The following is a 144,179-nucleotide window of genomic DNA, read 5'->3' as shown; positions in this document are numbered from 1 at the left end:
TTTTTCATTTTGTCACTTGTAACTGAAAAATTATTAATACCTCAATACAGTCACAACTTTTCAAATGCCCAAGATTATTGCTGTTAAGTAGACATTGGTGGCTAGATTTTATACTTTGATATTAATCTGGAAACAGGTTCAGAATGAGAAAGAATATGGTTCAGAAACAGTAAGACAGTAAGTCTGGTTTTCTAATAAAAGGGCCTGAGAATTATATTCAGGTTTGCTGCTGACTGATTGCACAACTCTCTTCTGAAAATAGCTACATTATTAAAGAATGATATTAAAGTGATGCTAAGAAGACTTTGGTGAGTCACTAAACAGTGCTCTGCCCCCAGTCTTCTCCAATGAACAGAGGCTCTTTAAGATGCATACTCTCCAGTCACATCACTGGACAGATCATCTAGACAGAAAATCAATATGGTGACAGAGTCCTAAATGACACAATAGAAAAGTTAGACTTCATTGACATTTTCAGGACATCACATCCAAAAAAAATTTGTAATATACATTCTTTTCAGGTGCACATGGATTGGCCACATACTGGGGCACAAAACTAAACTCAAAAAACTTGAGTATAGAGATTATTTCAGGTATCTTCTCTGACTACAGTGGCATGAAACTAGAAATCAACCACAGGCAAAGAAAGAAATGAGAAAAACCTGACTGCATGGAGACTAAACCAGAAAACCAATGGGTCAATGAAGAAATCAAAAAGGAAATTAAAAATTACCTCAAGACAAATGCTAATGAAGACATAATAATTCAAAGTCTATGGGATGCTGCAAAACCTGTGCTTAGAGGAAAGTTCATAGTGATAACGACCTTCCTTAAAAAAGAAGAAAAATCTCAAATCTACAACTTAACCCACCACCTAAAAGAATTAGAAAAAGAAGAGCAAACAAAACTTAAAGGCAGCAGAAGGAAGGATCATAAAGATCAGAGAGGAAATCAATAAAATAGAGATTCAAAAAAATAATAGAAAAAATCAATAAAACCAAGGTCTGGTTCTTTGAAAGGGTAAACAAAATTGACAAGCTTCTGGCCACATTCTCCAAGAAGAGGAGAGAAAGAACCCCCAAAACACAAAATAAATGAAAAAGGAGAAATCTCAGTGGATACCGCAGAAAAACAAAAAAACATAAGAGAGTACTATGACAGTTATATGCCAACAAATTTGAAAACCTAGAAGAAATGGACAACTTTCTAGAGACTTAAAGCTGGGTAAATCTCAATCCAGAAGAAAGAGATTGGGAGTTCCTATCATGGCTAGCATCCATGAGGATGCAGATTTGAACCCTGGCCTTGATCAGTGGTTTAAGGATCCGGCATTGCTGTGAGCTGTGGTGTAGTTTGCAGACACAGCTCAGATATGGTGTTTCTGCAGCTGTGGTGTAGGCCAGCAGCTACAGCTCCAATTCAACCGCTAGCCTGGGAACCTCCATATGCCACAGGTGCAGCCTTAAAAAGATTGAAACAAAAAAAAAAAAAGGAAATCAACTGAACAGACCAATCACTAGAAATGAAATTGAATATGTAATAAAACCACTCCCTACAAACAAATGTCCAGGACCAGATTGCTTCACATGTGAATGCTACCATACAAAGGAGAACTTACAACCATCCTTCTTAAACTTCCAAAAGGTTAAAGAAGAAGGCACACTCCCAAAGATTTTCTGTGAAGCCACCATCACCCTAATACCAAGACCAGACAAAGACACTAGCAAAAAAGAAAATTATAGGCCAATATCTTTAATGAATATACATGCAAAAATTCTCAACCAAATTTTATCCGACCAAATCCAACAACATATAAAAAATATCATACACCATGACCAAGTGGGATCCATCCCAGGTTCACAAGGATGGTTCAACATATGCAAATCCAGCAACGTCATACACCACATTAACAAAAGCAAAGTCAGAGACCCCATGATCATCTCAATAGATGCAGAAAAAGTATTTGACAATGTCCAACATCCATTCATGATAAAAACCCTTACCAAAGTGTCTATAGAAGGAACATACCTTAATGTAATAAAAGCCATTTATGACAGAAGTTCCCACTGTGGCTTAGTGGTTAATGAACCTGACTAGGATCCATGAGGATGTGTGTTTGATCCCTGGCCTTGCTAAGTGGGTTAAAAATCTAGGCATTGCTGTGAGCTGTGGTGTGGGTCGCAGGCTAGGCTCAGATCTGATGCTGCTTTGGCTGTGGTGTAAGTTTGCAGCTGTAGCTGCAATTGGACGCCTGGCCTGGGAACCTCCATGTGCCATGGGTGCAGCCCTAAAATACAAAAAAAAAAAAAAAACCAACCCTTTTATGACAGACCTACATCAAATATAATACTCACTGGAGAAAAGCTGAAATCCTTCCCACTAAAATCTACAACAAGGATGCCCACTCTCACCACTTTTTTTCAACATAGTATTGTAAGTCTTAGCCACAGCATTCAGACAAACACAAGAAATAAAAGGCATCCAAATTGGAAGAGAAGAGGTAAAATTGTCACTATATGCAGATGACATGATACTATACATAGAAAACCCTAAGGAGTACACACAAAAACTACTTGAACTGATCAATGAATTCAGCAAAGTAGCAGGATACAAGATTAACATACTAACCATGAAATATTAGAAAAGAAATATAAACATATAATACCCTTTAAAATCACACCCCCAAAATTAAAACACCTAGGAATAAACCTGACCAAGGAGGTGAAAGACTTATATACTGAAAACTATGAAATATTAATCAAGGAAATTAAAGAGGATTCAAAGAAAATGGGAAGATATTCCATGCTCCTGGGCTGGAAGAATTAACATCATAAAAATGGCCATACTACCCAAAACAATCTGCAGACTCAATGCAATCCCCATCAAATTACCCATGACATTTTTCACAGAACTAGGACAAACAATCCAAAAATTTATATGGAACCAAAAAAGACCCAGAATTGCCAAAGCAATCCTGAGGAACAAAAACCAAGCAGAAGGTATAATTCTCCCAGATTTCAGGCAATATTACAAAGCCACAGTCATCAAGACAGTGCGGCACTGGTACCAAAACAGACATACAGACAGATGGAACAGAATAGAGAACCCCCCCCCCCCCAAAAAAAAGAAACCCTGACACCTACAGTCAATTAATCTTTGACAGAAGAGGCAAGAATATAAATGGGAAAAAGACACAGCAAGCGGTGCTGGGAAAACTCGACAGCTGCATGTAAATCAATGAAACTGTAACACACCCTCACACAATGCACAAAAATAAACTCAAAATGGCTTAAAGACTTAATCGTAAGAAAAGGCACCATCAAACTTCTGGAAGAGAACAAAGGCAAAACATTCCATGATATCAACCATACAAATGTTTTTTCATGTCAGTCTGCCAAGGCAACAGAAACAAAAGCAAAAACAAACCAATGAGACCTCATCAAACTGACAAGCTTTTGCACAGCAATGGAAACCATAAAAAAACAAAAAGACAACCTACAGAATGGGAGAAAATGATGCAACTGACAAGGGCTTAATCTCTAAAATATACAAACAATTTATACAACTCAACAGCAAAACAAAACAAAACAAAACAAAAAACCTAATCGAAAAATGGGCAAAAGACCAGAATAGACTTTTCCCCAAAGAAGATATACAGATGGCCAACAAGAACATGAAAAAATGCTCAACATCACTAATTATAGGACAAATGCAAATCAAAACTACTATAAGGTACCACCTCACAACAATCAGAATGGCCATGATTAACAAGTCAACAAATAACAAATGCTGGAGAGGGTATGGAGAAAAGAGAACCCACCTGCACTCTTGGTGGGAATGTAAATTGGTACAACCACTGTGAAAGACAGTATGGAGGTACCTCAGAAAACTAAATATAGAACTAACTTGTGACCTGGGAATCCCACTTTTGGGCATATATCTGGACAAAACTTTCCTTGAAAAAGACACATGCACCCATATGTTCATCACAGCACTATTCACAATAGCCAAGACATGGAAACAACCTAAATGTCCACCAACAGATGAATGCATTAAGAAGATGTGATATATATGCTCAATGGAATACTACTCAGTCGTAAAAAAGAACAAAATAATGCTATTTGCTGCCACATGGATGGAACTAGAGACTCTCATACTAAGTGAAGTAAGTCAGAAAGAGAAAGACAAACATCATGTGATATCACTTATCTCTGAAATCTAATATAAGACACAGATGAACCTTTTCATAGAAAAGAAACTCATGAACTTGGTAAACAGACTTGTGGTTGCCAAGGGGGAGAGGGAGGGAGATAGGTGGACTGGGAGTTTTGGGTTAGTAGATGCAAACTATTGCATTTGGAGTGGATAAGTAATGAGATCCTGCTGTATAGCACAGGGAACTATATCTAGTCACTTGTGATGGAGGATGATGGAGGATAATGTGAGAAAAAGAAAAATATATATATATGGGTCACTTTGCTGTATAGTAGAAATTGATAGAACACTGTAAATCAACTATAATGGAAAAAATAAAAATCATATTAGAAGATACATACTCTCAAACACAGATTTTGTGATAGGGATTGATTAAATCTTTTCAAAGGGCTAGAATTCCCTAGAGAATGTGGCCATGCAGTAGATGGTGTCATTTCCATGTGGTTAAGTGGTGGATTTAGAGGTGGGTTTGTGGTGATCGATTTACTATTGAATCACACTATCCCAGGACACAGAAACCACAGGGGTTTTACTCCTCATTACTGGTTGCTGATTTTTGAATACCAGATACTTTATAATATTAAAACACGAGTTTTAAAAAATCTAAGTAGCGTGTGTGTTACCAGTTTAAGATGTTAAAAATGGCTTTCAAAAGGAAAACTTCAATTTTGTTATCTTTTTACATGGTACATTTCACACTTTTAAAAAAGGCATGTAAACATTTAAGTCATTGAACAGCTTGAATGGCAAGTCCTTTATTCCTTCCTTCCTTTTTCTTTTCTTTTTCTTAAAAAAATTTTTTTTGGGCTGCACTTGTGGCATATGGAGGTTCCCAGGCAAGGGGTCCATTCAGAGCTTTAGCTGCCAGCCTACACCACAGCCGCAGCAACGTGGGATCTGAGCTGCATCTGCGACCTACAACACAGCTCATGGCGATGCTGGATCCTTAGCCCACTGAGCAAGGCCAGGGATCAAATCCGCATCACTGTGGATATTAGTTGAGTTTGTTAACTGCTGAGCCACTTTGGGGATTCCTTTTTTTTTTTTTTTTAAAGAAAGTCATGTAGTGGCTGGTTGTATGATTATTTTCAACTGAAATGGATGTGTTATTCAGTTTTTCCTGTTGCTTTATTATCCTCTTCTTGTAAGATATCCATTATCGAAGCATATCACTTCAGAAATGTAGACTTATAGAGAAGATGAGTTTATGAAACTTACTTTGTCTTTTCTAGGGTCTTTTAACTAAGTAATTGAATACTTTTAGTAACATTTTTCAGAAATTTTGCCTTTGAACTTGGCAATGATGTGTTAAAAACATAAGTGACATGGAGGGGGGACAATGATGAAAAGCAAGAGTTTAAGAAAGAAATAGTGGTATGAGTGTGGCATTTTATTTCCTTAAACTTTTTAATTAAGGCATAAATAAAATTGAAATGATTTTAAATTTTAAATAAAATGATTCTTAATTTTCACATTTGTATAGATCCTTATAGCCACCTTCCGGATCAGCAGGCAGGATATTTCCAGCATTTCAGAAGTCTCCCTCCTTTCCCTTCCAGGTCAATACCCATCTTAATGACAACCATTATTCTGACCATTGTCATCACAGAATTGTGTTTGCTATTCTTGAATTTTAATAAATGGAAACCATATAGCATTAATAATGTTTCATTTGCATGGCTACTTATATTTATTTTTTCTGAGTTCATCATTGTGGAGGTATATTTTTTTCTTTATGGGAATATGACACAGTTTTCTTTAGGTGTAAGAAACTACCACAATGAAGCAAATCTATGGAGAAAGTAGATTGGTGGTTCTTCTGCCCGAGGGTAAGAACAGGAATTAACAGTAAAGAAACACGGGGTCATGTAAGTGTTCTAAACTAGACTGTGGTGATAGTTGTGCATCTTTGTAAATTTACTAGAAGTCACTGAATTGACACATTTTAAGCTGGGCGAGTGTTATGGTCTGTAAATTATATCTCGCTTAAGCGGTTGAAATTTGATTTATCCATTCTACATTTCATGGACACATACATTGGTTCCAGTTTTGTACTATTATGAATAAGGTGCAATAAGCATTCTTAAATGTATCTTTTGGTGAGCATATGGACTCATTTAAGTTGGAGTGGAATTGTTCAGTCATAGAACACAATTTCTTTTTATAATTATTTTTATAGTGCAGTATTTATTTTATTTATTTTAAAATTTTTACATTTTATTATATTTATTAATCTTTAAAAAGTAAATGAGCCCAGAATGATCATACTTACTACCTATAACCAAAAAGTGATAGTACTCTATCATTTGCTTTAGTTATTTTCCTTTCTTTTTAAATGAAATAAAACTTTATGGATACAATTTAAATTTCTTTCTAATCTTCCATAGTCTTATTGCCTTGTCTTCCTTTCCACAATCTCCTACTATCATGAAATTGATATGTCTTCTTTCTGTTTATATTTTTTTTGGTTAAGTATAGAATATGTATATATTTCTTTTTCATAATCAGTATATAATAAAATGTAGTTATGTAATGAAAAGAAAGACTTGTTCATTGGTGTTTGGCATATGTTAGGTATTTATCAGATATTAGTGAAATAAATCTATTTAAAATAATATTTAGTGTTTTGTTTTGGCTATGCCTGAAGCATGAGGAAATTCCTGGGTCAAAGATTGAACCTGCGCCACAGCAGTGACCCAAGCCATAGAAGTGACAATGCTGGATCATTTATCTGCTAGGCTACCAGGGAACTCCAACATTTAGTTTTTAGGTTGCAAGAGGAATGCATACTTAATTAAAAAAAAAAAAAAACGTGGGAGTTCCTGTCGTGGAGCAGCAGAAACGAATCCAACTGGGAACCATGAGGTTGCAGTTTCAATCCCTGGCCTCACTCAGTGGATTAAGGATCTGGTGTTGCTGTGAGCTGTGGTGTAGGTCACAGACAAAGCTCGGATCCTGCATTGCTGTGGTTCTGGCGTAGTCTGGCAGCAACAGCTCTGATTTGACCCCTAGTCTGGTAACCTCCATATGCCGTGAGTGCGGCCCTAAAAAGACAAAAGACAGAAAAAAAAAACAAAAAAAAACCAAACAAACTTGTAAGTATAGAAAAACAAGAAGGGAAACAAAAGCTATAATCTCTTAATATTTCCACTTGAACACAATTTTGATTAATATTTTGTAATATTTTTATAAGTGCAGATACATATATGTATTTTTAATGAGTGGTATGTGGAATATACTTCTTTATCGTCTAGTTTAAAAATAATAATATGCAAATTAATATTTGTTTTCTGTTTTCTTTGTGTCAGAAATTTTTACTAAGCACTCATATACATTATTTCATTACAACATAACTGTGATTATCTTTATCTACAGTATGATTTGTGGTGACTACATGGCATTCCATTATACGGATTTATCATAGTTTACTTAGTAATTCTCCCTTCTTGAACACTGGCTTGTTCCAAATTTTTGCTTTTCTAAGGAACAAATAAATTTCTTATATATATAAATTCCTTATAAGAAATTTCGTCTATTGGTAGTTCCCTTCATGGCTCAGCAGTTAATGAACCTGACTAGGATCCATGAGGATGTGGGTTTGATCCCTGGCCTCGCTCAGTGGGTTAAGGATTGTGTTGTGGTGAGCTGTGGTGTAGGTCGCAGATGCAGCTTGGATCCTGTGTTGCTGTGGCTGTAGCTCCAGTTCAACCCCTAGCCTGGGAACTTCCCTATGCCACAGGTGTGGCCCGAAAAAGAAAAAAAAAAGAAAAGAAAAGAAAAGAAATTTCATCCATCTATCTATCTGGAGTTTATATAAGGAAAAAATATATATATTCCTTATATACAACTGCTTATTTTCTTAGGATAAAGCCTTAGAACTTTAGAACTACTAGGGCCAAGGAATAGATACATTTTAGAGCTTCCTGATTTGTTTTGCCAGAAAAAACTTCGGAAAAGTCATACCCTTTTAGACTCTCACTTGTGGTATAGGAAACCAGCTTAAGATAAAGAAGTAGGTTTTGTTAAGATATGACATTTTCACAAAATAGCTCTCCTGGAGATAGTCAAGCAGATGTGGAATAAATATCTGTCAGGGATGCTGGAAAGGGGACTTATGTTGGGTGACAGTTGGTTTAGATAAATTTTAATGACCTTTTCAACTCTCAGGTTTGTAAAGGTTCTGTTTCCTATTCCTTATTCCTCACTGCTTAATTCTCTCAAGATAACATTTTTATAAGGACTTGTTGACCTTAATGCCAAAATTACATTCTAGTTACAATTCTTTTTCAGTCTTATGTTTGCATATCCAAGTAAATATATAATATCTCTTCATTATTTTCTTCATGACTAACTTATTTCTAAAAAGAACATCAGCACTGTGTCCATGAAAATGTTCCCATGGGAGGTATTCTTTTTAAAATATATTTTGACACCTTGATAAAATTATTTCTACTGTGTGTGTGTGTGTGTGTACACACGTGCACGCGCACGCACACTAAGAAATGGACTATGTGGAGTTAATACTTAATCCCCGTGAGATCAGAATTTCAGAAAATTCTCTCAACTGTTTGTAATGAGGTATGGATCTTAATAATAAAAATTAGGAAAATAGTGTACTTGGTAAGTATATTTTCGCTGTGCTTTGGTACTAAACTCTTTCAAGTTCAGCACTGCTGCTTATATTTTGGGTTTATGTAAGATAAAGTGTTGAATCAAAAGACTGACTATTTTATAATTAAATTGCCATTGAGCACAGTGGTAGTTCATTTTGTGAAAATTATCGACATGGATATTGTGCTGCAATATCATGCATGTATAAAAAGTACAACAACATAAGTTCTTTGAACACTGTACAATCAATATTCTATTACCACAATGCTAGTTTTGCTACATTGTAGCTAAATTAGTGTGTCAGGTGTAGAAATGCTTAAGCCAGACATTCAGGTAACAAGGATGAGACAAGAATTCTAAGTATTTTCTCACCTATTATTCATTTATCTTTTGGCCAGTGCTTTTGGAAATACCTTTCAATTTAAAAGTCATTAAAAATTTATAAATATCTAAAGGACTGTGATAATTTGTGTCATTGTAAATAAAGTCATGTGATAGGAACCACATTTTAGTAACAGTAATGATAGCATTTGTAAATAGCCTTATAGTTAATATCTAGTGTGTGTTAATTCTCAACTTGGTATAAATGTAGAACCTTAAAATGTAGGAATATTTAAAAAAATATGAGTTTATATATTTATAATGGAAGGATATTTAGGGTAAACATGTGGAATATTTCAAAATACATACATGGAATGTGGAAATATTACTGAAATATTAATAAAGTTACACAATTAGTTTAAGTTATCTAAAGTACAGGTTATATATATGATCTTTTAATTGGAAATTCACTAGAAGGAAGAAAACATAGTAATATATAAGTATATATGATGATAACATGTAATATGCCACCTTCAAAAATGCATAGAAAAAGCTAATGGAAACACTTTGAACTCATCCTAAACAGTGTCATAACATTTTAACAATTTTTATTCAAATAAAAATATTAATGGTATATGCCATATTTTATTGAAATCTCTATTGTAGTCATTTTTATTTGTTAACAGTAATTAAAAAGTCCAAGTGTATATTTTTTGATAGTTTTTCAAACATCTTCAAATGTGGTTTGAAGTTTTGCCTAAGTTTTGCAAGACTTAAAATTTTTATCTTGCTTTTTGATTGTAAAATAACCTTAGTAATTAAGATCTGTACATCTGTTTCTGAAAAACAGGATTGAGATCAATTGAAAATAATGAATATGATCTAGTTAGTTGCCTAACTGCATGTTTTTTTTTCTTTCATTATCAAACAATTTGATGGCTTTAGTGAGGCTGAATAATGGCAAATCAGCATTAAAAATACCCCAAAGGTACATTATTAGGAGAATTTTGTCTGAACTGGATAGAAGGTGTTTTATGGGTAGGACAACTATTTGAAATTTCTCTAGTGTGTAGTTTGGGCTGTACAACACATGCCCACATTGTCTTGGTGGACCTGCATATCATTCCATGTGGACAGTTTTGGGTGATTACATGGGAAGATAGCTTGCTGTTTTTCAGAAACTGTTTTTCTTTCAAGGTAGATATCCTGTTTTCTTTCCTTTTTTTGTTGTTGTTTTTATGGTTGCAAACACAATAGAAATTTAAGTTGTCCCCACTAATAATAATTCAGAGTTAAGTAGTGTGGCATAGATGGAAGGGAAAATCCAACAGTCTGGCCTCAGGAAGCACAAAGGTTCAGGTCCTGGAGGAGGCCCTGGAGGCTTCAGCCACAGGGTCAGCAATATTTGCTCTGGTCTCTGCCCTTTGACCTGAGTCAGCCACTCTCCAGATGCCTGCTTTTCTTTTTACTGCTTGATATCCTAATTCCACATTTTTTTAAAATTTTTCTCTCCCTCCTATTTCTGTATCTTCATGTCAACTGGAAGAAAATGCACAACCTAAAAGTTGAGAATTATGTTTTATTTGGCGGACATACTCAGAGCGTTTCAAAGAGATAAAGGAGGAGCCAGGATAAATAGGAGTTTTTGCAACAAAAAACAGGTATTTGGAACATCAAATGATTACTATTAATTAGAGAAAAACCAGACATCTCGAATCAATGAATTTAGCATTTTTCTATAGATGGGAAGATGCCAAGAATCTGGGCTTTTGAAATCATCTCTATGGTATGCTCCTTAACGATCTAGGGCCAGTAGCTTGTTTTCCCCATCCTGAATCCCCTCAGTGTGCACTGTAGGGTAGAGGAAGGAAGCCGAGGCTGTAGTGGCTAAAGACTTGATGGCTGCAATATCCTTTGTTTGCTCATATGGCAGGTGACATCCTTTGTCCACATTCATATTGGTTTATACTTGGGGGGGGGGGTCTACACAGTCCCACGAGTATGTGGAGAGCAGCCAGCCATCACCAGAGCACTGAGGTGAATGAATGTCCATGTGAGTGAGAGGGCTGGTGGATGGTAGGAGGAGAGAAGTGCCAGAAGTAATAACTGGATACCTGTAGACAAATTACCGCTTAAACCACACAACTCAGACTGGGATTTGAACCCATGGGCTGAGACTTGAACTCAGCCAAAACTCAGATAGGGTCTTTTAATTAGTCTCGGGACTTGCTGAAATTCAGGTACTTTATGTTTCAAAACAGAAGGAATTCAGTGAGAGGTAAAGTGATAGGTAAGAGGTAAATTTATTGAGAGACAAGAGCATGTTCCATCTCAGAAAGCAAGAGAGCAGCCTTGGAAGAAATACACTCTGTAGACAGTGTGGACCCTCTCCGAAGGTGAGAGTGACCTGGAAGATACACATTCCATAGACTGCATGCAGTCTATCTCAAAAGGTGAGAAAACAACCCTGAAATATGGAGGTGATGAGTTTTTATGGGCTGGGTAATTTCATAGGCTAAGGAGTGAGAGGATTATTCTAGCTATTTGGGAAAAGGGGAGGGGGTCTCCAGGAATCAGGCTGCTGCCCACTTTTTGCCCTTTTATGGTGGGCCTCAGAATGGTCATGGAACCTGTGGGCATGTGACTTAACATGCTAATGCATTACAATGAGTCTATGATGAGGCTCAAGAACGGTAGGAAGTAGAACCTTCCACAATCTTGGACCTCATTGGTTCTAATCAGTTTTTGTCATATCCTCAACAGCTGTCATTCTTTTTAAGGTTATCCCTGTCCCTTTTCCTCCTGATTCAACATGACTTCACTAGATTTATCAAAAATAAGGAGTTGTGAGTGGCAAATGTTTAAGCGAATATGTAATAAATTAGCATTTTATACATACCTAAGTTACGTGGAGTAAAATTTAAATAGGAAAATCACATTAAATGGGAGTTCTGTTTCTGCCAGACTTGTCTCAGAAAGGTCACTAATCATGGTATGGAAAGTATTAAATATTCATTTAATCTCCAAGAATTCATGTGAATCTTGAATATTTTGAATATAGTATTGTTTCAGTGGCCACAGTCATTTAATTTCATTTAATAAATTGTAGAGTTCCTGTCATGGTTCAGATCAGTGGTAAGGAACCCGACTAGTATCCATGAGGACACAGGTTTGATCCCTGGCCTGGCTCAGTGGGTTAAGGATCTGGCATTGTTGTGTCTCTGGTGCAGGCTGGCAGCTGTGGCTCCAATTCGACTACTAGCCTGGGAATGTCCATGTGCCATGGGTGCAGCCCGAAAAAGCCATTATTCTCTTTTCCAAAGTGCTGGGCAAATCTCAAAGAACTCTAACAGTCCCCTCACAATTTGGTAAAATATATACTTTTTATGGTTATTTAGGGGATAGACAACAAACATAAATTTCAATGGATAAAATGCTTCTCCAAGATTAAAATTAAAACAACTTTTGGTTTCTTCTAAGAATGAAATAAACAAGAAATTTTACAAATATAAAACAATGAATGTACAGATCAATTAGAGGCTGAAAGCACCCTGTAATCAGAGGAAAGGTTAACTATTGAGAGAGAGTCAGGTCACAGGAACTACTTGGCAGTACAAAACAGTGAAAGAACATTTTGGTAGATTGTGTCAATGAGGCTGTATCAAAACAGAAATGTCAAAGTTCTCACTTAAGAGGTTGCTATAGGAATGCGGGAGTGCACAGCCTGGCCTATCCAAGCCAGGCCCATTGTTCACTTCTGGTTCTCCTTAACCAAGTATCAGGTGAATAAATAAACCTTTGAGACAGATTGCATGTATTTGAGAAGAGGCCATTCTGCTTTGTGGCAAAAGGCATCAAAATGCCTGGCAACATGTATCAGTAACTTTTTAAGCATTTTTTTTTTTTCCCCAGAGTGATGTGAATACAATCTCTCAAATTAACATGTTCATCTGTCAGCTGTTTCCAGTGAACATGGTTACCATGTCAGTGCGACTGGAGGAGAGAGGAGTGAGCAAGTGGGAAGTATAAAGCATTTGCATTTTATAAATACTTGAGTTTGAAAAGTACTGAATGCCAGCCACTTGTGACAGCCTCGACACCTCACATTTCATCCTATCCCCCACATTACCCCAATTTTCATTACCCATGAAAGGAGAAAAAGGACTAAAACCAATGAGTATTAGCAAAACAGACTCTTCCACTCTAAATGGCCTAAGCTTTATCATTTGAAACATCTTAAAACCAGGCTCCACGAAGTGCAAAATAATTCATGGCATGAAACAAACCTGTCTTAATAGAGGGTGAATAAGAGGATCAAATAGTGAGCTCTCTTCTCCTTCCTGGTCCTGCGATTAGAATCCCTAAAGCTATTCTGTTGTAATATTGAATTAGTACTTTCAGGTAAGAAAAAGGTTGGGTTAGAGTGTTTCTTTATGATAAATTACTTTGGGGCCTTTACTCCATGAGGAAGATTAATTATCTCTTCCATAAAAAATTCTCTCCAGCATTCCAGCTCCAGGGGGAGAACTTAAAAAAGGAAGGAGACTTTGTGGGAGAGCACATAGAAGTTTCCCCAGATATAGGTAATGAATATGCAGAGCTGAGCAAAGAACATTCTTTTCCCTTGGGGTTAAAAAGCAGATTTTCTCTTTACTCAAATGACAACTAATTCTTCTCTGGTGTTAAAATCCTTTAATGTGTTAACTCACCATTATACCCTCTCCTTCGAAGACATACATACATAGTTCTGCAGATAGATATTTTTTCTCATTCTTTAAGGCATTCAGGTGATAGTAGCAAGGGAGATGGTATTGAGGAAAGGCCTGGGGGGAGGGGCCTAGGTGTTACTTTTGTGGAAGGAAAATAAAAAAGGAGTCAGTATTGTTAAGAGACCTTTCTAAAATGGAGTTGGGAGACCCCTGAGGAAGTGTGACTTAAGCATGTCTCAGCCTGGATGGAATCTGACCTTTTGACCACTTATTGTCCTAAGGAAGGCATCCAGAAGATCTGCCAGAAACTCAAGATATTTATTGGACCCTCATCTTAAAATAACTCAAGATAGCTTATCTTCTCATTGGATCCCTACCCCCAAAATAACTCGTGACTCCTTAAGGACAAATATTTCCTGACTGTGTCAGAGTCAATCACAGTTCTCATGGGGCAACTCTAATAACCTTGTGGCTTTTTGCCTTTCTCAGCCTCTGACTCTTCCTCTTCCCCGAACACTGTTTCACTTTTACTGGAAACTATGTCTCCTGAATTGCATTTCTTAAGAGCACAAATAAAGCTCTTTGTCCTTTACAGCCTCAGTAATGATTATTGTTTGACACCATTTATTGGCTGGTGGATTAAAGGAAGTGAGCCTGCTTGTTCTCAGTTTCTACATGAAACTGGAGATCTACTAAAAAAGGAGATTCACCTCAGAGGTCATATTGTGAGGAATAAATGAGACAACATATGTAGGAGAGGTTAGTAAGTTATAACACAATTATCAACTATTGTAGAGTAGGAATCCAAATAATGGTATGGATTTAGAACTCCTTTTATATGGGCAGAGTTAGAAACAGTTTACAAAAATAACTCCTTGAATTGTTTGGATGCCATGTTAAAAAAAAATCTAAGAGTGATTAAATGCAATTTCAAATATTGTAAAACCCTCCTTAAGTATCTGTTCTATTAGAATAAAAGTTAAAAGAATTTAAGGGAAAAAAAAAGGCTAAACTTTTAAGTAGTGACTAAATAGCCTCAAGACTTCAGACCCAATCATTTTAGTTAAAAACAAAATTTATTCCTAACATTTCTCCACTCCATCCATCCTTCATCAATCAAATATTGTCAGCAGATCCTGTGCCACATACTATGTTTAGAAAAGAGTACAGGAGAAAGTACATTGGGTTGGCAGCAAAATTACTTCAGTTTGAATTGTGACCCCTTTTGCTTCTCTGCACCCTGGCTTACCCACCCACCTTCTCTATTCATCCAACCTCTTTATTGACCCAATTCTACTCAATCTTCAAACGTCACCTCCAGTTCTTTCTCCTCCAATGAAATAATCAGTGGTAACTCCAGCCCTTAGCAGTCTCATTATACTTTAAAAACCTCTCATTTTGTACTTATTATGTGCTCCTCTGGGTGATTAACTACAATTTATTGTATACATGAATTTCATCCATCCATCCATCCATCCATCCATCCATGCATCCATCCTTTCCACAAATACAGATTGAGCACAATTATGTGCCAGGAATTGAACTAGATGATAGGTGTGCCGTGTCGTCATAGCACCTACCCTTGTGGTTCTTAAATTCTCATTCATAGTCTCCTAATTTAGAACATTGCTGTAGGGAGGGACTGTGTCATCATGGAATCATGGAATTTAGAACTGAGATATATAAGAAATGTAGACAGTTGGCCTACTGTATTGTAGGTTCTGCTTTGGTGGATTTAATCAACTATGGATCAGAACTAATTTTAAAAAGAAACTAGTCTAAAGAGCTTCAAAAGCAAACTTGAATTTGGCAATCATGGGCAGCTATTTTCATAGCATTCACATTGTATTGGGTATTGTATAAGTAGTTTAGCAATGATTTAATATAGGGGAGGGTGTTCCTAGGTTATATGCAAATACTGCTCCATTTGTATAATGGACTTGAATCCACAGATTTTTGGTAGCCTCATGGGGTTTTTGAACCAATCTCCCTGCGGATACTGAGGGAAAACACTGTTTATTCATCTATAACTGCCCAGTTTCTATTTCAAGCCTTTTACTGCCAGGATGACAAAAACTAAATGTCAGTGAATTCAGAATTGAGATATTTCTCCTTCTCCAGAGAAGAAACCCAGGGTGGTATCAGATCTCTAGAGAGTTTAACTTGAGCCAAGGCTCAGAGGTAGGGTTGGAGAGGGTGTGCTGCTGCTTCCTACCGTGATCTGACCACACAGGTATCTGCTGAAATGACCTTTGTTCCATTAGCGGCTTGGTCCATGGTCCACCTGCTGGCCCAGAAATGTCCTTTGTCTTTACCCATGTGAGTCCAGGCAGCTCTCTTTTCTGCTTCTGTGCCACTTCTGGGTACAGACGTTCATTCTGTGTCTCCTGGAGAGACTGGAGGCTGACAGGCTGCTTAAGACTCTATTTGTCTAGACATACCACCAGGCGGCCATTTCTGCTCTGGGTTCTTCATCCTTCCTGGAGATCTATTTGGAATTATGCATAGTCTCTCTCTCTCTCATCACTGTTATTAAAGTGCAACTGACAAACTATAAATTACATATGTTTAAAGTGTACAATTTGATATTTTCTGCTGTAGGTGTATACCTACAAAACCATAGCTACAATCCAGACAATAAACATATCCATCATTTCCAAAATTCCTTAAGTCCCTTTGTAGTCCCTCAGTTTGTCCTCTCCTCTCTGTCCTCTTGGACCTCAAAAGCCTTTATAGGACCTCCCGAGAAAGCAGGTGTGGTGCCCTTTCTCTGGAAAGCACCATTGTCAACTCTCCTTGTTTGCCCTCTGATTCTATTCCCTTGCTCAAGACCAGGAAACCTTTCCCCTAGCCGCAGGGGACATGAGATGAGAAGGAAGCCTTGCCCTTATTCATATTTTTTCTCAACTCTGTGATGGGCTGGGAGGGCCTCAGTTATAGAAACACAGAAGCCAGGGAAGGATTTTTTTTTTCTGCTTTTAGATCTTTTCTCTGAGGCAGTGATACACAGGTTGCAGCTGCTTTTATGGCTGATTGAAGGGTGGCTCAGAAGGGAGGAGTAAGGGTTTGGGGAGAGGGGATAGCAGCTAATTTTCCTGACATATATCCATAAAGCATATTCTTCTTTATTCCACTTACATGAAACCGTACATAGTAGGTAAGCAAAAAATGCTTGTTCAGTGATTGATCCCAATGACCTGAATATCCACAGAGCTGTAAAGGTGGTAGTATGCCCAATGAAGTGAGAGGAATAAACTTGAGCAAAGAGGTAAATGGCTTTTTATTTTTATTTTTTTGTCTTTCTGCCATTTCTTGGGCTGCTCTTGTGGCATATGGAGGTTCCCAGGCTAGGGGTTGAATCGGAGCTGTAGCCACCGGCCTATGCCAGAGCCACAGCAGTGCGGGATCTGAGCCGCGTCTGCGACCTACACCACAGCTCACGGCAATGCCGGATCCCTAACCTGCTGAGCAAGGCCAGGGATCAAACCCGCAACTTCATGGTTCCTAGTTGGATTCGTTAACCACTGAGCCACGATGGGAACTCCAAGGTTTTTTAAAATGTATAACATAATGGGTATGAATTTTTTAAAAAACTGATCTGTTTCATCTTTCTTTTATGAGGATGATCAATTATGAGAAAACGATTGGGTTGGATAGGATGAACTCAGATATTCCTTCTCTGTAAGGATCCTATCATCCTAAGTATAACTGGGAAGTTGAAATATATGACCCCCCAAATTCCTAATTTATTTTATTTTATTGTTGTATGGACTGGATGAAGCTTATGTGCATTTTAATGTTGGCTGTAAGAAAATATGTACAGTTTTCCTAGGAAGAAATGTATAGTGATGAGTGATTATTATAGGAGTGGAATGCTTACCATTTGTCAGGACTAGAAAACAGCAACAGCAAGTTTATTGAGGGCTCTCCATCTGCCGGGTCCTGTTTTGTTCAATATGTACCAACTCATTTTTATATTTCAATAGACTTATGGGGGAGAAACTATTATTTTTTTCATTCTAGAGGTGAGTAAACTAAAACATACATAGGTTAACCCAAGATCATACAACTAGTCCTTGGTAGAAGCAGGATTCAAACCAGGTAGATTCAAGCTTGTAAGCATTATGCTTTATGCACATATATTATATCATTTAATTCTACTGGGACTGCTTCTCCTGAGGTATTATTCCTAATTTATAGACGGAGGATCAGTAATGTGCCCCAGGACAAAAATCTCATAATTTTTGGTGGGCTCAGGATCATATCCATGGTGTGTCTAACTTTAAAACCCATGCTCTTTGAACTGTGTTTTTTTCTGGATATATGCCCAGGAATGAGATTGCTGGCTCATATGGTGGTTCTATAATTAGTTTTTAAAGGAATCTCCATACTGCTCTCCATAGTGGCTGCACCAATTTATCTCCACCAGCAGTGGAGGAGAGTCTAATTCATTTTGCTGTACACTTGAAACAAACACAACCTTGTAAGTCAACTATACTTCAATAAAATAAAAAAAATCCACGCTCTTAACTGTGATTCTATAGTGTCAAGGATGGTAAAATACTATACTTTTCTAACTCTCTACTGAGGGAATAATCATAAATTTTAATAAATTTGAATACATAAAATATTTGTGTAAAAAGTAAAGTATTGAAAGTATCCTAACAGATCATGGTCAAGTGAATTGTGAGTGTGTATTTGTATATTATGGAATTATTAAAATTGTGTTTACAAAGAGTTTTTAATGCTATGGAGAGTGTTTCTAATTATACAATAGTAGAAAAACAATATAAAAAATTTAATAGTTATATCATTGCAAATATTTTAAAAATGATCAGGAAAAAAGAATGGAAGAAAATACATGAAAATATTAATAAAAATGAAAAAAATTTTGGGTGGCTTAGCTATGGGATATTTTAATTTTCTTTGAACTTTTCCATGTCATTAGAAAATATGACTTAAAAATGCGAAGGTCAGAGTTCCCGTTGTGGTTCAGTGGGTTAAGAACCCAACATAGTGTCTGTGAAGATGTGGGTTTGATCCTTGGCCTTGCTCAGTGTGTTGAGTATCCTGCATTGCCACAAGCTGTGGGGTAGGTCACTGATGTGGCTTGGATCCAGTGTTACTGTGGCTATGCCATAGGCCTGTAGCTGCAGCTCCCATTGGACCCCTAGCCCCAGAACTTCCATATGCTGCAGGTGCAGCCATTAAAAAAAAAAAATTGTGAAGGTCAGTGATGAGTTTGCCTTTTTATCTTTACTTCAGTATGAAATTTTCAAAAAATGCAGTTAGTTCTTTAGAACTTTTTAAAATATATACTATGAAAATACTCTTCCTAGGTATACCAAAATATAGCAAGTCATTTAAATTTGCTTGTTACAGTATTTTTAGTAGATCAGTATAATTCTTTGTGTGTGGATCTACTTGTGGAAGCAAATGAAATTTGGTACGTGACTCCTACACTTTAAACATTTGATCTACAGCTGACTAAATAGAAAGTGTAGCCTCTTTTGTTTAGAGACAAAATGAGTTGAATTCTACCCTGTGTCAGTACTCCATCTAAATTTGCTTCACCCTAAAGATGCTAAGTCTTGCTTCAAACCATCGTGATTAATAAAAGCAGGCAAGCGACTTTCAGATTTCTGTGGAGTTAAAAGCATGGCCAGCCTCTTGGCCTAGACCATCAGTCTGAGTCACAGAGCTAAATTATAGAGAACCATCCCCAATTCCAAAACTAATTGAAATGAAAATTTCTAGTTACATGCTTTTTTTTTTTTAAATTTTTGGTTTGTTTATTGACTTTGGGCAGGTCACTAGCATTTGAGAATTTAGCACAAACATAAGATTTGTTTAGAGAATAATACTGTAGGAAAACAGTTCATGAAGAGCATTGGGCACTTTGAGGTTGCAATAGGGAAAAAAAGCTTTTACACATACTTTTATTACGCAGAGACTTAGGAGACTTGGTTCCTGGCCTACATTAACGTGGGGAGGAATATTGCTGGAGGAATTCTGCGTGAGAGAACAGATTAAATGATTGAGGAAAGGCAGGATTGAGAGGGGCAGGGCTGAGCAAGGTTCAGTGGCATCCCTACTTCTTGTATAATTAAGGCATTAGATTTCAGTAAATCTATAACGCATCACCTAAAATTGAAAAAAAATTTATTATTTGTAGACTGTTTCCAGAAATGAATCATACAGTGTCTGGGAAAGTGCCTCTAGGGGTTTTAAACAAATCCTCTATTAGTCATGAGCAATAGACCAAGCTATAAAACCACATCTGGAGAACTACATTTCAAAAGACTCATCTTTTTCCCTTTAATTTCACCAGGTGCTGAGCCAGGTGTTTTACATAAATTATCTCATTTGTTTTCTCTGACAACACACAGCACTAAGGTAAGTATTATATCAATCCCATTTTATAGATGAGGGAATGAAGGCTCAAACAGTTAAATAAGTTACCCAGTGTCACTCAGTTCAAATAGGGCTTTGCATTAGATCTGCTCATCTTCAAAGCCCCTTTCTCACCACTGTGGTGCTCACAGGAAAGTGGAACATAATATTCAAAGGCGAATGAAGAGGAAAGGAGTGTGGCGAAGAACTCACAGAAGGTAGTTATTGTGTGGCAGGAAACAGAAGACACGAAGTAGACTTACGTAGTAGGCAGGATTTATAATGATGTTACCCAGCAAAGAAGTGAAGACCTGTGATGAGTATGTCTGAGGGTAAGTCAGTCAGGAAAGAAGAAAATAGGAGAGTCTAGTAGGTTGACAGGAAGTCCAAATGCTACCAGGTGAATACGCAGATCTAGGAAAAGTATAGACGTGGCTTAAGGAATTGATTGCTGACCTAATATCCTCTGATGGATGTAGTTTCAAGTGCATTCAGCTTTAAAATAATTTAGCTTTGATTGCTTGTGGTTGGAAGTGAGTTGTTGGGAAGTAAAATGTATTTTCTTTCCTCTTGGGAGCCTTGTGCATTGCATCAAATAGCCTAAATTAAAGGAATTGCTTTGGCTAGTGTGTGTTGATAAAATTACTGTTTAAAGCAAACAAGAGGACTTCAATTTTTCAGAAGAGGAGGGAATTAGAGATAGAAAATCGGTAAGCTGTGACACCTGCACAGAATCCTTGTTTGAAATTCAGAAAGGAAATAAGCTATGTAAAAACTTTGGTGGAGAGGTAAATTAGATATGTTAGTGCTGTAGTCTAAATGAACAGAGACAGGAATGTGATGAATTAATTAAATATCCTGGTGATTTCCATACAGTCCAGTTTCCAGGAAGGAAAGAGATATTTCACTGGGATGTTCATAGTAAGGTGATTCAGACAAATGTAGAAATATTAAGATAACAGAGACCAATGATGAGACCTGTTTGGAGGCTTAAAATGGCTAGGAGAGATAAGACCATTAGGAAGCTCTGATTAAGCACCAGTTATAAATGGGAAAGGCAGTTATTCTGCTGCTGTTGAGAAGGGAGCACTGAGCTCCTAGGGCTGTTGAGAAGGTTGGAGGCTGGATATGTAGATTTCAGATGCAGCTTAATTTCAATCATTCCTCAAGGGAATGCCCTACAGAGTGGAATCTGGAAGGTAATTTGTGACTAGCATTCTTGTCACTGATGGGCCAGACCCACAGAGGTACATCAGTCAGAGACTATCCCAGCTCGTTTGAGAGAAACAATTAACTGTAGTAATTAAAATTACTGAGTTGTTTATAGAATAGGTGGAAAATTGAGGAAACAGAAGGTTATTCTTTCAGGGACAACTTTGAGCTTATAAATTACTTAAAGAGCTGTGGTCTCTCTTATGATCAGTAAGTTGCCATGACCAGGAAACAGGATCTGGAAGAGAAAGCTGTTTGGAACATACCATACAAAAACCATGACAGTGCTTTGCAGCAGAAACAAGAGAGTCACAGAAGTATAGCCTCATTCTCAATTCTCTCTTCTAATTATTATACAAGTGTTGGTAGAACTTATATTTGTCTGGAGCTCTAGCTGCAATGGAGTCCAAGGAATGTGTTCTGACTTCAGCAAAGTGTAACATAAGTATATGTTTGGAGAGGCAACTTCTCTTGTGAGCCAGATAGCTAGCTACCTGAGACAATGTTTCTTATCTACCATCTTTTTGTTTTCTTTCTTTCCTCAGTGGAAAACTTGTCATGTACACATGGTCAAACAACAAAAAGAACTTCATTTTCTTTCCCATTTTATGTAGCCAAATGATCATCTTTTTTCTCCTTCTTTGGAAGGGAAGAGTGTGATATTGGTTATTTTGGGGCAGAGCTACAGAAAGTGGAAGGAAAGCTTATATTTTTCCTTTAAAAAGATTAGCCCTCTGCTCCAAATGCTGTATTCCTCCTGGCTATATTGAAGCTAATTGTCTAGAGGTAATGTGTTCTCACCAAGGTCATGGGATCCAGAATCACTAAGGGAGGGGCACTTTTGATGCAAGTAGTCAGTTTCTCATTTTATACAATTTCTCCCTCTTTTTCTCCCCCTGAAAAGTTCTTAGATACTAGGGTTGCAGCCTTTACACATACTATGCTCAGATGTGCTGAGAAAAAGAGTGCGTTCTTTTTTCTGTCTTCCAAAACTTTATCTATGGGGAGGAATCTATATGAGTTGATATATAAATTATTTAAATCATAATTTTATATCTTTGCAAAGGATGTACTTTCTGGCAGGTTGTTATTATTGATATTTTATTATTGATATTTTAAAAGAAAACTTTTAAAGAGTCAAACCCCTCTTTTCAATGTATCCAATAGAATATAAAGTAAAAGATCTACCTAAATTTAGAATAACCCCATGGAATTATTGAAATAGTTCCAAATCCTATTATTATATTATCAATTCTGTATGCTATTGTTAAATATATATTATCTAAACATATATTTTAAGTGTGATTTTTCTTTTCTGATCAAATATATTAATTGAAATGTATTTTATTTCCTGATTCTAAGTCCCTACATGTTAAAACATTTTTTTCTGACTTGAGTTATCATTCTGAGGGTTATTAGTACACAGGTGATCAAAATAACGTAATGATTGCAAACTAATTAAAATATACAGTAGGAAACTTGTTCACTTATATAGGTAAATAGAAATAGGACTTCTGTTTTACTTAGCAAAGTCACTCAAGCACTTGAACTCTTGAAGTGTTATATGCTAAAAATCTCATATGAAAACATTGGCTGGTACCCATGCTTTGTCTTACTGGTTGTTAACTATTTTGAATATAGCACTTGGGCCATATTTTTACTTTGATGGAAATAAAGAATTGGAAATCATCTACTTAAATATGTATTTGGTACTCAGCTTCTAGAATCATTCAGTTTCTCAATATCTGGAAACTTTACCTGAAGGTAGACATGTCAAATGAGCATTATTCATAACCTTTCTCTTACAGCAGCTTATAAAATTGCATATATTGAAAATTAGTAGGGGACACTAAAATGTTAATTTTAATAGAACTTAGATTTTTTTAAAACTAAATTACTTCTATTAAGAGCATTAAATATATTTTCAACAAAACCTAGAAGATATAAATTTTGTTCATCCATTTTATGGAAAGTGCCTACCATATAACTTGTTGGAAAAACTAGCTTTCATTATGAAAAGAATCAACATAATCAGACTTACTTTGAGACTGAAAAATTGTAATTAAATGACCAAAGGGATAATCACATCACCTCTACATGCAAATTTTGATATAGAAATATTTGTTAAATGTTCCTTAGAAATTTTCTCTTTTATTATCATGAAATGTCCCTTTTGATGTGTGGTAATACCCTTGGTCTTGGAGTCTCTTTTATCCAATATTAAAATATCCACTCCAGCTCACTGCATGGTATTTCCTTTTCCATTTATTTGCCTGCATCTTATCTGTGCCTTTATATTTAAAGTGTGTTTCTGTTAGGCAGCATATAGTAGAATCATGCTTTTATATTCACTCTCATTCTCTGTTTTTTTTGAGAGACTGACCAAGATGAAGTGTTTAGATCATTAATTTTTTTTAAAAAAATTGATAGATAATTCATGTAACTTAAAATTCATCCTTCAAAAGAGTATAATTCTGTTGTTTATAGAATGTTCACAGAATTGTCCATCCATCACCATTATTTTACTTTGGAACATTTTCATTAGCCCTCAAAGAAACCCTATACCCATTAGTAGTCACTTCCCATGCCCTCTTTCTCCAACCCCTTACAACCACTGACATACTTTCTGTTTCTGTAGATTTATCTCTGCTAGACAGTCATTTGAATGGGATCATCCAGTGTGTGTCCCTTAGTGACTAGCTTCTTTCACATATCATAATGTTGTTAATATTTATCCATGTTATAGCCTGTATCAGTACTCCATTTTTATGGCCAAATAATATTCCATTGTATGGATAACCACATTTCATTTATCCATTCATCAGTTCCTAGATATTTAGGTAATTTTCATTTTTGGTTATTATGAAATAGAACCAGATTTTCAAATCTCCTGCTTATACATTTGGAGGTCGAATGCTGAGTATGGGTCATATGGTAATAATTATGTTTAACATTTTGATGAACTGCCAAATTGTTTTTCAAAGAGATGGCACAATTTTACAATTCCACCATATGTGAGGATTCAAATATCCCCACATCTTCAACACCACTGGTTCTTGTTTATCCTTTTTGTTATAGTCATCTTTGTGAGTGGAAGTGGCATCTCATTGTAGATTTTTTACTACTCATTTTAGTTTTTGATTACTGATGATTAATGACGTTGAGCATCTTTTCATGTAATTATTGGGTAATTTTATATTTCCTTTGGAGAAATATCTATTCAAATCTCTTCAGTTTTCAGGCAGGTTGTTTGTTCTTTAATTGTTGAGTTGTAAGCATTCTTTATATATTCTGGATACCAGTCCCTTTTCAGATATGTGATTTGTAAATATTTTAGCCCATTCTTTCTTGACAGTGTCCATTGAAGAACAAAAGTGTTTTTTTTTTTGTTGTTGAAGTCCAATTTATATATTTTTTTCTTTTTTTTTTGTTTGTCCTTTTGGTGTCTTATCTAAGAAACTATTTCTTAATTCATGATCACTAAGCTTTTATATTATGTTTTTCTCTAAGAGCTTTATAGTTTTAACCCTTACATTTAAGTCTATGATCCATTTTGAGTTAATTTTTGCATGTTGTGTGAGATAATGATCCAATATCATTCTTTTGTTTGTGGCTGTCCAGGTGAACACCATTCTTTCCTTAGCGAATTGTTTGGCACCCTTGTCAAAAATCAATTAAGCATAAAATTTGAGGGTTTATTTTTGGACTTAGTTCTATTCCATTGATCTATATGTGTATCATATGCATCATATCACCTTCATTGGTGTAGATTCATGTTAAGTTTTGAATTTGGAAAGCGTGAGTCCTCCAACTTTGTTCTTCATTTCCAAGATTGTTTTAGGTATTTTGGCTCCATTTCATTTCCATATCAATTTTAGAATCAGCTTGTCAATTTATGCATAATCATTGGCTGGAATTTTGACAGGTGTAGCACTGAATTTGTAGAATAGCTTGGGAATATTGCCTTCTTAATAATATTAAGTCTTCTGATCCTTAAACACGGGATACATTTCCTTTCAACAATTTTTTGTAGTTTTCAGTGGATAGGTCTTACTTTCCTTTTGTTAACTTTATTCCTACATATTTTATTCTTTTTGATGTTATTGTAAATAGAATTTTTCTTTTGCACTTTTGGGTTATTCACTTCTAGTGTATAGAAATAAAGTTGGTTTATGCATATTGATCTTGTATCCTGAAACCATGCTGAATTCATTTATTACTTCTAATACTTTTTTGGTGGCTCCCTTAGAATTTTCTGTATATAAGATCATGTGATCTGAGAAAAGTAGAGATAGTTTTATTTCTTCCTTTACAATCCAGATGCCACTCATTCTTTTTTATTTTTGTTTTTTGCCTATTTCCTTTGCTATAACTTCCAGTAAAGTATTAAGCTATGACAGCAGACATTCTTGTTTCTGATCTTAGGGAGAAAGGTTTCAGTCTTTCATCATTAAGTATGATGTTAGCAGAGTTCCCATTGTGGCTCAGTGGTAACAAACCTGACTAGTATCCACAAGGATGTGAGTTCAATCCCTGGCCTCACTCAGTGGATTAAGGATCCGGTGTTGCTGTGAGCTACGGTGTAGGTTGCAGACACGGCTTGAATCCTGTGCTGCTGTGGCTGTGTGGCCCTAAAAAGAAAAAAAAAAAAGAAAAACAAACAAACAAAAAGTATGATTTAGGTATGGGTTTTCGTAGATGCTTTTTATCTGTTTGGGGATGTTCTTTCTATTCCTAATAGTAAAGTGTGTTGGATTGAGTCATTTCTATTTATGTGTCTATTGAAATGAGCACATGTTTTTTTTTTTTCCTTTATTCAATTAATATAGTATTACACTGATTGATTTTCATGTTGAAGCAACCATTCATTGGTCGCGGTGTATAATCCTTTTTTTACACATTTCCGGATTAAGTTAGCTAGCATTATGTTAAGGATTTTTTCATCTATATTTATAAAGCATATTCATTTGTAGTTTTTTTCTTAATAATTCATTGTCTTTATCTGGTTTTCATATCTGTGTAATACTGTTCTCATAGAATGAGTTGAGAAGTTATCTCTCCTTTTCCATTTTTTGGAAATAGACCATTAACTTTAAATACAGTTATTGAAATAGTTGAATTTGTCTATATTTTTTTATTTTAAATTTTTTTATATAATGACTTTTTCCATTATAGCTGGTTTACAGTATTCTGTCAATTTTCTACTGTACTGCATGGTTACCCAGTTACATATAAATGTATACACTCATTTTTCTCACATTATCATACTCCATAATAAGTGACCATAGTTCCCAGTGCTACACAGCTGGATCTCATTTCTAATCTATTCCAGATGCAATAGTCTGAATCAATTAACCACAAGCAACCCATCCATCCTACTCCCTCCTTCTCCCCCTTGACAACTACAAGTCTCATCTCCAAGTCCATGATTTCTTTTCTGTGGAAAGGTTCATTTGTGCCTTATATTAGCTTCCAGATATTAGTGATATCATATGGTATTTGTCTTATTCTTTCTGACTTAACTCCACTCAGTATGAGAGTCTCAGGTTCCACTCAGTCTCAGAGTCTCTCTCTTTTTTTTTTTTTGATCTTTTTTTAATTGTGTTCTCTTTTTTTTGCTATTTTTATTTATTTATTTATTACTCAGTGAATTTATTACATTAATAGTTGTACAATGATTGTCACAATCCAGTTTTATAGTATTTCACCCCACACCTCCAGCGCATCTTCCCACACCCCAAACTGTCTTATTTGGAAACCATAAGTTTTTCAAAGTCTGAGAGTCAGTATCTGTTCTGCAAAGAAGTTCATTGTGTCCTTTTTTCAGATTCCATATATAAGTGATAGCATTTGATGTTGGTGTCTCATTGTCTCACTGACTTCACTTAGCATAATTTCTAGGTCCATCCATGTTGCTAAAAATGCTGTTATTTCATTCATTTTAATGGCTGAGTAATATTCCCTAGTGTATATGTACCACATCTTCTTGATCCACTCCTCTGTCAATGGACATTTAGGTTGTTTCCATGTCTTGGCTATTGCAAATAGTGCTGCAGTGAACATTGGAGTACATGTGTTTTTTCAAGTCATGGTTTTCTCTGGATAGATGCCCAGGAGTGGGATTACTGGATCAAATGGTAGTTCTTATTTTATTTATTTATTTATTTTTTTTTGCTTTTCTGGGGCTGCTCCTGTGGCACATGGAGATTCCCAGGCTAGGAGTCTAATTGGATCTGCAGCTGCCAGCCTACGCCAGAGCCACAGCAATGTGGGATCCCAATCTGCGACCTACACCACAGCTAACCGCAACTCTGGATCCTTAACCCACTGAACAAGGTCAGGGATCCAACCCGCAACCTCATGGTTCCTAATCAGATTCATTAACCACTGAGCCATGATGGGAACTCCAGATGGTACTTCTATGTTTAGTTTTCTGAGGAATCTCCATACTGTTTTCCACAGTGGTTGCATCAATTTACATTCCCACCAACAGTGTAACAGGGTTCCTTTTTCTCCACACCCTCTCCAGCACTTATTGTTTCTAGACTTTTGGATGATGGCCATTCTGGCTGGTGTAAGGTGGTACCTCATCGTGGTTTTGATATGCATTTCATATAGCCAGAGAATGCACAATTCAGGACATCATGTATTTTAAATATAAATTTAAGTATCACTGAATGATAAAATAAAAATTATATTCATAAAAAATATGTTGTTCCATTGCCTTTGGTCTTCTATTATTTCTGATGAGAAATCCATGATTATTCAAATCACTGTTACTGTATGTCAAAGTTTTTTTCTCTAGCCACTTTGGTGCTTAGAATTTAGGTTTGGTGCTTAGAATTTAGGTTATGATTTTTTTTGAAGGTTATCTTGTTTGGATAATAAAGAAACTTGAAAGGTCTCATATTTTACCCTACTTGCATGCCACCAAATTAGCCTGATATAATTTGAAGACATGATGCTTCTGGGTAAGAGTCAAAAGATTTTATTCCTCAGGGCACCACAGACAGCATGAGCTTCATGTTCACATTCTCACCAGAACTTCTTATCTCTTGTCTTTGTGATAACAGCTGTTTTAACATGTGTGAAGTAGTATCTCACTGTGGGTTTTTTTTTGAATTTTCTAACTGAAGTATACTGTTGATATACAACATTGTATAAGTTACAGGTGTACCATATAGTGATTAACAATTTTAAAGTTTATATTCAATTTATAGTTATTATAAAATATTGGCTGTATTCCCCATGTTGTACAATATATACGTGTATCTTATTTTATGCCTAATAATTTGTCTCTAGATCCTCTACCGCATGTTGCCCCTTCCTCTTCCCTCTCCCCACTGGTAACCACTTTTTCGTTCTCTATATCTGTGAGTCTGCTTTTTTGTTGTTATATTCACTGGTTTGTTGTAGTTTTTGGATTCCACATATAAGTGAAATCATCCAATATTTGTCTGTCTCAGATTTATTTCATTTAGCATAATACCCTCCAAGTCTGTCCATGTTGCTGCAAATGGTAAAAAAAAAAAATTTTCATTCTCTTTTATGGCTGAGTAGTATTCCATCATGTGTGTATGTGTGTGTGTGTGTGTGTGTGTGTGTGTGTGTGTATACATTTTCTTTGTCCATTCATCCTTTTTTTTCTTTTTATGGCCACACCCATGGCATATGGAAGTTCCCAGGTTAGGGATCTAATTGGAGCTGCAGCTGATGGCCTGTGCCACTGCCATAGCAATCCCTGATCCAATCCACATCTGAGGCATATGCTGCAGCTTGTGGCAATGCCATATCCTTAACTTACTGAGCAAGGCCAGGGATCGAACCTGTATCCTCACGGATATTAAGCAGGTTCTTAACCCACCAAACCACAATGGGAATTCCCATTCGTCTTTTGATGGACATTTAGATTGCTTCCATATCTTGGCAATTGTAAATAATGCTGCTCTGAACATTGGGGTGCATGTATCCTTTCAAATTAGTGTTTTGTTTTTTTTATTTCAGGTATATATCCAGGAATAGAATTGCTGGGTCATTTGGTAGTTCTGTTTTTAGTTTTTTGGAAACCTCCATAATACTTTCAAAAGTGGCTGCACCAATTTATATTTCCACCCCAGGAAATGTACAAGGGTTCCCTTTTCTCCACATCCTCACCAACACTTGTAATTTGTGTGTGTGTTTTTTTTTTTTTGGATGATAGCCATTTTGACAAGTGTGAGTTGATATCTCATTGTGGTTTTGATTTGCATTTTCCTGATTCAGTGACATTGAGCGTCTTTTCATGTGCCTGTTGTCTGTCATGTGGTTTTAATATGCCTTTCTCTGATAATTATTAGTGATGTTGAGCACCTTTTCATATGCTTGTTGGCCATTTGCATATCTTCTTTGGGAAAATATCTATTCAGGTCCTTTACTTATTTTTAAATTGGATTTTTCTTTTTTTTTTTGCTAGTGAGTTGCATCAGTTCCTTGTATCTTTTGCATATTAACCCATTATCAGATATATGGGTTTGAATTTTTTTCTTCTATTCCATAGGTTGATTTTCATTTCTTTGGTTATTTCTTTTGCTGTGTAGAAGCTTTTTAGTTTATTGTTTAATTCATTTATTTATGCTTTTTTTTGTCCATTTGGTGTCATTTTCAAAAAAATCATTGTTAAGATCAATGACAAGTAGCTTTCTCATGATGTTTTCTTCTTTTAATTTCAATTGTTTTCCTATCTGATTGCTTCTTTGATCCATTGGTTGCTTAGGAGTATGCTGTTTGATTTCCATGTAATTGTGAGTTTTTCCAGATTTCCTCTTGTTATTTGTTTCTAATTTCATACTATTGTTGTTGGAAAAGATACTTGATAAAAAAATTTTATCTTGAATATTTTGGACTTATTTTGTGACTTAACACATGATGGATCTACAAAAATGTTCTGTGTCCAGTTGAGAAGAAAACATTTCTAATTGTGTTGGATGGAATGTTTTGTGTACATATGTTAGGTCTATTTCTCTTATAGGGTTCAAATCTGTTGTTTCCTTATTGATGCTCTGTCTCAATGATCTATTTGTTGCAGAGTTGGGTGTTAAAGTCCCATATATTATTGTATTGCAGTTTATTTTTCCTTTTAGTTATGTTAGTATTTGCTTTACGTATTTAGGTGCTCTGATGTTAAGTACATAAATATTTGCAATTAGTTACAGCTTATTCACGAATTGACTTTTTTATCATTATATGATGACTTTCTCATGTGACCAATCTGAATTTAAAGTCTATTCTGTCTGGTATTAGTTTGGCCACCCTTTCTTTCTTTTGATTATCATTTGCTTGAAATAGTTTTTCCATCCCTTTATGCTGAGGCTATGTGTGTCCTTAAAGCTAAAGTGAATCTCTTACAGGCAGTGTATGTTTAGATCTTATTTTTATTTGATTTTAATTTTTGCTTTTTAGGGCTGCACTTGTGGCATATGGAAGTTCCCTGGCTAGGGGTCAAATTGGGGCTACAGTTGCTGGCCTATGCCATAGCCACAGCAATGTAGGATCCGAAATGCACCTGTGACCTACACCATAGCTCCTGGCAATACTGGATCCCCAACCTACTGAGTGAGGCCAGGGATGGAACCCTGACATTAGTTGAACTCATTACTGCTGAGCCATGTTGGGAACTTCTTTGTTTTTATATTTATTTTACTTTAAAATGTCTATTTGTCCATTCTCTGTCTTCTGATTGGATAATTTAGTCCATTTACATTTAAATTAAATTATTGATTAAAAAAACTTACCATTTAAAAAATTGTTTTCTGACTCTTAGTACAACTGTTAATTAAAAAAAATATATTTTTTCTCTATTTTTTTCAGGTTGGATAATTTCTATTGCTTATCTTTAAATTCAGTGATTTTTTTTTCTCTACCAGCTCCAAACTTCTATTGGACCATCTAGTAAATTTTTGCTTTTTTGGCTTTTTAGGGCCACACTTGTGATATATGGAAGTTCCCAGACTAGGGGTTGAATTGGAGCTGTAGCCGCCAGCCTACACCACAGCCACAGCAACGTGGGATCCGAGCCATGTCTGTGACTTGTACCACAGCTCACAACAACACTGCCTCCTTAATCCACTGAGCAAGGCCAGAGATTGAACCTGCATCCTCATGGATACTAGTCAGATTTGTTTCTGCTGAGCCACGATGGGAACGCCTATCTACTAATTTTTTTAGTTCACATGTTCACTTTTTTTTAAGTACAAAATTTTTAATTTGGTTATCTTTTATAGTATATATTCCTCTAAGAACTCTTACCCTTTGGTCATTTTAACTGTGTTATTCTTTAACAGTGCATAGCTTTAATAGTTGCTTTAAAGTCTCTGCCTGATAATTCTAACACTTGGACCTTCTTGACAATGGCATCTGTTCATTGTATCTTCACTTGAGAATTGGTGAAATTTTCATGGTTCTCATTAAGTTGTATAATTTTGGATTTTTATTCTGGACAATGGGAATGTTTATGTTGTGAAGATACTAGATCTGGTTATAATACTCTGGGAATGTTAGAGAAGACCCTGCGTAGATCAAGACTGTGTGTTCCATTTTGTCTTCTTTGCCTCTGGTTTATATCTCAATTCAGTTTTCAAAGCATTTTATAAGCTAGTTTAAGTTTAGACAATCTTTCTTTACCTTTACTTCTCCCTTTATTTCTCAGCACCTTTATTATGTTGGTTTGGGTTTGTCCCACACATGCACAGAAGAAGGGTAGGCCTGAGACTTGCGTAAGTCCACATATTTAGGGGATTCTCTTAGTGATCTGGGATTTCCTTATACTCTCCAGCCTCTAGAATCTACTCTTTGTTATTTCTGTGACCCAAAAAAATGCCATTCCCCTGATAGTTTTTTGGCTGGTGCCACCGCTAGAGGACTCCATGACTGGGGCTCACCCTTGGGGGCAAAGCTGAAAGAAAAAAAGGGAACCATCCTTCACTTTCTTTTCTACATTTTGGCTCCTAACTGCAATCTTTCCACTTTGGTTTACTTTATGGAAACCTCAGGAGTTGATTCTAGAGCCCTCAGATAATTCAAAAACAAAATATTTTAAGTATAATTAACTAGAAGAATGAGCTGAGGAGTGTTTTTAGCCAGTGCTGATCTCAGTACCACTGCTATCCCTTAATTTTTCACATGAGGATAATAACTTAAGGCATGTCCTTAGAAGGAAAGTTTGGATTCAGTCATAGAAAATGTGAATATATTCTCTTTTTCTTTTTTCTTTTTTTGGTCTTTTTAGGGCTGTAACCATGGCATATGGAGGTTCCCAGGCTAGGAGTCAAATCGGAGCTGTAGCCACCAGCCTACACCACAGCCACAGCAATGCCAGATCCAAGCCTCGTCTGTGACCTACACCACAGCTCACAGCAAAGCCGGATCCTCAACCCACTGAACAAGGGCAAGGATCGAACCGGCAACCTAATAGTTCCTAGTCGGATTCCTTTCCACTGTGCCATGATGGGAACTCCTGTTTTTCTTTTCTAACTTCTCTTAACCTTATACTGGACCTTCTTTCCTAAGATATACATTACTCTCCTGTTTACTCCTCTCTTTCTGGTGCCTGCTATCAAAACCTTACTCAAGCCAGTTCTCATCTCTTTCTTGGTGTTTTCCCAATCCTGTTAAGAATCCCATTTTTCTCAGTAACCTTCTTGAACTTAGTTATCAGGCAAAACACACTTGATAAACTAATTATCTTTAAGGCACTATTTTCTGATAATGATTATTTTTCCAGTCACTATTCTACAACCTCCTTTTAAGTATCTTTTTGGAGGGAGACTTTGTGTTAAATCTAAAGTCTCATCTCTAATAATGGAATTTTAAGCCTCAATATCAGGTGCTTATAGAGATACTTTCATAAGAAAGATAAACAGGAATTCTTAACTTAGCAGGAAATATTTTACCCCAATATAAGAGCAATCATACTTAGTTATTTATATGGGTAACTTTTATTATTCATTTTATAAGAAGGGCATGTGTGATAATTTTAAAAACCTTATTAGCAATAAAAGTAAATGTATATTTTAGTAATAGTTCAGACATTTCACTCTAATTTTTGTATTCAGCTATAAAAAAAAAACAGGAAATTCTCTCAGGAACAGCCGGGATTATCTTTCTGTTATTACTTTTATTATGACTTTAAGATATCATTAAATACTTTTACTAAATGAAAGGAAAATGGTAAATATAATGGACTGTGAATAACTGTGAATAAAGGCTTAAATATAAGTAAAATCTTCTAAAATTTATATGAGTATATTTTTCTACACTTACCCCTCACGTCACTCACAACTGAGTAATATTTAGAGAACATAAATCAAAATTTATAGGTCTTCTTCTTCATATTCCCTAGAAACAGTATATTAAAATATTGGCCAGTAGCATAGCATTTGAGCAATATAATCAATAGTCTTTAAAATTTAGCTCAGTCATCAATCCTTTCTACAGAGTTTTCTCTGATTCTTCCACAAAAAATCAGGCACTTCGTTGTGTATGTATCTAGAAACACATTTTTCATATTGTTGTCTTATTGCTGGTCCAATTGACAGTCTCCTTCACTGTATTATGGGCTCCTTCAAATCAGAAACTCTATCTTATTCAATCTTAGTTTCTTTAGAGTCATGGTAAATCCTTATTTAATGTCTATTAAAATAGAAGATGAAAATAAAGAAGGGAAGAGGAAAAGAGAGAAATGATGGATAGTATCATGGTTGTTATGGTCCAGATGGGGCTAGGCATGAGATAGCCAAGAGTCAGATATTTAAATGAATGATAATGAAGTATAAATTTGAAATCCAAAGTCATAGGTTCCTCTCACATGGGTTGGAGGAAGCCAGTTCATCTGTGTTTATTCAGGGTTAAGTAAATCAACAAGAGAGGTCAGGCAGGCAAGGAGAAACTCCACCATAGCATGGTTGATCAACTGGGTTGAGGTCCAGGTGGTCAGAGCACAGGGGTCAGCCAGGTATATACCACAGGGAAGTATAAACATGAAGGAACTCAAGGGCATATTCTGATACAGTAGTTGAGGAAAAGGAACATACCTATTAGCATTCCTTTTCTGGCACTTTTTAACAAGTCAGTAATTGAGATTTCATTTTTTACTCTTAGTCTTGATTTATTTTGAAGACTCTCTAAGGACATGCAACTACTTAAAACAGCAAAGCAGGAATTCCCATCATGGTGCAGCAGAAATGAATCGGACTAGAAACCATGAGGTTGAGTGTTTGATCCCTGGCCTTGTTCAGTGGGTTAAGGATCCGACGTTGCCATGAGCTGTGGTGTAGGTCGAAGATGTGGCTTGGATCCAGCATTGTGGGGGCTCTGGAATAGGCCAGCAGTTGTGGCTCTGATTAGATCCCTACCCTGGGAACCTCCATATGCTGCGGGTGTGGCCCTAAAAAAAGACAAAAGACTGAAAAAAAAATCTGCCCCCCAAACAGCAAAGCATTATTAAATGCTTAGTGTATGCAGGTAACTATGTGAGATGCTTTGTGCTAGGCTAAGGGAAAGCCCGATAAGGAATCTCTTCTAGACAAGAAAAATATGACCTAGCGTGTGTGTGTGTGTGTGTGTGTGTGTGTGTGTGTGAGATTTCAACCGGGCTGAAATAATGTGTCTCAGGCTTGGCTTGGCAGGTAACCATGTTGTGGAAAAATCAAATAACATTGGGGGAAAATTCAGCAAACACTTGAAGTTGAATTAAGGTGTGATTTTCACACACGAGCCCAAAGGTTAAGGTGGGTGAAACATTTTTCCTTTGTTCTTTACACTTTTCCCTTTCGTCTATCAAGATATTGGGCTAGATTCTACCACATGATGAATAGAAATGTGTGGCTGACATAGTTCCCAGTGCTACACAGCAGGATTTCATTGCTAATCCATTCCAAAGGCAATAGTTTGCATCTATTAACCCCAAGCTCCCAATCCACCCCACTCCCTTCCCCTCCCCCATGGCAACCACAAGTCTATTCTCCAAGTCCATGATTTTCGGAGCATGATAATGTGAGAAAATAGAATGTGTATATATATGTGTAACTGGGTCACTGTGCCGTACAGTAGAAAAAAAATTGTATTGAGGAAATAACAATTAAAAAAAAAAAGAAATTTGTGGCTGAGTAGTATTCCATTGTGTATATATACCACATCTTCCTAATCCAATCATCTGTCAATGGACATTTGGGTTGTTTCCATATCTTGGCTGTTGTGAATAGTGCTGCAATGAACATGCGGGTGCAAGTATATTTTTCAAGGAAGGTTTTGTCCGGATATATGCCCAAGAGTGGGATTGCTGGGTCATATGGTAGTCCTATATATAGTTTTCTAAGTTACCTCCATACTGTTCTCCATAGTGGTTGTACCAGTTTACATTCCCACCAACAGTGCAGGAGGGTTCCCTTTTCTCCACACCCCCTCTGGCATTTGTTACTTGTGGGCTTACTAAGGATGGGGTGCTTGGGGTTAATAGATGCAGACTATTGCCTTTGGAATGGACTAGCAGTGAGATCCTGCTGTGTAGCACTGGAAACTATGTCTGGTCACTTATGATGGAACATGATAATGTGAGAAAAAAGAATGTATACGTGTATGAGTAACTGGGTCACCATGCTGTACAGTAGGAAATTGACAGAACACTGTACCAGCTATAATGGAAAAAAATAAAAATCATAAAAAAGATAAAAAAAATGAATTTTGTTAACTGCTTTTGAGAAAGTAGTCATTCAATTAATTCGGTTGAATAGGTATTTTAAAATAACCTTCTATGTGTCCAGTGTTGTGCCAAATGTTATGCAAGATAGAAGATAATTCTTGGATTATTTTGCCTTTGAAAGTTTGTTAGGGAGATAACAAATTAAGCAGTATGAAAAGATAATGAGAAGGCTTACAGCAAAGATCTTAAATAATTTAACAAAAAAGCCAGCAAAAGCCCTGATTCTTTGCTTTCTCAGATCTCACCAATCGTGACAATAAATAAGCAAAGATATGGATGACTGTCGGACTAGCCTTTGAGTATAGACTTCTGCTTGTTTTTTTTTCCTGTTCTTGAGATGCTTTCCTTTCTCTTGGGTTCCAGGGCACTTCTTGGGAATTGATACCATTGTCACGGCTCTTATGCTGGCGCTCTGGCTGTGGCTACCTAAGTTCTGGGACTCTGGGAGGTCCTAGGGAGGGCTGGGCCTCCCATACTCTTGGATAATAGGAGTGGAACAGAGTAGTCTGTAAGCATGAGGTGGATGCATTTTGAACAGCTGAAATGGGCACAGGAAGGAAGTAAAGACTTTCAGCTGGTGCAGACTATTATAATTGACTGTTTTTCTTGAGGTTGAGAAAACAAATTTTTTCCAATATAATGAGAGCTTTTATGACCAACTCTAGATGGTCTTTTTTTTTTTTTTTTTTCAGTGACTCCAGCTGTTTGGTGTTTCAATTTCACAGTAAGTGCTGTCAGATAACTTAGAATACATTCTTCAGGGATGCTGTACTACACATTCGATTGCAAGGAACAAAACCCACTCAAGCTTGCTTAGTGAAAGGATTTTTATTTAACCTAAGAAACATGAAAACAAGTTGGGACTTGTGAAAATGGAGTTGGAAACTGGAAAGCTGTTAGGAATGGAGACGGCTACTCTGTCTCTCTCTGGGTTTCTGGCTTTTGCTTTCTTGGCATGCTTGCTCTATTCTCTGACTTATCTGGACAATTTATCTTTCTATGATTTTTAAACTTTTTCAGTAATGGTCACTCTGGCCCCACTTCTGCATGACCTTTTAGGGTGAGCTCCCATTCTCTGACTCTAGCTCGATAGGTCTTAGTTCAAAGTCTCAAGGAAGGAGCTGCCCTTAAATCTAGTGCCCAGGTATTACACAGTCATCTGTAACCATAGGAACTGGGTCCTATGATAAAAATATGGCCACCTAGGCCTACCACTGGAGTAGATGCTGTACTGTAACATATAAAATGGAGTGGGTTGGGCAGGAATCCCAAAGTGCAAATTAATGACATTTACTTACGTAGCACTCCTTCTTGCCAAAATCAAATCACTTTCCTAGTGCTCTCTGAAATAGAATGACTCATTGCTTTTCTGGAGTCAAGAGTTTGGGAGCTCAAGGGCCTCAGAGAACTAATTACCCAACGACAAAGTTACCATTTGTGTTTCCTTAAAGAAGTCTTCACAGAAATGGTTCCTCATGTAAAAGAAGTCCTGGTGGCCTGCCTGGATGTCTCAGGGTTCTGCTGTGCTCTTGCCACACCTAGTACAGATGAATAAATTTTGCATATCTATTACTAAGAGAAGAGAATAATACTGTTAATATGGATAGGGAGTTCCCTGGTGCCCTAGAATTTAAGGATCTGGTATTGTCACTGCTGGTGGCTTGGGTTCAGTCCCTAGCCCCAGGAACTTCTGCTTGCTGGGGGCACGGCCAATATATATATATATATCCACACATGGATAAGTTGATATAGGAAAAGATTACAGTGGGGAAATTTCGCTCCTCTGATTTTTTTTTCACTATAAATCAATTTAAAGAAATTCAACTGTATTAAAACCTACCTTGGAAATTAGGAAATGCATTTGATTTAATTCATTCAATGAACATTTCCTGTTTGTATACTATGCACTAGATACATGTTAAATCATGTAGCAATTGGGATGTTTCTTGATTTGTAATTTGCCTCTTTGTATGCAGAATTGGCTCCATAATTTATGGGCATCCATGCCAAATAAAATTGCAGGACCTCTTGTTCAAAATTTAAGGGTTTCAAGATGGTGATAGCAGAGTTACATCAAGTGCAGTGCCCTTCTCAAGGTGGTGACCTGTGTGACTGCACAAGGGTGAAGCCTTCCCTGGGAGAATAGGCAGTTCATAACTTTCCCCTTCATAATTTCATAAGGAAACTAGAGGGAACTATATTTTCTTCCCATAGAGTATATACATGAGATAGATCAGATGATTTTGATCCTTCCTCAGACTGTGGTTGTGCTAAAAGAAAAAGCTCACAGAGTGCAGTTTTTTAAAAGAAGAAATCTCATTACTTCTAATTATATGTCATGCTGTATTTACAAGTGTTGGATAGTCTGTGGTCATTAGTTAATTATGAAAAGGTATTCCCTATAATGGTTTTCATGTTAAATATTCCCCTTTCTTGTGTTTTGCTACTGTTTAAAACTTTCAGGTGGTAAGTTTCTAAACTCCTTTGACATAGATTTTATATACAGTTAATTTTGGGGTTTAATTTGTATCCTAGATTATAATAGCCCGCAAAATAGCAACTCAATACATTTTAGTCAAGAAGGACAATTCTCTAGTTGTGTTTCAAGGGGATACAGTGATTTATAATGCCAAAATTTGTGAATTGCAAGTATTTATTATGCAAAACCAGAGGGGAAGTGGCTTATCCTGGGAGGAAAATGGCAGTCTACTATAAGCTGTATAATGTACTTTAAAATAATTTAAGTAATAAGTTTCATCTCAGGATTTTCATTAACTCAAACAGCATGTATTATAAAATACATCAAGCTGATGCACTATAAAAATGTTGAATATTTTCAAGAAAAAAGAGCTTATATAAAATATTTAGATGGAAAAATTTCTAGAAGAAAATAAAGTTTCCTGATTTATTCATAAAAATTATGATAAAATTATCCTTTGTAGCATCAATATAGTCTGAAATTCAATGTGATTATACTGGGAAGGTCATTCTCTTTTCTAAGACTGAGCTCCTGAACTGATCCATCTTCTTTATGTGTTCTTCTCCCCACTGCGGGGCTCCCCAGGACCCTGGCTGGGCTCTCTATGGGGCTGTCTTACACTCCCCCTGGGCAGATGCCTCTGTGTGGGGGACAGGGAAGGTACAATATCCAATGCTGACAGGAACTGTGATTCTGTGCAGCCCTGCCTGGTTCCTGAACCAGAAGAAGCCTGACTGGCAATGCACTGAGGGTTTCTTTCCCACCAGGGGGAATGATCTGTAAATAGTCTCACTTTGCACTCAGTGACTTGTATGTGACAATGATTCAGTGTCTGGCCAAGCAGAGACCAGCATCTTCACCTCTGTTTACCTTTTGTTCCATTTTAAGTGTGGCCAGTCTGCTGTACAAATCTTTTGTTAACGGGCTCTTGGCTTCTGGTTCTCACTCTGATTTTCTCCTGGGACCGAATTCTGGATCATGGAATTGGCTGGGACAGAAACTTATTTCTAAGCTCCTGCCAGGCTTTTCTCTCTGGGCCTGGATACTGTCTATACTATCCCTTAAAGAGACATGAATAGATCTTCTTAATCTTATTCTGCCTCCTACTTGATTGGACAACTCTTTCATTGACTGGACATGGTTCTTTGTGCCCTCCAACCCCTCCTTGAAATGAGAGTTTGGGAGTGTGGCAACATGCCTAGACTACTTTATGTTTGCTCTACTCTGCTCTGATGGCCTAGACTACTCTAAGTTTGCCTTGCTCTGCTCTGATGGGACGGCTGAGCTCTTCCCATAGTGGCTTTGCCTTACTGTAAGATTTTCCTCAGCTCAAGGTCTTAAAGATCCTGAATGTCATCAGGACTTGGACAGCTATAAAAGGATCCAGGAAATTGGTTGAGATCAATCATTAATTGCAGTGGCTTACCAAGATATTTTAAATGTGATCCGAGTTGAGTGATGGTAACTGAGTTGATCTCTATTAAACACATATGAAATATAGTCTATCTATTGGCAGGAGAATTCTTTTGAGATAATAAAGAGTGGAAAATATAATTCTATGAGGACTTTTCCATCTAAATCTAGCCCACTGTGGAATAAAACTCAGTGGGACTGCTTTTCTTTTAACCAGAGAGGCTGATCCATTATCCTTTCCAGTGTTGGAGCATCAAGAGGCAAAGAAGTTCTAGAGCCCATAAAAGGCTTCTCTTCTGTGTTCAGTGGCTCTTGATTGGAATTGACTACAGAGCAACTAAGGAAATTTAATTTTCAGCTCCCATTTGATGATTGCCTCATGAGTAAGGACCTACTCTCCTTTAGCTTCCTCTCTACCCTGTTCAGAACCAGAGTTCTTCCCTGGACAAAGTTGATGGGTGACTAACCTGACAGTGTGCTTTCAGCACTTGCTACCTCCATCTGAGTGCTGGCTCTTTTGGGTTTCCTGTATGCCAAATCCCTTCTTTCCATATCAAAATCCACTCTCAGATTCCACTTAAAAAAGAGTACTTTCAGTATAAAGTATAAGTCAATAATAGGTATTCTTCAATTTTTATCATATATACATAGATGTATACTTGTCTAATATATTTCATATTACCTATCTCTATGTATATGTTACACTTACAAACACAAAATATATGAAGTTTTTAAAAATAGAAATATAGACGAGTGGAACAGGATAGAAAGCCCAGAATTAAAATCATCAAAACTGTATGATACTGGCACAAAGACAGTAATATAGATCAGTGGAACAGGAGAGAAAGCCCATAATTAAACCCATGCACCTACAGCCAACTCATCTATGACAAAGGAGGCAAGAATATATACAATGGAGAAAAGACAGCCTATTCAGTAAGTGGTGCTGGGAAAACTGGACAGCCACATGGAAAAGAATGCAATTATAACACTCCCTAATGCCATACACAAAAATAAACTCAAAATGGATCAAAGACCTAGATAGAAGACCAAATACCACAAACCTCTTAGTGGAAAACACAGGCCAAACACTCTCCAACATAAACGACAGCAACATCTTCTCAGATCCACCTCTTAGAGTAATGACGGTAAAACCAAAAATAAACAAATGGGACCTAATCAAACTTAAAAGTTCCTCCCCAGCAAAGTAAACCCTAAACAAAACAAAAAGACAACCCACAGAAGGGGAGAAAATATTTGCCAATGAATCGACTGACAAGGGATTCATCTCCAAAATTTATAAACACCTCCTACTGCTCAATACCAAAAAAACCAATCAACCCCATCAAAAAATGGACAGGAGATCTATACAGACAATTCTCCAAAGAAGACATAAGATGGCCAAAAAACACATGAAAAGATGTTCAGCATCACTCATTATTCGAGAAATGCCAATCAAAACCACTCTGAGGTACCACCTTACACCAGCCAGAATGGCCATCATCCAAAAGCCTACAAACAATGAGTGCTGGAGAGGGTGTGGAGAAAAAGGAACCCTGTTACACTGTTGGTGGGAATGTAAATTGGTGCAACCACTGTGGAAAACAGTATGGAGATTCCTCAGAAAACTAAACATAGAACTACCATTTAACCCATAATTCCACTCCTGGGCATCTATCCAGGGAAAACCATGACTCAAAAACACATGTACTCCAATGTTCACTGAAGCACTATTTGAAATAGCCAAGACATGGAAACAATCTAAATGTCCATTGACAGAGGAGTGGATCAAGCAGAAGTGGTACATTTACACAATGAAATATTACTCAGCCATTAAAAGGAATGAAATACCGGCATTGTTAGCAACATGAATGGACGGAGCAATTATCATGCCAAGTGAAGTCAGACAATGAGAAACCAACATGAAATGCTTTCACTGACATGTGGAATCTGAAAAAAGGACACAAAGAACTTATTTGCAGAACAGATAGTGACTTACAGACTTTGAAAAACTTATGGTTTCTGAAGGAAAAAGTTTGGGGGGTGGGGGGATGTGCTGGGGGTGTGGGATGGAAATCCTATAAAACTGGATTGTGATGATCATTGTACAACTATAAATGTAATAAATTCATTGAGTAATTAAACAAATTTAAAAAATGAAAGCACATTAGCAAAACAGTCATTAGAATTATATTAATAAACCAAGACCTAAATAATGAGAATGAGGAAATTTGAGAGAGGGAGAGAAAATTTGATTAAAAACATGGTTTAAGGAGTTCCCATTGTGGCACAGCAGAAGCAAATCTGATTAGGAACCATGAGGTTTCAGGTTCAATCCCAGACCTCGCTCAGTAGTTTAAGGATCCGGCGTTGCTGTGACCTGTGGTGTAGGTCACAGACATGGCTCAGCTATGTCATTGCTGTGGCTCTGGTATAGGCCAGCAGTTGTAGCTCCCATTAGACCCATAGCCTGGGAACCTCCATATGCCACAGGTGTGGCCCTAAAAGGACAAAAGACAAAAAACAAACCAACAAAAAAAAAACACCAAAAAAAAACCCCCCAAACAAAACAAAATAAACAAAAAAACATGGGCTAAGAACGCTAGATGTGAGTGAGAATTAATTTCCTAAGTTGTCTGATATACAAGGGCAGAACTGCAACGGGATCAGGTTTATAACCTTATTTTGTCCTAGATCAAAAGAAACATGTTTTTAAAATGAGATAAAATGATGAATATATTCACACATATTATATATACATACATTACATATAGACCATATATATTTCTACATGGTTATGAAATTTATAGAATATATATATTTAGTGTGCGTATGCGTGTACATATACGTGTGTGTACATATAGTGCATTCCTATAATGCCATTCTCTAGTCAGAATTTTTAGGGATTTTAGAACATACCTATTCCAGAAACTGTACAAAAATGCAGTTACTTCCAAGGTCGTAAGATTATCCTCTAGTGAAGTCATTTTAGCTCTGACAGTTGGGTAGGAATAGATTATGGTTAGTAGTTGTCATAGTCTTAATATTATTTATTCAGTGTTGACTTTGTACCTCAACCTGGCCCTGACAGCCATATTGGCTGCTGTAATGAAGTAGTGTGGATATATTTTCTACTCAGGTTTGGTGACATAACCAATCAGGTTTTTTCAGGGTCGAAAGTGAGAAGTTAATCTTGGCAACTTTAAAATTATTTTCTGCTGGTTTTCTAGAAGATGTAAATACTTCATTGGGGATTTCTTTGTTTATTCTTCTATTCCTCCAATACTAAATAAGATGTCATTAGTGGGACTGATTTTCTGTTAGAACACATTTTAATCTCTGCACACATATATTCCTTTTAGAAAAAGAGACAAAAAATCTCCATTTACTAATCCACTTACTAGAGTCCAAGGGTCCATGAAAATTAAGAAATGGGTGAAAGGCCCATTGACCTTAAAAAAAAAACAAACAAAAAAAACTCTTGGAGTTCCCATTGTGGTGAAGCGGAAACGAATCCGACTAGGAACCATGAGGTTGTGGGTTCGATCCCTGGCCTCTCTTAGTGGGTTAAGGATCTGGCATTGCTGTGAGCTGTGGTGTGAGCTGTGGTGTAGGTAGCAGACATGGCTTGGATCTGGTGTTGTTTTGGCTCTGGTGTAGGCTGTAGGCAGCAGCTCCAGTTAGATTCCTAGCCTGGGAACCTCCATATGCCACGGATGTGGCCCTAAAAAGACAAAAAATTAAAAAAAGTCTTTTTATTGTTGTCAATGCAACACAATTCAGGGAGGAAAAAAGTTTACCTAAACAAATACACCTATTAAATATTATGATTAAAAAATAGGATCAGTAGCACAGGTCTGGGGGATTGAGTGTTTATTAAATCAAACTTTTAAATCATATCCACTTACAGTCTATAAAAAAATATAGTACATGTATAGGTAAAAGGCTCTTAGGTTAGAACTAGTGGAAAAACTGAAGATTCCTTTGTAGAGTGGCACCTCACTACTCCTTGGTTCGATGCCCATGGTGGGGAGCATGCTATAGCTAAGAGTTAAAAGAAAAATCAGAAGGAGTTTAGCTCAATTCTACCTGCTAGGATGGATTTCAAGACAGATATTTGTTCTACATGATAGCAGGTTGGGTTATAGCAAGGCAAAAGTGTAGGTTTTACATTCACAGATTGGCTGAAACAGTATAAATTAAGCTTCTCTTCTAGATGTCTCTCTCTTCCCTATTACCATGATCAGTAAGAAAGGTGAATTAAAATATATGACAGAATACAGGTCGTTATAAACATAGATAACTCAAGGAACAACATGTCCACAGGTAGCAAAGTACAACATAAATAAAATTTACTTCTCTCCACAGGTGTAGAATATTATAAGTATGTTCAAGAGGTATAGTTAGAAGACTTCAGAGTGGTAAGAGGGCATTTATAAAGAAAAAATGCTCAAGTACAAAACCCAGAGTGGGAAGCTGAATGCAGTTGAGAATATACAAAAGACAAAATCCTAATTCATCACATATGATTATTCTATTTGATAGACACCACAATTAGCTTACAGCCCTTGTGTGTCTTAAAAAGTAACACGTTGTGACCTATGTATGAGATATTAAAAACTGATTGACTTAGTGGCACTAAAGTCAGTGAAATTTGTAGCATTTTGTGTGCTTTCACATACTTCTGTGTTTTGGAGTTTTTAAAATTCCCACAAAATCTGTTCTACAATCATTTCCAATATAGAAGGAAAAAAGTTCCAAGCTGGAAAATAAAAAGGTCAAAATATCCAAGTAACTGAAAATCCATGAATATATAAGTGACATTCATATGTTCCCGTAATACTTATGAAATGCTATGTAAGGTAGCTGTAATACTGTCCTGAACTCAATCTCATTTAAGAAGATAAAGTAATTCCCATTCTAATTCTAGAATTAAAAACCTTTAGTCCATGCGATGTGCATTTCAGTGAGGCTGACATCTACTTGCTTGTACCTTACAATGTCATCTTAAATCTTCATCAAATGTCCTTGGCAAACGTGAACTGTAAACCTTCAGAACTAACATTCCCACAGGCAGTCATTCATCCTCATTTCTTGCAGAGGGTTGAGTTAAGCTGTCCTAGGGTCACCTCCGCCTGGAACAATATTCCTTGGAAACTTTGGCAAGTTTTTTGCCCCCCCCTCCCCAAAATCTTCATAATCTAACATGTCTGGGACTTGCTGCCTTAAGTAGATAGGTTCCACAAACTAACATATATTCTACCTCTTCAGGAGGGGTATACAGATGTAGCTTTCCCCGAACTCACTAGACTTTGCCAGGGAACAATGGAACCACAACTGGGACCCAGGACTCCTGTTTCCTATGGAACATGATTTAAGAAATGCCAATATAAATTTTCTAAAGTAGTGGTTTTCAAATTGTAGTGATCATTGAAAACACATGGAAGGCATGTCAAAGCAGATAGAAGACCTCTGGGTGGGACCTGGAAACCTGCATTTCTAAGAGACTCCAAGTAAAGCTGATAGAGTGAGGTCCGCAATTTCAGTGGCTCCACATGAACCTCAGATGCAGGAAGCCTATCTATGGCCTCAGGAAAGACTGCTAATGGCATTTACTACAGCCAATTAGCCAGAGGTCAAACTAGCCCAATGATAACTGAGCAGGTCCTGCACCTTGGTGGAGGGAGGAGCATTCGGCTTGACTCTGGCTCTGCCCCTCTCCACCAGGCAACCAGTCACTGTGACTGCATCCTAAAGAAGAAATAATAGCAGCCACCTTTCTGGGGATCTGTGAGGCTTAAAGGAAATGTTTGCATAAGAGTACTACCTGACAAAAAGCAACACACGTGTCATTAATCAGAAGAAAGTGTCAGTCACAGCAGGAAAATCCCAGATGAGTTTTCTGTCTTCTGTCACTTTTGAGTCTTTATGAAAGCACGTTCTCGTAGCTAATGGAGAGGAAAGAGGCTAAAAATGCTGCAGTGAGAGAAATATATTTAAGTGAATTACCTAATTAAAAATATGTAACTGTTTAAAAAAATCAACCCACGATAGAAATAGTTAATTATGGAGCTCTGAGATAGTGTTTAAAAGCTAGGATATGTTGATCTTTGAACCCACTCACTCCTCCATTCTACCATGTTAATGCTGGTTAAATTTTAACCTCAAGAGATTGGGAAAAAAAATCACAAATAGATATGAATTAGGTCTAAAACATTTAGCTGCAGTCGTTCCCATCTCGTAAGGTACCACAGAGAGACCATTTCAAATGTAGTTTTTAAAATGGGCCTTTAATTTTGGTTCATAGAGATATCCACAGAATGAGAAAGGGACATACACTCACATGTTCACAAATGTGTGCCTAGTTGTTGCCCAGTAACATTTTAGCCAACGAACTTCATCTCCTAATTCAAAAACGATTTAGGGGTAAAAATTCATAGGTATCTATGATGGAATATGGTCAGGCAACCATCTTGTTGTCAGATTCGGTTTCCCTTTTAATCGAAATGACTGATCAGAAAGGCAGGCCTTTCCCTGACACACTGCATGATTTACTTTATATATGCTCTGGATGGCTCTGGAGACAAGACAACATCTCTTCAACAGGCCTGCCTTCGTAGCAGATCTGGTACACCGCAGTGAACAGTGGAAACTTGTTGAGCAGCCCCCTCTGTTTGAGGACGCGGTACACCTCAGCGGAAGTCTGAGGACCTTGCAGCTTCTGCCCATTCAGCATCTCCTTCTCCAGTTCTTCAAGGGTCTTTCCGGTCCTGGCAAAAGCTTCCGCCACCTTGCGGTTCCGGCCTGCATAGCAGGTGGTGATCAGGTCCGCCACGCCGCAGCTCTCCAGGAAGGTGTTCGTGGACACCTGGCCCGTGCAGAAGATCCTGGCGAAGGCGATCATTTCCATGAGCCCCAGTCGGATGGCGGCAGCCTTGGTGTTGTTGCCACAGTGGAGGCCATCGCAGAACCCGGCTCCCACTGCCACGATGTTCTTCAGGGCACCACAAATTTCAACAGTGTCTGCATCATCAACCACCGTAATTCGGAAATTCGGAGTCTCCAGAAGTTCTTTGAAAAGAAGGCCATTCTCTAGGATCTTGCTGCCGATGGTGGTCTCACAGAACTTTCCAGCAGCCACCTCATTGGCTGTGTTGGCTCCCATCAGCACACTGATGTCAATGCCTATCTTCTCTCGGATGACCTCGGAAATGAGCCTCAGCCCCTGAGGTCCCTCGTCTACGCCCTTGATGAGTGTGATACCCACTGCGTCCTTGTGCACTTTCCCAATGATTTCATCGCAGATCTCGTGAATGAACTGGTGCGGGATAACAAACACCAGCAGGTCTGCGTCCTTCACTGCCTCCCTGAGGCTGGAGACCGCAACTACATTTTCTGGGAGCTTGTATCCAGGGAGATATTTTACATTTTCATGGTCATTATTTATGATGTCTGTCAGTTTTCTCCCATTAATCATTTCTTCAAAGACCCACATCTTGACCAAGGATACAAATTTCTGTAGTTTTTTTACATTATCACCAATTATTTTTGCAATAGCTGAACCCCAGTTGCCTGAGCCCACGATGCACACTTTCAGGGGGGCCGTGGCCGGACAGGAACGCTGGCAGCCCGTAGCTGCGGGCTTCCCCTTCGGGCTTCCTTCAGGCCTCCAGTGGCTCAGCCCAGGCCCATTCACTTTCACCTAAAAGGTAACAGGATAGTAATATTGAAAGAATTATCAACTAATAGGAACAGATAAAAATTAATAGTATTCTACCTATAGTTCTTTCATTTTTATATATTTATGACGGATTTGATGAAAAAAATCAGCCATAAAACTAGAATTCAAAGAACTTATTTACACTTTCAGAGGAATTTAGCTTGAGGTAAGGATGATGTAGCAATGGGTATTGATCTTCCCTTGGTCCTGAGGCATTTAGGTTGCTATGTCCACATATAGGAACATGAAGCTCTGATAAACTAACCACACTGTGGTGTTGGTGGCTTCTCCTTTTAGAAATTCTTTCTGATATTTCTGCATTCTTTCCATATATACTTCTCCCTGGAGTCATGTTCCTGGATTCCTGGTAGCTCCTGGCTTTACTGGTCTGTTCCAGATACTTGTGGTGATGATCAGTTTAGACAACTGACCTTCATCCAGACACCTCACACAGTATTTGTTATTTGCATGTTGCACTCATAACAGTAGTAGCTGAGAGATAACTGTTCTTTCCCTAATAGATTGCTTTATTTTTAAACCTTTTCCTGGATGTTGCATTCTTTCTTGGACAATCGGAGGACATTTAAGAAGCACCTCTGGTATACATTGTGTTGGGTCATACTTACCTTTAATCATGTCTCACATGTAGGTGAAATCTGTGGATGTCTAAACAAATCAATGCTTCTTAAGAGGAGAATTAAATAGACATTCCATTAAGGAAAGAATTAAATAGAGAATAAGAATACTCATCACATAGAGACAAGGGATAAAGGGCAAGTATTGCAGGGATATATTACATAGGGTTCAATACATCTTCAGGTGTAAACTGATACCTGACCTTTTCCATAGTCACATGGTGGTGATGAGTGGGGACAGATAGAAACAGAGAGCAACACACACAGAACAAGGATATGAAATGTGTTCAGAGGAAATCTGGGGTAATAGGGAGAAGGACATTGGGCATGGAGTGCAGAAGAGATGAACTCAAAGGCTGAGAAACTTCATAAATTTTGCCTACTTCAAAAAGGTGTCTGAAATCAGCTCTGCATGTAATGCAAATAGGTTTCCATTGATCTTCTCGTTACTTGCCTCCCTTGACCAAAATAATGGGAAATTAATTATATGTGCAAATTGGGGAGGAAAACACTAAAGACTCAAGTGTAGAAAGAGCCAGTAATCACCCTCTAATGTGGTAAAGGCGCTCACTGATTCTTGATTTCCTTCCCCACCTCAGGCCCTACCTGCTTTTCCTACAAGTAAAATTGTACTTGTAGACTCAGGCCAGAATTTTGTAGTTAGCTTGATTCCTGTATTTCCCTCAGATGATGGGGAATGAGAGGTAGGTATTGCCCTCTCTTCACTCTAAGCATAAATGCAAATTTGTTCTCAGAGCCTACAAGCCCTTCAGGATCTGGCTCTGGCTAATCTCTGGTTTCATGGCCTTCCATTTGCTCATCGTGGTCCAATTCCATTGGATCTTTGCTGGTTTTGAATACACATGCTCCACCTCATGGCTCTTGCACATGGAGTTCTCTGTGCCTGTAGTGTTCTTTCCCTGAATATCCATCCTGTTCAATTCATTCACCTTTCTGCCCACATTTCATCACATTAGCGACGCCTCCCCTGGCTTCTCTATTTAAATAAAACTTCCCATTACTCTGCCTGTTCATCCTGTTTATTTTTCCATTGCTGTACTTACTACCTAACATGATGCAATATTATATTATATAATGTATGTGTTAATTTATCACAGGTTTCCCTTCCTTAAATGGTGTTATACCTATTTTCTTTATATCTGTTATTTGTTTCTTTGTGATTGATTTGTTAAATGAATAAATTGACTAGCAAGAAAGTGATCTTGGAAAGCAGCCACAAACTAGAACCATGTACAGTTGAAAGAGCTTTATGGTAAAGGCCAAGATAAATAGCAACTAGTTGCATTGTTCTTAGAATGCCAGATATGGAAACTACTTATTGCCTAATCATAGGTACTGCTTGCTCTTCTTGCTCTCCAAGGAGAGGTGTTACTATCTGGTGGATCAGAGGACAGAAATGGTAACCTGGTGCCTCCTGGGGAAAACCAACCCTCATGTAGAAGGGAGATAATAGTAATGGCAGAGAAGGTCTTTGCAACTTCTTGGAGCACAGGTTTTGTTTTGTTATTTTAAGTGCCCAGTTTACTGGGAAGATGCTTTCTTGAGCAAGAAATCACAAGCACTTCAAATTACAAAACAAAACCTGGCAGAAACAATGAGTACCCATTCTGAGGAACTGTGGAAAGGAAGGAGACAAGTTTCAAGTCAGAATTCTATGTTGACTAAGTAGTATTTTTTTTTTTTTGCTATTTCTTGGGCTGCTCCCGCGGCATATGGAGGTTCCCAGGCTAGGGGTCGAATCGGAGCTGTAGCCACCGGCCTACGCCAGAGCCACAGCAACGCGGGATCTGAGCTGCATCTGCAACCTACACCACAGCTCACAGCAACGCTGGATTGTTAACCCACTGAGCAAGGGCAGGGACCGAACCCGCAACCTCATGGTTCCTAGTCGGATTTGTTAACCACTGCGCCACGACAGGAACTCCCTAAGTAGTATCTTATAACTTGGCCTGATAATTGTGGTGGTGGACTGTGGGGACATGCTCTAGTCTGCTATTTAGAACAATGGTACAAACGTGCTAATAATGGAAAAGAGAGACTAATTACCTATTTGTGCAAGGTAAAACCACATGACCATTGTAAACAGAGAAGCCCTTGTGCCTTTGTCAAGTAGAGAATAGAATTGAAATGTGCCAATAAATGTGTCATGTACAGAGTTTGGGAGGCCATGACTGGCCAGACTCAGTATAGACGCATGGAGACAGAATTTCAACCTAGAGATGAATTTAGGGACATGGGAAGCTCATCCACAGCAGAGCTGAATGGACTAGAAAATAAAATCCAGTAAGAACACAATTTAAAGTTGAAATCAATAGCTGTCTTCTAATCTACAAAGCGTTTTTGGCAGACAATAATGAACTCCTGTTTACCCCTTGTCTTTGAAACCCCCATCATTGTCCATCCTCGTGAAATTTACACCCTTCCTTTAGCACTGTTCCTCAACTATGTGATACTCTGCCATCTGGAATGTCCTTCGCTGCCCTTCATTAGCTGGTGAGACATTTCCATTTCAAGGCAGATCCTTCCCTGACCCTTGTAGAAGGACAAACTTTCTGAGTTATTCTCTTCCATGGTACTGGGATTTGTTCACACCATCGCTGTGCGGTGTTGGTCTCCTATAGTATTTTCAAGGCATGCCCTTTTCATAGCCTGAGATTTTTCATAAATGCAGGCATTGCCGTATTTATTTCTGTCTTGCTTTGTCACAAAGTAGCTTTTTCAGCAGATTCACCTTTTCTGAAAGATCCTTCCACTTCCCCAATTTTAAGGTGATGTATGTCTCTAACCTTCACTATTAATTACTAATATTTTGTTTATGCTTCTTCTGATGCATTTGTAACAGTCTGCCCTGCTTTAGAACTACTTGAATTTATGTCTTATCTCCAGAAGACAAGAGTTCTCTTGAGGGCAGGAACCATGTCTAATCTTATATTCTCTTATAGGCCTAGAACAGTGGCTGGTCCTTAGTGAATGCTCACAATATTAAGGCTTCCGCATGAAAACTTTTTATCTTGCAGGTGAGAAATTGCCTGTCTATCATGGCTGTTAAACTTTAGTTTAGATATCAAACTGGGACGTCCAGGTTATCTCCTAAAGGTTATGTAATTAGAAGTGGAATAGTTTCATATCTTTGAAACAGAAAGGGTGGATACTGTGACCTTGCAAGTTAGCTTATTTTCTACAAAATCTAGGAACTTTTCCTGAACTTTCATAACTAATTTTCAAAATCATGTTTGCACTCTACCTTAAATTGATCATTTCAAGTGCTAATCCAAACACATGCAAAGTTCTCTACAGAAGATAAATTCAGATATATCAAAAGCAGTTATACAAGCTAACCACAAAAGATCAAGCTAGGCATTCAAAATAAAAATCCTACCATATCCAAAGGACTGAACTGCTAATGGTGAAATCTCGTACACATGGGAGAAAGGGGATGGGTATGATGGTGAGATTTGATTCTTCCTTCAAATTATACCATGGAAGCTAAATGCGTACTACTCACTGGACTGGTAGAAAGAAAAATAATCTTGACATCATTTCTATACATGAAACTAAAGTCCTTTCTAAAGAAGACAGAACTCACGCTCATAAAAATATAGAGTTAACCTATGAAGTCTTTCTCCATCACTGCTTGCTCTATTTATTACTCACGGTAACTTACTTAGCCAATCTCACTTGGTTTCATGAGACTTTACTCCTCCCTGTAAATTCATTCAATTATCTATTCTTTCCTTCATTCTAACTGTAGATATAATATTATAGCAGAACAGCCTTTTCTGTTGATGAAATAAAGGTCCTGTGTCTTTGGGGACAGGAAGGAATTCTTCCCATTTCTAATGTGGCGAGTGGTTCTCTTGAAGTACAAAACAAGTCAAGGAAATTCTCCTTTTGGTTATTGTTTTTGAAAATCTTGTTGAGTCAATGTGGTTAAAGTTTTTCACTTTATTTTGCAGATCACATAAATGAATTCCTCTCCCTTCCTCCAAGTTCCATTTACCATATATAGTTACTCTTTAAGATATTATATAGATTGTCAGTAATTGAAGGCAATTTCCAATATTTCTGGAGGGGAGAAAGCATTGACTTTTTCTCTTTTAGTCCTTTCAAATGCAAGTTTAAGACATTTTAGTATTTGGGAAATGTATCAACTATAAACCAGAGGTTCCCTGAGGCCTGTTTTATTTTAAAGATGGTATTTTTGTTTTTGCAAATAGTATATTCTAAATTAGTTAACTGGCAGAACAGATATTGCAGAAATGGATTCTTTTTGGAATTGCATTGGGAGCTCATCATTCTGTAGATGGCTTTGTATATTAATTGACCTAAATTAGAGACTTTTACTAGGAAAAGGATTTAATTTCTTCAGGACTATGCTAAATTGTAACTTAGATGCATTTCCATGTTGCACCTTTCCCCTAACAAAGCTCATGCAAAAAGTACATGATAATGCTGATCCTTGGTTTATTCTGTACCTTTCAGGAAAGTTTAAGTATATACTTCTCTACAGATCTGCCCTTTGTACTTCCCTTCTACTGAAGTTGGATTCATTGGTCTTGGATTATCTGTCAAGAAGAATGGGAAAGAAAACTTTGTGAAGGCACTTTTTTATTCATTGCCTTCCAAGTTTTTGGCATAAATTAAAGCATAAATAAGAATGTAATAAGTACTCATTAAATGAAAGAAGATCAGTAGTTTTCACACTCATAATCCTTTTTGTTTTTTTAGGAGATGTCCCTTGCTCCTTTAGATCACAGTGATTAAGAACAAGAGTTTTGGGAGTTCTCCTTGTGGCTCAGTGGCTAACGAACCCAACTAATATCCATGGGGATGTGGGTTTGATCCCTGGCCTTGCTCAGTGGGTTAAGGATCTGGCATTGCCATGAGCTGTGATGTAGGTTGCAGGTGCAGCTCAGATCCTGCATTTCTGTGGCTGTGGTGTAGGCCAGCAGCTACAGCTCTGATTTGAACCTCCATATGTCGTGGATGCAGCCCTAAAAAGACAACAAGACAAAAAGACAAAAAAGAAAGAACAAGAGTTTTGGCATTAAGTAGGCCTGGATTAACTTTAGTCAAGTTACTAAATATTTCTCTAAATCTGAACCTTCTTATTTTAAAAGGTGATAAATGGGATGCTCTTTGTAAAGCCCTTTGTAGTGTTTGGCACATGATAAGCTTGTGATAGATAGACTTTGTTATGAAGAGTAAATTTTATAAGATATCTATCTATATTGACACATGCAAAAATTGCCTTCTATTAAAAGAAAACGGTGAGTGAGTCACAGTAGTTGGGTTTTTGTCATTGTTTGGTTCTTTCTTCATTTGCTTTGTTATGAAAATAGAGAAGACCCTATTGAACCCAAGCTATAGTTTATTCTTGAATTACAGTTTGTCTGTGTGTTTAGACAGCTGAGGGTCCCATCAGGGGATTATTTATATGAAGGACTGTGTTGTTTCGTGGAAAGGCCATCATAACAGAAGACATCTGAGTCACACTGCCTTAATTCAAGTCAAATAAAAATGTTATTCTCGATGTGCTACATCCAATTGGTCAGCCAGTTCCCAGACTGGGCACTAGGGTGGAACCCTAAAATAAGAGTAAGCAAAATACCAAAAGTGAAGTGTAAACACTAAGAACAACATTTAATCAAAATCTGTTTCAGTCTTTGAAAACATATCATCAGTATCATTGGTTTCAGCAGTAGTGATGGAGACAGGGGTATGACTTGGAGAAATGGTATCATCAGGAGGGTGTAGGACAGCAAAATAAGCCAAACTAGCAACTACAATGAAGATACCTTCAGTCTCCCCAACTCTACTGGCTCCTCTGGCTGCATTGTAGCATCTATTCTTGTACTTGTATGTTGCCAGTGGCATCATGGCCTAAGTAATAGTGTAGTAGTGAGCACAGAAAGAAAGGGAAATTGATTGCAAGCCACATAATAACAGAGAATATTATTAGGTCAGATATGCAGAGATGGCATCTGAAGGACTCCTAGAGATATTTGTAAGAAATTTGAGGAAAAAGAAGAGTTCCAAAACTACTGGGTAAGTAAATCCAGATAAAATAGAGTTTGGAGATTGATAGGATGACCTTATTTTTGCCTGTAAATGTGAAGCATGACCTACCTGTAGGGGACATACTTTGATGTAAAGTGTAGGTAAAAAAACAAAAACAAAAACCAAAACAAACAAACAAACAAAAACCTCAGAAGATAATCTAGATTTAATAGCAATCCAGTGTTCTATGATTTTTACATGTTCCAAGAAAATGATTATTTATTCTGAACAAAATTTTTTTAGAAAAAAAAAACAAGAATAGTATTTCAAGGATTTTCTATGAATTTCTGATTTTATTCCATGGAATCAATTAGAATAGTTCTACTGAGAATTCTTCAATAAAAATCTGATTGCACAATTAGTGTTGCTCTATGTCTTCTTTGGGATCATTTTATTATTTTAAGAATGTGTGGATTAAAAAATATTAGTCCTACAGGAAGTGAAAAAAGCATCACGTTAAGTTGTTCTTTCTTCATCCTTCTCCTCAAGGATTGGAAAATGTGAGGGTGTTATGTCCTTTAATTTAATTAACATTTTCCCACCAGTGAATATTTCTGATATGATTAATCCTGAATTCCATAGAGTTAACAGGTTTCATGATGTTGATTTAGTTAAATAGATCAATCAGTGTATTTGGTCAAAGGGAAAGTTTGGAAATCTTTGTTCTACCTGAACTGATTGATATTTGCATAAAGTAACTGGAGTTACTTTTTAGCTTTAACATATTGCAAGCACAGTAACCACAAATCCTAATATACACACATGGTTCTCAGATATCTCTTTATATATATATAGAATATATATGGAATGATAGAAATAATTTTAGAAAGATAGAGCTGTTTGCATATGATTTTAAAATTAAAAGTCAAAGATTTTTTTTTGAAAATTGAATTTTACTGAAGGAAAACTAAGTGATAGAATTATTATATTACAGATAAATCATTCTTTAGAAGACATACCAGCTCCCCAAATGTCCTTCTAAACATTTTTATCTCTTTTAATGTATCTATAACATTAATATCATAATTTTTAAAATATATATTTCAAATTTATAAAATATTCATTGACTATAATCTGTGAAAGATTAGTTTATAAATTTGGGGTTTGGATGCAAACAACAGAAACTGACTATGGGTAATAGACAGAAAATTAATTTTTTTTGGAAAGATTTAAGAGATGCTTCAGAATTGATAGCAAAAATATCACCAATATTTTTCCAGTGATCCTCCTGGTAGAGCATCATTTGTATCAGTAAACTTTTGCTGTGCAACAGCCATCTGAAACTTAATGATTTAAACAATGGGCATTTTGTTGTTGTTCATGATGTTTGTGAGTTGTCTGGATGATTTTTCTGATCTGGGCCAGGCTTGGCTGATCCTAGCTAAGCTCACTCATTCATCTGCTCTCAGTTGCTATATCAGTTCCTCCCTGAAGTGTTTGGGACTTAACCAGCTGCTGTCTCCAGTGAGAAGGATAACTAGGCCACATGTCCCTCCAGTGGACTAGCCTAAGGTTGTTCTTATAGTAGCTAAGAATGAAGTGGGGAGGTGAGAGGGAGAGAGAGAGATTGCTAAGAGGACATGAGGTCTAAGTTCAAGATGGCATACCATCATTTCTGTCACAATTCATTGGCCAGATCAACTCAACAGGGAAATGGAGTGCATTTGATGGGAGGCGATGCAAAATCACATTGCAAAAGAGGGTGGGGAGATAATTGGGGCATTCTATTAAAGCCTCCTGCTTCTTCATCTCGGGGTCTCTAAAAGCTTTAATCATTCATGGTATCAGCTCCTTGAATTCTACAGTTTAAAGATCTAAGTCAGCTTCAAATATTAGGGTTCATTAGATGTAGTTCCTTTTGGTACAGAAACCTATGAGCTAAAATGACTACTCTCTCCCATATACTCAACATAGAGATAGCAGCACAATAAGTGCAAACTACCCTCCTGTTAAATAAGAGAAGGAAACATGGGAAGTACATAGCTGTCACTGGTTTGTGGACTGCTTAAATCCAGCTGGAAACATATTGCCAGGTCCTCCTTTCCTGGAGGTTGAGGATGTTCCTTGATTAGACCTGGGTTCTTCTCCCTGGGAGTGTCTTCTCAGCTCATTTGTCTCTATTGCGTCCTATGAATAGCACTGTAGTCTACGTTTTTCATCACTTTTTGCTCTACTCGCTCATCCTTCCTTGTCTGTCACTCCCCCTTGACCATCTCTGAAGAAAGAGCCCATCTTTCATAGCAGATTCACTTTCATGGCCACCTTCCTTCCATGGCAAGTTGAAAGCCAAGACCTTTTTACAGTTTGAACAATATGTTCTTCTTAGACCAGGCTAGTGGTGTTTTCACAACTTTCTGATCTTCCTGTAAATTGAATAAAATTTCACTCCATTGGACAAAAAACAAATATTCCTCTTTCTTCAGTCTTGCTGCTACTTTTGGATAACTTCTGTGGAACCATTGCTGAAGATTCTGATAAGTCATTTTGTTTGAATTAGAGGGTCTGTTAGGAACCAACTACTTCTGTCACAGTCTTTAACCCTTGATTTCACCTTTGTCCTCAGGCTAAGGAAACTGATGACGAGACATAGTTTTACTTTCCAATTCAATATGTCCGTGATATTTCCTCCAAATTCTGCTTTCAAACTGGCTAATTATTTCTTTATTTTGTCTCCCCCCCACACCTGTTTAATATCATATGCAGCTAGCCTTTAAACATTTTGCCTGGAGACTTTCTCAGTCAAATCCAAATGTTCATTAGATATAATTTTATGTCTTCCAGTTAGCAAGACAATTGCCTTATCAATTGTTGTGCTACTCTCTAATACAGGTCACCATAGTTTCATCCTACAGTAGAATTTCCTCACCGTTTCCCCACCTTTTGCCAACATTTCACTCTGTTTATCAGCCTCTTCTGCTTATCTAGTTCAAAAGCCAATGGTCTATGTCTTGTGTTTTGTTAGGGCAGCGTCCCCTCTGACGTGTTAATGTCCATATTTTTTAGAGATTACTGCATAAGGAACCACCCCCAAAGGTAGCACTAAAAGCTACAAGCACTTTATTGTTGTTTCCGAGCCTATGGATCAGCCTGGCGGATTTGATCTTGGCTGGGTTTGAGTCACTCAGTAGGACGGCTGGAGGCTGCCTGGAATAAGATGTTTGGCGGTTGATAGCTTTTGGTTGGTGAGAGCAACCCATTATCTGGTAGACTAGCATAGGATTGTTCCCATGGTACTGGACAGGGTTCTAAAGGAGAGAAAGTAGAAATACACAAGACCGTTGGAAGTCTGGGATCACAAGTGAGTGACCATTGCCACTTCTGCTCTGTCAGCCACATCAATCACATAGATACCAAGAATGGGGAAATAGATTTCACTTCTTGAGAGAAAATTCAATGTCGTGTGGCAAAGGTGTGGATAAAGAAAAGAGTGGAGAATTGGGACCATTTTTTTGTTATCGATTTACTACAATTTCAAACTCTGAGAAATTAGTTTTCCTAGTGCAATAGAAATGGCTTTTGGGTTTTATGGAATCAACTCTGTGGGCTACAAGCTGCAACCTGCCTATTCTTAGAAAGAGCACTGTAGTTCTCAAGGCATGTACTGTAGGGTTGCTACATGTGATTCTATTGCCTGCCATGGGCAATAGTGGGATAATTCCTAAAATACATTGGAGTTTATCTTTTATTTTTTTCTTTTTAGGGCTATACCCATGGCATATGGAAGTTCCCAATCTAGGGTTCTAATCATAGCTGTTGCTCTGGCCTACACCCCAACAATAGCAACACCAGATCTGAGCTGCCTCTGTGACCTACACCACAGCTCATGGCAATGCCGGATTAACCCACTGAATGGGGCCAGGGATCAAACTTGCATCCTTATGGATACTAGTTGGGTTCGTTACTGCTGAGCCACAACAGGAATTCCCTTTTTCTTTTTCTTTTTAACACTGGAGTTTATCTTGGTTGTTGAACTCAATAGCTCAGATTTTTGGAATTAGAGCATACCACTGAATCCAATGCTTTGCTCGCCCTACAACTTCCTCCAAAACGTACCTGTCCAGCAAAGCTAACCAAAGATAAGGTTAAATTTTGCATACTTCATCCCTTAAAGAGAGGCTTAATCACTCCAGATATTTAGGAGGAATGTGCCCGGGTATCACAGAATCGCTGTTTTGGTGGTGGTGTATTGTAACATATTCCTGTTCTCCCCAGCTTTCCATATGAGCTGCCTTTGGGGTGAGGGTTAACCAGGACAAGAAAAAGAGTCAAATTCTTGGTATTGGAACTGTGTATCATCAAAAGCCATGATTCTGGCACAAAAAGAAGTGAAGTTGAGAAAAGAGGAGCATAAAATTTGTTGTTGTGAATCCCTGAGAAAGGTTATATTCCTGGCTTATTCTGGGGTTGAAGTTCTGTATGTTGGAGGGAATAATAGAATCTAAGAAGAGTTTGAGACCTAAGAAGAGGGATCTAATTCTTTCTCTTTAGATTGTAGTCAGGACAAACAGCAAGTCTTCTCAAGAAACTCTGAGTCCAGCTTGGAGTCAGAGCAGAAATGTGGGCATAGATGAGTGAGATGTATAAGAAGATGGGTCCTGCATCTCACTGTAAGGTGGGAGTGTAAGCTGGGAGTGCTTGAGCATCTTGAGTCATAATGAAAAGCCTGGCAGAATTGGAGGCACCCTGTAGTGTGGTCATGCTGGGCAAAGAATGAACAGACTAGAACAAAGGCCATGGAGGGGCCGCTGATGTCCAAGTCAGATTATACTACATCCCAGCTGAGGCTACTGTGGCCTGAGGAGGATAGAGGCTAAATATGGATAACCCCCTGAGATTAAGAAAGCAGGCCTTCCCCTTTGAACTATCTCCAGGAGAATTCTGAGTTGACTGAATGTTTACTCAAGTGAGACTGAGTAAAATTCAGGAAAGACAGAGTTTACTTTGAATTGGCAGGATCAATATTCCTGTTAGCAGTAAAAATGGGGGTTGAGAGTTAAGTATAATGACTGAAATACCTTAGTTCATTGATTCCAAGACATAATGTCTTTTTTTCACATTTTAACATAACTGAAATTGAGATGCAACTTGCAATCCATGGCGTATTATAGTTTAGCTGGTAGCGATTTTTCTTCCCTAATGGTATGTAAAACAACAGTACATCTTACAAATGATAGTATCTTAAATTCAATGAAATACAGTATAATGGAAACTATATCTTCCTATACTTGTGATTTGTAAATCTCATTTATTAAAACTAAAATTGCTAATATTTCAAGACCTATCGCTTAGTCCTTATTGGCATTTATAACTCTTCCTTTTTTCGCAATGATATCTTTACTAATAGTCTTGCCAGATCAGGGAATGATAATTTGAAGTTGTGGTGGTATCTGAGATGGGAGAGACTGTAAATGCTGCTCAGAGATGAGCTGAAAGCCACTTGGGCCAAGGTGACAATGTCATGGGGCCACTCTGTGACATGTATTGTACATCATATATAATTAATATTACATACACTGAAAACAGTTTGGAAATCATTTGATAGTAGCATAGGCCAAGGCTTAGGATTATGATTTAATTTTTATATATAAATTATATACATCTATAATTGTTAAAATGTAATTTTAATGTTCTATAACCTGCTGTTATTTCAAAATTTCTTCAATGTATGTACATATATATGTACACATTCTGCAGTGTGTGTGTGTATTTTTTTTTTTTTTTTTGCTATTTTAGGGCCACACCTGCAGCATATGGAAGTTCCAGGCTACGGGACGAATTGGAGCTGCAGCTGCCAGCCTATGCCACAGCCACAGCAACACCAGATCCAAACCATATCTACTATGTACACCACAGCTTATGGCAATGATGGATCCTTAACCCACTGAGCAAGGCCAGGGATTGAACCCATATTCTCATGGATACTAGTCAAGTTTGTAAACCACTGAGCCACAACAGGAATTCCTGGATTTTTTTTTAATTGTAAAAAAATGATTTTTACAAAAAACAATGCTAGCATCCTGTGTGCAATTCTCAGGCCATCGCAGCTGCCCTCTATTCATTTGCTCCACAGGCCACTGGCAAAGGAATATACATTCCATGCCACATTTATACCTTTAGAATTTCATGAGCCATTCCATTCTAAGAAGCCCATATTCAAAATACTTATTTTCTTCTTATTATTCTTTTAACATCTCTAAAGGAAATAGTAAGTGCAAGTTAATTGGTCAGCCAAACATTGTGTGGGAGAATTTTTAAGAAATTGAAAAACATACCTCTAGGGAACATCCTGGGAAAATCTTTTTACATAATTTGTTCTATAATATTTAGTAATTACAATCCCAGAATACTAGGCACATTACATCTCAAATAGGATTTACATTCTTTGAACTCAGCTAATTAGTTTGTTTTGTAGATTGTTTAATTCCAGATCAATAAATTACAAATTGTAGGAAAGCCATTATAAAATATTATGCTTGTAAAATCTCAGGGTGAGGGACTGCATGTACCTTCAAATCTGTGTTTTACAATGTTCATGCTTTTATTATTGTCTTCTCACATGCTATATATTCAATAAGCTATTACTGAACAAAGTGTAATGTCTAAACTAATACTCTACGCTATAAAATAGTATTACACATTATGCTATAATGTTGGAAATTTATGCCCCTATAAATTGTTCTAGGAAATGATTTTTGGGTCCAAGCTTTAGGCTATTTTCCTTTGAGTGCATCTCACTGTTAAGGCAGTTTGGTTGGCATTTATTTTTCTTAAAAATCAAACATCATGAAACATGATAGAATACTGATGATTTTTTTCCCTATTTTCAGAATCTGTTATCTCTGTTGTGACAGAGAAATGTTAATACTGCATGGTTTGATAGCTCCCTGTGATTCATGGGAAGATTTTTAGCAGAGGCCTCCTGTCATGCACAAGGTGGCATCCAGGACACCTACAGAGAATTCCTTGGAGTCTTCTCTGAACTCCAGATCTAGCTCAGAGTGTGCCCTTAGTACCAAGATTTTGATCCTTTCATAAATACAGCAATGAGGACTAGACACAAGTTTTTTTGTGATAGTGACTTTTGTGTGTCAACTTGACTGGGATGCCCAGACAGCTGGTAAGCAATGTTCTGTGCATGTGTCTGTGAGGGTGTCTTGGGAAGAGATTCACATTTGAGTCAGTAGACTAAGTAAAGATGGCCCTCTCCAATGCAAGAGGGCATCACATAGTCCCTGAAGCAGGGACTAAAAGGCAGAGGAAGGGTATATTCACTGTCTCTGCTTGAGCTGAGACATCATCTCCCACCTCAGACACTGGCATCCTCACATATCTATTTGTATTCTGCTGGTTCTATTTCCACTAAGAACCCTGATTAATATATTTCTCCACCTTTTTTTCTCCTGTGACACATATGATGATCACAGGAGAAATTTTACATTTATGATACAGTTGTATACATGAAACAAAAAATTTGTAGAAATTTGGAGATGGTCCTAAAATTGTTAAGAGGAAAAGAGAAAAGCAAACAAAATAATAAAATAAAAATATCACACAGACTATGTATTGATTGACATAGTAGTCATACAAGCTTTATCCCTAATAGGTGCTCTTTAAAGAGCTTAGAAGGTGGCAGATAAAAATTTTAAAGGATGTCTTAAGTTTTTCTAGATATCGCTTCAATAAATAATACAAATACAGACAGACCAGCTTATATATAGTGTATATATTACTGAAGGGAAAAAATGTCCATTTTAATTTTGCTAGATTTTTAAAAATTGAAGAAAGGTTGGACTTCATCAAAATTAAAAAAAAAATCTTTGGTTCAAGGATACTATTAAGTAAGTAAAAAGAGAACTCATAGATTCATATATATATATATATATATATATATATATATATATATATATATAATATACCAAATCATATATCTGGTAATGGATTTGCCTGTAGAATATATAAAGAGTCTTACAACTCAATTATAAGAAGACAGTTTAAAAAGTGGACAAAGAATTTGTACAGACTTCTCTCTAAAGAAGTTATACAAGTTGCCAATAAGCACATAAAAATATTCTCAATATTAGTAGTCATCAGGAGATGAATATCAAAACCATACACACTCAGATGACTATATTAAAAAAGACAGATAATAGCAAATGCTAGAGAGAATGTACCAAAACTGAAGCTTTCATACAGCACTGATGGGAATGTAAAATGGTGCAGCTACTCGGGAAAACAATTTGGCAGTTCCTCAAAAAACATAAACGTAGAGTTACGATGAAGACCCAGCAATTCTACTCCTAGGTATATACTCAAGAGAAATGAAAATCTACATGCAAATATTCATAGCAGCATTGTTAGTAATAAATCCCTAATAGAAGCCACTCAAATGTCCTTCAACTGAATAATGGATAAACAAAGTATATCCATACAATGGAATATTATTTAAATATAGAGGGGAGTGAAGTACTGATCCATGCCACAGCAGGGATGAACCTTGAAAACATTGTTAAGTGAAAGAAGTCAGTCACCAAAGACTGCTCTATATTATTCCATTCATATGAAATGGAATAGACATTTGTCCAGAAAAGACAAATATTTAGAAGTGGATTAGTGGTTCTCTGGGACTGGGGAGGTTGGGGAGAAATGGAGAGTGACTACTTGTGCATGTGGGTTTCTTTCTGGAGGATGAAAATGTTGTAAAATTGGTTGTGATGATGTTGCCTACTTCTGTGAATATACTTAAAACCACTGAATTACCAACTTTAAATGAGCGCATTGGTGAATTGTATGTATATTAATAGTCCATTGTATATGTATATATTTATGAATATATGTAATATGTATAAAATTGAAGGGTATGCTCCTCGTTCTGCCAAGAGAGAGTATTTCTGGTTCTACCAAAAATGAAGTAGCCCCATCAATACTCCCACATTTTCCTTCTCACAACTAAAAACCTCTGCATATAATACAACAATAAACACAGGAAGACTGAAAGGTGAAAATAAGAAGGTGGGCAACCCAGGAATATCAGAACTTTAGGAATAACACAGTGGTGACTTCTCTGGATTTCCTCATTGCCTTCCATGCATCTCAGTAATACAGAAGCCTCCAACCCAGAATTGGCTGACACACAGACCAAAAAAGGCTCCAAGGAAACCTTTTCCCTCTAGACAAAGGACAGGAAATATGTGGTCTAACAACAGAAAATCATTTTGGCTATACCCACCTTACTCTGTCCAAACACTAATAGAAAAACCACCTAATTGTCTTCCATGGTTTCAGCTAGAACCAGTTGGGAGCTGATTTTTCACCACCACTCCCTATCCTCTGCCCTGAGGAGGTAGGCATCTCACTCTTATGCCCTCGCTGTGAGCTATTGGTGGGACCCAGCTGGAAGCTGTTCTTCTATCCATGCCTAGGAGAAGCAGACAGCAGTTATCTGATTACCCTGCTGGTGTATTATTAGCAGGATGAAGGGGGTAGCTGATCTTCCATTCCCTATCAGGCAGAAGTAGACAGTCCTTTGATTTTCTTATAGTGTAGTACCAGTGAAGCTGTGGGAAGTGGCTCTTAAAATTTCTCACCTGGTTGAAGCAGATGACTCTCTGATCTCCCGTCTCAGGGTAGTGTTGGCAGGGTCTACTGAGTGAGCTGAGCCTGCATCCTGACTCAGCATCAAGACTTAGTGAGACAGTGTGAGGTGCCATCTCATGTCAGCAGGACCTGGTGGGGGGTTGAGCCTCCACCCACGCCTGGCATTGTGATGTAGAAAAAGGCGGTGGCAGGCAGTACTAGTTGGCATTCTGCTCTCTCATTTCCTCCCTTAGTGACAGTGTGGCCCTGTGTGGAGCTGAGTTTCTGATTCCATCATGTAGCAACAGAGAGCTATGAGTCAGCCCTATATTATTATTTTAGTGGCAGTAGAGTCCAGAGGGGAGGTGATCATAAAACCTCATTCAGAGCCAACAAGGCAGTACACTCGTGCTACACTTTTCCTGGGGTGATGTTGGTGGGGCCCAGCGGGAAGATGATCATACGCCTTTACCTAACCCTCCCACTATACCTAAAAAGGGGATCTGCCTACTGAAAAAAGTTCAATAGGGTACAGAGTCTCATAATATAATATCCAAAATGTCCAGACTATACAAGAAAATTACTTATCATACCAAGAACCAGGAAAATAACAACATGAATGAGAAAAGAAAATCTATAGACACCAACACTGAAATCAGTCAGATGTTAGAATTATTTTTTAAAGTTTTATTGAAGTATAGTTGATTTATAAGGCTGTGACTATTTCTGTTGTACAGCAAAGCAATTCACTATATATGTACACATAGTCATTCTCTTTCAGACTACCCTCCCACATAGATCATCACAGAGTATTGGGTAGAGTTCTCTGCGTGGGTCCCCGTTGACCAATCATACCTCAGTGTGCATATGCCAGTTCCAAATCTCCAGTCTGCCTAGACCTCCCCCACCCCCAACCTGTCCCCTTTGGTAACCATAAGTTTTTCAAAGTCTTTGAGTTTGTTTCTGTTCTGCAAATAATTTCATTTGTATCATCCCCCCTTTTTTTAAATACTCCATATATAAGTAATATCATATGGTATTTGTCTCTCACTGTCTGGCTATTTAGGATAGTAATTTCATGGTCCATCCATGTTGCTGCAAATGCCATTATTTCATTCTTTTTATGACTGAGTGATATTCCATTGTAGATATGTACTACATCTTCTTTATCCATTCCTCTGTTGATGGACATTTAGGTTGCTTCCATGTCTTGGCCATTGTATATAGTGCTGCAATGAACACTGGAGTACATGTCTTTTCCATTCCTTGTTTTCTTTGGATAGATGCCCAGGAGTAGGACTGCTGGATCATGTAGTGGTTCTATTTTTAGTTTTATGAGGAACCACCATACTGGCTTCCATTAGTGGTTACACCAACTTATATTCCAAACAACAGTGTATGGGAGTTCCCTTTTCTCTGAATCATCTCTAGCATTTATTGTTTGTACACCCTTGATGACACCATTGACTGGTGTCAGGTTGTACCTCATAATAGTTTTGATTTGCATTTATCAAATAATTAGTGATGTTGAGCATCTTTTCATGTGTTTTTTGGCCATCTGTATGTCTTCTTTGGAGAAATATCTGTTTAGATTTTCTGCCCATTTTTTTTGGATGGGATTGTTGTTTTTTTTTTTTCTTAGTAAATGACATTTAATTTTATTTATTTTATTGATTTTATTTATTTTATACTTTTTAAAAAATTTTCCCACTGTACAGCAAGGGGGTCAGGTTATCCTTACATGTATACTTAAAAGAGACACGTGCACCCGCATGTTCATTGCAGCACTATTCACAATAGCCAGGACATGGAAACAACCCAAATGTCCGTCGACAGATGATTGGTTTCGGAAGATGTGGTATATATACACAATGGAATACTACTCAGCCATAAAAAAGAATGCCATAATGCCATTTGCAGCAACATGGATGGAGCTAGAGACTCTCATACTGAGTGAAATGAGCCAGAAAGACAAAGACAAATACCATATGATATCACTTATAACTGGACTCTAATATCCAGCACAAATGAACATCTCCTCAGAAAAGAAAATCATGGACTTGGAGAAGAGACTTGTGGCTGCCTGATGGGAGGGGGAGGGAGTGGGAGGGATCGGGAGCTTGGGCTTATCAGACACAACTTAGAATAGATTTACAAGGTTTTTTTTTTGATATTGAGCTACAGAAGATGTTCGTATATTTTGAGATTAATCCCTTGTCAGTTGTTTCATTTGCAAATATTTTCTCTCATTCTATGGGTTGTCTTTTTTTTTTTTTAAGTTTTTCTTTCCTTCTGCTGATTTGGGGCTTTGTCTGTGCTTCCTTCTCTAGATGTTTTAGGTATAAAGTTGGATTTTTTATTTGAGGTTTTTATTGTTTCTCGAGATAAGGTTGTATTGCTGTAAACTTCCCTCTCAGAACTGCTTTTGCTGTGTCCCATAGATTTTGGGTTATTGCATCTTCATTGTCATTTGTCTCTAAGTATCTGTTGATTTCCTCTTTGATTTCTTCAGTGATCCATTGGTTGTTTAGTAGCATATTGTTTAGCTTCCAGGAGTATGTGTGGTTTAGCTTCTGGGGATTTTGTTTTTGCTGTTTTTTTCTTGTAGTTGATTTCTAGTCTCATAGCATTGTGGTCAGAGAAAATGCCCGAAATAATTTTAGTTTTCAAGATTTACCAAGGCTTGATTTGTGGCCCAAGATGTGATCTATTTTGGAGAATTTTCCATGTCCATTTGAGGAGAATATGTATTCTGCTGCTTTGGGATGAAATGTTCTATAAATATCAGTTAAGTCTATCTGGTCTCAAGTGTCATTTAAGGTCTGTGATTCCTTGTTGATTTTTTGTGTTGATCACCTATCCATTGATATTAGTGTGGTGTTAAAGTCCCCCATTATTATTGTGTTGCTGTCAATTTCTCCTTTTATGCCTGTTAGGAGTTGCCTTATATACAATTGTGGTGCTCCTTTGTTGGGTTCATGTATATTTAAAATTGTTATATCTTCCTCTTGGATTGATCCTTTGATCATTATGTAGTGTCCTTCTTTGTTTCTTGTCACTTTATTTTAATGCTTATTTTGTTTGATGTGAGTATTACTATAACCACTTTTTTTTTTTTTTGGTTTCCATTTGCATGTAATACCTTCTTCCATCCCCTCACTTTCAGTCTGTATGTATCCTTTGGTCTGAAGGGTCTTATTTTTGTATCCATTCAGCTAGTCTTTGTTGTTTAGTTGGCGCATTTAATCCATTTACATTCAGCGTAATTATGGATAAGTATGCACTTATTGACATTTTCTTACTTGTTTGGAGTTTTTATTTTGGGTCTTTTTTCTTCACTTCCTCTTTTGTTTTCTTCTCTTGTGATTTGCTGACTATCTTTAGTGTTGTGTTTGCTTTGCTTTTTCTTTTTCTTTTTCATGTGTGTGTCCATTATAGTTTTTTGGTTTGTGGTTCCCATTAGATTTTGATATAACCATGTATATGTGTACAGAATTGTTTTTGGTTGCTGGTCTCTTCATTTCAAATGCATTTTCAATTTTCTGCATTTGTCCTCTCCTCTTCTCATACTTGCTAATTTTGATAATCATATTTATCAATGGGTGATTTCTTACTTTTATATTATCTTTGCCTTTACAAGTGGGCTTTCTCATTTGTAATTTTATTATTTCTAAATGTGGCTCTTTCTTTTCTGCCTAGTGAAGTTCCTTTAATTGTTGTTGTAGAGCTGGTTTGGAGGTGCTGAATTCTCTTAGCTTCTGCTTATCTGAAAAGCTTTTGATCTCTCCATAAAATCTGAATGAGAGCCTTACTGGGTAGAGTATTCTTGGTTCTAGGTTCCTCCCCTTCATCACCTTAAATATATCTTGTCACTCCCCTCTAGCTTGCCGAGTTTCTGCTGAAAAATCAGCTGTTATCCTTATGTTGGTTCCTTTGTATGTTATCTGTTGCTTTTCTCTTGCGGCTTTTAATATTTTTTCTTTGTATTTAATTTTCATCAGTATTATATTAGTATGTGTCTCTCTTTGTTTCTCCTTAGGTTTATCCTGTATAGGGTTCTCTGTGATTCCTCAACTTGAGTCAGTGTTTCCTCCTTTCTCACATTAGGGAAACTTTTGTGTATGATCTCTTTGAGTATTTTCTTTGGTGAATGTTAGAACATTTAATTTTGTCCCAGAGGTCTCTTAGACTCTCCTCAGTTCTTTTCATTCTTTTTTTCTTTATTCTTTTCTGTGGCAGTGATTTCCACCAATCTGTCTTCCACCTCACTTATTCATTCCTTCTTCCTCTGTTGTCCTGCTATTTATTCCTTCTAGTGTATTTTTCACTTAAGGAAAACTATTCCCCTTAGTTTTCTTTTTTCTTTTTTTTTAAATCTTTTTTAGGGCTGCACCCACAGCCTGTGGAGGTTCCCAGGTTAGGGGTTGAATCAGAGCTGTAGCTGCTGGCCTAACCACAGCCATAGCAATGCTGGATCCATGCTGCATCTGCAATCTACACCACAACTCATGGCAATGCTGGATCCTTAACCCACTGAGTGAGGCCAGGGATTGAACCTGCATCCTCATGGATATTAGTCAGATTTGTTTCCTCTGAGCCATGATGGGAATTTCGTTATTGTTCTTGCTCTTTAAATTCTCTGGCTCTTTGTTAAACATATCTTGTTACTTCTCAATCTGTGTCTCTCTTGTTTTTCTGATACCTTGGATCATCTTTACTATCATTCCACTGAATTCTTTTTCAGGTAGATTGCCTATCTCCCCTTCATTTTGGTTTGTGTGTGTGTGTGTGTGTGTGTGTGTGTGTGTGTGTGTGTGTTTGTCTTGTTCTTTTGTCTGAAAGCTATTTCTTTGTCATATCATTTGTTTACCTTTCTATGTTTATCCTCCCTCTGACAACAAGTATGTAGATGTAGAAGCAGGTGTGGTAGCATCTTATGTGTACCCAGAGCATGTGATGGAAGCAGCAGTATCACACTACCTCTCCTGGAGCTGGGTGGCTGCTTGGATGGGATCCATGAGGGAGGTGGCTGTAATTCTTGGTTCACAAGATTGCTTTTGTAGCAGGGGGTCAGTAGCTACTCTTGTGACACATCCTGCTACCAGGCGGCTCTCAGTACCATTTCCTATAGCTGGAAATGTCAGGAGCTGCTCCTAAAGTCCCTTCCTTTGCTAGGAAGTCTCTTGGGACTTCTCTCTGTAGCTGCAGGGGCGGGTGCTGTTCTACAGTCTTTCCCTTTGTTTAGTCACGCTAGGGAGCACTGTCCGTAGATCCAAAGGCAGGGGCTGCTCCCTAACTGCTGCAAAAAGGCTCTGTCTGTAGCTTCAGGACATTCCCCATTACAGCAGTCACTCCCCTTCCCAGGCCACTGGCAGGAGTGCTCCCTGTAGCTTCTGCAGGTCAGAACATGCACCAGTGGGCCTGTCTGTGGCTCCTTTGGCCAGCAAAGCAATGTATGTGTCTTCATGGTCCCCTGCTGGGCTGCTGGCAGGAGCTACAGAGTTTGTGCTTTTTTTCTGTGGCCACATTGCCCACCCACTGGGAAGTTTGTAGTTCCCAGGGCTCCTTTGGCCAGCCATAGAACATGCACTAGCAGGCCTCTTGTGGTTCCTTTGGCCAGCCATGGAATGTGCACTGGCAGGAACTGTGGAGCTTGTGCTATACCTATAGGCAGTCATTCTGCCTGCTCAGTGGTCTCTTTAGCCCTAAAGGTGGGGCTCTTCCCTAGGTGTTGCAAGGCAGCAGCTACTGCTAGTGGCTCCTGGAGCTGGAGAAGTGTCCTGCAGCCTAAGATTATGAGTGCAGGGAACAAAGCTGTAGTGGTGGATCCTGCCCCTTCCCTCCAGCAGTCCCAAACAATGGTGCCTAGCCTCCAAGCCCCTCTGGATTTCCTCAGCTTACACCCTCAGATGTGATTGCACTAGTCTCTAGTCCCTCCAGGTTGTTTCTGTGCCCCAAACCCCAGTGTTTTCCTACATAGCCAGCCCCTGCTCTCCCTCTAAGTCTGATCTCTGAAACCAGAGTTTCAGTTCCCAAGCCATGCCAGTACCAGCATAAGGTTGGGAAGTGCAGGGTTGTAGCACTGAATGTTTGTTGAGGATTGTTTCCATTTTAACTGCTTCACACTGATTGCCGTGTTCTCTTCCAGTACTCTGAAGTTACCCCTCTGTCCCAGGTGGGCTGGTCTCCTCCCTGGTAGGGGGCCTTCCCAGGGTTCAGGAGTTTTTCATCTTTCCAGCTCCCCCCTAGCCATGCAGGTCTCATCCTGATTCCTTTCTCATTTTCTCTTTTTCTTCTTGTTCCTTTTGTTCTACTCACTTTCATGAAGATTTATTGCTCTGTCAGAATTCTGAGGTCTTTTTTCCATGTTCAGAAAATTTTCTGTGTGAATGGTTCCACATGTATGTGCATTCTCAATGTATTTGTGGGAGTAGGTGAGCCTCACATGCTACTAATCTGCTGTCTTCTCTCAGCTGAATCCCTTCCACTTTCAATCTGCTATTGGTAGCTCCTCAGAGCCTTTACACAGTTGCATTTTATACTTCATTTACAGTTTGAAATTGGGCAAGAGAATTACTTTGATAAAAAGTGACTTCAACATTACTCTTAAAACATAATAAACCTCATTTTATTGTTAATTTAAGGCTACAGAGAATTTTCAGTTTTTAATCTTACTATTATGAACATTCATTATTGCCCATTTCACCTCCATTTCTCCTTCAGTATCACTTTGATTTAGTAAATGTAATTGTGCTTTTATTACTAGAAGTGCTTTTTCCTCATTCTTACCTGTGCAAAATGGATATAGATTTATTATGGCTAGTTTATCCATCCACTTTTTTTGTTACCAAATGTTTACCATAGGTAAGTTTTAAAAGAAACCACCAAAAGGAAAAATCTCAGAACTCACAGCATTTAATTTTTATGTCCATTAATACACACCAGTAACTTGATGATTATCAATAGTGGTACTTAGAGAATGTCTTAATGTTATCACTGTGCATTCTTTCAGCACTATGGTTAAGCAGCACTGGCTTGAATATACCAGCATAATAGTTGAAGTGGGGTTTTCATTTTCTTTTCCTTCTTGCTTTTGCTTCATAATCCCAAGAGTGCTCCTGGTTAGGATATTGTTGTCTTCAAGTTTCAAGGAGCTGCGTTCACAAAGAAGCAGAACAGAGGATGAATGAGGAGGTAAATGAAGAGGCCATGGAGAAGGAGGAGGTCTATACTTGAACAATTATAAATTGTTCTTGGGGAATGGTTGACTATATATTAGTGATCTTGACTTTGGGGAACACATTTACTGCTAAAATAGCTCTCATTATTCGACAATGAGAGTGTTCAGCAAGTAACAGCTCAGGGTTCCACTTCATTTTCCTGCTGAATTAATCTCCTCAAAGTCTTTCTTCATGAACCCATTAGTAGGACAGAGGGCTTAGCATCAGTTTCATTCTCTACTATCATTTTTCCTCTCATGGCTTTCCTCCTACCCCCTGCTTAGACACTGTTTTTCCTTCTCCTTTTAGAAGCTATAAAATATGTAACTAATAAATCATTTTTCTTCATTTGAATGCAGAATACTAGTCATTAAGTGCATATGGTACTTTGTAAAGGCATGGTTATCATTTAGTGGAATGGATGTTTATAAACTACCAGGAACATTGTTAATAATAACATATGGATTTTCTAAGTAATTCAGGGCATTTGCTAGTATAAATGTAAATGTAAGTGTTCAAGGTGGAAGAAATGCAAATTTTAAAGCAACCACCACTCCATAAGTGTTGCTGTAGTTTTTATTAGGGATATGAAAAGTTAATGGATATAAAACTGTGTACCGTAACTTACGAAGTTCAGTATTCACGGCCAGTATTTTTATCCACTTGAAAACTGAAGAGTATTGAAATATTCCTGATTTCATTTAATCGTTAGTAAAATTTTAAAGCAAAGCCCTTTATCAGTCTCCATACTAAGTGTTCTAACTAATATTCTCCACTTTTAATAAGTATAAATAGGACCTTTAAAACTTTGTTGGTATGAAAGAAGGCTAGATATTATTATGCATACTAGTCAAATGGACCTGGCTGAGAGCTGTAAGCTTTGAGTTTTGAGAGTATAAGTGGAAGATAAAACTCTTATCAAAAACTAAATTACAGACCCAATAATTGGTGTAAATATCTATGTATCCAGATAAAAAGAGCACTGCCAAAGAGGCTAGCTAGACCTTCCAGCTGCTTCTCTGTATATTATTCTCTAGTTGCCTGGCAGTGGACAAGCTTGAGTTAGATTTTTAACTGAAAGAGAGTTTTTCAGATCATTTTATCATTATCTGAGTATAATATATGTTTCTTGCAGTTTTCCAATCTATTGTGGGTTTGCATTAATTTTTTTTTTTTTTGCTTTTTTAGGGCCATACTCATGGCATATGAAGGTTCCCAGGCTAGGGGTCAAATTGGAGCTGTAGCTGCTGGCCTACGCCAGAGCTGCAGCAACACCAGGTCTGAGCCACATCTTCGACCTACACCACAGCTCATGGCAATGCCAGATCCTTAACCCACTGAGTGATGCCAGGGATGGAACATGCATCCTCATGGATCCTAGTTAGATTCGTTTCCACTGCGCCACAACGGGAATTCCTGCATTACTTTTTTATTGATATATGTAACACATAGTTCATAAGCATTATTTTTAAAGTAACATAAGTGCATAAAGACCAAGATGCAAGGATGTTGCTGCTGTAGCAGTAGTAAATCCATTGATTTATATTTTGATTGATGTACCCAATGGCTGCCTTCCTCCCTCACTAGTTCCTGGATTCCTTCCAAAGAAGTAAATTCAAATGAAGGGGATACCCTTTCAGAGCTTTTCTTTCACCAGTGGTATGTAGGTAATTGCACTCTATTGCTAGAGGCTCAAAGAGCACAAAATGTTTAGTTTTCTAGTTACTAAATTTGAAGGTTTTTTTTTTTTGTTTTTGTTTTTGTTTTTAACAAACATAAGGTGAAACTTCCAGTTTTGTATAACAGTTAGAATTTGAAATTGTGATGAGGTGAACAATTCACTAGAAAGTCCTTACAAGGAATCTCTTGTGAGAAAGTCATATTGAGGGGAAGTTTATAGCAAGGATGTATCAGGAGAACCTAGCATGAAGGAAACCTCTGACTACCCCAATGCTGCTGCTGCTAGTGGGTGGCTGTGGGTGTCCGTTGAAGTCTTCTTGGTCTCTTCTGGTTCTGGAAGTGATGTTAAGTGAGATAGGGGAAATGAGGAAGTGACAGGTAAAAGAAAAGGGAAGAGGAGTTCCTGCCGTGGTCCCTTGTGTTAAGGATCTGATGCTGTCTCTGAAGCGGCTTGGGTCACTGCTGTAGCACAGGTTCAATCCCCAGCCCAGCACATTGGGTTAAGAATCCAGTGTTGCTGCAGCTGTGGTGTAGGTTTTGGCTGTGGTGTAGGTTGCAACTGTGGCTTGGATTCAGTCCCTGGCCTGGGAATTTACATTTGCCATGAATGTGGCACCAAAAACCCCTGAACAAAAATCCCCAAAACCCTGAAGGGCAGAGTATCTGGAGAATTTTAGTAGTAGCATTAAAGTTTTCTTTGCATTGGTGGGTGAGGCAAAAGAGAAGAGCTGCAAAAGAATGGAGACGAAAAAATGATTTTTTTTTAATGGCTGAACATGTGGCACATGGAAGTTCCTGGGCTAGGGTTGAATTGGAACTGCAGCTAGGGCCTCCACCACAGCAACACCGGATCCAGCCACATGTGACACCGGATCCAGCCACATGTGACACCGGATCCAAGCCACATCTGCAACCTACACTGCAGCTTGAGGCAATGCTGGATTTTTAACCTACTGAGCAAGGCCATATATTGAACCCGCATCCTCATGGAGGCAGCATTGGGTCCTTAACCCACTGAGCCACAAGGAGAACTCTGAAAAAATGATTTTTATAGTATTGCTGTTGGTTATAAATTAAATTAATAAACTGGTATTTAATATGAAATTAAAGACTTCAATTCCTTTGAAATTACTCTTAGTTTCTGGGCTGTGCTGCTTTGAATGTGACTTTGAGTTGAGCCTAAGCCACATGGGGTCTGAGATTTATTTCATTCACAAAAATTCTGGTCTCAAAGTGTGAAGAGATACATTAAAAGCTGATTAATCTTTTAGAATAAGAGGCACAAAACCAGCCATAGAAAGAACAGTGGAGTCCTTGAGTTCTTACTCTGCTCTTCTACTAACTATCTAGATGACTTTGGGGAAATTTTAGCTGTTCTGAACCACATTTTCTTAATTTGAAAAATAAAGGGCCAGATGAGGTAATTGAAAAGTCAGCTTTTGCCTCTGAAAATCTGTGTTTTGTGAGTTAAAATGTCAGCATGAGCCAATGGAGTTATTTTATATTACTAATAACTATTAGCTTGTTTATAAAACAGTAATGGTTCCTAGTCAGATTTGTTAACCACTGGAAAAATAGGCAAAAGACCTGAATAGACTGTTCTCCAAGGAAGATATGCAGATGGCCAGCAAACACATGAAAAAATGCTCAGCATTGCTGATTATAAGAGAAATGCAAATCAAAACTACCATGAGATACCACCTCACACCAGTCAGAATGGCCATCATTAATAAGTCCACAAATAACAAGTGCTGGAGGGGGTGTGGAGAAAAGGGAAAACCTCCTGCACTATTGGTGGGAATGTAAACTGGTACAGCCACTATGGAGAACAGTTTGGAGATACCTTAGAAATCTATACATAGAACTTCCATATGACCCCACTTGGGCATATATCCAGACAAAACTCTACTTAAAAGAGACACATGCACCTGCATGTTTATTGAAGCACTATTCACAATAGCCAAGACATGGAAACAACCCAAATGTCCATCGACAGATGATTGGATTTGGAAGAGGTGGTATATATACACAATGGAATACTACTCAGCCATAAAAAAGAATGACATAATGCCATTTGCAGCAACATGGATGGAACTAGAGACTCTCATACTGAGTGAAATGAGCCAGAAAGACAAAAACACAAATACCATATGATATCACTTATAACTGGACTCTAATATCCAGCACAAATGAACATCTCCACAGAAAAGAAAATCATGGACTTGGAGAAGAGACTTGTGGCTACCCGATGGGAGAGGGAGGGAGTGGGAGGGATCAGGCGCTTGGGGTTATCAGACACAACTTAGAATAGATTTACAAGGAGATCCTGCTGAGTAGCATTGAGAACTATGTCTAGATACTCATATTGCAACAGAACAAGGTGGGGAAAAAAAAAGTATACATGTAAGAGTAACTTGATCCCCATGCTGTACAGTGGGAAAAAAATAAAAAATAAATAAAAACAAAGAAAAAAAACAGTAATGCCAGTGACAAGGCTAGTTGTCCCTTAATGAATCTTTTTTCAATGTCAGGAATATCTAAATATGCCTCATTTAATTTTTACAGTTGTTATCCCTATTTTATAGGTGAGGAAACTGAGACTCATGAAGTTTCAATTAACTGAGACCTCCAGCTTTCAGCTGATTGATGCTAGAAATGAGATTTGAACCCAGTCTGCCTGACTTTGAGGTCAGATTGTGTCAGGAAATATATCCATAAAAGAAGATACTTGCCCTGGCTGAGGTGTCAGAACCAGCAACCCCCAAAAGGTATCAGAGCAGTTTCCAGCATCCCCAGAGCAGGACTTGGCAGGGAGCTATCATCATTCAGTCAGCTAATGCCCCAGTGTGTGCGGGCTCACCTAATGTTTATCATTAGCTCTGTCACCTTTACTAGGTGCAGAGTTGATTCTCTCTGCTTCTCTGCCTGGAAACACCACTTTTCCTACTTAAGATGAGGCTACAGCTTCTTTTGTGCAGGGTGGAACCAACTGATGGGTACTATGTAGAGAATACAGGATAGCATTCTTCCAAACTTCAGGCTACTTTTCTTTTTAAAACCTCAGACCTAAAGCATCTCTGCTTGTATCCATAGGTACTCTTGAAAGATTCCATTGGGTTTTCACTATTACCATTTACCCAAAATCTCAATAAGTCTCTTAGGGAAAACAATTCTGAGGGCTCCAACTCTTTTTGTTAAACATAATTTAAAATCAATCTCACGGGCCAGGCAGACTATAAATACAGTATGATTGCCATCTTCCTCTCTATCCCTCTACCCAAAGACAAACACATTTCCCCTTTGTCTAGTTACAAAACTCAAGCTCCCATGCTTATCTAAGTGTATAGACTCAGATGAGGAAGGTAGAATGATGCATGGAGCCTTCTGTATTTATTTCAGCTGGACAACACGCCATCTTACTCCCAAACCAAATTTATGGAGGAAATATCTCAGTTGAGTCCCAGACAGAAAAAGCAATGATAGAAGCTTGTAGTCTTGACTTATAAATCAGGTTGTGAAATTGTAGGGACTGGCCTTGCAGTCTTCTTCCACATAAATTTGTATGCATAATTATGCTCTTTCCAGGTAGAATTAATTGTTCACTCTTCTGTGGTCCGACACCATATTTATTTACATCTCTATTATAATATGGATCCTACTTTTTTCTTGCATTATTGTGATTTATGTATATGCCTTATCTTTCCTCCTAGATTGTAAACTTCTTAAGGCCAGATACCATATTTATAGACTTGAACTGAATATTTAAATCTTTAGAAACAGCTTAAATCTTTCTGATATTTTCCTACCATATGTCTATAAACCATCTAACTTAAAATTTAAAGTTCAGAATAATAGCTTTAACTCAGAATTCAAGGTTGGCTAAAATGCTTAGGATTATTTCTTTATAGAAAACAAAATGTTAGGAAGGAGGATTATCAAGACATACAACATGTCCTTACCATTTGGCTAAGTCATAACCTCACAGTAGGAGAAATTCTGTGAAATAGAAAGAAAAGGCATAATCCTTTTTCTATTGACAGACAATCTTCCTTCACAAAGCCAGGCTAGTTGCTCAACAGAGAACAGTGTTCCTAGTACCATTTTAGGCTTGTGAATGGTTCAGTTATCATTTCTGTCCCTGAGAGGATAAAGGTATATGGGATAAATAATACATTTCAATCAAAGTGAGATAATGGTTTTATCAGATTATATCTGCTGTTACAGTTCTAAATGTTATTTACTTTGATTCACCAGAGATGATCACCCTGAAGCCCTTCGGAGCTATTTTTCCTACTCTTTGCCTTTTTGAAATACATCCTTTTTCTATCCTCTCCATAAAATTCAATGTATGATGATATTTTAGAGATTTTCACTGATAAATTCTGAAAAGTCAACAAAGTGACATTTAACCCAGAGATCTTGATAATCAAGATTGTGTCAGGGCTTTTCACTTTGCTTATCATGTATTTACTATCTTTTTTTTTTCTATCTACCTATCTAGATTTTATTTTGTCTATCATCTATCCATTAACCCATTTATCTATCTTTTTTTTTCTTTTTAGGGCCACACCTGTGGCATATGGAGGTTCCCAGGATAGGGGAATCAGAGTTGTAGCTGCTGGCCTTGCTACAGTCAAGCAACGCTTGATCTGAGCTGCATCTGTGACCTATACCACACCTCATGGCAATGCAAGATCCTTAATCCACTGAGTGAGGCCAGGGATTGATCCTGCAACTTCATGGTTCCTAGTTGGATTCGTTTCCACTGTGCCATGACGGAAACTCCCTTCTATCTCTCTCTTTTTTTTTTTTTTGGCCTCTCTGTGGCATATGGAGTTCCCCGGCTAAGGATCAGATATGAGCTGCAGTTGCAACCTATGCTGCAACTGTGGCAATGGCAGATCCTTAACCCACTGTGTTGGACTGGGGGTTGAACCGGAGTCCTTGAGCTCTAGAGACATTGCCAATCCCACTGTGCCACAGTAAGAACACCAATCTATCTTCTTTCTTAGTCTAAGAATCTGCCTTTGATAAACACATAGTTCTCTAATTTTAAGGCATATTTTTCTTCCTTCTCTTCCTTGTTCCCTCTTTTCTGGTCTCTTTCCTCTTTTATTCTGTCTTTCCTTCCTTGAGATCCTACTTTAAGTCAGGAATTGTATACTAGGGAAATACCTACAACCCACAATAGCAAAGATTAGAGGACTTGACAGTACGGAGTGACATAGATTGGCAAAGATGCCATTTTACAGAACAATGAGATAAGCAGCTCTCATGAATATATTCAAAGTAAAATGTGAGCAGAGCGGGAAGAGCAGGTAAGAAAAAAGGATAACATTTGAGTCAAAATTTGCAGGATGAGTAGGAGTTTTTATACAGACATTTCAGACAGAGGGAATTATATATGCCATGACATAGAAGAGAGGTGTGAGTCAACAGGGCATGTTCTGAGCATTGGAGACACTTGATATTGCCTGCAAGGCAAGTGTACAAGAGGAGTTGGGGATGGGATGATGGGAGACAATGACCTTGATTGCCATGCCAGGCAGTTTATCCTTTATCCCAAAGGCTCTGAGAGGCATTGGAGGATTTTGATCAGAGAATGACAAGTTATAACTTGGATTTTTAAGTGGATGCAGGGCAAGGGAACAAGAAAGGAAAGGTGGCCTTCCTCATTATATCCTTACGTGTCTTTGTATCTCACTCCAGGTGAATGATGCTGAGAGACTGAAAAAGGGAAGTGGAAATGACAATGGGAAGCAGGGGAAAATTAAAGAATTACACTGGAGATAAAATTAACCTAACCCAGTGATTAGATGAGGGGGATGGCAAGAGAGACTCTATGGTCTAGCTTTTACTGCACTCCTTATATATTTCACATTTGAGTTTTAATATTTTCAGTATTAGACTTTGAACTTAAAGTTTTTTTTCTATTGACGTATAGTTGACTGGCAATGTTTCAGGTGTACAGTAAAGTGATTTGGGTATACACACACACACACACACACACACACACACATATATTCTTTTTCAAATTCTTTTCCAGTACAGGTTTTTACAAGATTTTAAACATAGTTCCATGTGCTATATAGTAGGTCCTTGTTGTTTATCTATTTTATATATAGTGGTGTATATCCATTTATCACCAATTCCCAATTTATCCCTTCCTCCTCCCTTTCCCCTTTGGTAACTGTAACTTTGTTTTCTATGTCTGTGATATTGAATGTTGCTATTTCATATGCTCTCCAGTAATCTATTGGTCAGAATAGTCTATCAGCATTAGTTGAAAAAGTTCCATTTCAGGGTCTTCTATCAAGTCATTAGAGTTAGACCTCCGCTAAATTCCTGCTGTCTGAGATTTTAGATTTCAAATGAGAGATTTTCTTTCAGAGAATCTCTGGAATACTTTGCAGGTCTATACTCCCAGTAGACTGCTCTGAAGTGACTTGTTTTTTTAAAATAAGTTTTAACCCTCATGTGAGTGACCTCTAGCTAGTGCTCTTAAGCTAGGTTAGGGCAGTCTTACTCTTAACGTAAATCTCTTTTTAAAATATCCGATTCAGGAGTTCCCATTGTAGTGAAGTGGAAACAAATCTGACTAGTAACTATGAGGTTGCGGGTTCAACCCCTAGCCTCACTTAGTGGTTAAGGATCCAGCATTGCCGTGAGCTGTGGTGTAGGTTACAGACATGACTCAAAGATCCTGCGTGGCTGTGACTGTGGTGTAGTCTGGCAGCTGTAGCTCCAATTCCACCCCAGCCTGGGAACTTCCATATGCTGGAGGTATGGCCCTAAAAAGCAAAAAAAAAAAAAAAAATCTAATTCATTAAAATAATCACTGTGGTCTTTATAGTGTACCATAAGGATATATGTTACCTCTGGCAGGGTTGGAAATATATCTTGGTTAATCTTTAGATATTCTGATATGAGATAATTAAATCTATGAGATTCCTATAATAATCAACATATGAAACTTTTTGGTACTTTTAAAAGAAACTTTTTTTGAGAAAATGTTGTAGTTGGCGTGACTCCTGTTTTTAACTTGTGTTTAACATTCTCCTTTTGTTCTATCCTGAATAGTCGGAGGAGTGCATGACTGAGCCTGTCAATTTGAAATATGGTTTTTAGATTTCAAGATATGGTAGAGATTTTTTTTTTTTTTACTCTTCTTTTCATATGAGTGAAGAAATTATGTAGCTATTTTGGAAGACATTTTTGTTCCCATTTTGTAAAACATTCCTTTCAGGACATTCATTTCCTTTCCATTTTCTTATTTGTAGTAGTAATAATAATAATATTAATAGTAATAGCAATTACAATATCTAATTATTGAATGAAGATATTGCTGGCCCTATATAAATTATTTTATATGAATTATCTCAGACATCTCAATAACTGTGAATAAATGTTATCCATTTTGCAGCTGAGGAATAGAAAATTTCAGAAACTATTTATTTATTTATCTATTTATTTATTTATTTATTTATTTATCTTTTGCCCTATGACCTACACCACAGCTCACAGCAACACCAGACCCTTAACCCACTGATCGAGGCCAGGGATTGAACCCGAAACCTCATGGTTCCTAGTCGGATTCATTTCCGCTGCACCACGACGGGACCTCCTTAAGAAACTTTTTTAATGATAAGTATCTTAAATAGAATTAGGGTTTGAAACCAGTCTATCTGACTTAATCACTTTACTGTATCAGAAGACCTTTTAGATTCTTTCTTAAGCATTTATGTATGTGTATATATATATATACACTTCAAAATATATGGACTTCAAAAGGAACATTGTCAAGACTAATGATCAGATAACTTTGTACTGGACTTTATTTCTAGTGTTTCTTTCTGTGTGTGTAATTTTAAAGAATAATTGATTTGCTTTAGCAAAAACTCTACCCATTGAAAATAGTAACAAATTAATATACATGCGACAAACAGGGTCTGTCTTAAGGACATAGATTCCAGTTTTAACTTTTATAGAGTTTGGGCAGAAAAGAGTTGTAAATGTGAATTCAACTAAGTGAGAATCTTTTACCAGTGGCAGGTCTGAAGTTTTAAACTTATAACCACAGCTCCATTGAAAACCTCAGGCATTTTTCTCACTTCAATTGGCATTACATAATTTTTTTAAGTGGATACATCCTGACTGGGGGACTTGCAAATACCCATTTTCTATTTTATTTTTTTAAAACTTTAGTTGCAGTTTTACAAATGAAAACTATGTCTCACTTCAAGAAATTTCCAGACTTATTCAAATTTATAAAGTGGAGAACATCAGTAAAATGCAGTGAAATTAGGATAGAAAGTGATTGCAAGAGAAGCGAAATTGCAAAGAAAACAGGTTGTTCTCTTGGTTACCAGCCTTCCCAATGAGCATCTTTCCGTTTCATCCTAGCATACCAAGTGTACTTGGGTCCTACATCCACAAGACTATCTTCCTGATATTTCACTAGATATGACTTTCAAATGATTGAAATGGATACCCTTCGAAAGATATTTTCATTTTAGGTGTATAAGAGATTTTACCTGAGGAGATAAATATATCAAATTTTAGGCAGGAACTAGGAAATAGAGGTAGTTATTTAAGCTCCTTGTAATTTTGTAGTCCCTCTAGAAAATATAGCAACATTTGCCTGCATGCCAAACTGACCCTGTCTCTTTAGCTAATGTTATCTTTTTTCAGATTGAGCTAAATCTGATATTCTCTCTTCACTGGTCAAATCAGTCAGTCACCACATTCAAATGTCTATTGCATACAAAAGAGACTATGGCAGTGATTCATGTCTTTTAATTTTAAGCTAATGGGAGAGAAAGGAACTACAGAAAAGAAAAAACACAATTAACATTTGTTTGCTGTATTAGTTTGCAAAACACTTTTTTTTTTGGTCTTTTTTTAGGGCTACATCCATCGCATATGGAAGCTCTCAGGCTAGGGGTGGAATTGGAGCTTCCGGCCTATACCACAGCCACAGCAACACTGGATCCTTAACCCACTGAGTGAGGCCAGGGATTGAACCTGAGTCCTCATGGATACTAATCAGGTTCATTACCACTGAGCCATAATGGGAACTCCTGCAAAACAATTTTTGTATGCACTTTTAGTATGTCTTATTTAATCTTCACTGCATTTCTAAAAAGTAGGCATTTTCATTATTTCTGTTTTACAGCTAAAGATACTAAGCTTTAAAGGACCCGAGCCAGTTTCAAGTCATCTGGCTATTAAACTACAAAGCAAGGGCTTGAACCCATGTCACTCCTTCCTGCAGTTCTTGTGACATAGTAGCTGAATAAATATTGATTTTCTTTCTCATTTCTTCACTTGCTCTCTGCCTTCCTGCCCCCACTCATTGTTCCTTTCCTTTCTTCTTTGAATTTGTTAACTCACCAATTCCTCCTCATGGTAATAAATCATATAAATATGAAATATCAGTAATATCACATAAATAAATTTTAATAATAACTTGAATAAAATTATGTGTGAAACAAGTATGTGTAACCCTTAAGCAACAAACATTTGTTGAGTGAATGCACAGTGTATGAATTAGTAAATCAGCAAATTAAAGAGTAGTGAACTCTGGACAAGTTGGGGGTTTGTCAGCCTAAGAGAAGTAATTCTGTGAGTATCTGAAAGACTTTTTGGCTTTTCTCTATTAATTCATGTCTCGTCACTGTCCAGCAAGGATCCCATTTACTTTGTCCTTAATGAGCTATTCACTCAAAGACAGATTTCACAAATAAAACCTCTAATTAAGAACTAAGGTTCTTACCCATTTGGATTGTGCAGTTTCATGAAAATTAGAGCAAGATATATATAATCAGAAAATGGTCATTTTTGATTTGGTTCCTTAACTCTGCTATGTGCTTCATTGTGTTGTGGAGCTGGGAACAGAGGGGTTTGGTGCCACTGCTCCTGCTGTGTGTGCATTGAAGAGAAATCCAATCTCAGCTCAGGGCCTGGGAAGTCATGTGGCAGCTTAATTCTTGAGCATTGTCACATTGTCTCCATGTGGAGCAAGGAGAGGGGAAAGTAGGGAGACAGATGAGAGTAATGACGAAGAGGGTCAAGGCTGCAGCTGGGAGTTGAGCGGAGCAAGGTGAGAGTTTGTGTAGACACAGAAGGCGGAGAGAGGTTTGTCAAAGGCAAACAGGCAGGACAATCAGATGTGCCACACTAGAACTAGTAGAACACAGCTACTAAGGCAGGTAAGAAGGAAAGGGTCAGATGACCTGAGTTCAAGGCTCAGCCGCACCATTCACTTCCTACATGAATCTAGTAAGTCGTTTGTGTGTTACAAGACTCAATTTCCTAGTCCGTTTGAAGAGAGCATTGTGGTATCTTTATTTTTACTTATGATGTTCTCAAAATCAAAAGAGATAAAGCAATCCACACTTGTTCACCAACACCATTTGAAATGTGAGAGAGGACAGTTCTCAAAGGAAAACTAAGTGTCTTACCAGTAAGATTGTGGAAAGATACTGTGTGGATAAAACCAAGAGGTGTCCATCAGGGTGGCTGACAGTATGCATCCCTTCGATACATTGCCCTTATTTATAATGTAAGAGAGTTGTGAAAGTAGAGTACTGGCAAATGCTGAATAATTGACTTCCCTTCTCCTCCCCCTAAATACACATACACACAATTACAGACAAGTAATGATAATTTTATAATATAAAGAATATATAGGGGAGTTCCCATCATGGCGAAGTGGTTAGCGAATCCGACTAGGAACCATGAGGTTGTGGGTTCGGTCCCTGCCCTTGCTCAGTGGGTTAACGATCCGGTGTTGCCATGAGCTGTGGTGTAGGTTGCAGATGCGGCTCGGATCCAGTGTTGCTGTGGCTCTGGCGTAGCCTGGTGGCTGTAGCTCCAATTCGACCCCTAGCCTGGGAACCTCCATATACCCAGGGAGCAGCCCAAGAAATAGCAAAAAGACACACACACAAATATGTATATAGCAAAAAATTTACTACTAATAAGATCATGTACAATACTCTTTATTGGTAATTTCATATTGCCAATTAATTGTCATAAACTGTTTTCATTGAGTTTTATCAGACTTTTGTATCTATAGCCAACCCATGATTGCAATTGCTGGATGAGCATAGTTCCAACAGGAAGTATAAAAATTAAACTCATAGACTTGGAGAACAGACTTGTGGTTGCCAGAGAGGAGGGAGTGGGATAGACTGGGGTTAGTAGATGCAAACTATAGCCTTTGGAATGGATAAGCAATGAGATCCTGCTGTATAGCACTGGAAACTATATCTAGTCACTTGTGATGGAGCAGGATGGAGAATAATGTGAGAAAAAGAATGTATATATGTATGTGTGACTGGGTCACTTTGCTGTACAGTAGAAAATTGACAGAACACTGTAAAGGAGCTATAACGGAGAAAATAAAAATCATTTGAAAAATTAAAAAATAAAAAAGATAATTATACATAAATGCAAACTCAATGAAGTGATGTTTTAATCGAACAAAAATTGGAATAAACTTAGATACCAAAGAGCCGTTATAATAGATAACTTGTATTATAACAGATGTCTTTTTTGTAATGAAATACAGTTTGCCTCTGGTTATTAACAGCTCCAGGTAGAATCTGTTGCTGGGTGCAGAACTTTTATATAGGGACGTTGAGGACAGCAATCTAGCGGAAATGAGTGGTAAGGATTTGAGCGAACACTACATTTTTTCTTAGATTGTTTGCTTATTTAGGGTGGTTTGGGGAAGGAAGAGCTTATGGAAATCCTAGTTATTGACTGATTTATCCAGTACTCTCTAGATCCAATTTTGTAAATATAAGTCCACCATGTTTTGCCTTCTTTGCAGCCCGGACCCCTTGAAAGACCCCATAGTCAGTTAATCATATTTTATTTTATTTTTATTTTTGCTTTTTAGGGCCACACTTGAGGCATATGGAAGTTCCCAGGCTAGGAGTCGAATTGGAGTTACAGCTGCCGGCCTCCACCAGAGCCATAGCGACATAGAATCCCAGCTGCGTCTGTGACCTATACCACAGCTCACAGCAATGCTGGATCCTTAACCCATTGAGTGAGGCTAGGGCTCGAACCTGCATCCTCATGGTTCCTAGTTGAGGGTCCATTAACCACTGAGCCACGAAGGAAACTCCCAGTTAATCATATTTTATAGACCTCTGTTAGGCTAGTAGTTTTTTTCCCTCATAAGTATCTTAGATTTTAAACTGAAGCTGTACTGTGTGTTCTCTTATTTATCCTCCTTGCATCTCAGCCTGACACCAAAGGAACAGTGCTCTCTAGGTCACTTGAGTATACTTTTTTCTACAATACGGTGAATTTTTCTCCAAAAAAAATCTTATTAAGGAGAAAATTAAACCACTTATGTGTCATCTACCTTATACTTTTTCTTAAAGACCAAGGCCAGATGTTAGAACCCTGCTTCTCAGGTTGGCAATTGAGTTAACCCCAGTGCTCATAGAATAAACACACAAAGTTTATTCTATGGAAAACAACTTAGTATTATGACCAATAAAGATTCATTCTAGAGTAGGGTGCTTGTATTGATGTTTAAGCTAAACCAAAAAAATTCAAAGATATTCTGAACTTGTTGCTAATAGAATTTAGGGCTCTGTCATGATTCCCACACCCCTACTTAGGCTGTGGTGGGTTCACATTTTCACTCTTTTCAGCCACTTAGGGTTTTGTTTATGATAGTCTTATTAGAGAAGTACTGGTTGGAGACACAATTTCTGCTTACTAGGATGTTATGGTGCAATGTAGTTTGTAGTTAGATTTTTTTTTTTTCAAATACTTGGCCTGACTTCCCATGATGATGCAAAGGCGTATATAGACTTAATCCCTGCACCTCCCCACAGCCATAGAGAATCCTCACAATTCATCTGTCAGACCTGTTCATAGTGCTGATCCCCTTCTTGGAGCTTGTTGCATACCTGCCTAGGGGCTCTATGAAGTCCTAAAGGCAGACATTTTCCGCATGGGTGTCCTCTAGCTCCATTAAAGTAATTTCTGTAACTCAAATGAACTAATGTAAACACGGGGTCCCAATTCACATTGCTTCCCACCCCTTGTTTCATGGACACTGCAGATCAACTTGGAAACTTAGGGTCACAGCAGAGGAGAAACAAACAGAAGCAGCTGCAGCACTTCTCTGGATGTTTCCCTCTCCCTAGATTGCCCAGTTTAGAGAAGGCTTGGAGGGCATTAGAATTCTTTCATGATTAGATACCTGCAAGAGACTTAACCTGCCCATCTGTAACACCAGCACGGGTGACAGTCTTATCCTCACTCTCATCATACCAGCAACAATTTTTTATTGATTTTTTTCATGGTTCGGAGAATAGAGTTTAACTATTAGACTTATCTCTGTCCTAGTGTTGCTAGGCTATTTGGATTGGAAGTCACAGGAGCAGAAATTGTTGGTCATATTAAAAAAAATTTTTTGGTTAGCTTTCAAGTATTTCACTGGGTAGGTGAATCAAAAAATCATTTTGAATCGGAAGGTTACTCATGTAATAATTAAGATGACACATTTCTAGCTCACCCTTCCTGACAAAAGTTTCTTTAAAGAGACACTGATGCCTCATAGAAAATTCACAAGATGTGACACATCAGCAGAAATTGTTTTTGCACAGAATGTTTTCCAAAAAATTTTCCTGAGTAATCACTGGCATTTCCCCTCCTTCTTCTATAGTCTTTGCAAAACCTTCTGTTGCTTCATGCTTGTTATTTTTGTGCTGTTAGTAAAGATTTCATTTTAAAAACAACATCTAAAACCACAGTGTATGTAAAATTGGGTTTAAAATAAGCCAAACACTCTGATTTGAATACTGATTAGGATGAAGCACACTCATCAATAAACATGGAGCCACAATGACCTCAGGAGGGCGAGGAGCTTGCGATGTGCATCAATTGTGTTTGGGAAATAGCTTTTACTTATGACTCCAAAGTCTGCTTAAATGCGGGTTCTCAGATGCAAAGGACATGAAGCGTCTACCTCACCTGCCAGCACTGCATTAGGCATGGCTTCTATTTTAGTCAGGAAGTCAGGCAGCATAATAACAACATAGTCATTTCTCCGGACTGTCTTTTTCTTTTTCCTACCCCAAATTGCTTTTCAGGGGTTTGGGGAGTGGCTTTGCATTCCAGACTTGCACTTAGGGAGGTAATGAATCATTATTCCTCAGGCTTACTCTGATTCTATTGCACAGATTTACAAACAGGAGAAAAAAAAATAAAATGTACTAATTTCCTGTTGGAGGAATAGGATGGTTTTATGCAGTATGACTGGATTTTGATCCCGTAACAGGCTGGTGGAGGGCAGCAGCTGGGAACTCGATGCCATTCATGTGATTGTTACAGGAAAGGTCTGTCTGGGTGCCTGGAGAAGGAGTCAGGGAACGTCTCATCAGCACCCATTTCAGCCTCTGTTTGGGGAGGTGATGTGAAGTGCATCCCCTTGGGCTTCACTGGCCAGCAGGGTGAGATCAGCTGGAAGCCTCCCCAGCCTGGAAGCCCAGTTCCAACAGCCTAGTACTGTTTGGTGCTGGGATGGACGCCAGCCCAGAATGAAGAAGGACAACTGACGGGTCAGGATGGGCAGCTCCATTCTGCCCCATTGCTAACACTGTGTCACCAGCTGGAACCTGGGGGGAATGTATGGGTGGCTGGTGACACTAAATTTGTGCAGAGGGAAAACTTGTCTCAATATTTGCACCTGCTGGGGTCTACTCTCTTGCTCATGCCCCCATCCCACTCATTTCAGCCCCAGGTCTCCCTCTTCTTCCCAGTCCTCCAGGTTCTGACTTACCTCCCACAGGCAAGCCAAGACTCAGAGCACAGATTTTCCATGTTTGTTCTCACAGAAACTTTCCACAATGCAGAGATTTCAGGGCTAGTTTAAACTGAAGAAAAATAAAATGGTGGTGTTGGGGGGTGGGGAGTAGAAAAGAGAGCAGACAGACAGAGGAAGACAACAGAGTGAAGCCACATGCTAAACCAGGAGAAATCCCTGGAAGCAGCAACCCTGTGGGGAATTTACAACCTACTGATGGCTACTGAGCCAGGCATCTGCGAGATCCCGGGCAGGTTAATAAGCTTTGACAACTGGCAGTTCCGTCTCATTTTTTCCACAGCTTTATGAATACTCTACAGACCCCATCTTATTGATATTAATGTTGTAACAGCTGCACGGGCTCACCTGGTGTGTTTTCAAATGCTCTGCACTTAGTCCTGCCATGTGCTGTGCACAGGCCCCCCTCGAAGGAGCCATCCTGCACCTTCTGTAGGTGTCTGGGGGGCAGAGCTTTCTGCACAGGTGCACTTTCACTTCCGAACTGGGATCCTGGTGAGATATTTCAGATGTGACACAATTTGGTAGAGTTTAAGGTGTAAAATGTCCCAAAATACAGGTGCTGGGGAAAATATGTGCTTTGTTTTTGTCCCAGACAGCTTTTCTGGCCCCAGTCTCACTAGGGAAATAACTCATGGGGAGATAATTCAATGGGTCTGCCTCTTTCAGAAAGGGAGAGGTGAGAGTATCTTTTTTTAGCAAGTTCGATAGGCGTGGTTGGGATGCATGAAGTGAGGTTTCACACTGTAAACACAGCCCTAAGAGGAACACTGGCTCACTTTTAAAATTTAAATATTCTTCAAGGGCTGAGTTTATCACCAAGGTCTTAGGAAATAGCAGATTACATTGGATTTACTAAAAATCATGTATTAAATGAGTGACAGCGTGGAGGACATAGTATTCCTAATGAATGATCTTAATATTGATTTCTGTTTGTGTTTCCTAATGGAGGAGAGCTGCAGTAAAATGCAATAAATGTTGATGGGGACAAAATCTAGCATGGGAAAGGTCGTTATAGCTTAAGAGTAGTATGATGATAAATGAGTGATTTTCCCCAAACATCAACAGCAACCTGTACAGGGCAATCAGGTGAAGAGCTAATAGTGTCCTCAGATGGGGGGGCTGAGAGGTTTGAAATCATCTCGATCGTTTCTGCGGAACCTTCCTTGTTGTGTGACATTTATTACGTGAATGTGGTGCTTTCACACAGAGGTATGAAGACACTTATTTACATCCTGTACAGAAATCTGCACTGCAGGTACTGTGAATAAAAGAGAATCTAGCAGCTGAGGCATAGTTTGAGAAAGCTGGCAAAGTGATGACATACCACACAGGCTGTTGGAAAGAGGGATGCCACAGAAGAATGTATCCTCCAAGAGGGAGCCGTCCATTTTCATTCCTCCTGGTACCCTGCAGTTCACTGATAGACTGGTGGAGTCGGGGCAGGTCATTTCATTGTTTGTGTTGATTTAGCCATGTGTAAAATGGGAATAATCACATATACTCAACTTGCATTTGCAGTTCAAATACAGTCATGTGAGAAAAAACCTTTGAAAAGTCTATTAAGCCTTTTATAAATAACAGGGGCCCTTGAATCAGATAGTAGCATGGAGATTACTTTGCATGTGGCGATCTGGAATGGGGTGGGGCAGTATGAGAGCAGACATCAGCTTTATTCTCATAACAGAGGCAAAGAGGCACAAACAACAACACGCTTTGAATGAGTCACTGGTCATGGAATAACAGGTGAATCGTTTGCTGAGGTCTGGGAATATTGGTCCTTGAAGAATAAATAGAATTTTATCAGGCAGCTAAAGGAGATGAGAAGGGACAGCATACTGGAATGCCCATTTATGTTTTTAAGGATCTAGTGTACCTCTGCTATAAAATCTTTCTCTACCTTTAGGTAGATTGACTCCTTTCACTTGTCTGCCCCATTTGTACCCTCTGCAAAATGTTACTACAGTATTTACCATATTTTAGAACATAACTATTTACATATGTCTGATGAGCTGTACTAAATTGAGTTCCTGAAATTTGGGGGAGGGTGGTGTTTTAATTTTTAAATGGAAAATCGATACTAACAATGCCTGGCATATGGTGAGTGTCTAGTATGTATTTCTTGGATAAATTAATACATGACATCAAAAGAGTAGAGGCCTAAGAACCAAGATGTGAGAATGGCACATTTATGAAACTGTGCAGTGCATCAACTCTAATTTATAGTCTGCTTGGGGTGGGAAAAGAGAGAGTTAGAAATAGGAAGTCATGAGAGATATGATTAAAGAAGGACGACAGGGTTAAATTATAAAATTGTGTTTAAAGACTTGGGTTTAACCCTTTGAACCTTATGGATATATGAGTTATTAAGCAGGCAAGTGACAAAATCAGAAAAAAATCAGTCAACAGTGAAATGGATGGAAAGAAGGCAAATTAGAAGCAAAGGAGGCCAATAAACATATGAGTGCAGTGACCCTGAAGAGATGATGGGAACCAGGTCAGTAAAGAATAGAATAGGAATGCAGAAGCGAGAATGTATTTGAAAGTCATTTTGGGGATGGGGCCGGTTAATTTTTGTTATGCTTTCTCCTGATTATCAACATCATATGTGTTTTTGTTGGTTTGTTTGTTTTTTGTCTTTTTGCCTTTTCTATCACTGCTCCCATGGCATATGGAGGTTCCCAGGCTAGGGGTCTAATCAGAGCTGTAGCTGCCGGCCTACGCAAGAGCCACAGCAACATGGGATCCAAGTCGCATCTGCAACCTACACCACAGCTCAAGGCAACACCAGATCCTTAACCCATTGAGAAAGGCTAGGGATCGAACCCACAACCTCATGGTTCCTAGGCAGATTCGTTAACCACTGAGCCACAATGGGAACTCCCCATATGTGTTTGTTGAACAAATTTGTTAAGTACAGTGTTATGGATTGAATTGCGTTGCCTCAAAAGATATGCTGATGTCCTAATCCCCAGTACCTCAGTTTGCGAACTTATTTGGAATTGAGGACTATACCCAGGTAATCAAATTGAATCGAGGTCATTGGAGTGGACCCTAATCCACTACGACTTATAAAAATGGGAAATTTGGACCCAGAGACAGGCATGCATATTGGGAAGATGATGTGAAAACGTTCAGGGAGAGGACGGCTGGTGTCTGGAGTGAAGCATCATCTATAAGCCAGGGAACTCTAAGGATTGCTGCAAACACCAAATGCTACAAGAGACAAGGAAGGATTCTTCCCCTGAGGCTTCAGAGAGCATATGGCCCTGCCTTGATCTTAGACTTCTAGCCTCCAGAACTTTGAGACAGATTTCATTTCTGTTAAGCCACCCAGTTTTTTGTACTTTGTTGTGGCAGCCTTAGAAAACTCTACCTATGAATACCATGAAAAATTAGGGAAAGAAGAAACTTAATACCAACTCCCTGAAGAGTTTGGTACATTTTCTTCAAATCTTTTTAAAGCTTATTCCAGCAGTAATGAGAGTGCCTGACTCACCACATTCTGTCTAGTGTTGATCATCTTTCTTTTGGCTAATTTTTTAGGTAAAAATAATTTATGTCATTTTCCCATTGAGGCCCCTACTTCTTGTGTAGAAGATTTCAAAGTGATACAGAAGATAAAAGGTCCTTCTTCCTATGCCAATCACTCATAATCCCATACTTTGTGTCATTACTCTCAATATTTTAACATTGTTCCTTTCAAGTTTTTATGAGTTTTTTCATAGTTGAGTTCATATTACATTAAAGATTTGAGTTCTGTTACTGAAAGGAAACATTACATTATATTTACTTTCTCATGTCATCGGAACCTCAGAAACTTAATATTCCATAATACATTGTAATATCTTAGTAGTAGGTGTATCATAATGGTAGACATTCAGGTTGGTTTTGTTTTATTTTTTGTTGTTATTAAAAATGTACTGAAATAAATACCCTTTTGCTTACAGAATGTGTCTGCATTATGATTAGCTCCTTCGGATATTTTCACAGAAGAACAATTACTGGGTATAAAGGTAATGAGCAATTACAAGACTCTTGATACATATTGCTATTTATTGCTTTCTGGTATAGTTATACTGATTTGTACTCCTACAACTAGTACATGAAGGAGTTTATTTCATCTAAGATCACTGGATGCTTTCATTTAAAAAAAAAACTTAGTAATTTGATAAGAAAAAAACCATTATATTATGGCTGTCTTGAATTGCAATTCTTGTGGTCATAGTGAATCTCAATATTTTCCCCTATCTTATTTAGACATTCACATTTTATCCTTTAAAATAATTTATTCACATTCTTTGCCCATTTATGCATTGGGTATTTGTGGTTTTTTTTTTTAATCAATTTGATCTTTCTTTCTTTCTTATTTATATATTTATTTTTTTGGCTCTGCCTACAGTATGTGAAAAGTTCCTGGGCCATGGATCAAACCTGTGCCACAGCAGCAACAGGCTGCTGCAGTGACAGTGCTGGATCCTTAACCTGCTACACCATGAGAGAACTCCAATTTGAATTTATTATAAATTTAAAATGTTAATGCTTTGCAATGTTATTCCATATGGAAATACACTCACACAATAAACTCCTTTAATTCTTTTTTTTTTAATTCAAAGGAGCTAATGATTTTCAGAATTTTTTTTGATTTTCTATTTCTTTTTCATATATCCATGTCTCAAATAAATGTTGTAGGGTTTCCAAGGTAACCTAAACTAAGATTCTGAGTTTGGCTGTTTGTGGAACTTGTGGGTGGAGCCACCTCATTTACAGAACATGTAATTATTAAAGATGATATTTATTATAATCCAAGGAATTGGTTAGATAAAAATGAGAAGTTTGTCTTTGCCAGAAATGCTGGCTCACGGATTAGTCCAGCAGAGAGAATTGAACCACTGGTTTCCTCCTTGATTTTTTGAATTGGGTGGTAATTCTAGAAAATGAGGGTAAGTGAGATAATGGGGTGGGTTTCTGGGAGATCCTGTAAGGGTTGGGTAGTAGTAATTCTGCTTCCAGACCAGGAGACAATGTGCAGCCTGAGTGGGTGAAGGGCCATGTTTTCATCTGTACATAGAATATCACTCCCTGATGTCCCAAACGGAATCTTGTGGGAGGAACATCTAGGCAGTATCATTTATTTTGTGATATGAGCCACCATCAGTGGCAATTTTGAAGCACCTAAGGGTGGCATTGTGGGCAGGCCTCATACTTATTAAGAATTGCTAATGCAGGGAAAACAAAACAAAAAAGCTGCAATGGCTTGTGAGCACATGTAAGGCTCCCCCTTGGCAGACTGGTGATGTCAAAGGGTCCATACAGACAGGTTGTAAAGAAAGAAGGAACTTGGGTTATTTAAATTAGTGTGATTGTACCTACAGGTGCTTGAGTCTTAAAATGTATAGTTAACATTTAGGAAACCTTCCACTTTCCAGAATTTTAATCAATATTGAGAGACATTTTGAATGCTGAGTTGACTAGATTTAGTGATTGACTAGGGAAAAAAGAGGCTTGGAATTCCCTAGTGGCCTATCAGGTTAAGGATCCCGTGTTGTCACTGCTGTGGCTGGGGTCACTGCCGTGGTGTGGGTTTAATCCCTGGGAATTTCTGCATGCTGTGGGCTTGGCAAAGCAAACAAACAAAAAGAGAGGCTTCCCTGGAAATTGGCTGTGCTGGAATTTCCAACTTGGGCAACAAAGTAGTTTCTTGCCTAAATCTTTATTGTGGACTCATGGTGCATCCAGGTAGAGGGTATTAGAAAGCCCTCGGGAAAACAAGTGGTTGAGTTTAGGAGAGAGATAGTTCAGGAGGTATTTTTGGAAATCAGAAAATATAGGTAAAAGTTAAAGCCATGAAAGTGATAAGATCAATTAGGAAGAATATTATCTATTCATGCTATCTTTTATTCCATTATTCATTCCTTGCCTTTTTCAGAAAATATTTAAATCTGTGAAACTCAGATCATTTAGGAGTCTGGGTTTCATGTGTGAGAGATGTTTCAATGAAGTGATGGAGGAGAAGCCAGATTGCAGTGAGCTGAGGAGTAAATGAGAAGAAATGTGGGTACAGATGTCAGGGTCTGGAAAGAAAAAAAAATGTTGTAATTAAGACTGTGATGCAGAGTCCTTAGAACTGATTCTATTTTTGATGGGGACGAAAAAAAGGAAATGATTTACATTTATTGAGTGAACCTATGTACCAAGCATTGATCTGAGTGCTTTATGTGCTGCATCTCATTTAACCTCCTCCAAGCTCTTGAGAAACATGGATTATTATTCCCCTTTGGAAGAGGAGGAAACTGAGGTTAGAGAGCATGTCCATAGTTACATAGCTTGAAACCGATGACACAGCTTGAAAGATCTGTTGTATTTAGACCTCTCAGTTGAGACCGAGGCACAAGAATATACAAAATAAAAGAGATACAAAATAAAGGTACAAGAATGAGGCGGCTAATTGATGGAAAGAAATTCTGAAAGATATTGAAAAGGAGGGAAGCCATTCATAAGTGGTCTGCATTAAATGGAATATCAGATTTTCCTCTGAGAAAGGAAGGAAAAAAATAGAAAAGGATGAGTATAGAATTAAATGAGAAAGTAAGAGGGTAAAGAAGAGGGAAATGAAAGAAATTTATACATGATGGTCTCTATTTTTTAGTAGGTTATTATGACATGTGATGGCAGTCCGATTTTGGAGTTGATTTTAGGAGGATTAGGAAAAGATTAAAAGAGTCAAAGTGTGAAATAGCAGTATGAGAGATGGAGATGGGCCAGGGGGTAGAAAATGTGATAGAACTGCTGGGTATCACCATAGGTCCCTGAGGTCGAAAACTATATTTAGAGTAGATCTAATTAGACTATGTATATGATTATTCATCAGCCTTATCTGGCGACCTGAGGGCAAGAATAAATGTTTTCGTTCCTTCAAGCTAGGGATCCATAAGGAAAGAACTCAAATCCATTCATCAGACATTTATTGAGTACCAAAATCCATGCTGAATGCTAGGCATACATGAGCACATGAGTCAAGAGTCTACCTTTTGTGAGCACACTGCCTCTGGAGGGGAATAAACAGCTAAATGCATAGTTAGATTATTGGGTTTTAGGAAATATTATGAAAAACTTTGCAGTGGAGGCAGCAATCTACAAAGTAGGGAAAGGCCTCAGAGGGGTGCTTTATTTAAGACGGGCCTTGAAAACATTCTAAGAACCCATTACTTCTGGGTCTGCTATAACACTTGTGTCTTGTATGACTTTCTCCCTTGTCTTGCAACAACTAAAGCACTCCACGTGGGCTTCTAGTTTCTGACTGTTCCCTAATCAGCTGAAACATGCAAAGCTCTTCTAAGTACAGTTGGTCTTGAAAGGTGAAGCCTCTCCTTTCATGGACTTATACTTGCATTTATTGTTCTCCAGAAAGCATGAAATAAAACAGGGAAGACCTATGCCAGGTTTAAAATTAAAAAAAAAAAAAAAAAAAACTCTCTCCTTGGAAAAACAGGGAGAATTCACTGAATAGCCAAAGGTCACTCCAGAAACTGGAAAGAATTTTTCTTCACTCTCTTCCTGGCACTCTGCTCCCAGCTGGTTCCCCAGTTTCTGTGGAGGGAGACCTCTGCTGCTGAAAGCAAATGCTATGATGACTGAGAACATGCCAGAGCAGGAGATGTGAGTTTGCCTGCGTGGGGGAAGGCTAACGTCCTTCAGCGATTTCTATAGCATTCAGTCACTACATTCTAGGCAGAAGCCATAGAACTGTGGACTAACATGCTTCTCTAGGTCAGACAGGCAGAAAACATTCATTCTGTTTCATAACAACAAAACGTCCTTAAAAGGTGGCCTTGGAATGATGGAGGGAGGCGTGGAGTTGAATAGCTATTTCTTGACTCCCTTACATACAGTGCTAATATTCTCCTCAGAACTTTCTATATAAAGGCTACAGTGTATTTTTTTTTTCTCCTCTTTTCTCTGAGAATGAGTATTTTCCAGGATAGCTTTAACGGATGAAAGAGCCTTCAAGCTTCTCATTTGCATTGTGGTGTTATGTTCTTTCATAGTTTCATGAACAATAACCTCCCACTTCTCCACAGGCTGATGGGATAATTTGCTCTGCTGAGGAGATGAAAACCAGAATGTAGAGGGCTTTTTTTTAAAGCATGTGGTTCAATGGAAAGGCTTCCAGCAGTGCAGGCAGTGAAGTTTCAAATCTTTTAGATTATAGGCTGGGATAAAAGGTCTTGTGGTATGGAAGACTACATACAATCCATCTGATCGATACGTTAGGCTTAAAATTCTTTAACAATGTAGCTGAGGCTTAAAATTCTTTAACTATATATATGGTTCTCCGGTGGTTTCCTGTTCATGATGCTGGGAGAGAGAAAGATCTAGCAGGCTTGATTTCAACTTTGTCAAGGGTAGACTCCCCTCCCCCCCTTTTTTTTCACTTATTATCTGGTGTTTCACAAATTTCCTTTATGAATTGCAGTCCTGGTGGTAGGAAAAATGTAGATTGTGGAAGACTGCCCTTGAGAGAGAAATTTAGCTCTCTTACTGACTTTTCCTTTGGTGCCCCCTGTCGGTGGTACATTTGAGAGCTGCCAGGTATAGTTCCATCCAAGGAAAGCTACATTCTCAAGGAGGGCTGTGGTGGGAATAGTGAGGAAAATCTGTGGATTTTTCTGATGTCCTGCCTAGAGACATTGTTTCTTAATACACTTAATACACTACCAGGTAGTTAAAGGACTGAGACACTCAGCTTTTGCCTCTAAGACTATTTAAGAACAGATATTGGAAAGCGTTGGTTCCCCGAACTTTCCTTAATGACTGGTGGTTGGTCAGGAGGACCTTTCCTTCCTTTCTCTAACATTGGCATTTGAATTTCTCCCAGGGAAAGAAAAAGTTATGTTGCCCCCAGGACACGTTTATTAGTGCCTACAGGAGGATCTAGGTAACCCTAGGAAAACATAATGCCAAGAACAATAATAAGTAATCTATTTTAGATTAATCTTCAGTGTTCAAGGTTTATTTGCTTAAGAGTGAGTGAATCATGGGGTATTCTAATGGGAGCCTTCCATAATCATTACTGTTGTGTTTGCTGCAGAAAATGCCATAATCTTAACATATGTTATTCGTATTTGTGGAAATGTCTAATGCTTTTTTTGACTTTCAGTTAAGCCTCATACTTCATAGCAGAGAAATCTGCAGTAAGCGTTGGGCACAGCTGACTTCCATGCTGCTTCTCCTCATTCACAATCCACCCACCCCTGCATCCGTAGGAGAAATGTTGCCGTCATTTTGACACCTCAAAACACCTCCTAGGAATGCTTGGGGAGTAAAAGAGATGTACGTGTGGCTGTGGCTGATGTGACAGTATACCATGTTTCTTTTTGGAAAAGCTTCTTCATTACTCAATACCTCATTTTCTCTAGAATTAAATAAGGCTTCTTGAATTTAATCTACTGTGCAGGGATTTCAGTTAGAATAGGCTAGGTTGTGATAACAAATAGATGCTTATTTTCCATTTCTCCTGTAGTTCTGATGATGTTTGTTTGTAAGTTTTCAGGTTGTATTATTAGGTAGTTTAAAATTTGGTCTTCCTGATCAATTGAAACTTTCAGTTGAAATGATCCACTTTATCTCATAGAGAGTTTCTTGTTTTAAAGTTTATTTGTTTATTTATTTATTTATTTTTTATACAGCCAAACCGGAAACCGGTTTCTTTTGGTTGGTTTTTGCCTAGTGCATCTTTTTCCTCCTTGTCTTTTGACAGTCAGTCTTTTTGTATTCTTATGTTTTTAGATGGGTCAGATTAAGCTCTTTCTGATTCAGGGTATGGTGAATGATTTTTAATTGAAATCTATACATTTTGGCTGTTAGATTAGGAGATTCTGGGCATTATTTAAACCATCTGTTTTAGCAGATCTTTTCTGTCACCTCTCTGGCCGGGAAAATGGGGGCAGAGGGCAAGGCTGCATTGTTCATGCCGGGATGGCTAGGGTTCTAACTTCTCGTTAGGTCTAAATGAATACTTCCCTGGCTGGAGGGATTGGGGTGCCTCATTTCTGCTTCCAGTTCAGGTCAAAGGGCATTGATGAAAATCTTGGCTTTCCTCTTGGCCCTCTCTCACACCTCCCCAGCACCTTGTTGCTGCAAGGTGGGCTGGAAGCCCATGCGCTCTATGTGGCCTCCTTTGATATTACAGAGTTGGGGCTTCTTCCCATCCAGCAGAGATAACGTCCCAGCCCCCTATTTGGTCTTCTCTGACACCTGTCCTGCAGGGTGGGGAGACTGGAGCAACTCACCATAGCCTGGTAAGGGTGCAAGTCCAGCCTCTCTGCTTTTGCTGCCATGGGTGGGACTCCAGTTTTTTCCATGGTGTTGTTCTGAATGTTTGCTTTCTTGCTGGACCTTATTTTTGGCTTCTTCAGCAATAAGTCTGAGATCTATAAAGTAGAAAGAAAAACTGGGAGTGCGCACCACTGCGTGCTTCCTTGGGTCTCAAGGTTCCTAGCCAGTCTACCTTCTTCCTTCTACCTTTCAGGATCATCTTATGTTTATTTTACACATATAGTACTAATTATTAGCATTACTGAGTGGGGGAGTAGGAAAAAGTAGGTCTTCTCCATATTCCTAGAAGAGGAAGTCTCCAATGTAAAAAATTTTAAAAACACTTAAAATGTGTTTCTGAAAAGTATTCAGCTTTTGTTTTTTAAAATCCCATTCTGAAAATATCTGTCTTCTAAATGGAGCATTTAGTCCTTTTATATTTAATGTAAAACCTGATATAATTGTATATACTGTATAGTCTTGTTATGGGCTTTTAGTTTATTACCAGTATTAAATGTTTTTCTTTTCTTTTTCCTTAGACTAAATTTGTCCTTTGTTTTGTTCATCTGCCAATTTAGAAATTATATATTCCATTTCTATTGTTTATAGTAACAGTATGCATGCTTAACTTATCAAAGGCTACATTTAATTAAAACCTCTCAGATAATGTAAAAGGTCTTGGACATGTTAACTCTACTCACTCTTTAAGTTAATTTTTTTTTTTGGTGGTTATATATTTTAGTTATCTTATTCCATTGTTATTATAGATGTGAATAGTTAATTTATTTAACCGTGCTAATCAATTTCTGTGTTCTTCATTTCTTCTCAGAGCTCAGGCCATTCTTCTGAGATCAGTTGCCTTCTTCCTAAAATGCATCTTACCAACTTTGTTTTATTATTTTTATTTATTTATTTATTTATTTTTGTCTTTTTGCCTTTTCTTGGGCCACTCCCACGGCATATGGAGGTTCCCAGGCTAGGGGTCAAATCGAATCTGTAGCCACTGGCCTATGCCGGAGCCACAGCAACCTGGGATCTGAGCTGAGTCTGCAACCTACACCATAGCTCACAGCAGTGCAGGATTCTTAACCCACTGAGCACGGCCAGTGATTGACCCCACAACCTCATGGTCCCTAGTCGGGTTCGTTAACCACTGAGCCACGATGGGAAATCCCCAATTTTGTTTTAGTGAAAACCAGCTGAGTGTAAATGCTCTTGGATTCTATTTTTCGGAAAATGCGCTGGTTTGTCTTTGTTCTTGATAGATATTTTTGCTAGGGACATAACTGGATAATTTTCTCTCACCATATTAATCAGTCTAATTGCTTTGGTCTTCAGTGGGTTTTCTGTGGTGTATTCAGGTATGGTTTTGTTGAGCTTTTTGAATCTGTGGATTAGAGTTCAGTGGTTCTGGACAATTTTTAATTACCATTCCTTTAAATATTACCCTTTCCCTCTATGTCTCATTTTGAACTCTAAGTAGATGTATGGACTATTTTTTCCACTTTGTTTATATCTCCTAAACTCCTTTCTTATGTCTCATCTTGCTGTCTGTCTCTGCTTTCTACAACCTGGATAATTTCTTGTATTTATTTTCCAGTTCACACATTCTCTCCTCATTTATTTGTTTTTAAATCTCCAAAGTGTGTTTTAAAATTTCACATCTAGAAGTTCTGTTTGTTTTAAATATGCTATGTCTGTTTCACATATATTTCATGGCTTTAAAAAGTTCCTTTAAAAACACTAAACATAATTATTTCATAGTATGTGTTTGAAAATGTTATTCCTTGTCTGAAGTCCTTTTAGATTCTGTTTTCTTCCTGCTGGTTCTCAATTATGGTGCCTCTTTTCTTTTTGTTTTTTATTTCTATTTGTGGGCCGATGATTTTCTTTGAAATGTGAGGAATTCTTTTGAGAGGATTTTTGTTTGCTTTTGTCTGGCAGCCAGGGAAAGTTTTCTTCCAGAACATCTAATTTTCATTCTTAACTTAAAGCTTTCCAAACACTGAGGCAGTGTACATTTGTCCTGCAGACATTGGTGAGGATTGGCTTGTGGTTCCAAATTCCCAGTGGTGATTTTTCCCCTTTGTTCAGTACTAAGTGTTGAGATTAAAGAAAAAAAAAATTGCCTTTCAGATTGCCAGGATGAGTGGCAGAAGCACATATATATATATACATATATACATATATATGTATAAATTCTTTCTATATTTCTAAAATAATTATAGCTGATTTATAGTACTGCATTAGTTTCAGGTGTACAGCTTCAGATTATTTTTGATTTATAAGTTACTATAAGATATTGAATATAGGAGTTTCCATTGTGGCTCAGTGGTTAATGAACCCAACTAGTATCCATGAAGATGCAGGTTCGATCCATGGCCTTGCTCAATGGGTTAAGGATCCAGTGTTGCCATGAGCTGTGATGCAGGTTGCAGATGAGGCTTGGATCCCACATTCCTGTGGCCATGGTGTAGGCTGGCAGCTACAGCTCTGATTTAACCCCTAGCCTGGGAACCTCCATATGCTGTAGGTGTGGCCATAAAAAGACAAAAAAAAAAAAGATTGAACATAGTTCCACATGCTATATAGTAAATAGTACTGCATTAGTTTCAGGTGTACAGCTTCAGATTATTTTGGATTTATAAGTTACTATAAGATATTGAATATAGGAGTTTATTTTATATATAGTGGTGTGTATCTATTAATCCCATACTCCTTTCTTATCCTTCCCCTCCCTTTTTGGTAAACATAAGTTTGTTTTCTGTATCTTTGAGCCTGTTTCTCTTATGTAAATAAGTTGATTTGTATTTTTTTAGATCCTGCATATAACTGATATAATATTTGTCTTTCTCTGCTTGACATAGTATGATAATCTTTAGGTCCATACATATTGTTGCACATGGCATTATTTTATTCTTTTTTATGGCTGAATAATATTCCATTCCATTTATCATCATCCATTCATCTGTCAGTGGACATTTGGGTTGCTTCCATGTCTTGACTATTGTGAATAATACTGCTATGTACATTGGGGAAGATGCATCTTTTTTTCACTAGAGTTTTTGTTTTTTCCAGCTGTATACCCAGGAGTGGGATTGCTGGATCGTATGATAGCTCTATTTTATTTTTTTTAAGGACCCTCTGGACTGTTTTCCCTAGCGGCTGCACCAATTTACATGCCCACCAACAGTGTAGGAGGGTTCCTTTTTCTCCACTATATTTGGCTGATTCTTCAGTGAGGTCTTATTTCTTTGGAGTTATAAACTGTAAACTCTTATGAGTTTATGAAAATTGAAATTTAATTATGCCCAGTTAAGCAAATGATCTCAGGGTAAAAGTTGGCTTTAGTATTCTGTCTACTTCTTTGGGTTCTAAGTTATTAATTTGATTTTTTTCACTTAAGAATTTGTTTTTTTTTTCTTGCCAGCTTATTGTTTCTATTAAGAATATTTGAACATATTTATTACATTAAGGATTATTATTTTTTTTCAACATTCAGGAATATTAGTTATTTTTGGCAAAAAGTGATCCAGGTACTTAACATGCCATGTTACCAGAAACAGAACTATAATAATTGTATCAGCCCTATTTGGAGCACATTTATATTTTCCTTTTCATTGGTTGAGATTTTCTTTATTGTCTTGCATCTTAGCTTATGTTGATCCCTTCTATTATTTTTTAAATTCTCTTTGTCTATTCAAAGCTTGCAAGTTCTAATGCATAAAAATGCTCTACATGTGTATTTCTAACCTCTGGAACTTTGTTGTAATACCTGAAGACTGAGGAAAGTGACATTGTCTTTTTAATTCATTTTATTTAGTGAAAAGAAAGCTCCCAATGAATCTTTGATTTAATATATATTTGGCTAAGTAGTATCTTCCATAAGGCTTTTATAGTATTATTTTAGCAGTATTCCTAAATTACTCAAGTTCACAATACATATTTTTAAAGACCAAAGTAAATTTAGTTTCCTCACTCAAGAAACTGAAAGTGTAGATTAAAATCTTAATTTGAAAATCTCTAAAATCTGTTCCTGTATAAACACTGGAATGTGTAGGTTTTACTTCAGTGTAAGATTTTATAAAGACATTAGATTTGTTTGAAAACCAGAGGTATGAACCACTTAAAACTTAGATGCTTAAGTTACTAGAAACTTGGTATAACTTCTAAAAAGATGGTTATTCAAAAACTCATTCATTACTTAATGCTCAAAGTTCATTTATCATGAATACTTTATGTCATTCTTAAAAAAAAAAACTTTATCAGAGATTCAAATTTCTGCAAGGCACATTGTGATATGTCCATATGGTACATTTTGCAACTGACAAAAGGAGAAGGAAATAACATCCTAATCTGTTTCATTCATTCATCTGCTCTCTTTATTTCTTTGGGAGGATTTTCAACAGAAAGAGCTTCAGCGATGGTGGAAGCTGCAGAAGTAATGTTGGGAATGCATTATTGAATGCAAATTTTGGAGAAGAGTGAGGAGCCTAAGTAATCTTTCCTTTTTTGCTCTGCATAACAACCTAAGTTTCTATCAGAAAGAGAGAGAGATTTTCCTGTAGTGTTTTCTGTAGGGGGAAAAAAAAAAAACACCCAGAATTTTATATTTTGCAATGGGAGACTCAGATTAAAGTACTAACTTAGTATAAAAGTACTAACTTTTATAGAAAATGAAATAATTCTTAAAGTATGCCAAAGTGGTTTAATGAACAGTTAGTCTAAACCAGTAATGTTAAACTAGCAATGTCCAGTAGAAATATGTTTCAAACCAGATATGTAACATTAAATTATCCTATAGCCTCATTAAAAAAAAAGATTAAAACAAACAGGTGAAAGTAACTTTTATGCTACTTTTTATTTTATCCAATATATCCAAAACCATTTCAGGATGGAAAGAACAACAACAAAAAAAACTGAGATTTTAAACTTTTTTTTTCTAAGCCTTTAAAATCCAGTATGAATTTTATACTTACAGCATATTTTAACTGGCAGAGTAATATGGAAATATTTTATCTGCACTGAGTTTATAAAATATACACTGAAAAAGTAGATTCACAAATAAGTTGTTCCAGAATATTTAATTTTTTCTAATAACTGAAATGAATGTTTCAAAATTTATATCTTAATTAAAATTACAGAAAATCTAAATAACACTAGTTCTATTTTAAGCATTCAACAGCCTCCTGGGGCTAGAGGCTGCTGTATTGGATAGTGCCCCTCTAAGCCAGAGTTAGATTTGAGAAATGAAACCTTATTTAATATATACAAATGAGGTTAGCCTCATATTACTGATGATGACTTGGCAAACTAATGTAATTTATATGAAATTGCATAAACAGAGCAATTTTTATAGTGATCTTGTCCTCAAGACTAAAAATTCCATGCTAATTTTGGCAGGAACATAGATGCAATCACTTGTTCCAGATTTGCTATTTCCAGGCTAATCAGAGTCAGAGCTCAGAGTCAGCAACAACAAAGCATAATTTAGGTTAGGTGCTGGGCCTGGGTCAGAACCTCAGAGTTCAGAGTCAAGGGTAGGGTGAGGCTGTGGCAGCAGTGTACCAGAGAAAAGGGGTTAGCCTTTTACCCCAGAAGGCTCAAAGGCTCAGAGTTTGTTAACCCCTGCTGCCCAATTAGCCTGCTGTCAAGTCCAGGGAAACATCTGCAGCTTGTAGGAAATCAAAATAATAAAATAATGGCCTTATCTGTCTATCTGTCATCTGTATATCTGGTCAGTCATCTACCTACCCATCTATTTATCTTATAAAGAACCATACTATGCAGTCTAGGCTTCGTGTTAGAAGTGAATTGTCCAAGATTACCAGAAGAGATATTTTGATATTGCAGCATTACAGGTAGAGTTTTGAATGGGCAAGAAGAGACTGGACACACACCTGCTACAGTTCACAGTTTGTTGAGTCATACTGTAGTATCAAGAGTGAGATTACTTTACTGAGCAAGAGCAGGAGCCAAGTATCGTTGCATAGCTTTTCCCTTGCTCTTTGTTCCATGTGGGGCAATTTGTAGCTGGTAAGAACTTCTCAGCTAAGATCTTTCCAGAATAAAAATGAAGATGAGTTTTTATCAGGCACAGCTCTTTTTATTGGAGCTTATAACACTATTTTAGAAGAATTACATGAATGTTGCTGGTACTTCCATTTAAAGGAATGTCTACAAACATTAGAGTGTTTTAGTTCCTAAACCAGTTGAGGCATCAGGAACTGGCCATCCTTGTCAGTACCCAGGTAACCTTAGAGTCACCTCTGACTCTGGTCTCAGTGACCTGGAAAGTCCATCTATCCATTGATATATTACCAAAATTTGTTGTTTCTTCAAATAATCTCTTTTTATACTTTGACCAGAATATACAGTAGAATTTGAAGGAAAGAAGGTGGGCAAGAAGTTGAATTGACTAAGTTTTTTTTTTTTTCTGTCACCTAGCAAAATCAGCACTCAAAATGGAAATTAAATTCAACCATAAAATTAAAAAAAATGATTTTCTTAAACACTTGATTTGGTTGACTAAAATTATTTATACTTGTTCCAAGTTAAGGCTGTACAAAATTTCCAAGAATGCTCATGATCACTTATCTTTGCACCATTATTTGTTACAAATCTTGGTCCAGAGTCATCTAGAGGCAATGGGTGTTATCTATGAAGGATTTGGTGTATAGAGGTGAGAGAGACTCAGAGGTTACAAAAGATTTCAGTGAAAGCCTTAGTGTAAAAGAGAACTCAGTGTAAGATGTCTTCAATTTCCCTGTTAAAAGAAACCTTAGATATAGGAGAATTGGCAAAGGAAGAAGGGAAAAAGTGGGGGAGGTGACTTTTGAGGCTATTGGGAATGCTGAATTTCTAAAATAGCAAATTTTCTTTCTGGTCAAGGAAGAGTCCTTCCAGCAACATCAACAAAACTAGCCTACCCTTCAATCTGCGGGTATCTAGTGTAATTTTTTCATTGCTAGCAATTATTATTATTATTATTATTTTTTGTCTTTTTGAGGGCTGCACCAGCGGCATATGGAGGTTCCCAGGCTAGGGGTCTAATTGGAGCTATTGTCACTGGCCTACGCCACAGCCACAGCAACACCAGATCTGAGCCGCATCTGCAACCTACACCACAGCTCAAGGCAACACCAGATCCTTAACCCACTGAGAGAGGCCAGGCATCAAACCTGCAACCTCATGGTTCCTAGTCAGATTCGTTTCTGTTGCACCACGACGGGAACTCCCTCATTACTAGCAATTATTTTTTAACTTATTGTTCTTCCCTGATTTAATGTAGGATTTGAGAAGCAGCCATTATCATGGGATAGAGTTATTGCAGCATCAAAGCAGAGAAAAGGATTTGGGGTTTTGAAAATACAGGCTGTTGATTGTCAAAAGAAATGATCATAAGGGTTAAACAGCAGATTTGAAACAATATATATTTTATTAATAAGATAATAACATGTTTTTATTAACTCAAACTAAAAACTGTTAACTTTATTAAAACTTTTTGTTAACTGTTTCCACTAACTCAAAGACTAGGTTTTTTTTTTCCCAACTGGAGACAAAGAAATGAAAAATCTATAGAACCACATGAGGGCTCTGTTGAATTTTTGTGAGGGGCCATGTGTCTCTCTGTGTTGAACAAAGACCTGAGAGATGAGAAATAACCAGATGAAAGTGACTTGAACAGTGTGAAAACAATGGAGGTGGTAGGAAAGGGTCAGGTATTGAATATATTTTTGAAGTAAGAGACAACAGAGTTTGTATAAAGAGTGTATGAATATTGTAAACAATTAAAAACAAAAGAGGAGCCCAAGTGGTCTCAGGGATTTTGACTTCAGCAATAGGAAAGAATTGCTATTATCTGAGATAAGAAACTGCAGACAGAACAGGCATTTTTGGTAGAGGGGAGTGTGAAGATCAAAGATTTAATTTTAGGCAAGTTAAATATCAGATGGCCATTACGTATCAGATGGCCATTACGTTAGGTAGGCAGATAATGAGGTCAGAATTAGAGATATAACTTTGAAAGTTATTGTCATGTAGAGGATGGGGCTAGATACAATAATCAAGGAAGTGAGTATAGATAGAACAGAAAGGAGATCCAAGGAACAAATGCTGTGGCAGCTAAAACTTTGAGGTGTATTGAAGAAAATGATACAGTAGAAAGCACTGGGGAGCAATCAGTGAGAGCAAAGGAAAACCAGGAATCCATACCTCCTCAACAACCCACATCCAAACACATTTGTGTTCTGGTGAAATCTAGAATGGGAGGATGAAGAAAAATGGAAAACTACTGATAGGACCTTTTTTCTTCCTTCCCCACCCTCCCATGTCTCTTAGTTCTCCATAAAGATACAGGGCTTTGTAGGCTGATTGTATTTTATAATACCCTCAGGTCTGGTTCAGCATCTGCTCTTGGCAGATCCATCTTGTGGTCTACTGACTGCTTTCTCCATGAGTGGTTGGTATAATTTTCTGTAGATTAGCAGAGGGCCTTTTGTAATTCAGGCCCAAAAGATGAACCCCTCAGGCTTCCTTGTTTTGGAATTGTCTCATTCCACCATTTCTGGAAATTTTTGTAGCACTTGAAATGTTTCTTGTCATGAAGCTTTCTAAATATATTTCAAAGAAGAGTAATCCATTCTTGATGGAATTTCTGCTTCTGGAATGTACTTAGTTTAGTTAAGATAGATAATGTTTCTCATTCTTTTTTCCTCGTAGTAACTTCCTGCTGAGGAATACTTGAATTCTGTTTATAAATAGCTCATGTTTAGAGATTATTACCAAATCTATTGATTTAGTGTCAGAACTGAATGTTCTTTTAGATGAGATAGGTTATTTGGGAAACAAATGTGGATTAGAAGGCATGCCATCTTCTAGTATAAAAAGGAGGCATACTTTATCTGAATAAAAGAGCTCTTAGGCCCAATGATTCAAGTGGATGTATGAGAAGCCTTAAAGGCAATCAGATGGATTATGAGACCCATGAAGATGATTCCCAGCCTTCACTGGCTGATGGACAGGGCAAAATTGGTAAATACCAAAGCAATTCCCTACCTTGCAGTCCTTTGAATTTCCTCTGTGCTCCATTTTGTTCTTCTGTTTTCTTTTGTTTTTGACATTGGAAACTAGTAAGTTTAAGAGCTAACATTTTACAGGAGGACAGAGCTTTTTCTCTCCTTTTTTATGAACAAATTTAATGATAAAGATATTCAGAACACAGATAACTGATCCTGAAAATAATGAAAATAATATTTTATCTCTTTCCTAGTATCATTTATTTGTTCATTGTACATTTGTGCATTGTGTCTTTCAATGCATATAATAGTGGTGTCCTTTGAGTTCTGGAAAGGAGAGGATTTTGTCTCTTTCATGTAGTTTGTATAATACCAAAGCCCAGTATTTTACTTATACTTGGATTAAAATATAATTTAATGATATTATGCTTGGGAAAATTAGTGATCTTTAATATTTTGTAGAATGTAATAGGTATTTATTGGTTCAGAAGCAGAGAACTTTACCTTTTTGATCAATATTTCTATCTAAGTAAATAATAAGAATGATTTCTATATATTTTCCTTACAGAACTACCTTCAAGTCTTAGTTAAATCTTTAGGTGTATATTATGCACTGTGACATAGTCTATGGCACTGGAGTCTGACCATTATGGTATTTGCCAAGCAGGCACAAAGGTTAATTGGAAATCTGTAATAGCTATAATATTATACAGCAAAATCCTCATAGCTATTTTCTTCATTTATAAAGGCTTGAGCCTGTCTTACCGTTAATGTCAGAAGCACAAATGATTCCTTTGAATGGGATTTTAGAGCACAGAATCTGCAAAAGAGGAAAGAGTTGATGCATGTGGATTGCTTTCCAGGCGATATGCAATTTCTTTCCTAGGCTTATTTTAAAATGCCTTCCTTACATCTGCTTAAAAACAAGTAGGTACTAATAGTGATCTAAGAAATCAATTGTAAAAATAACATGAGGTTTAACTGAGTCATACAATTTTTTTTTTCCCCCTGAAAATGACCAACTTTTTATTAGGATTTTCAGATGATAGTTTAAGACAAATATTCTAATTTTTAAGGAGAAGAATAAAAGTCCTTGTGACATAAAAATGAATAGTACTAAACCCAGAGCCCAAAAACCTTGAGCCGTGATGCTTTCAGGTGATTTTCTCACATAATACTCAGAGAATTGACCCTATGAGTTGGGACTCTCAATTGAGACTTGAAAGGCTCTGATTTTGAGATTGTTTGCTTACTGACATTTGATCTTGGCTAAATCACAGAACTGTCTCTGCTCCATTTTCTCATCGGTAAAAGAAAGATGATCCTTGACACCTACTCAGCTCGTAAGATGTTATTAAAGTAACTTTGGTTAACGTGGTATGAAAGAGAATTTTTGCTATCTTAAAAACAGATTGTATCTAACTAAAAGTCTCTATCACTATTATGTCATTGCTGCTGACTTTTGTGCATAGGGGAGAAATTTCATGTTGCCTGTACTTTCTCTCTAGTTCTTTGAAAATTACATAAACAACAATATTCTTTTTGTTTTGCACAGAACAACTGATGTGGAATATATAAAGTCAGGCAGAGTTGCTGCTTGTTCCATTCCATTAATTAATTAAAGATTTTTCTTACTCTTCTGCTGAAATTTGAAAAATATTTGCTTCATTTAAAAGATCTAGCTGGTTCTTGTCATCAATTTGAATTTTAAAGTCTAACTTCACAGAAGCGAGCCTGCCATGTAAATATTTTAAGTCATAGGTTCCCATCTTAAGCTAACAGGTGATTATCCTTCACAGTGGAACCACAAAAAAAGCCTTAATTATTGCATGTCTTAAGTGTCTTTCCTTGTGGCTATGATATAAAGGTAGATGGCCTAAACAGGTGAGGTTTAAAAAAGGGGGGGGGAGGAAAAGCAAATAAAACATATCTGAGAACTAATCTGAAGAGTTCTCAAGACAGTTCTCCATCATTCAGTTCACCTTGCAATTTAAAACGTTGTAATGCCTTTGTGCTGTCACTGCCTGTTTTGAGTGTTTCCTAAGATTTTCACTTCTTTGTTACAGCTTTACTGCTGAGAATTGCTTTATTCTGTGATACTAAGATTATTTCTCTTTGTGCTTTCCCTTACAACTTCATAACTATAGAATTTGTTCTCCTCAGCAGAAACTAGTTCCTTGTTATTTTCCCATCTTCACTTATTTCTAATATACTAGTCAGCCAGGCAACCAGTAAAATGAAAGCCCTGTTGGCATCATTATGTGTGAGATTTTCTATGGGAAAAGATTTTCTTTTACTTACTTTTTTTTTCTTTAAGGTGCTTGAGATGAGGACATGAGGCAAAAGGCTGGAATTGGATTTTTAAATATAAAAATATAGGAAAAGGCACTAGCTCACTAAAGCTAAAACATAGGAGACTAAAATGCCATCTTAATTCTAAGAACTGTGTATAGCTCTCAGATCAAATTCAAAGGGTTCTTCATTTTGGGGTCAGCTTAGCTTAGAGAACAGAAGGCACCATATGGAACAGCCTCTAAAGTAATTATACCCATAAGAGTTTGTAATGAGATGATTTAGAAATAATAAAACCTAGATTAACTAGGACCCAGTTAACTGGAACTTTCAATTACTCATATTTTAGTCTGTTTTTCTTTTTTAGAAGAATAGCTAAGTGATGATAAAACTTATGAAGTTAAACATACCTGGTTTTTAATTATATTGAGGAAAATGAAGCCCATGGCCTAAAGATTAACACCTATTTTCTGCTTAAATTTAGATATATAGCAATCATCTTTTAATGAGATGTGTTAAGAACAGGAAACCCACTAATTTGCAGATATCAAAGATCATTATACAGTAAGTCTACTTTTCTATAGTTTTCACAAGTATCTATTGTACTCAAAAAAGAGGACTAGATTAGGTGTCAAGACCTGGTCCAAGGTCTACCACCATCTAAGTGTGTGACCTTGGACAGATACCTTTTGTCCTTTATATCTCCATGTCCTCAATGCATGGAAGGAGGAGGTTGGATCTCTCCCTTTCAAGCACTAAAATTATTTTGAATGTGGTAATCACTGAATCTTTAGAATGATTGCCCTGAGGCATGGCACTGCCAGATCTTCAACTAAGACAAGCAAAGCTTTTTTGCTGTTGTTCACAATAGTTGTGATATATTGTGTACTAGGGAAATTGCATATCTATTTTCAGAGAAAACAGTACTTCCTAGAAGTTAGGTAACTGGGCCATAGTCACATTATCAGACTTTCAGCATCAGGTTGGGATAAGAAGCCAAGACTCTCTGACTACAGAGTTGGTGTCTTTCCAAAACATCAATGGGTATGTACCAAAGTCTCTTGAATTTGGGATTTTGAAATAGGAAATACAGATCCCACTTATTCTATAAGCTGAAGATAGACCAGAAATGCCTATTAAAAATCTCATGAATTTTATCTGAAGATGAGGAATTGCAAGAAACAGGAGAATGGGCTCAATATGAATCAAAGACATATAATGTGACAGGTTTAAAATAGACATTTACTTAATTTCAAATCAACATTTACATAGTTTGGGTATCCAAATAATTATTGCCTCTATTAAACTAGGATTAATTGCTTCATTATTGATTAGACTAATGTTAGAGAATTATTATCTAAAGCCAGAACACATTTTAACAAATGGATCATCCTTGATGATGAATTTTTATCTTTTGAAGATGGATTATATTTTGGAATTGGTAAAATGTCAATAAACTTTTTAAGAGAAAGCTGTTTTATCTTCCTTATTTTATGTTGCACAGTGCCCATCCTAGTATTTACTTAATGGACGGTCAATAAATAATTTTAACAAATAGGATTTATTATTTTTTTTTAACCATACTAAGGGGGAATAAGAACTTTGTAAAGCTCTTACTTTTAATGGATGTATTAGTAAGGGTTTTCTGGAGAACAAGAAGCAATAGGATATATAGAGTTATTTATTTATTGTAAGATACTGACTCAAGTGATAATGGAGACTGAGAAGTCTCATATCTGTTGTCTGGAAGCTGGAGACCCAATCTGGTTCTGAAGATTTGAGAACCAGCAGCGCCAATATGGTTCTGAAGGTTTGAGAAGGACGTGAGAAAGCAGATGTTCTAACTCAACAGTCAGACAGCGAATGAATTCAGTCTTCCTCCTCCTTTTTATTGTAGTCAGGTCTTTGGTGAATTAGCTGATGCCCACCCACATTGAAAAGGGCCATCTTATTTACTTGGTCCACTAATTCAAATGCTAGTCTCATCTGGAAACATTCTCATAGACACACCCAGAAATAACATGTAACCAGTTATTTGGGCATCTCTTAGCTCAGTCATGTTGACATAAAATTAACCATCATAATGGGTTTATATGGCAGAGGAAGATAAGTCATTTAGGATAAGACTTTTTGATTGTTGATTTGATTGTACCTAGGAATACTTGTAAACCACTCTTAAAAATTACTAAAATTGAAGGATGTGGTAATGTCTGATATTTTGATTGGGATCCATAGAGGCAAGTCTCAGAGGCAGGAGCAAAAGCTTCCCTTACATGAAATTGCTTTTGTTTTTATTGGAAACATTCAAATGATATATTTGGTTATTAATAATGTTTTAGGTCATTGGCGCAGTGGCCCTTTGTATTTTTCATATGGTGGCTCAGATGAAGCGGTGTAGTATAAAATTAAAATTTAAGGTAGTTGTTTATGCTGGTTCCACCTGAGGATGACTTGCCTTGAAAGAACTGCACTGTGGGTTCTGCACGTGACATCAGATAGTACAGACAGCACGTGGCTCTGTATTTCTACTGAAAACTATTTCTCAGAAAAAAACCTCATGTGAGGCGTGGAACACTCAATTAAATTAGGCATGTGGAAAAAGGCACTTTCCTTGATTTTGTTTGATAATAGTCACTTCATTTCTCCTATGAAAAATAAACACAACCATATAGCTTCCATGATGGTGTTTTAAGTATTTCAAATTATGTGTTACAAACCTGAAGGATTTTAAGCAAAAATATAACCTATGCAAATCTCCATGATCCTAGCAGGACAAGAAGAACTTTCAGGGGTAGGGGACATTATGTTCTTTGCCACCAAATGAGAATCACATAAATAATTATCTCACCAAGTGAAAAGCTATTCCTGTTTTTCCTCTGGAAGAATCCAAACTCGTGTGTAAAGGTTCCTATATGGCTGATCTTTTAGAAATGGAGTTGGAAGGGCCAGGATTGCTGTGGCAGATAGGCAGATTCTGGGTTTTATTCCTCCTGCCTGTGAATCAGCACATCCTATTATGTTTTAAAGAATCACATTTTGCTGCTCCTTGCAGTCTTGCTGCATTTCTAATTAAAAATGCCTGCTCTTCTGAACAGGTTTTGTAAGCTTTTAGAAGACACTTTTGTGTTTATTTCCCTTTATTTGTGTTTTTAGTGACATTTTTTGATACTGCCTTTAGCAAAGTAGAAATATGGAATGCTTAGATATACTGTTGTTAAAATGCTTATACCAGTAGTATCTGGTTACTCATATAAATAGATATGAAACATCTGTTGGAGTATAGGAAGTTTCAACTGGCCCAGTGGTCTCCCAAGAGCAGCCTTTGAAATGAAGGTATAGTATGGAGGCTGGCTTGAAGGTTGATCTAAGATAGATTTTTAAAAAGATTGGAAATATATGAGTTTAACTCTGGAGATAATAAGAGCTGAAGCTGGAGAGATTGAAATAATAGGGAATAGGACTAGAGAAAGGAGAGTTTGAAATGGCCATAGTGGAACTGAAAAGGCCAAATTGTGGGAAGACAGGCATCTATTGGTGGATTGAGGCATCTGGAGGCTGAGGTCTGGTCCTTGTTCCCAGATGAAACACGGGGAGATTAAACAACCTTCCTGAGATCATATGGCTAGAAAATTATGGATGTGAGATTGAAACACAGGAGGTCTGAAACAATATTACCTTTACCACTGAAAATGCCTTTGTGATTTGTGGTTTGCCTTATAACATCTCTATTTTAGATATCAAATCCCCCACTGATAAAACTCTTTTTCATGCCCTTTGCCCACCACCAAAAAATCCTCACTAGCTCTTTGTATTTGAAACCATATCAGTCTTTAACAGAGTGGACATTTTGTCACCATGTTTTTCCTTCTACCTTACCTGTACTATAGGATGATGGCTACTGAGGATGGTTGTACCTATAACTCAGATTTCTGCAACTCCTTTCCATGAGCAATTAACCTGGAACCTTGACCTCTTAAGAATAAACATCTGGCTTTCTTTATTTCTCCTGTCCTATTGTTGCCTCAGCCCCAGCTCTGACAAGGATAAAATATTACCTAAGGTAGCAGTGGGAGCAAGAATTTCAGTAACTTAAAGAGAAAGAAACAGCCTTATTTTTAGGCATAAGAATTGATGTTGGGGAACAGCACTATTTCCCTGAGAGATAATTTTTATTTTTTTAACAGCCTTCATGTGTAGGAGTGTTATTCAGATTTGCCTTAGGATACCCCTGAGTGCTCTTTCACCTTCTTAATCTATTTGTTTGATTATATTGACTTGGCAGGAAAAGGTATTTGAACATGTTAATGTTCAAATATTCTTGTTTGAAAAATAAGCCAGCAGAACAAACTATACCCCACTTGTGTTACCACATTTGTAAATCTCCTTATTTTGAAAGTCACAAACTGTTCTTCAGCAGTACCTCTTTTTCTTCAATTTTTTATTACTCAAATGAATTTATCACATCTGTGGTAGTATAATGACCATAACAATCTGATTTCACAGGATTTCCATCCCACAGCCCAAGCACATCCCCCCACCCCCAAACTGTCTCCCCTGGAGACCATAAGTATTTCAATATCTGTGAGTCAGCATCTGTTCTGCAAAGAAGTTCAGTCTGTCCTTTTTTCAGATTCCACATGTCAGTGAAAGCATTTGATGTTGGTGTCTCATTGTACGGCTGACTTCACTTAGCATGATAGTTTCTAGGTCCATCCATGTTGCTAAAAATGCTGGTATTTCTTTCATTTTAATGGCTGAGTAATATTCCATTGTGTATATGTACCACTTCTTCTTGATCCACCCCTCTGTCGATGGACATTTAGGTTGTTTCCATGTCTTGGCTATTGTAAATAGTGCTGCGATGAACATTGGAGTACATGAGTCTTTGCGAGTCGTGGTTTTTTCTGGATAGATGCCCAGGAGTGGGATTGCTGGATCAAATGGCAGTCCTATGTTTAGTTTTCTGAGGAATCTCCATACTGTTTTCCACAGTGGTTGCACCAATTATAATCCCACCAACAGTTTTTAACAGGGTTCCTTTTTTTCCACACCCTCTCCAGCACTTATTGTTTATAGACATTTGGATGATGGCCATTTTGGCTGGTGTAAGGTGGTACCTCATCGTGGTTTTGATTTGCATTTCTCTAATAATGAGTGACGCTGAACATCTTTTCATGTGTTTCTCAGCCATCTGTATGCCTTCCTTGGAGAATTGTCTGTTTAGAATTTGTGCCCATTTTTGGATGGGGTTTGTTTTTTTGGTATGGAGCTACAGAAGGTGTTTATAAATTTTGGAGATGAATCCCTTGTCAGTTGATTCACTTGCAAAGATTTTCTCCCCTTCTGTGGGTTGTCTTTTTGTGTTGTTTAGGGTTTCCTTTGCTGTGCAGAAACTTTGAAGTTTGAGTAGGTCCCATTTCTTTATTTTTCTTTTTATTGTCAATACTCTGATAGGTGGATCTGTGAAGATGTTGCTGTCGTTTATGTCAGAGTGTTTGGCCTATGTTTTCCTCTAAGAGTTTTATACTGTCTGGTCTTATTTCTAGGTCTTTAATCCATTTGGAGTTTCTTTTTGTGTATGGTGTTAGGGAGTGTTCTAATTTCCTTCTTTTCCATGCGGCTATCCAGTTTTCCCAGCACCACTTATTGAACAAGCTATCCTTTCTCCATTGTATATTCTTGCCTCCTTTGTCATAGATGAGTTGGCTGTAGGTGCGTGTCTTCTTTGGAGAACTGTCTGTTTAGATCTTCTCCCCATTTTTTGAGGGGTTGTTTGTTTTTTTTGGTATTGAGCTATAGGTGGTATTTATAAATTTTGGAGATGAATCCCTTGTCAGTTGATTCACTAGCAAAGATTTTCTCCCCTTCTGTGGGATATCTTTTTGTTTTGTTTAGGGTTTCCTTTGCTGTTCAGAAACTTTTAAGTTTGATTGGGTCCCATTTGTTCATTTTTGTTTTTATTGTCAATACTCTAAGAGGTGGATCTGAGAAGATGTTGCTGTCATTTATGTCAGAGAGTGTTTGGCCTATGTTTTCCTCTAGGAGTTTGATAGTGTTTGGTCTTATTTCTAGGTCTTTAATCCATTTGGAGTTTCTTTTTGTGTATGGTGTTAGGGAGTGTTCTAATTTCCTTCTTTTCCATGCGGCTATCCAGTTTTCCCAGCACCACTTATTGAACAAGCTATCCTTTCTCCATTGTATATTCTTGCCTCCTTTGTCATAGATGAGTTGGCTGTAGGTGCGTGGGTTTAACTCTGGGCTTTCTATCCTGTTCCACTGATCTATATGTCTGTCTTTGTGCCAGTACCATGCAGTTTTGATGACTGTTGCTTTGTAGTATAGTCTGAAGTCTGGGATCCTGATTCCTCCAGCTCCATTTTTCTTTTTCAGGATGTCTTTGGCTATTCTGGGTCTTGTGTGCTTCCAAACAAACTTTAAAATATTTTGTTCGAGTTCTGTGAAAAATCTCCTTGGTAATTTGATAGGGATTGCACTGACTCTGTAGATTGACTTAGGTAGGATTGTCATTTTGATAATATTAACTCTTCCAATCCATGAGCATGGTATGTCTTTCCGTCTCTTTGTGTCATCTTTGATTTCTTTCATCAGTGGCTTGTAGTTTTCAGAGTATAGGTCTTTTGTTTCTTTAGGTAGGTTCACTCCTAGGTATTTGATTCTTTTGGATGCCATGGTAAATGGGATTGCTTCCCTAATTTCCTTTTCTGCTCTTTCATTGTTAGTATATAGAAATGCCGTCGATTTCTGTGTATTGATTTTGTATCCTGTGACGTTGCCAAATTCGTGGATGAGCTCTTAACAGTTTTCTGGTAGAGTGTTTAGGATTCTCTAGGTATAGTATCATGTCATCTGCAAATAGTGATAGTTTTACTTTTTCCTTTCCAATTTGGATTCCTTTTATTTCTTTTACTTCTCTGATTGCTGTGGCTAGGACTTCCAGAACTATGTTGAAGAGTAGTGGTGAGAGTGGACATTCTTGTCTTGTTCCTGATCTCAGCAGGAATTCTTTCAGCTTTTCACCATTGAGAATGATATTCGCTGTGGGTTTGTCCTATATGGCCTTGTCCTATATGGCCTTTATCATGTTGAGGTAGGTTCCCGTTATGCCCACTTTCTGAAGGGTTTTTATCAGAAATGGGTGATGGATTTTGTCAAAGGCCTTTTCCAAGTCTATTGAGAGGATCATATGGTTTTTATTCTTCAGTTTGTTAATGTGGTGTATCACACTGATGGATTTGTGGATATTGAAGAACCCTGGCATCTCTGGGATAAATCCCACTTGATCATGATGTACAATCCTTTTAATGTATTGTTGGATGCGGTTTGCTAGTATTTTGGTGAGGATTTTGCATTGATGTTCATCAGTGAAATTGGCCTGTTGTTTTCTTTTTTTGTGGTATTTTTGTCTGGTTTTGGTATCAGGGTGATGGTGGCCTCATAGAATGAGTTTGGGAGTATCCCTTCCTCCTCAATTTTTTGAAATAGTTTCAGAAGGATAGGTGTTAGCTCTTCTCTAAATGTTTGATAGAATTCGCCTGTGTAGCCATCTGGTCCTAGACTTTTGTTTGTTGGAAGTTTTTAAATCCCAGTTTCAATTTCAGTTCTTGTGATGGGTCCATTCATCTTTTCTATTTCATCCTGGTTTAGTCTTGGAAGATTGTACTTTTCTAAGAATTTGTCCATTTCTTCTAGGTTTTCCATTTTATTGGCATATAGTTTCATATCGTAGTCTCTTATGATCCTTTGTATTTCTGTGATGTCCGTTGTTACTTCTCCTTTTTCATTTCTAATTTTATTGATTTGAGTCCTCTCTCTTTTTTTCTTGATAAGTCTGTCTAAGGGTTTATCAATTTTGTTGAGCTTTTCAAAGAACCAGTTTTTCTTTTCATTGATCTTTTCTATGGTTTTCTTTGTTTCTATTTCATTGATTTCTGCTCTGATCTTTATGATTTCTTTCCTTCTACTAACTTTAGGTCTTGTCTGTTCTTCTCTCTCGAGCTGCTTGAGATGTAAAATTAGCTTGTTTATTTAAGCCTTTTTTTGTTTCCTGAGGTGGGCTTGTATTGCTGTAAACTTTCCTCTTAGAACAGCTTTCGCTGCATCCCATAGATTGTGGAGTGTCGTATCTTTGTTGTCATTTCCTTCTAGGTATTTTTTAATTTCCTCTTTGATTTCCTCAGTGATCCATTGGTTGTTTAGTAGTATGTTGTTTAGTCTCCACGTGTTTCTGTTTTTTTGCAGATTTTTTTTCTTGTTGTTGATTTCCAGTTGTATAGCGTTGTGGTTGGAAAAGATGCTTGATATGATTTCAATTTTCTTAAAGTCACAAAGGTTCGATTTGTAGCTCAGGATATGATCAATCTTAGAGAATGTTCCATGTGCACTTAAGAAAAATGTGTATTCTGTTGCTTTTGGATGAAATGTCCTATAAATATCTATTAAGTCCATCTGGTTTAATGCTTCATTCAGGGCCTGTGTTTCCTTATTGATTTCAGCAGTACCTCTTGATCTCTGTCACTCCGAGATTTTATGAGAACATAAAGTTTACTATATGTTAGAAATAAAAGAATGAATTACTATTTATTTGTTTCATTAATTTGCTCTCATTAAATAATATTAAACGGAAATTGCATTGAACAGTGATAAAGTAAGAGTAGATGGTCAGAATAACTATCCTGCAGATAATAATTAAAATTATGAATAAAATTAATACACACCCATTATTTAAAGCCATGAAGAGCAACCATAAGCAGGCAAAAACTGCAGAAGCTTTGGCTATAAAAGATAAGTACTTTGAGTGAAATCCAAATTTTCGGGTTCCTTATCCTGAGAGCATCCTATTCACTATGGCCTTCAGGGACTCTGGAACTCAGGTAGAAAGTTACATTTTCTTTAGCTTGAGTTGTCAGGGAGCAGAGTTTGGAAGTACACAAGAGCCTGAAAATTGAAGAAGAAAATCCTGGAATGAATGGAGCTCTCAAATCTGAATGTAATTCCTTTCAGATTCTTGGCTGAACTCTGCAGAATAATTTTAAGGGACTTCAAGGAGGCCAGCAAAAACCACAGTTAGGGAACAGAAAGGACTTATGAAAGATATTAGCTGAAAAAGTGGCACAGATGATCCATTTTCAAGAAACAAAAAAGCAGTCTATAGAAGCAGGCTCAAAGATGACCCATAATTTGAAATTAGAAGATAGAGACTTTATTTATTTACTTTTTTTTTGTTTTTTTTAGGGCCATGCATGTGGCATATGTAAGTTTCCAGGCTAGGGATCAAATTGGAGCTGCAGCTGCCGTCCTATGCCACAGGCACAACAACCCAGGATACAGTTTATATCGGTGACCTACACCACAGCTCATGGCAATGCTAGATCCTTAACCCACTGAGTGAGGCCAGGGATTGAACCACATCCTCCTGGATACTAGTTGGGTTTGTTATTGCTGAGCCACAATGGGAACTCCAAGACAGGGACTTTAAAGTTGCCATTTTAAATATTTTAAGGACCAGAAGAGAAGCAAGGACATAATGATTGAACAGATAGGAAAACTCGACCGGAAAAGTACACTCTACAAAATATATAAATGAATATTTTAAAACATAAAAACATAGTATCTGAAAAAAAATCTCTGAATAATACTAATTGTTTTTTTTTTCTTTTTTTAATTACTCAAATGAATTTATCACATCTGTACTTGTATAATGATCATAACAATCCAATTTCACAGGATTTCCATCCCATAACCCAATCGTTAGTTGGAGAGAAATAAAAGGTTGGTGTACTTGAAGACAGATCAACAGAAATTATCAAATGTGAAAACCAGAAAGAACAAAATATTTTAAAAAGCTAACATTCCTCTTACTTGTGAGACAATATTAAGAAGTCTTACCTATAATTCAAGTGCCAGAAGGAAAACAGAGGCTTTTTTAATCTGCACATATGAGGCAGACACAAACAAACAGCCACAGTCAACATTTGGCCAACATTTTTACAAATTATTGAAAAAGATCAACTTATAAAATTAAAAAAAAATGCTTTAAAATCTGCATAGACTAAACACAAGGAAAACCACACATGGGTAATGTGACATATTGCTGAAAATCAAAGATAAAGTGTGGAAGCAGCTAGAACAACAGCAAGAAAAAGACATTAAGTATGTGTAAACAAAAATACGATCATAGTTAACTTCTTGTCAGAAACAGTAGAGGGTAGAAATCAACAAAATGGCATTTTTAATCTGCTAAAAAATACATCAATAAAGAATTTTATATCTAGTAAAACACTTTATAAGAACAATGATTAAGTATTTTCAGATCCATGAAAGCAGATCTATTAATAAAAGAATTGAAAATGAATTTCAGAAATGGACACAAAATGCAACTGATCTATAGGAAAGAATGAAGAGCATGGTTGAGCAGTAAATATATTAAAACAAATGTAAAGATTCTATTCTCTTTTCAGAAGACAACTGATTGTATAAATCAAAACTCATTACAGTATATTGGGATGTTTATATCTTGTATTTGATAACAATAACAAAATATCAGGGTTAGGGGAATGAATTAAAACATTTTAAACATCTTCTTTCATTTTTCATGAAGTGGTATAATGAATCTAGGAAGACTGTGGTGAATTAAGGATACATATTGTGGTACCTAGAGTAGTCAGTAAGAACAAAACAAAGAGAGACCTAAAAAGGCAATTGGTAAGATAAAATGGAATATTTTTTAAAAAATTCCATGAAAACAAAAGAGGCAGAGAGAGGAATAGAGAAAAAACAAATGGAATAAAAAGAAAACAAATAGAAACATAGCAGAGTTAATACAACCATATAATAATTATATTAAATATAAATGGAATAAATATTTGGATTAAAATCAGGGATCATCAGAATAAATAAAAATAAAAACTATGTACTGTCTACAAGAGACACATTTTAAAATGCCTTTTAAAAATAAAAAGTAAAAGGATAGGGTAGAAAAAGATGCCATGTTACATTAAGCATAAGAAGATGAGAGTGGCTATTTAAATATACCAAACAAAGTAGACATCAGGGACAAGAAGCATTACCAGAAATAGACAACAATTCATAATGATAGGTGGACTGATTATTCAGAAAGGCATAAAAATACTAAATGTTCATATGGCCAGTAAATTTTAAAAACAAATAAAGCAAAAGTTGAGAGACCTAAAGAGAAGAATAAAAGAATTCACAATTATAGTTGGAAATTTTAATACCTTTTTAAAAGTAACTGTAAGGTTATAGATAATATGAACAACACTATCAGCCAACTTGACATATTTGACATTTATAGAACTCAATATCCAATAATTTAGGTGAATGCCCATCAAGATAGACCATGTCTGGAACATAATATAAGCCTTTATAAATTTTTAAAGATAGAAATCGTATAGAATATGTCATCTGATTACAGAGGAATTAATGTTTAATAACAATGAATCATCTAAAAAGTAGGTGATTTCTAGATGATCCAAATACTTGGGAAATTTCCAAATAAAACATGAGTCAAAATAGAAATCATAAAAATTAGAAAATATTTGACCAGATGATACTAAAAATACAATATATCAAAATTTGGGATGAAACTAAATAAATTCTTTTTTTAATTTATTTTTATTTTTACAGTTTTATTTCCCCAATACATTTTTTTCTTTTCTGCTGTACTGCATGGTGACCCAGTTACACATACCTGTATACATTCTTTTTTTTCTCACATTATCAGGCTCTATCATAAGTGACTAGACATAGTTCTCAGTGCTACACAGCAGGATAACATTGCCAATCCATTCCAAAGGCAATAATCTGCATCTATTAACCCCAAGCTCCAATTCATCCCACTTCCTCCCCCTCCCCCTTGGCAACCACAAGTCTATTCTCCAAGTCCATGAGTTTCTTTTGTGTCATGTATTAGATTACAGATATAAGTGATATAAGTACAGTATAAGCGATAAAAGACAGTATTGTACTGTCTCCATTTATGTCACGTATTAGATTCCAGATATAAGTGATATCATATGGTATTTGTCTTTCTCTTTCTGACTTACTTCATTGAGGATGAGAGTCTCTAGTTCCATCCATGTTGCTGCCAATGGCATTATTTTGTTCTTTATTAAGGCTGAGTAATATTCCATTGTGTATATATACCATATCTTCCTAATCCATTCGTCTGTCGATGGACATTTGGGTTGTTTCCATGTCTTGGCTACTGTGAATAGTGCTGCAATGAACATGTGGGTACATGTGTTTTTTTCAAGGAAAGTTTTGTCCGGATATATGCCCAAGAGTGGGGTTGCTGGGTCATATCCTATTTCTATGTATAGATTTCTAAGGTACCTCCATACTGTTCTCCATAGTGGTTGTACCAGCTTACATTCCCACCAACAGTACAGGAGGGTTCCCTTTTCTCCACACCCCCTGCAGCGTTTGTTACTTGTGGACTTATTAATGATGGCCATTCTGACTGTTGTGAGGTGGTATCTCATGGTAGTTTTGATTTGCATTTCTCTAATAATCAGGGACGTTTAGCATTCTTTCATGTGCTTGTTGGCCATCTGTATATCTCTCTATTCTTAATAGGAAACTTATAGCTTACAAAGTTTATGTCACAATAGAAAAAAGGTTTAAAATCAATGATTTAAATTTCCTCTTGAATGATACAAAAAGAAGAGCAAATTAAATACCAAGTTCAAATAGTAAATTATATAGATACACACAGAAATCAATGAGATGGAAATGAATACATAATAGAAAAATATCAAGGAAATAAAAAGTTGGTTCTTTGAAAAGATTAATAAAATTAATAAACTTCCATAACAACTTATTAAAGAAAGAAACATACATATTGCCAAATGACAGTAATTTTAACTAGAGATATACTAAATATTGAAAGGATAATAAGGAAATTTTATAGTTATATCAATAAATATTATGACAGATGAAATGGACAAATTCTTCAAAATAACAATTTATAAAGACTATCACAAAAAAAGTTAGAAAAACCTAAAGAGCCCTATAAATATTAAGGAAGTATAATTCATAGTAAAAAAAAATCTCATAAAGGAAAACACAGCCCCAGATGCTTTAAATGGTAAATCCTAGCAAACATTTAAGAAAGACGTTATGCTAACCTTACCAAACTTTTTAGAAAATTGAAGAGAAGGCACTTCACAAATAATTTTGAGGCTGGCATAACCTTGAAACAAAAAGATGATAAGGATATTACAAAAAAATTACAGACTAATATTCCTTATGAAAGTTCCACAAAGGTTCTTAACAAAATATGGCAAATTGAGTCCATCCATATATAAAGAAAATTATATATGATGATCAGTGGAGTCTAGCCTAGGAACACCAGGTTAGTCTAACATTTGAAAGTCAGTCAAGGTAATTCACACCTTAAACCATTAAATGTTGAAATTATTTGTGTGTCTCAAACTATGCAGCAAAGGCATTTGACTAAATATAACATCCATTCATGAAAAAAGAATACAAAGGGGCTTCCTTATTCTGATAAAGGACATCTGCAAAAAATTATAGCTAACCACATACTTAATGGCATAATCTGAAATATTTATTCTTGATTAAGAATAAATACAGTTTGTCTGCTTTTGCCACTTCTGTCCAACATTATACTAGATAAGTATAACTAGTGCAATAAGTAAAGAAAAAATAAATAAATTGTATATAGATTTGAAAGGAAGATGTAAAAACCAAATCTATTCATTCATTGCCTACAGAAAGTCCTATTAAGGCATCTGCCAAAAACATCCCAACAAACAAAACAATCAACACAACAACAAAAAAAACTTTCTCTAACTTATAAATGGATTTAGCAAGTTCTTGGGATATACTGATCAATAAAAATAATGAGTTGTATTTCTATACAGTAACTGCAAACAATTTTAAATTAAATTTTAAAAGTTTGAATATAGAATCAATGAGTATAAAACATCTTAAGAATAAACGTAACAAAAATATGCAAGACTTCCCTACCCTGAAAACTATGAAACTTTTCTGAGTGAAATTAAAGACATTCCAAATAGATGGAAAGACTCACCATATTCATGGATTGGAAAACTAGTAAATTTGATGTAATCTGTAATCAAAAGCTCATCCAACTTTTATAGCAGTGGACAAGCTTATGTAAAAATTTATATGGAAATAAAAAACTGACAATGGCCAAAACAATAGTGAAAAAGTACAGAGTTGGAAAACTTAAAAATACCTGAAATTAATTCTTACTGTAAGCTATTGTAGTTAAGAAAATATGATACCAGAAGAAAGATAGACAAATATTCTATTGCATAGCACAGGGAACTATATCCAGTCTCTTGGGATAGACCATGATGCAAAATAATATAATAAAAAGAATATATATGTATATATATATCTGGGTCATGTTGCTGTACGGCAGAAATTGGCACAACATTGCAAGTCAGCTATAATTGAAAAAAAGAATCACACACACAAAAAGATGCACAAATAGATCAGTATAGTAAAACAGGAAGTATAGAAAAGGTCCCTAATTATTTATGCGGTCAAATGATTTTCAAAAAAGGTACCATTACAGTTGAATGAGTAAGGGAAAATCTTTCTGCTAATGGAGCTTGAACAATTGGAAGTACATGTGAAAACAAACCAACCTTGATTTTTACATCACAACTCATATAATAATTGACTCAAACTGGAGCAGGGCTTACATGTAAAACTAAAGCTATAGTGATTCTAGAAAATACACTGGCAAATATCTTAAAGATCTTGGGGCAAACAACGTTTTATAGACACAAAAAGCACTAGACATGAAATTAAAACTGATAAATTTCATCAAAGTTTAATATATTTGCTCATCAAAATACACTAAGACAGTGAAAAGACAGCCATCAATTTGGAGAAATATCCTCTACACATATCCAACACAGGACTGTATCATAATATATTTAAAAAACTTTCACAAATCAATAATATAGAGAGAAGAAAAATGGATAAGACACTTAGATAATTAACAAAAGGAGATAAACCAATAGCCAATGGTATATGTAAAGATAACAATATTAGGTGACAGAAAGATACAAATTAATCCAATATGAAATCCATTTCATAATCACTAGAATGATTAAAATAAAAAAGACTGATAATTGAAAATGTCATTAAGGATATAAAACAACTTGAGCACTCATACTTTGCTGGTAGGAGTGTAAAATAATACCACTCCTTTGGGAGCTGTGAATCATATAACTTTAATCATGTTTCTCAGCAATTCCAATCCTAGGTATTTGCCCAAGGTAAGTAAAATCATGGGTCCACAAAGATAATTGTGCAAGGAAATGTAGAGTAGCTTTATTTATAATAGCCCACCAGAAATAACCCAGATGTCCATTTGAGTGTGAATAAATAAATTATCCTTCATAATGGAATACTACTCAGCAATAAAAGAATCCAAAATAATTATACATGCAAACTGCATCTCAAAAAGCATTATGTTAAATGATTTGGAAGGGCACATATGGTATAAATTCATTTATTTATATGAATTTCAAGAAGATGCAGTAATAGAAATTATGGAGACAGGGGTTGGCTGGAAGGGAGCACCTGTGAATTTTATGATGGGAAGGAAATGCTTTGTATTCCTGAGTTGGGTGGTGGTTACACAGCTGTACGCATTTATCAAAACTGGTATTTTGTATGTTGAAGGTCCATGTACTTCACTGTATATACATTTTAAAAAAATTGCTCATTTCCTGTATGTGATTAGAAGCAAAGCTGTGTAATTATGCTGTAGGCCATAGGGGAAGTCCCCTGTATGTGTCTAGACCTACATTTGTTTCCTCGTCTATCCAGTGCTCATTTCCATATGTGGCTCATGTCTAGAGATCACACTTAGCAGTGTGCGAAGGACCCTGTATGTATTGTATAGTTTAATCTTTACAGTCTTACGAGCTAGGTGCTGTGGGAGCTAGTGACTGTCTGTTCACACCTGTTGCCTGGCTTAAACCTCTATCATCTAATGCCATTTCTTGCTCTAGCTTTACTGTTGCTACGGCTCTAAAATCTATTGAGAGCCAATCAGACAAAACGTTTTCATTATTGGTTTGGTCCCCGACTTTTCTTATTTCAAGGAGTTCCCTCAACCAGATGCTGACCTACTTGTCTTCATCTTGCTGTGCCTTACCTACTCTGCTTTTAATGAGAAAGAAATGCATATGTCCTTACATCACTGAATGTGTGTTGAGGAACAGAGAAGCAATAACTTTCAATGGTGGGATGAAAATCATGTGAATATCCACAGAAATATTAAATATGTGCTTGTATTATTTATTAATAATAATGACTTCATGGTCTTTAATGCCAACTAACACCAAATTCCTTAGTATAAATATTTAGCAAAAAGGAAAGACTGTCCATAGCACTAGATTTGTAGAAAAATCCAAAATGACTGCATGCTTATGAAATGGACTGCAGCTTGATGGGCTGATTTCTCTGAAAGCCAAATTCTAGGAAATCATTAAGGAAAAGGGAGACACTCTTGATAAAGATTACAGCCGAGCAGCAGGATAGAAACAGAAAAGCCAGCTCCACATTATATGGCTCCTGATACATAGAGGAAACTGGAAATTTCTCGTGTCATTGAGGGGAAAAAAAGGCAAGTGGTATTACATTCTCCTGTGTCTAATCAGGAAACCAAAAATAGTAAAACTTACATATTCTCATCAGGGACGCTGTTGGGTGGTGTGTTGGTGAAGGACAGATTGTGACTTTCAAAAGAGGGAGATTTACAAATGTAGTAACACAAAGGTAGTGACAGATGCAGAACTGAAGAACCGCAGGGTGGAGGAAGGCTTTTTAGCTATCGCTTATTAAAATACTGTGTAGGAAGTGAGAAACTTTTCATTCTGCACCACCACATTCATCTAAGAATATTTGTCTTTGTGATGTGAAGGAACTAAAATCCTATGATTTTCAAACTTTTCCATCAAAGTGCCCTTTTAATGGATCAAATCACAGGTTTACCCAGAAATCTGAGGTGAGACAATGGAAGGAGGAGAGGGTTGGCAGAGGAAGAGAGTATAAACTGTAATGGTGCTTCTTGAAATCTTTTTTTATCTTTTAAAAAATATGTAGATAGCACCCACTTTTGGAGAAGAGTTTATAATGCTTTCTATTTTTCTCAATTAAGGTTATTTTCCCACATTTATCATATGATTTTTGTGTGTGTGTGTGTGACCTAGTTTGGGAAACCAGATGAGTATGTTATTAATCATCTTGATTTTTTGGTTAAGGTTTCCTTTTTCCTTTCAGAGGACCACATGTAAGTAGACTATGTTGTTCCTCTTTCTGCCATTCTCTGGCACACCCAACCCTGGACAGGTGGTGGGGGTGGGTCATAGTAGGGTGTTAGGAGGGCAGGCAGGGGACAGAGAGTGAGAACTTACCTTCCTCTGGGTCTGGGCCAGGGTAACCCTCCAGGAAGAAAGAACTGTGTAATGGAACCCTGATTAGAATCAATTATGATGAACCCAAGAACACACTCTTCATAATTTGGGTTTCTGGAGTCTGATGTGAATGTTAGCCTGAAGAGAATTGCTGCTATTTCAATGACCATATTAGAATAAAATATTTTGGACCACTCAGCAGAAAAATTGCACAAGTTTTGTTCATTCCCTCTAGGAAAATGTATGATTTAGGACATAGGACTCTCTTTTCTGCATTAAGTGTCCTAGTAAAAGGAACGTTCAGGTATGGTTTTAGAAAATGTAAGTATTGGCTAGAACCCAAGTAAGGGTCTAGATGGGATTAAAACAGGCAATAAGTGCTATGTTATCACACCATTCCCTTTTACTGGGCACACCTTCCAGGTAGGTTGGGGCAATACCTGTGAGTTTTAGCCAGTGAGATCAGGGCAGAAAAGATATAAGCCACTTTACGCCTGAACCTTAAAACATTTCTCTGGGCATTCCAGCTCTCTCTTCTGTGGCAGTGGCCTTGGAGGCCAAATGCTGCAGTTGGAATAGCAACAAGTTGCAACCATGGCAGCCCAATTTTTGTCATGCTATGCCTGAGTGAGAAATAAACTGTAATTGAGTTAGCCTAATGATATTTGGTGGTTTATTTGTTAACACAGTGTGGCCTGTGTCGACTAGTGGAGATTCCACAGTTACTAAGCCATAGTCAATGGCCTGCTATAGGTAGAGCTCAAAAAAATATCTGAATGTTAAGTTTGGTTACCCAGTGTCATTAAAGAGTGGCATACAGAAATTCCATCTGTCGAAAGGCAGATTAAGGGGATGGCAGATGTTGCTAGAATCATTTCAAGGGTACAGAATTATAAAAAAAGAAAAAAAAAAGCTCAACGAATGACAACACCTGCTTAGATGAATTCAAGCAAGCTTTTTGAAGCCATAGGGAAAGAGGGAAAGTCAGATGTGACATGTTCTGTTTAGAGATGTTAACATTGAAGCAGCATATGATGGTAGTTGCTGGTGGTGTTAGTGCTGGTTAAGTGTAGCATCAAATTCTCCTTCCTAATGTTTAAAAACTAGTGAAAAGGGAAAGTTCTCCTGAAGGGAAATTACTGTTGAATATAGTAGGTAATATATTAAAGGATAAATATCTATGCAATGGAAGCCTGATGTGGTAATTTACCAGAAATATAGAGCTGATCTGCCCAGACTCCTGCTTAAAACTGTGGTGGCCCCCTCTGTCTTCTCCCTGGGATACCATGCATACTTGTCACACTGAATGATTTATTGTCTCCCAAATTAGTCTTCCATTGTCTCACTTTGATGGCTTTACTTATTCTGGTCCTTCTGATAGACATGTTCTTCTTTGCCATTTTTTTGCCTGCTGAATTCCTAGCTTATTTGAAGGCCTACATCAAACACCATCTTCATATCAAGGATTTTCAGATATTCTAGTTTTTCAGATTCTCCTTCAGTTTTTAATAGACCTTAATAACATTCTGATACCACCTTTTTTTTTTAATTTGTGCTATAGATATGTATTCATCACTGTTCCCTTCAACTATTATGTAATCTTCCTGAGGTCATTTTGGATTTATTTTTTGCATACCTTGTAAGACAAATCAAAATTTCTGTTCTCTGGATGAAATAAATAATAAATATTCAATTAAATTGAAGAGAACTGAAGAATAATTCCTGTTGGCATCACTACATAGTAAAACACACTAAAGGTGATCATTAAATTAGCAGAGTAGTATTATAAGGAATGAGAAAGTCAAAGAAAGTGAAATTTTGGTAGACAAACAGTTCTTAGTAAAGACAGTGATATAAGTAACAAATTATCACACATCAATGATGCTAAGACACTGTTTGCTATTTATGAAAAAAATTGATTTAGATACTTACCTCATATTCTACCAAAATAAATTCCAGTTAGAACTAAACATTAAAAAATAACCCATAAGATGCTGGAAAAGATTAATATTTATCTTGTGTCTAGATTTGGAAAACATCACATTAGAAGCAGTGGGAGAAAATTTTTAAAAGTGTAATTGTCTTGAAAAACAAGTTTAAACAAAGTTGATTCTTCAAAACAAACAATATAACGATAGGTATTAATTTGGGGCAAATATTTGCAAGAAATATGAAAAAACAGAATTTACATCTTTTTTTTTTCTTTTCAGAGAGCGGCACAAGAGACATATGAAGTTCCTGGTCTAGGGATCAAATAGGAACTACAGCCACTGGCCTGTGTCACAGCCTTAGTAATGCAGGATCTGCACTGCATCAGTGACCTACACCACAGCTCATAGCAATGTGGGATACTTAACCCACTGAGAAAGGCCAGGGATCAAACCCGCATCCTCATGGATACTAGTTGAGTTTGTTACCACTGAGCCAAAATGGGAACTCCCACATCCTTTAAATAACTTATATAACTTAAATAACTTAAATGGACAATTGGACCACAATCGGACATGAACTGAAAATTAATAAAAGAGAAAATAAAATGTTAAATCTCATTAGCAGTTAAATTAATAAACAAATTAAAAACAGCATAATTTTAAAATTATAAATAAAAAGCAAATTAAAAAACAGTAAGATACAATATTTGGCCTACCAGGTAATACTACGGATGTAATAGTGGAAAATACTGAGTGTAATGTGGGTCAGTGAGTCATGAATTTATACTTATGGGAGTGGAAACTTTCTAGAAGTCAATCTAATGATATGTATCAAGAGATTGAAATATTTATCACTATTGATTCACTAACTCAACTGGTAGGAATCTAGCCAAAAGAAATAATGCACAATATAGAAGAATTTTAGGCACAATGATGTTTATAGAAGCATTAATAAAATAGTGAAAATTAGAAACAAATTAGGTATCTAGTATGAGGGGAATAGTTCAGTAAAACATACTATATTTAGTGAAAAAATATTATGCAGCTACTAAAGATTTTTATAAAGAGTTTTACATGATGTGAAGAGTTGCTTATGCTGTGATGTTGAACAAAAGCATATGACACGTATCTGTGTAAAATTTTATATAGAGAAAAATTTTTCAAAAGATTTACTGTGCTTATCCCTGGTGTTGGCATTATAAAGATTTTTTCTTTGTAATTTTCATAATTTCCACAATAGTCAGGCACAGATTTCTAGACTGAAAATCTTAAGCAAAATCACAAATTTTAAAAGAGGCTTATAACTTGAATGAAAAAACTGGGAAAGCAAGAAGATTAAAAACCTTTACATATAAGTTATTGAATTTGAACTTTAAAACATTTTTAATCGTCTTAAGAAGCTATAGCATGTTGAAGCACATTCACTTGGGTAGAATAAAGGAAGTCTATTAAAGGGATCACTTACTAAAGTGTACAGGATGCTTAATGAAACTAACAAAAGATAGTTCAAACCTCAGAGGAGCTACTTCTACCTCTAGGTCTGAAAGTGGCAACCGGGTGAAGAGTTTTCCAGCCCTGGGTAAGGGTAGCCATATGGAGAAGTGTCCTTGGCAGAGCCAGCCAATACAGGAACATCAGGATAGGGATGGAGAGGTGGGGGGATAATGACCTCCACTTTAATTCCTTCCTGTCCCCCAAGCTCCTGCTGATGCTCCCCCTTGGGTTACCAACCCGCCCCTCCCAACTGGAAACCAGAGAGCAAGGCAGCCTGTTGATGAAGAACAGCTTCTCACTACAGAGCAAGGTGCAGGGAGGAGAGTGGATCTGGAGGATACAAAGAAAATTAGCACAGATCTAGAGGGAAAAAAAAAGTTGTCAGAGTGGATCTCATAAATTCTCTATATAATGAACTGTCGGTTCAAGTCAATACAAATTGAGAATTGGTTGATACAAAATCTTCCAAATGAAGGAGAAATTTGGTCAGTCAAGGTCTGGGTTTGTTACAAATAGCAAAAAGGATTTTTTTGAACACAATTAATATTGTAGGGGAAAGAAAATAGACTTTAGCAAGAACAATAAAAAAGCAGTATTGGGAGTCTCATCAAAATAAAAGCTGAACAACAAAGAATCACCAATTTAGGGGTAAAAATCCCCTGGAATAGCAAAAATGTGATAGCTTACAAGTAAATATGAGTGGGGTCAGGGAAAGAACTAAGATGGCTGGGACAAATTATCATAAAGAGGATACATAAACTGATAAGAAGAAAGTGATAATTTAAAAAACTGGAATGTAGGAGAGGTTAATATATACATTTTGATATATTTCTTTATGAAAAAAAGTATAAAAGTGAAAGTGTGAAAGATGGGATTTGAAGTTAATTTTATAACTTTGTTATATGTGATTATTTAAAGCTAAATTTAATAATTTTCCTGTCTGTAATATTGTGTTACATTTTCAGTGATGTTTATTAATTCATTTAAAATACATTTTTGTGAATTACTTGGGAATAAGGTCATGTTAATAAAATTCAGAAACGGTAGCCTGCCTGGATAATTGTTTAAAGTGGTAGCATCACCCTTGGAGAATAAATACGGCTGTTTTGGAAAGATAGCATTTCCTTCAAAGGTTGAAAATATATTGACAGACCCTGAGACTCAATAGGAATTCATCTTTAAGATAAAGCCCACATAAAAATTTTAGATATTGCCTGATGGCAGAGAGATAAATGGTTGTCAGAAAATGGAATGGACTAATTTTCTAAGTCAGAGTGGCAATTTTCCTATAGCTCTGTAACATGGATAAAGTACCGGTCTTTCTGATGCAGGTTGCTGGAAGGGAAGGAAGAAATGACTAAGATGAACGAGATAAGCCAAAATACTTATTTTTTGAGGTACTCTATTAACATCTTAGAGTGAGTCTGCCAGTATCATTATGTAGATGACATAATTAAGACATTCGTTACGTTAACAGAGGTGGAGAAGAGAGACACCTTGCAGAAACATCTTTGAGAAAAATGAAGGGATCTGTTGCAACTCTGTGTTGTCTCAATTGCTTTTTTTTTTTTTTTGCATAGTCCTATCTCCTATGTGTCTGAAATTTGTTCATTGTTCTTTTTAGAGCTGGATGAAGAAAACTTGAAAAGTATATTGTGTCATTTTTAACTTTTAATAACAAAGATAACCTATGGTTTAGCTGAAACACTAATTTCAGCAGTAAAATTATTCTTTATATCAGAGAGAGAGAAAAAGAGAGCCAGAGAGACACAGAGAGAAAGTTGTTGGTATAAGTTGTGACCTAAAACTTAAAAAACACTTTTTTTGGGGGTGGGGTCTTTTTAGGGCTGCAGGTGTGGCATATGGAAGTTCCCAGGCTAGGGGTCGAATTGGAACTGCGGTTTCCAGCCTATGCCATAGCCACACCAACACCAAATCTGAGCTGTGTCATGTCTGCGACCTACACCACAGCTCATGGAAATGCCGGATCCTTTAACCCACCAAGCAAAGCCAGGATCGAACCTACATCCTCACGGATACTAGTTGGGTTAGTAACCACTGAGCCACAACAAGAACTCCTTAAAAAGCACTTTAATTTGCCAGGCATAGTGTGTATTTGCCTGTTTTATCCTTTTATTTCTTGTGTAATAGATTTCCAAGTCTGGCTGAGGGTCTGCACTTTCGGGAAAAGAATGTGTATGAGAGACGGTGCTGCCAGGTACATGAATGATACATTTGTTAATATACAGTACAATGCAAATTTGAGTAATTTTCCCCTTATCTGCCTCAAATGCTAACCCACTGGTGTTAGTATAGTGTGAGGTGATCTTGAGCTTGTATGTTTATTTCCCTGCAAGTGAAGTTATTGTATCATGAAAGTACACAAAGCATCTAAAGATATCTTATACAAAATGCAGGAATAAAATGACCAACGGCATGTGTGTGTACACATGGGCATCTTTCTTTGTCTAACATATTCTTTTGGTTGTTTTTGGTCTAATCTTCAGATCTGCATAAATGTGAGAGATTCTTAAAAGCCCATTAATCCCACTCTCCACAGATAAACTGTTATTAGCAAAGTGTTTATCTTTCCAGTCTTCTGCAGTATACATTGAAATGTATATTTTCTGTGTTATGCATACTGAAGTGTAATGTGCATTTAATACATGATAAACCAGTATCTAATAATTACTTGATTCTTCCTAATGGCTGCATAGTATTCTGCTGTATAGATATACTTTAATTTGTTTATAAAAATATTTTGGCCATGCCCATGGCATGTGGAAGTTCCTTGGTTAGGTATCGAACCCAAGCCACAGCAGCGACCCAAGCCACTGCAGTGACAATGTTGGATACTTAACCTGTTGCACCATGAGAAACCCCTCTAATTTACTTTTAAAACTCTTTATTCAGGATTTCCTGTTGTGGCTCATGGACTAGTGTCCATGAGGATGCAGGTTTGATCCCTGGCCTCGCTCAGTGGGCTAAGGGATCTGGTGTTGCCACAAACTGTGGCATAGGTCCCAGTTGTGGCTCAGATCTGGGGTTGCTGTGGCTGTGGCATATGCTGGCAGCTGTGGCTCCAATTCTAGCCTGGGCACCTCCATGTGCTGTGGGTGTGGCCCTAAAAAGACAAAAACAAACAACCACTCCCAAAAACCAAACCCCCCAAACCCTTTTTATTAGACAACATTTACATTATTTCAAATTTTACCAATGAAACCAATACCCCCAGCCCCCAGTGAACTTCACAATGACATAGATCTTTGTGGTTTTTTGTTTATTTGTTTGTTTGCTTCTGGGTGAGTTAAATATGTGGAATTGTTGTGACAACTTACAGTTAGATTGTTGGAGTGGGTACATTGCAACATTGTCCTCTAGTAGTTTGTGCAGTTGATATTCTCAGTGTAAGAATTCTATTTCCTCATACATTCAGCATTGGAATCTATAGCTGTTTTTAATTTTTGCAGGGATAACAAGCAAAAAGTGATTATTTATTTATTTTTCTCTCTCTCTTTTTTTTTTTTTTTAGGGTCACACATGCGGCATATAGAAGTTACTAAGCTAGAGGTCGAATCGGAGCTGTAGCTGCTGGCCTACCCCACAGTCACAGCAACGCTGGATCCTTAATCCACTGAGGGAGGCCAGTGATTGAACCTGCATCCTCATGAATGCTAGTCAGATTCGTTTCTACTGAGCCGTGATGGGAACTACTGATATTTTATGTTTTAATTGTTACATTTGAACTAGTTGAAAGGTTGAGTAAAATTTTACTTTTTAAGTTTAAAATACAACTAACCAAAAAAAGGTGGGATATTCCACTCCCCCCCCCCCGAATATACTCATTTTCCTCGTTATTTGGTGCAAATGTTAAATGTTATCATTTTTCTCTCTCTCGTGCCACTTTAGAAACCCTATGTGTTTGCCAGTGTTTTTCCTGTAATACCGTGACTTGAGTTACTGATCCTTATTATAATTTGTGTGGACTCCTCTCTTTCTGGAAGAGTGCATTTCTCCTTGCAGTATTAACTGAGAGGGAAGATTCTCTGTCCTTTGATGAAATTAATGCTTATCCTAACACGACTCACTAAGTGGATCCTATTTCTTTCTAACTTGATGATTTTTGCAGCTTTGAAAAGAGCTTCTGTTTAAGATTTGACTGTTATTTAAGGATTTATTTTTTCCTGAACAATTTTTTTTTGTATGGCAGTGTAAATGATTTCTGGTTGTATGAATTTCAGCAAAGGATCAGAATTTCAGTATGGGTCAGAGCATAAATAGTCCAACCTCAGTAGTCATTAGACATTGATAGTTACGAAAATTTGCACCAGACACATTATTTCTCAACATGTTCAAGCTTGGATTTCACAGTAACAACAGAATTCTTTTTTGGTTTGTTTACTTAGGAAATACATTGAACTTTATGAATCTGGTAAAAGGAATGTGCCTGAGATTTAAAGCCTTGTGTTTTAACATTTTAATGATATGATATAGCATGTATTGGGGTAGTAAATAGAGGTGCTTGCTCTGGCTTTGTGTGAGAATGATATTGCAGTGTATATGTGCATGGGAAGAACTGATGAGGAAAGGAACTGTGAGTAAATTATTTGTTTATATCAGTTATGCCCAAGACCATGAGAATATGACTACCTAGAATATGAATTTTTGAGTTTTTGTCATACATGGGTTTTTAAGTCCAAGAGCTTAACCTATAAATAATTTAAACTGTGAGAACAAAGTTTATTTAACATGAAAAATTAAAGTTTTATTATTCCTGTTCCACATACAAAACAATGTTTTTATAATAAAACAAATCTATATTTTATATAAAGTCAAATATGCATCTAGTGTTGCCCTTTTCTATTCTTTATTATTTCTCTGCTTACATAAAAGGTTAGGAAATTTAAAGGACTGCTTTTGATGCTTCACATTAATTGCATAAATTATTCAAGTTTATTATTTATGTGCCCATCTTTAAAAAGGTATCATTTTCTATTGAGAGATATAATCAAGAGGGAAAAAGGTCCAGGCAAGAAGTTCCCATCATGGCTCAGGGATTAACAAAACCAACCAGTATCCATGAGGATGCAGGTTCGAACCCTCGACTTGCTCAGTGGGTTAAGGATCTGGCGTTGCCATGAGTGTGGCAGGTCACAGAGGTGACTCGGATCCTACATTGCTGTGACTGTGGTGTAGGCTGGCAGCTGTAGCTCCAATTAGACCCCTAGCCTGGGAACCTCCATATGCCATGGGTGCGGCCCTAAAAAGACAACAAACAAAGAAACAAAAAACTCCAGGCAAATATGCCTATGTCGTACTTTCATCTTGCTTCATATTCTTCTTTTCTAGATCTGGATCTAATTTTTAGCGCAGTGTCAAACATATGTATTAAACTAGTATCTGAGACTCTGCATTAGATGCTTTTCAATAAAAACAGTTATCATTTTACAGATGAAGAAACAGAATCACGGGGAAGTTTAGTGACTTGCTGAAGCTCACAAAGTTAGTAAATAAAAAGAGCTGGGCCTGGAACCCAGAGCTCTTTGATATCCAAACATTGTTCCTAACCTCAGCGTTCCTTTTATCCTTGGGCATTTGTGGTTTTGTACCAATACTGTCTAACATTTGTATTTCATGATTACCAGCTGAGAATACTAGAAAGAATGTTTTACCAAAAGTCTGGAATCTGGGTTTCTAGATCTGCTTTTTCATCTTGTTAGCTCTCTGATCTTCTTAAGTAATGACTTAAATTTCCCTAAACTTCATTTGATATTCTGGAGAGGAAGGCTAGCAGTACTACCAATTTTTTCCTACCCATTTCACAGGAATACATATGTGCACAATGAAAATGTTATGTAGACACTGTAAAGCTTTGTTATATACTGTATTACTGTTCATAATTTCCCTGCCCCTCCCTACAGAAGGATTTATACTTCCCTTTTTCTACTGATATTAGATTGGGCATGTGTTTTGCTTTGGTCAATGAAACATAAGCAGAACTGATAGGTTTCGTTATAAGCGGAAGTTTTTGATTTCTTTCCCCTGACTCTATTCTCTTTCATGTATGCTTGCAAACAAGCCATCTTTTTCTGAGTTCATCTCTTTTTTATAACAAGTTATTGAACATAGCCAAGAGTAGCCTATACGAATTATTGAACAAGTTCCAAATGTTAAACAATAAAACTGTGAAGGTCTGATAGCAACATGGGCTACAGAAAAAATGGCTTGAATAAAAGCAAAAGTGTGGTTATAAATTCCATTGTTAAAATCTTCAAATTGACTAAGGTGATACGCACTAAATTCTTTCGACTGGATAACATTTCCAGGGAGATGAGACTAAGATTATGGTTCTCTCATAGAAGCCTGACAAGCTTAGACAGGAGCCTAAGCATACTTCAAAATGAATTGCCGTATTGTGGTTCTGGGCACATGGTGCTGATTTCTGTCAAATAGACAAGAAGCTATGAATTTATAGACTAGTGTGACCCCCAAATCCACCGGACTCAATTTTCAAAACTTAATATGACCCTTAGGCTTCCAATTATTTATGGGTAGAAAACAGGATGTGAAATTTTCTCAGATTTCAAAAAGGTCATTTACTCTAATGTCTTCTTATAGAGGTCAAGAGGGGTAATAGAAAAAGACCTTCCAGAGGCTTGAGCCAAGGCTCTTGGTAACAATCGAATATAAAGGTATTGCTCTAGGCAGAAACATGGCTTAATCAAGAAACACTCTCTATTCTATTAGTCTGGTAAGGCTGCCATAACAAAATACTGCAGATCAATGGCTTAAATAACAGGAATTTCTAGTCTCACAATTCTGGAGGCTGCAAATCTGAGATCAGTGTGCCAAAGTGGTCAGTTTGGGGTTAGGACTCTCTTCCTGGCTTATAAACAGCTGCCTTTGTACTCACATGGTCTTTCTTTGGTATGGAGAGAAAGCAAGTGTAAGCTTACTGGTGTCTCTCCTTATTCTTGTCTCCTTGCAATGACCCTTGTCAATGTATCTCCCTATGGAAGAATTATATCTTTGAATCCCACTGATGTTAGACATGTCAATATGACTTGTTTTGTTTTGCCTAGAAAGTGCAAACAAAAATGTTTGACACTTTTAGTGGAGATGTTAAGCCACAGTGTGTTCACTATGAGATGAAAGGTTACTCAGTCAGCCTGAATGCTGTTGAGAAGGTAACACTGAGCAGAACTATGTGGTATGAATAGGAGGAAGAACACAATATAACAAAAGTTTTGTTGTTGTGAGCTATTGAGAGTTTGAGATTGTTTGTTATCACATATAACCCAGCCTAAGCTAAAAGATAGCATCCTATCTATATGTAGGGAATTAACATTATACTTAGTGTATAAGTTCCAGATTTATCCAAATTGGCCAAAGGATTAAATTTACTATTTAATTTAATTTACTAGAATCTTGAGATTAAGATCGAGCTATAGAAAGTCACGTTTTCTTTTTTTTTCTTTTTTTTGTCTTTTTGTCTTTTTTATAGCAGCACCCTCCCATGTGGAGGTTCCCAGGCTAGGGGTCAAATCAGAGCTGTAGCCGCCAGCCCACACCACAGCCACAGCAATGTGGGATCCAAGCCACGTCTGTGACCTACACCACAGCTCGTGGCAACACTGGATCCCCCACCCACTGAGTGAGGCCAGGGATTGAACCTGCAACCTCATGGTTCCTTGTCTGGTTCATTAACCATTGAGCCACAATGGGAACTCCAGAAAGGGAAAGGCATGTTTTCATACTGAAAGTAGCCCAAAGAAGAATTGAATCATTTATTTTACTTCAGTATTGGTGGTATGAGATCCACTAAATTGTTTTCATTCTCCCTCCTTTCCTCCCTCCCTCCCTCCTTTCTTCCTTTCTTCCCTTCCTTCCTTTCTTTCTTCCTTCCTTCCTTCCTTCCTTCCTTCCTTCCTTCCTTCCTTCCTTCCTTCCTCTCTTTCTTTCTTTCTTTCTTTCTTTCTTTCTTTCTTTCTTTCTTTCTTTCTTTCTTTCTTTCTTTCTTTCTTTCTTTCTTTCTTTCTTTTTCTTTCAAGGGCTGCACCAGCAGCATATGGAAGTTCCCAGACTAGGGGTTGAATTGGAGCCGTAGCTGCTAGCCTTTGCCACTGCTATAGCAACATGGGATCCGAGCCGTGTATATGACCTATACCACAGCTCACAGCAATGCTGGATCCTTAACCCACTGAATGATGCTAGGGATCAAACCTGCATCCTCATGGATACCAGTCATGTTCATGACCACTGAGCCATGATGGAAGCTCCACCACTAAGTTGTTCTTAAAACAAGTTTGGAATAAACTCTCAAAATGAAGAGTAGAGATTCTGGAAGAGAATTCCTTCTTCTAGAGATTGTTCTTTGACCCTAGTTCCTTTTCCATAGCATGAGAGGAGTATATGCAGTATTTCTGTTCCCAGGGATGAAAAACTTGCTGACTCATCCAGTCTATTTCATTATAATTTTAGGATGACTTCAACAGCATTTTCTATGAACTGGCCAAAGCTATTAAAAGGCTAACTCTGCTTTTTCCTAATTTAAATTCAATTGATGCTCCAGTATGAGATCTCTAGCTTATCTGGTCTTCATTAAGGGCCTATTAAACTATAAAAAGTATTGCATTTTTGGACATTTATACCATTACATATAATATTAATTGCCAAAGTGTACTAATTAGCTAATTAGACTAACCATTCTTTGTATATATATCGTTTCACCTATGCTAGAGTCCACATTCTGAGTAGCATTAGGAGTAGAGAGAGAAGAATTTTTGTATAATAAGGGAAAGGATCGCCCAAGCATTCCATGATCATCAGTATTCTTTTCAAAGTTGCACCAACTAAAACTTCTTCAGTCATCACCTTGTTTTCAATCACTTTAAGGGACTAGCCCTCATTAGTAAGCTTCCCCATCCAGCTTCTGGTGCTGAGAATAGTGTTGAAGGAGGGAGATAAAATAGACTTACTCAGCACTGCAGATAGGGTCAATTGATCTTCCAGGCAGCAAATACTTGATCAGCTCTTCTCATACTTACCAGTATCTCTGCATGGAGATGTATGAAATCAGTGAACAGCAGAAGCTTAGCCAAGTGAGAGGCTAACAGGATGTGCTGTGATTGTAAGGGTGTTCTATCTGCCTACATTAAGGCCCAGAATAATTTGTGGGCATGAGAGCCTAGGCTAATTAACAAGATTTTTTATCCTATAAACTCTGTTTTTATTAAGTGAATATAAAATACTGTCCTAATATAAACATGTCATTTTATAGATGTGAAGGATAAATATTTCCTTAAGTTCATTTCATGTGAAGAAAAGAAGATCAAATCAGAATGATTCTACAAGCCTGTTAAGTATAATGTGATCATTAGTAAGAGCCCAAATTGGGGAAATCTTGGTGGAAAGCCAAGGATTCTAGGGTCAAGCAAGGAAAATATCTGAAAAGAGGTGACTTCCTTTACGAAAATAGAAAAGAGGAGCTATTTTTAGTATTAACAGTATGTTATCTGAGAAGTCCATGTCTATGTTTTCTGAAAAATGGCAATAGAAATGCTAATAAAACTCATGGAAATTTCCAAATGTTGTGTTTCCCAAATGTCTAATATAATGTATTGCTTATTACTTACTTTCTTGTTTTGCTATTTATTTAGCCTGCACTTTATTTTCATTTTAATCAGTTAATGCTTTTCAAATATTTGGAGAAGGTAAATCCTTATTGTCAAACCTTCGTGCAATGTAACAAGAATAATTTAATAGTCTTGTTCATATTTATTCAATACCTAGTTCTCTCTGAGTGCTTATTTAGTTTTAACAATCAGCTTATGTGTTGGCAACACATTTCTATTGATCACTCACTTGAGTAATTTCTTGTACAATGGCATGGCTGAGGATTGTATTTATTTTCATGCACATTTTTAGTACTGACACTCCTTGCTGTGTAAATAGGACCATTGCTAAGGAAGAGTATGGCTTTTCAGAAGGAAGTGTTGAAGAAAGGTTAAGTACTTACCATTGGGAAAAAACCTATTAAGAGATCATTACCCAAGAAATTGATTGTTTGTGTTACAATTCTCATACAGGATATAGCATCTACTGCAGGCTAGATATCTAGTATAGGATCTGGTATAGGAGTCTGAGGAAATATTGAGAGATAGAGAATCAAATATGAATGTATTTCAACATGGTTTCAACTTGGTTCAAATATTGAGGATATTTAATAACATTAGAGGTAATTTCATCATGTTTAAAGTACTATATGAAACTCTAGAACTGAAAGAGCCCTCAGAAATCACTTTGTTCAGCTCCCAGGTTTTATAGAGAAAAAATAGTGGTCCAGACACATCCAGTGCAATAGAGCGATGGTTTTAAGTCTTGAATAAAGGACTCTGTGGCTAATCAATGCTCATTCTCCTGCTTAAAGTTGACTCCTTATGTTCTTAAAAATCACAACTTCATGAATTTATTAGGGCAAGGTCAAGGCAAATGCTCCTATCAGTGTGTTTTTGTTGTTGTTGTTTTAACCAGATCAGATGGGCATTAGTTGGTGTTATGACACAATCAGTAAAACAGTGATTCTTCTTGAACTGAATTCTAAGATTCATAGCTTCAGGAAGAATTAGTGGTAATTTAGAAATTTAATTGTCCAAAGACAGATGTAATTTCCTGAAGTTTTTTTAATCTGGCCTGTAACTCATCTTTTCTTTCTATGTGTAATTTCTCTTCCTCCATTTATTGAAATAAAGGCCTAGATAAAAGATCTTATCAAAATTCTATTATTCTGTTATTTGTGATATGTTGGAATATCTATTACAATAAAGTGAGGGGCAGCTATTTTTCAAACATATTCTTTCAGACACTGTTATATGGGAATGTGACTTCTCTATACCTTTATTTCTAATGATCAGGTCCCATGGTAGGAGAGTTTGATTAGTATAATGCTCCCAGAATCTCTCCTTCTTTTAACTCACTCTGCCTCGGGCATAGAGTAAGCGTGACTTATATGATTGGATAATTTGGTAAAAAGCTTATCATATTTGGTTCAGTTTTGCTTTTTTTTTTTTTTTTTTTTCCCTGTTGGGGGCTAGCTGGCCTAGGAAGCAAGAGGTCGCCACCTTACACCCCGAGTGAGCAGATCATCTGCTGTCTAGTGTTATCTGTAACAAGGCAGTAAAATCTGCTGAATTACAGGCTTGTCTAGCAGGGTTGTCATGGTTCTTATAGTAAGTTATTTATGACAGTCCTTATGACTAACATATGTGATATTTTCATCTATATCCCTTTCTTATCTAGGTTTTCAGTTTGTTTAGAAGAAACAACCACCCCACAGACCTCGATAAATGTTTCTGGGATAAAATAATTAAATAAATAACCCATTAAAATATAATATTTCAAAATTAGCTTAAGAACATTGTAGAGAGAAGGAAAATCCCTATTTTCCCCCTTTCTGATCAATTCCATCAGTGAACTGTTGAATGAGTGGGCACGCCTGGGGAATTATAAATTAAGGGATTTCTCCTCATGCTGCCTTCTTGGTGCTGCTGTCCTGGTCTAGTTCTGTGTAATATCCTCCTCTTCCCATATTCTGGGAGTTGGTGCTGGGCTTTCTCTCCCATGAATCCATCAACTTTGGACATCCAGTATTCCTTGGAAACCTGGTTATCTTAAGCCTGCAAGACTCTTTCTGAAAAGTAGCTCATGTTTTAATTTTTATTTATTTTTTTATGTCTATGTTTTCTCTTCTTCCCCTAAAACTCTGTTCTCTTTAGAGTCTCTTTTTTTATGTAATTCCTATAATATTCCTTCCTACTCAGTCCCCCCTAGTCACATGTAACATTCATATATATATGTACACATTCATATATATGTGAATATGGTATACATAGTCCTTATATTTTGTACTGATGGAAAATGATGATTGATTTTTTAGTGAATAACTCTCATGTACTTTACCATTTATAGTGTCTATATATCTGATATTACTCAAACATACCAAAAAGGAAGTACTGGAACTGACAGTCTGAGAAAATCTACCTGACTTCACTCACAACACTTGAAGAGGAAGTCAGTAATGATTTGGAGTATCCACTGCAATCTTCTGAGCTAGATACAATGCTTGATGTTAGGTACATTTGCAAATTTGATTTTCTTGAGAAGGGAATGTGTGCTACTAAGTATTCGGTGAGCTTCAGTGAAGAGTAATTTTTTAAAAAGATCTATTGTACTTTCTTTGTTCTGACCACAACTTTCAATATTTCATATTCTACAAATCTTCACCTGGAACTCAGTGAAAAGCACCACTTGAAATTTCCTTCTTTTGGAGCCATATTGTTAGGAGTGATTTTTTAAATATTAGAAAATGAAAGATGCCTCGTTTGACAAAACAGTATAGAGTAATATGAACCTAAGATTTACCAGCATGCCAGGGATAAGCCACATTTGGTGGGTGCTGCAACACTCTTGTCAACAAAGGCCTGAAATTCAGGTCACCTATTGAGGCCAAATTAAACTTTTTAGCAAATTTTATCTGTGACACTGGAATTCCTTGGCTTCATGATCAAGGCTAAAGTTAGAGACTAAGGCAACATTCACTGAGAATCAACTGTGTTGAGAGGATGTTGAGTAAATTGTTCTGTGATGGGCTAAGTGGAGGGACTCTGGTAGGATAATGGAGGACCTCTGTGGGGGAAAGCTCAGTCCCAGCTTGCCTCAGCCTCGAAGACTGGGAAACAACTCTGATCAGTCTAATGTGAAGATGGGGGTGGGGTGATTAGGTAAGACATCCAATTGACTGGGAGGTGTATGCCGAGCCCAAAATATTATTAATCCTAATGGGGAGCCAGAGAGTTTTAAAAACAAATCTTTGGTTTCATTAAAAAAAAAACTAGTTCTAAAAGATCAACAGGAAATGAGCTATTGACTATGTGTTGACATTTCAGGCTTTTAAGGGAATGGAAGGAATACAAACATACCCTTCAAATATGCTGATACATTTGAGTGACATTTACAAGGGAGAGAAATATTAAAATCATATTTCTCTCATTCTTAAGGCTATGTACCAAGGCTAGGGAATTAAATGATTGGCCTTTCCTAAGGAGTTTTTAATTTATAGGACCTGGTTTAGCTCCAATGCCTTGCTGGACATCTAGACCAAGCTGACCCCAGGTCCTGATGACCTTCAAGTCCTCTCTGATGACAAACACCACCCTCTTAGAGTGGTTTTGTGTATCTTTTCCTCAACATTAACCAAAAGTAAAAGGTAAATTGAATTATATCCCAGAGGTAATGATAAAAAATAATTGTTTCCAAAACTCCATTATATTTTTGTAATATTAACTGAATTACAGAGCAAACCTTTCCTTATATTATATAATTATATTCTTCTAGAATAGAGGTCACATATAGCAGAAATTGAATTCAAAATGGCTCATACATAATTTTTGTTTGTCATTTTCAGCTTGATAAAAATTGAGAACATTAACACAAAAATCCAGGCCTTCAGATTCTCTTGAAAAATTAAAAGATCTGGCACCCTTTTTCCTGCTTCCCTCACGGCAATGACCTAATGGAGTAGAATAGTGCTACATATCCAAGCCGAGCGGATATTTTCTAATATGGCACCTCTCCCTATGGTTTTATATTAGACCAACTGCATTTCTTGCTTTACCTGAACTGCTCTGTGAGCATTTGAATTTGTGACTTGGAGTTTGATAGTCTAGACTGATTCTTCTTTAAATTGTTTCTTATGCGGCTTTTTACTTATTTTGCTGGTTACATTATTTTCCTAAATATTTAAAAACCA

The 144,179-nt window shown here is 37.0% G+C and overlaps 1 protein-coding gene across 1 annotated transcript; it reads right to left on the bottom strand.

Annotated features, from left to right (window-relative positions):
* Positions 1-46,643: 46,643 nt before the first annotated feature.
* On the bottom strand, positions 46,644-109,925 carry LOC125120629 (glycerol-3-phosphate dehydrogenase 1-like protein). Its single transcript, XM_047769133.1, has 3 exons — positions 109,890-109,925; positions 98,146-98,286; positions 46,644-47,789 (listed from the first exon to the last, which is right to left on the bottom strand). The coding sequence occupies exons 1-3, from the start codon at positions 109,923-109,925 to the stop codon at positions 46,644-46,646; spliced, it is 1,323 nt and encodes a 440-aa protein (XP_047625089.1).
* Between the last annotated feature and the right edge of the window lie 34,254 nt (positions 109,926-144,179).

This window comes from Phacochoerus africanus, chromosome 2, assembly GCF_016906955.1.
Source record: "Phacochoerus africanus isolate WHEZ1 chromosome 2, ROS_Pafr_v1, whole genome shotgun sequence".
Taxonomy (NCBI): domain Eukaryota; kingdom Metazoa; phylum Chordata; class Mammalia; order Artiodactyla; family Suidae; genus Phacochoerus; species Phacochoerus africanus.
Note: the sequence above shows the minus strand (reverse complement) of the source record. Positions and strands in the feature narration are given on the sequence as shown.

What these genes read in the sequence shown, in the direction of transcription:
- LOC125120629 (XM_047769133.1), bottom strand. Translation starts at nt 109,925, where the DNA reads ATGGGCTTCATTTTCCTCAATATAATTAAAAACCAG. An exon ending in TCAATATAATTAAAAACCAG is followed by an intron (nt 98,287 to 109,889) that starts GTATGTTTAACT and finishes TCTACTTTATAG; the next exon opens with ATCTCAGACTTATTGCTGAA. An exon ending in TGCACCCTTACCAGGCTATG is followed by an intron (nt 47,790 to 98,145) that starts GTGAGTTGCTCC and finishes GTTACCTTTTAG; the next exon opens with GTGAAAGTGAATGGGCCTGG.